Consider the following 128,662-nt stretch of genomic DNA (forward strand, 5'->3'; position numbering starts at 1 on the left):
ATTCATTGCAGCATGATCATATGTGTATTTTTTGGTTGATCCTGTTGCTTTCTTTTCTCTTCTCAGAACAGAGGACATATACACAGATGACCTCCTGGATCCTGAGCTGCTGCAAGACGAGCAGCTGTACCCCACATGAGCCCCGAGTCAATTTCAGCATTTCCAGTTTTGACTATATGCACTTCAAACAAAGATATTATTCACAAAACTGTATCATAATTTGTTTGTATTTTATATATCTAGGCTATCATCATCATTGTGTGGGTTTTTTCTGTATATTTTAATTTGAATTAAACCACTGTCAACTGTGATTAATAAGATTTACATCACAAAGCAAAGCAATAAAATCAGGGCTTGTTACTGTGATTTATTTCATTTTAATACAATAATACAACCTAATCAAATCAAATCAAATCTAATCTAATCTGATCTAATATCATATCATATCATATCATATCATATCATATCATATCATATCACCGACGTCAACTACCAGCATGCATCTCTTCTCTGTCCCGCCTCGACAACGTCATAAGTCCCAGACAACATGGCTGCCGATGCGATGAATACAAAACACGGATGATTTCGGGGGCAAATTCTCAGCGTCCTGGCGTTAAAAATTAAAAATGTCCGACTCACTTGAAATAAAAACTCTTCAGGACCGACTGGACCGGATACAGGAGCTGGAAGAGTTCACCGAAAACTGTAAAATACAGCTTGACAAGATATATAAAACGTTAGGATGGTCGCGAGACTACAACCGGGTAAGTTGGCTAACCGTTAACCGTTAACGTTAACTAGCTAACGTTGATTTAGCTAGTGTCAGCGTTTAGCTAGTCTTCTGTCAAAATGAGAATATTTTAAAAAGTTCATTCAGTTTTATCGTAGCAGGAGACCGGGACATCGAGATGGCTATTCACGTCAGCTATTTGAACGTTGACATTCGCTAACACTGGCCACACGTTAGCTAAAAGTTTACGTTAAAAGCGTCAGCTTAACTCTGGTTTTCTGATAACGAGTCGACGAGTTAACAAAATGTTTAAACATGTTGTCTCTGGAATTTCTCCTCATGTATTTTGTTAATCACATAAATGTATATATAAATCCGTCAGTACAGTTGTATGTACATTTTGTGTTTCCTGAAAAGACTGTAACGAGTCTAAGTTGTATTCCGCTGAGCCACACACCGAAAACAAAAAGCTAATGTCCATGGTGGACTTTTGATGATGAATTATGAATTGAAGATGCTCTCACGTGGCTTCACATACTCATTCAATGAGTCCATCTTGTTTCATGTGTATAGATGGAGTGGATATGCTTTTTTCTATTAATTTATCTCCTGCCTTCTACTGATCTGTACCCAGGTACTGAACATGTTGTATTGTATCACCATGCTAAAATGCGTATGTACCGTCAAGCACTTCTCCTTGCAATATAGCCATGTTTCCACAAAGAAGGTCTTTATGTAGTTCATCCACATAGGTTTACCCCTACCAAAAGGAGGTGTGCAAATTTCTAGCTGAGTAAGCTGTGTTCAATAATAATCCTGGAGGTCTAAGTGAAGATATCCCTGCACAAATGACTACGACAAATACATTCTCAGCACACTTTCTCTGGCATTCTGAGTCAGACATATACAATGAAAAACAGATGTGTGTGCAGCGAGAATGCAGATATGTGTGTGTAGTCTTGTAAACTATAAAATGATTAACCCACTATATGTTCTTCTGGTGTTTGTGGTGTTTTCCCAGGAACCAATGGAGCTGTGTCCCTACGACCCCAACCACAGAGTCCCAGTGAGGAGCATGGAGAAACATAAAGCCTCCTGCAGCCTCCGGAAGATGGGTTATTCATCTGATGAGCAGGTAACAGACACGTGACTCTCACTGAAACTATATAAGTAATGTGTCAGAATAAGACACAGCCCACATGTACTGCAAAATGCCCTGATGGTCAGTTTTATAACCTCCATCTGATTGATAATAAACAAAAACAAGACCACAGACTGCAAAAGCTTTTCTTCCTCATGCAACAGACTTCTGTGAACAACATGAACTCTTCCAGACTTTATCCTTAAAATATAAATGAGAAGTGTTATCTGTTTTCTGCAGGCGGAGATGGTCGACCCGTCTGTGTGTTATGAGAAGAGCAGCGTCAGAAGCTTCACGATGGGTGAGTAATTATTGAAGACTGTCGGTATAGATCCAAGCTCAGCTTAAGAGAAATGGATAAATTATATGTCATTCATCCTTTTGAGAGAAGAATGAGAAAAAAGGTACTGCAAAAGTCTTTATTTGTTACTTTTCGTAATCACTGTTGCTGAGAATGTATTCGAAGAGGAAGATGAGGAAACCTTAAACAACCATACTCTTTAATGTCATTGTTCTTGAAAACAATTATCGTATCGTTTTTATTTAAAAGTATAACCATTTCAGCTTTGCCCTCTTTGATGGAACGTTTTATGCTGAGAGTGAGTTTAAAGACAGAAGCTACAAATGTGTGCTTTCTATCTTAACAACCTCCAGAAAACATGTTTTTTTGATATATAATTCATTTGACATTATGTTGATTCCTTCATGCAGACAAATCCACCCAGCACCAAGTGATCCTGAAGGCGAGATCTGCTGCGCCGCTGATGAAGATGGAAGGAGTCTTCTGGCAAGGTTAGTTTGATTTATTCACAACAACACAGTTTCCACTGATGTGATGAAGCTTTCCATGCTGTCATGAGATGTTAAAGTTCATCATTAGAAGCAAAGGCACGTAGTTAGACTTCACATTGCAGATGCATTGACAAACCACTAGATGTCACTACAGGATTATCTTGTGCTCACTCAACATTAACCAACATCAACCTACATCAACCTCCCTTCACCACTCATATTACACTCACTTAAATAAGTCTCAGTCAATGAGAAGTATTTTCTGAAGTCGGGACTGTCACCTTTATTAAATATTTCTTCTGACTTGTAATCCGTGTGTTGTGTGTTCTGTTTGCAGTGACAGTGGTGAGTATTAGAGAGGAGCTGGGTTCTAGCAAAGTTCTGCTGCTCTGGTTCAGGCTTACCTGATTACCTGTTGTATCCTTTAACATGATATCCTTTCAAACCACAGCTGGGCTGGGGGACACACACACACACACACACACACACACACACACAGACACACTCACAGACACACTCTTTTCCCTTTACGTGTTGGGGAAAGTCTCATTCATTCAGACTGGTCAGTGAAAATGAATGTTGATAAAAGTAATCTCTATTTAAAGTGGAACATTTTTAATCCATTATAAAGATTCACAGTACTTGTGCAAAATATTAACTGACTCCTGAATAATTCCACTGAGAAATTGATTTGATCACAAAGCAGGTGATATCCAACAGGTAAAAGCTGCAGCTGAGTCAAAGGGGAGTTTAGACACATAAGCAGGAGCATGTTACTGTAAACTACATGACAGCAACCGTACAAAATGATCAGGATGGGGAACTTGATCATTTAAAAATACATACTTTCTGGCTTCCTGACGAGGAACATGTTGACCCATCATGATGTATTATTAGTGTTTCAGAGTGAACACTGTTGGGGTGACTTGTGTGTAAAACCTCTCTGATCCTCCATCAGGTCAGTACTCGGGCCAGCCTGTCGATGTGCCTCAGAACCACAAGCGTGCCACGTGTGACCTCACCGTGGCCGACCGGTTGGCTCTCTACGATCACGTGGCCGGTGTCTTCAGCCAAGAGAAGCAAGCCGCTTCCTCCAGCAATGATGATCTTTATGTAGATTTGGTGTCCAAACTCCAGAAGGGTAAGACTAACAAACATCAGGATGATCCAATACTACCTGTCAAATCAGATAATTTGGGTTGAAGTAATCTTATCCAAGCCCTGTTAACTGTTTGTGCACCAGAGTTTAAAAAAAAAAGTTTCTATTTGGCTTTTTGAAAGAGATTAATTTCACTTTTATTTCAGTGAATTAGAAAAAGCAGTTTTTTTCTCTCTCAGCTTGTTGCTCTGGTAAAATTAATCGGTTTGTTTGTGTTTAGATGATCAACAGAATGAACCAAAGACTCACCTGGAGCTGATGGCAGAGATGAGGGACTACAAGAGGCGGCGTCAGTCCTATCGAGCCAAGAACGTTCACATCACCAAGAAGTCTTACACAGAGGTAGATTTTTCATTGGGTCTTTACCCTGCACAGTTCTCCTGGCTACACACAGAGTGCTTGAAATGCTTGAATTTTGAGGGGGAAAGAATCAAGTACTGGAATACCTTGAAAATAGGTTGTGCAGAAACTGCGACAGCGTCAGTGTCATCAGTTGTTAGATGTGAAAATAACAAACAGTAACAAGTAAAAACTTCCTGGATGGTTCAAAGGAATTCTGTGAACTGTCTGAGAAATGTTGGTGTTTCTGTGTGTCTGAGAATATGCAGCAAACACCAGAGCTTTAAAATTCATAGCGTTTTAGATGAGTTCAGGAAGTCATTTGTTATAACCTGCAGGTGATCAGAGAGGTGATCAGCGTCCACTCAGGGGAGCTCAGCAGACAGTGGAGAGAAGAAGAGGACGAGGAGGAGTCGACAAGATCGGAACTCTCCTCCCACAGGTACAACTCTGACCTCCTGATCTGTTTTCTTTAATGTTCATTCTGTACATGAGAAGTATTTTTAAAGTGAATAAAATTGAAGGTCTGATCTTATTTATTTCTCTGTCAGGCATCGGCAGGATGAAAGGCGGTCAGCGTCATCAGAGTCTCGTCACTCCCACAGTCGGCGCCATCGCAGCCGGGAACGAAGTCGAGACCGAGAGAGCAGGAAGAGGAAGAAAAAGGAGAGGTGAGAAAGAATGAATTTATGGTTGAGTTCTTTTTGCTTCATGACGCAATGCTTGACATCAGTGATTTTGTTTTGGAAGTTTTACTGTCAAACATCTTTTCCAGCTAATATTTTGGTCTTTAACATTTAGTAAAACGTAGCTTTGTTAGTGAAAGTCCCCAAGTGTCACAGTTTGTGTTTTGGATCTTTGCAGGGATTCTCGCTCCCCTGATGACCACCACCACAACCGAAAGAAGAAGAAAAAGAAGAAGAAAGAGGAGCGGGAGATGGAGAAGTGATGACGCTGGTCCAGCAACAGCAGAACTCAGATCAGGAGGTCAGAGGTCACTGCAGCCTCTACAGGTCCAAACGTGTCGACTGTCGAAACATTTTAAATGTGGATATTTTGGAAAGAAATTATTGGGAATAAAGATTTGGGAACAAACATCAACATTTTGAACGTTTCGTGCTTCACAAACAATATCAACTTAAATACTACTACTCTGTTTTACAGTGTAATTACATGTCTGACAATCCTGAACAGGCTCCGCCCACCTCTTCCTGATTGGCTGAGAACCCACAGCCTCCATGGAATGTGGGGCAGGAGTGTCACAGCTGGCACACTTTTATCAAGAGGTCAGAGGTCACTCTTGTTTCAGGCGTCATTTTCTTTTGTCCCTGCAAGTGTTTACATAAGGTTTCTGTGGTCTTTGGGAACTCTGGAGGATCTTTTAATCTGAAAACTTGGTTTCAAAGAAGTTTTTTTTTTTTTATTTATTTAATCTTTTAATTTAGAAAAATTGCACAAAATGTTTGATTCTTACAGAAGAGGACGAGGGCCACATGTGAAAAATGTCTGAAATCCTATTCAGAAAAAACAAGATTGCATTTAAAACATGCAGTTCATTTTAAAACCACTAATGACCTTTATGTAACGTGGTTGTCACTAAACTCATGAAGCTAAATATTTATGGTCCTTTATTAAACTTTGAAGGTTTAAACTATTCTGTTATTAGAAAATGATGAAAGATGAGCAGCAGTTTCTGCGCTCATCATTAAACACGGTGAAAATTCAAAAATAATCTGATAGTGATGTTAAGTCAAAATCTGTGAGTTCTCACATTTGAGGAATAAATCTGTCATTTTTGATAAAGATGCCCATCAGCTTATATCCTGATCACTTTTTAATCATGATAAAGTCTATACAGTTGTTTTGTTCTGTCAACTTGACGTCTTTAAGATGTTCTAAATTCTTTTAGGAAATCTTTTTGAGACACAACAATGCCAAAGATTTGTTCTTGATATAATGAAGTTAATTTTGACAACATTTAATTTATCGTTCAGAGGGCTGCTGCAGAATCTCATCTGTGGGATCCAGGAAAGTGTTTGCAGCCTCTTACAAACTGTCTAATTGCAAGTTAACCGTTTGGTGCGGAGGTTCTGTTTCCAGGCACATGTTGGTTGTGTAAAATGTCATAAATCTATAAATTGATTTAAATTTGGTGGAAAGTTCAGCTTCAATCAAAGTACTTGTTTTGGTACAGATTTTATAAATAAGATAAAGAAGTCTTGCACATATTTTTGATGCAGGTGATAAACTTGTAAAACATTCAATATAATGTTTTCATCAGTAAATGTCACGTGAAAAGAATTGAAGAGGCTTAAAGTTACGACTTTAATGCCATGACATTCTCTCCATCTCTCTTTCTCTCTGTCTTGGTGTTTCTCTGCTGGTGCTGGGTCCTGGTTCAGGTATTTCTCACCCTGTTGAGACGAAGAGATTGAAGACGAGAACAAAAAAACAAAAAGACGGTGAGGCCCCCGTCAGTGCCTGGGAACCTGAGGGATCCTGCAGAGACAGAGAGAGGAGACAGAGAGAGGACAGGGGGAACCAGCGGGGTGATCATGCTGTGAGGAAGAGGAGCTCAGGGAAAGCTAAATCAGGTCGTTTTTGTCCACATCTGTATCCTGAAAGTGTCCTGTGCAGGATTTGGTCTGGTGTTGGTGGACTCTGCAGCACCATGGGAGCCTCCAGTGATAAGGTAAGAGGCTGTCGGTCTGGGTCTGGTCAGGGGCCCTGCAGGTGTGGAGTCTGATTTAGACCCCTGATGGGGCTGGAGACAGAATTTTAGTTGATTTGGATCGACTGGGACTAAATTTGAATAATTCAACGTGCAGGAATTTGGGAGAAAATAGTGTAAAAATGTCAGTTGAAGAGATGTTTGGAGAAACTGATCAGAGCTGCAGCATGAGTTAGTTACACCTTGTAATTCAAAGGTTTTCTACCAATGTACCAGACCTAAGAGTCATTATAGCCTGAAATTTAAATCTGTGATGTCCTCACTGAAATGTTAGCAGATGTTATTTCTCTGTAAATGTAATTGGATGTCTTTGTTTTCACAAGTGATCGTTTCCAGTCCATAAAATGTCAAAAAGATTGTGATAAATGCCCGTCATAGTTTCGCTTAGCTCAAATTAACATCTTCAAATTTCTTCTGTTGTTCAACCGACAGTCCAAAACACAAAGACTCTTCATTTACCGTCAAAAATGACAAAGAAAAGCAGCAATTCCTCACATTTAAGAAGGTGGAACCAGCAAATGTTCAACGTTTTTGTTTGAGAAGTTATTTTGATATTTAATTGATTATCAAAAACATACATATTCTTCTGATCAAATATTCATTGCAACTCCAGTCGTCAGCATCAAAAGGAGGTCTGATATTCTTGAAAGCTCATCAACCTCATTCTCTTGATTACCTGACACTTCTCTGACACTACAACATGTTTTGATTAACTCAACTGTTATTACGACCTGAACACAGAAACCAGCTGAAACACACTCATGTCATACTAGTACTAAACTCTTTCTTCAGTACAACAGTGGAACTCAGATGTGCTCATCTACGTTCAGCAGTATGTGTTTAACAAAGAAGGATGATTATTCTTAGTCTGTCTTTGTTTGGAGGCTTTGTGCTATTGTGTTTAATGAATATAGAAGATTTTTTATCAGTGTTGATCTTGTATTGAGGAGCTTGTAGGAGATTTGTATTGATGAGTGAAACAAAAATGATTTATTCTCCCAGAAATGTGAGAAGAGAAGAAGCTCCTATATTGTCACACAGTCACACTCTGTGAAAATAACAAGAGAAGTGGCGTTTTTGTCCAACAGTATATCAGATTATTTCTGTATGATAACCACAAATATCCATCAAAACATGTTAAACATAAAGGAAGTGTCACACCTCACTGCCCCAGAGGTCCTGCAGCTCCTCTTACTGTCAATTTTTAGATTTATACTCAGGTTAACTACAAGTTATCTCGCGTAAAAGAAAATACTGGCCATCGTACTGTTCATTAAGCAGAGCCCGAGAATGATTGAACGAGTCTCTTCAGGATAAAACTTCTTACATAGAAATGTGGCAGAAATGTTTAATTAGAAGTCAAGTGGAACTTTTTACAGTGTCTGTTCAACGCTGTCCAGACTTTCATATTCTTCTGGACTTCTTATTTTTAGTCTAGTGAACAAAAACATACTTATGAACTTTGCGGCATTTTTACAAAATCGAAAGAAAAAGTGCCGGCTTTATTGAATTTGTTGACAAAAAGTAAAACTAAAGTACTTCCAGTCATCTGCCTCGTGAGTTTAAAAGGTCTTTTAAGTTAAAAGTAAAGATGTAGTCGTGGAAGATGGATTTATAAGAGCAGGAGCAGAAATAGTTCAGCTGCCATAATTCATTATAACTCTCACAAACTCAATCTGTGATTTCATCCACACAAGGAAATTATGTTCTGGTGAGTTTTAAGTTTATTGACCTCGTGTTAGAGTCCAACGAGCAGCTTGTCCAGTGTGTTTAAATGTTCAGGGTTTCCTCGGTCGGTGTTCAGGATCACAGTGAAGCTTCAGGAATGTCAGAAGAGTCTGAGAAGAAGTCAGCGGTTTTCACCCCAACAAAGAAACCTCTCAGTCGGTTTCATTCTCACCCAGACACCAGCAGAGTGTCACTGAGGCCTCAGCAGCCGCAAAATCAATCTCTCCTTTTTGAATGTAGTCAACTTGAAACACTCAGTGACGGACTCACTGAGAAATAAAGAAATAAATGCTGCTGTGTTTTTGTTCCCCTGCAGGCGTCTCTCCTCTCAGGGCTGCTGGTGTTCACGCTCTGTGTCGCCTCTTCTCTCGGCCAGGAAGAATATTCTGGATACCACTCAGGTCAGAGCTGCCACGAGCTGCTGTGATAGATATTATCATCCTTAACTAAACTGTAAACAGACTATAAATATTGATCGATTGGAATCAGTTCCAGTCCTCTCTCCCACCAGTACCAGCTTCTTCTTCTCACCTTCTCTTCTCTCTGACAGTGAGCTGACTATTCGCCCTCCTCCTCACACTCTCAAGACTAAATCAACTTAAAAAACACACAGTACTCAAGCTCTGTTATATCTGTCTTTAATAAAATGTTGTAGTATCTAATGTGGATGTTTTTCAAGTTATCGTATCACGGTATTCCAGTTTCATTGATGATTAACAGCTGATTCAAAATTAGAAAACAAGCAACACTATTTTTATTTGCATGTTTTCTGGTGAACAAGTGTTTATTTTGTTTTATTTTGAGAGAAATTTGTAGGACAAAGTTATATTGAATATCAAAGAGACAGCTGTTATTGTTGGGTGGAAAGCTGCATGAAAACCAAGATACGTATTATATATTTATTCATTCATCAGGGACAATGCAGGTGTATAGACATACAATTATGTGATGCACTGTGTCCTTCTTTACTTCCTGCAGACGCAGCGTTGTAGATTCATCCATTTGAGATGTCACTCAGGATTTGAACCTGGGTTTTCTTGCACTTGAAACAAGAATCATACCTCCAGATAAAAAAGCCACCTGTGTGCTGCTTGAGTCGACCAGCTGATTCAGGTCTGACATGCTGTCTGATGTGTGTGTGTGTGTGTGTGTCTGTCCAGGTGAGGAACACACCTATGAAGGCTCCTTGGTCGACCACTATGACAACGTCGTCTCTCCTCAACCAGGTGAGCACAGTGACTCGTTCTGTTCATTCTTACCTGATCGTATGTGACCTGCAGGATGTGCTTTTTGTCCAAACATACAACTCATACATTCATCATTTAGTAAATAAACATCTCTGCATTATTTTGAATAGCTTCACATGAACAACAAATGTACATATTCATCTATATTTTAGCTGTGACCTTATTCCATAATGAAATGGGGTTCTTAAAGGAACAGTTCACCCAAAAATGAAAACTCAGTCATCCTCTCCTCCACTTCAACTGAAGTACATTTTCTTTTTCACAGTTTGATTTCTGAAGGGGATCCTCTGGATGAGTTTTGGATCAAGGTTTGTCCCAGGAGTTTAATGTTGTCCCGTCCTCTCCATCAGAATATCCACCTGAGCCGACTCACAGCTACGACGAGGACCAGAGGCCCGAGGAGGCGGACTACGACCCCTATGGCCCCGCCCCCACCCAGGTCACCATGATCACAGAGGACTCCTTCCCTTACGCCACCACGGCCGAGTCCCACTACGCCAAGGAGGACACAGAGACCATGCAGGTGAGGGTGGCAGGTACCAGCTCCTGTTCCAGGTGGTCCTTCCAGCAGCTGGAGCTTTCAGTCGTACCACATGAATTTAACTGAATGTTGAATTTAAGTCATCGAACTTCCCTCAGACAGAAAAGCTTTAGCAACGTTAAGTGCTTCACTTTGGTTGGATGAATCAGATTAATTTGTTTTTCCCTTTAATGTTTCCACTTTGCACACGTTTTGCCATAATTATGAAACAATGAAGGAACTTTTAAGGTTTAATTTGACGTAAAAGTGTAAAGTTTAACAAGATCAGTTAAAAAGTCTCGCTATCATCATCTCCCTTTTCTTTACAGCAAAAGATGAATATCTGAACTTCACCCAGTCTGTCAGCAGCCACTCTACAGTGTTTTTGTGTTCATGCTGATTAATTTTGTTGTGTTTCAGGTCCCATTTGAGTTTCCAGACACCGACTCATCAGAGGAATCTGGGGGAGATGCAGCGCTCGGGGAAGAGGGTCCGACAGAGTGTAACTGTGAACCTGGAGAGCCCGGATTCGCTGGCTTTGCAGGACCGAAGGTAACGAGTCACTTCATCACATCATTCTCCTTCCTGTTTCCTGGGAGTGATAAAGAAACACAGGAACACCTTCACAGTCCCCTGGTTTACTCACACAATTACACAGTCCGGCCTGAAGGAGGCGCTGTTACTCTCTAACAAATAATTCTGCTTCTCTAAATTCTTCTACTGCTTCATCCAGGTCCTCTGATGGAAACTATATGATTGTACATGATTATACAGACAGACAGAAAACCTTTCAGAGAAAAGGTCTATATCTGTCTAATATATACACATACATCTATACATTTTTTAAATTAAGTTCTGTTAACGTTTGCACATATAGTTACATTTGTCTGATGATTTGTGTTGTCTTTGTTGTTTTTATTGTATTTAATGTCTTGATTGATGACACAGACACATTCTGTATAGCAGAATTTTTACATATTCACGTATTTACATGCTTCCATCAATGTATTTTTATGCACATTAAATGATGATGGAAATGGGAAACTTAAGAATATCGCCCTCAAATAAGAACATTTTAATGCTTGATGGGAGACAGAAACACCCTCCACACAGATCTGATGTTACCTTCCTCACATTGATACATGAAACAAACAAAATATGAATGAAATATTTTATTTTTGTCCTGTTTTCTTCATTGTTTTTCTCTGTTTGAGGTTCAACCAGATGTCTTGTTGCACCTTTTTCTTCTTCTTCTTCTTCTTCTTCTTCAGATTTGTGTGTTTCAGGTTAAAGTAGCATCACTCTGCAGACGCGCAGTCCTAGTAAACATGCAAACACCCACCGGGAATCGATCAATAATGCTTGTCTTGATCTGTGACTGATTACTTTTGTCTGTCTCCTGTCAGGGATCCAGAGGTCTGCAGGGTAAATCAGGTGAACCAGGAGCTCAAGGCAGAGAGGTGAGCGGCATTATTAACATTATAACAGCACTCATGAGGAGAAAAGCTGCATAACATAAGAATCAAGTTACAGTTGTGTGTTCAGGTGTTTGTGCTGCTGCAGAGTTCAGCAGGAAATCGATTTCTGAATTAAATGTTTTGTTGTTTTTTTAGGGTTATAAAGGAACCAAAGGGGTTCGAGGCAGAGGAGGAGACACTGGACCAGTGGTGAGTAAATCATGTTACCGCAGCACTTAAACTGAAACCAACATGTGTGATGACTCATACTGATACCTGACACCGACCTGTGGTTACAACACTGTCATCGACTGTGGAAGTCAGATTAGATAGAGAGAGAAAATGAAAGTGAAATTAAAGACTTCAAGCAAACAAAAGTAAAAGTTAAAACGGGCAGAAAGAAAGTGGAATCGCATTATGTAGACAATAAAATAAAACAAGTACAGTTAAACAATACAGAGTCATGATGTGAAATAAATATACATGTTAAGAGTTTTGAATCATGATGTTTGCAGATACTTTTGTTCTTGTTTTACAGATTTGAACTGGATATTCCAAATAGTCTACAGTGTCCAAAAAGATCCAAACTAATCAAACTTCATTTATAGCTAATTTTAATGTGCTAGTTCTTCAGACAATTAAATTCATTTGTTGTTCTTTTTTGTTTAATTTTGTATTTGACCCTTGACATCTCGTCTTACAGGGTGACGTCGGGCCTGAGGGAGATGACGGAGCTTCTGGTTTCTCTGGAGCCATGGTGAGTTCACTGTCCATCCCACAGTGATTGTTATTAACTGTTTGTAAAGTTGTGTTAGTTTGATTTAAGAAGGAAAATCAAAAACAAGGAAGCGACATGTTGCATTTAACATGTTCGCTGTAAAAAAGTTCTAGATTCTTCTGGTTAAATGAACCTGTGAGGACTTATGATATGAAATAATAAATGAATAATTATGTCTGTAACTAACTGAGTCTTTCATCATCAACAGGGAGAACCTGGACTTCCAGGAGACCCAGGCGAGCCCGGAGAGCTGGGTCTGAAGGTAAACACAAACACACACACACTACAGGGATTAACCTTTAATATTAACACAGGTGTCTGAAATCTAAACTCGAAGCTTCTCTGTTTTCGGAAAATGTTACAATCATCTGTGATTTGATAAACTATCACCAGTGAAAATGATAGTATATGTTGCGTTTTGTTAAAATGTGCCACCTCTTCCTGTCGACAGGGAGACGTCGGGATGGAGGGACCTCGCGGAGGAGTCGGAGGTCCTGGTGAGACTGTAAGGAAGCACAACGCAGCCTCTCACACGTCCAAGTCAACAACAAGAAACAACACGTTACTGCCAGTTCTGTTTGTTTGCTAAAACCTCACATATTTAATCGATATACATCCCCTTCACACTGCCTCTCTCACTCTCTGTACCTGGATGATACCTGCCGAGGTCAAAGGACTCTGAGGAAGCATCTTTCTTCTCCTCCTCATCATATTCTGAGCTGGAAGGAGAAGTAGTTCCTATCACCTGGCTAACATTTAGACTGACTGATTAACTTTCTACTGTGATTAAACAATTTACCTCAAATCACTGAGTTTAGATAATTATTGTCTGATACGACACTTTACAGGACAGAAAGATTTGGTAGAGGGAGCATCAATATTTCTGTATTGATCTGCACATCAGTACTGCGCTGTGTGTTTAACTTCTTTATAACAATACAGCGAGATAAAATAAAATAGAATGGAAACTGTAAAGTGGGACACGAATCAATGATGAGAGAGAAATAGAAGATAAAAATAAGAAAAGGTTAAATATTATGCTAATGCATTAAAAGATTTATATTTTATCCATGATTTCAAAAATAGAATCAGAAACTGCATCAGTTAAGTAATCAGAGAGACAAACAATTGAGTTTGATGTTTGATATTTGATATTAAACAGTGTTTGATCATCGGCTCTCTGCATCATCTGACTCCTGGAAACTAACAAACTGCATTTCAAAAAATCCACCTGAGGCCGAATAATGAAGACACAGATGTAAAAATGAAACTTTTCTTTATTCCTGACATGAAACGTCTCGTCCAGTTAAGACTCGGAGGCAGATGATGAGTTATAACAGTCGGGGAAACCTCGGGTCAGTTTGTGTAGCGATGCAGGTGTCCGTCATCTGTTGATCCAGTGTTTGTTTATTCTCACCGTTGGAAATCACCCAGACTTCATTGTTTTCCTCCACCTGCCGTCATCCTGCTGCCATGGAGCCTCTACCACCACATCAGAATGGAGCAGTGATGCAATAAAGGAGGCTGGTGGTTCATTTGGGGGGTTTTACCAGCCGACACCTGCCGCTGCTGTTACACAACATGTGACATTAATTACGTTTTCCTTTGTTTCAAAACTCGCAATAAATTATCTGAATTAATTTCTGAGTTTATTAGAACTCAACAACCAAAATGTAAACATTTCTACTCTATATATGTTGTTTTTATGCTTCAGTATCCTTTTTATTTAACCAGCCAGACGTAATATTATAGTGTTTGTTGTTTAATCTTCATGTCTATATGTTTGTTCACAGGGCCCTCGAGGTGACCCTGGACCTGCAGGACCAAGGGGAGGTAAAGGTATCAAGGTAAGGAAAAGTCTTAAACACCCAAACACACACTCACACTTATTATATAAAACTACTTAGAATAATGTAACTAACGTGTGATTCATTCTGACTTTATTGTTCTAAAATAAGTGCGAACAACATTTAATAATTCCTGAGTAAAATAAATGCAAATCAACAGAAACCCACATTTAATATTAAAGACTTGAATTAAGTGATGAGTGAGTTTATATCTGATTTTATCATTTCATCTGGTTTACAAAAGAAATTATTGTTTTATTAATGTTAATCCTCATACATTTCTGTGGAACAAATCAGGTTTTTAATTTAGTTTTTATTTTTTTAGTTTAGTTAGTTTTCACGCCTCCACACCAGCGACAGTCATGACCAGAGGCATTTTGTTTTCACCCTGTCCACCTGCACTGTTCCTGTGAATGTGATATCTCAGGAACACCTTGAAGGATTTGGCACAAATGTCCACTTTGACTCGAGGATTTAATGATTAGATGTTGGTGGTCAAAGATTAAAATTCACTGTAATAAAGTTTTTGGACCATAACTGTAATTATTTTATTTTTAAAAATTAGTTTTGACCCCGCGACCCTGCAGAGGATTAAGCGGCGTACGTATAATGTGTACAGATAATGGATGGATGGATGGAATTAGTTTTGAACCTTTCCTTTATTCCTGACTCTGCTGTCTCTGTGTTTTCTGCTCAGGGGTCTCCTGGTGAAAAAGGTAAAGAGGGTCGTCAGGGACAAGACGGACAGAAGGTATTGAAATAACACTTGGAAAGGAAGATGAACATGTTCCTGATGTACATGTGAATGTTTTCCTGCAACAGAGCACAAAATGTTCAGTGTCTGTAGGAACTTAATGATCAGTTACCTTCACACAATGACTGAATCCATAAATATTTGGGCAAAATGTGACATTTCTGCTCAGTGTTGCACTTCCATCTGCTCTCCAGCAGAGGTAGAAACAGATCAGAGCTAACTGATCCGTCCTGTGTTCTCCTGCAGGGTCAGACCGGAGCTCCTGGGTTTCCAGGTGATGTCGGCGACAGAGGATACACTGTAAGAAATGATCCGCAATCATCATCTGAATCTCTGATTATTCACTCTGAGTCCGACCGTTTACTTTCAGTTTGGATTTCTGTTCAGGGACCTAAAGCTTTCAAAAGATTTTAAATATCTTAAAAAGTAGATTATTATAATGGCCGGTAATGATGATATGCTCCATAAATGTACTTTAATGATTTAACTATAGGATTGCACACTGCAAACTGTGAAAAAACTGATCTTCAAATGATCCCATTGAAGTCAGAATCCCTTTGGCATCATTCATTATTTTGCATGTGCATTATGTTTTTGTTTCCCGAACATTAAATGATTGCTTGTGTGGTAATAATTTCACTAAAGTACAGTATTTGTCTTCAGAATACAGTGAATTTGAAGCATAAGTTATCGGAAAATGGACATACTCAAGTAAATTTACTTCCATCTGTGATTGTTAGTGTGTGTGATACACGTTTAAAGCCAACAAAGGACTCTACGTTCAGTTTCAGTTCAACAGACACAACTTCTTCTATTCCACTTTTATTGTGTTTCCGTTACGACAGATGAAGAAGTAAATAGTAAACACGTCATGACTGATGTTGTTTGTTGTTTAGTCGTCTTCCCTCAGTGAGTTTGTTCCATCGACGTAACAACAGATTGCATCACCTGAGCTGAAGGCTGTAAAACGTACAGACGAGACTCCTGAATTCAATATTTCTGGATTTTTCTCCTTCCTTTTTCATCGTCTTTAATCTGTAATCATTCACTCCTTATTGTGCAGAGATGTGTTGATGATAATCTGAGTGAAATATTCTGTTTGTCCTCGTCAGGGTTATCCTGGACAGCCGGGAGCTTTCGGACCAAGTGGACCAAAGGTACAAACGTACATGAGACACGTTTTTATTTACATACTGTAGTTTATTTTTAGTCATCACTGATGGGACGTTACATTCTTCACTGAGTGTATCTGACTGTACAGGGTGTGTGTGTGTGTGTGTGTGTGTGTGTGTGTGTGTGTGTGTGTGTGTGTGATAACGATCTCGTCAGTCTCTGTGGGGTTTCAGTTTCCGGGTGACGACCCTCGTTCTGAATCACAATGACTCAAACTACCGGCAGCCACATTCCTTTAACAGTAGCTCAGGCTCTCCAGAGGATGGATCTCAGTTAATTAGGTGACCTGCTGAAATTTCTTAAAGGAGCAGTTCACTGAAAAATAACAAAAAGATTCAGTCACCATCTCCTCCTCAACATGCTGATAGAAGGCAGGTGAAGTCCTCAGGTGTAACGTCGGTGCCGACTACAAACAAAAGTCACCACGTCATAACGATGTGATGTGTTTAGAAGTTGAATGTTAAAGTAAACATGTGCGTAACGCTGTGATCTCACTGTTTTGATTGAAGGAATCACAAAAAAGGTAAAGAAAACCGAAACAGTGTTGTGTAATTTGTGGTTAAACCAAAATCATCGGATGGGTCTTGTTATGAAGACACGAATACACAGCGTGTTGATCACGATGCAGCCGCAGGTCAGAGGGTCAAGATTAAATGTGTCTGTTAACGAGCTGCTGCACCTGTCCTACACCTGGATGTTAATAATCAGCGGAGCTGGCGATGAGCAAATATGTTCTTTTATATATATATTTATTAGACTTATTCAGAGACTTAATTAGCCTAGCTTAGCTTAAAGACTCAAAGCCATAAGAATCAGCTCACCTGGTTCATCAACACCTTCAGCTCATCTAAAGCTCATTAACAACCACCAAGGATCTCATTTGTTTCATCCAGACTGAAGAAAAGTAGAGGATTTGAGATCCAAGTGGAGGTTTAAGTCAAATGTTTTATGTCACTGTTTGTGTCATTGTTTACAGAAGCCCAGAGTGGACAAACGTGCTTCCTTTTTAATTAGGTTTTCTTGTAATCTTGACGTAAAAAGCCACTAGAAAGTGTTTTACTCTCTAATTAAGTTGATGACAGTAGTAGTTTCTGAGAGTTTATGTGGTGAAATCACTTTTGAGATTAAGAGAGCCACAACTATCTTAATCTCAACGGAATTCTGATGAAAATCACAGTCTTACTCTCCATATGAAAGCTTAGTTTATCTGATTCTTGGATGATTCATGGATGATTAGATGCTGCAGTGCTGTGTGAGTCAGTCAGTATCTGCACTTCTGTTAAAAGGAACTTTCCCAGGAGGAATAAGGAAAGTTTCTGTCTCTCATGTAAGAACTGTATTTTCTCATGCAACACATAACTGCCCCAGAAACTTTCAGGTTAAGTAAGAAAAATACCAAAATGGCTGAACGGGTTTTCATACTTTCACTTTTCTTTCTTTAAGTCAATACCACATGCAGACCATCTGACTTGTGATGGTTTCAGGGTGAAGTAAAATTGGAAGTGAGGTGATTATCTCTGTTTACTTTTAGATGTGATCGCACCACCTGGGCAGCACCAGTGACACATATGGGAATGACTAAAGCACCTGATTTAGTTTCTGAAATGTCCCAAAGTTTTCTCTGTAGCTTTGAGCTTTGTGGGAATGAAGAGATCAAGAATCAACATCAACATTTAGACCGCACGCCTCAAAGGCTTTTACATGAAACGTAAATAAAACCACATGAGAAGAAAGAAGAGCTTTGACTCAAAACTGAAAATTGAAAGCAAAACTGCAGCCACAGTCGAGGTGGAGGTTTTGGGTGTTGGCCAAAAATGTAGAAGCAAAAGTGAATGAAGGTCAAGAATGTGCAAATGTAAACAAAAGTAAAAGTACATACAAAGGACACGTTCTGTAACCTTCAATATGTTCAGGTCTCACTACTGTCTCCTGTTTAACTGGTCCACACCCAGAACACCAGTACAGATGCAGAAGAAATGAGAGAACTTCAGTGAAGAAACCGTCTTGTAAATTGAATGAAGTGAACCAGTAACCACAACATCACCAGACTCCCTTAACGAATGTGGTGATTTTAAGAGTTGTTGAGTTAAAACAAACTTTATAACGTAGTGAAACTGTGTCTCTGACAGATTCTGACTCATTGTGTCCTTTTTGTAAATTCAGCATTAAATGATTCAGCTGAAGTTGTTTGTCTCCTTGTAAAAAGTGTCAGTTTGTGGCAGCATGTTATTGATCTAAACATGTCACATGTTACAAAAACACTAAACAGGAACAATATAGGCGACTTCTTTGTCCCCGTGGAGAAAGTCCCCAGACTCCCTTAACAAATGTGTCAGTTTAGTGAGTTGTTGAGTTGGAGACACTTTATAAACTCTGTGAAACTCTGTCTGCAATAAATTCTTAATTATTTTGGCCTTCTTGTAAATTCGGCGAATGCCACACATTAAGTTCTGTGATTATTTGCCTCGTGGAAGTGAGATCTGATCACAGGTAATCACTAATGCCAGGTGTGAAGTGACGTCTGAAACCACATCTGAAAAGGACAAATCCACACAAAAGACTGGATGATGTTACTGATAAGTTTTAGTTCAGTCGACTCAAGTTCTTCTTTGTCTTTTTTATCTCTCAGGGCACTCAGGGTCAGGGAGGCCTGCCTGGCAGTGACGGTGACCCCGGAGAAGATGTGAGTTGATCAGTCTGTACTGTCACAAATCTCTACAAACTGTCCGCCATCTTTAACTGTTGTATCGCTGCTGTTTGTCTCCTCAGGGTCCTATAGGAGTCCCGGGTGTGATGGGAGAGCCGGGACAGTTTGGTCCAAAGGTAACGAATATAATGGCTCCTGCATTTCAGTCATTGATTAGTTTATAAACCTCAATGTTCTTAAACAGAAACATAAAAGACATTTTTGAATTTTGAAATCTTTCTGTGGTTGGACGTTCCTGACTGGATCCACGTTGAGACACTTTAGATTTATTGGATTTTTTCCTCAGTGTCGTATTGTTTGTACTGATGATTCAACCAGAACAATTTCCTGACAGCCACTTTAGGACAAAACAGCAGAGCTGCAGGAACTGATAAGACGCTCTATACTGTATTATTATTGTTAGTACATGATATAAATGACGACCTGGGAAATGATTCAGTCAGTTAAAATAATCTCGAGAGCAGGTTTCCTGCATTCAATGTTGAAAAGGAAATGTTCAGCTTGAAATAGAAAATGAAATCATCATCTCCTCCTCCTCAGGCTGATGGAAAGTCAGGAGAAGTTTCATAGTCCACAAAACATTTCTGTTGTTTGGTAATGTTTTACTGTGAAGCTCCAGAAATGTTTTGATGACTACGAAACTTCACCAGACTTTATATCAGATTGTGGAGGAAAGATGATGACTGAATTTTCACTTTTTGGGTGAACTGTTCGTTTAAAGAAACATACTTGACCTTTACATTTACAGAGGATTTGTTTAAAATCAGTCTGTTGGATAAAATCAAACAGCTGAACTTCTTCTCAGTCTCATGATGCCTGTTGTACGTCTGCAGGGCAGTAAAGGAGATCGTGGTGTGAGGGGACCTCGAGGCAGAGTCGGTGCTGGGGTGAGTGAGCAGTTTGAGTCCTGCTGAGCCAGAAGTGTGTGAATGTAACGGTTAGAAACTGTCCTGTGTGCAGAATTTAACAGGTTTGATCCCAACGATGTCCTAAAAGTGTCTTTGACTAAGATTCTGGACATTTGATTGATTCATTTGTACTGAACTTTATACAGCAGCTCTCACACAGACCTGCAGCCCAAAGTCCGTCACAGTGCCAAATACAAACAGCACAGACATAAAGACAATGGATAAACTAGCCACCTTAAATAAGAGCTAGGCTTGTATTTCCACAGGTGGACTCTCATTATTGTTCACATCATCATATCTTCTCTTTTGGAGTTTGAACCTCTGCAGACTTCATTACTGGAGGAAATCAGTCGGGACCAACTAAGGAAACATTTTCCAACAACAAGTTTCAGAATTTTTTACTGTTAAATACTGAATAATTAGACTTTTCAGGCATCTGAAACCTGATGAGATGAGTGTAGTGTCAGTCACACTACATTTGCACAGGAAGGGATGAATGTCTGGACTTTACAAGGATATATCCTAACTCTCATGAGGAGAAATCAGCCTCTGAAAACAGTTGTCATGTCTCCTGTGGACCTACTGGATCTTCACCTGAGTAAACATTTAAACAGAAAGTCTTTTTAGAGTTTGACTCATGTCGGGGACTAAAAGTCATCTCGACCTTTATCCTGTTTAAACGCCTCTGGCCAGTAGAGACGGTCGGGGGTGTCCTGACATTTTGATTTTTGCATGTTGTCAGCGTCTCTGCTGCTGGTGTTAAAAAGAAAAGGGAAGTGAGAATAAACATGAAGGATGAGGTAAGTGTGATTTCTGTTTAAAAAAGAAAGAAGAAGGGCTTTCCTGTGAATGCTGAATGTTTGGGGAAAGACTTATTTAAACTTTGATATCATCCACTATACGATGGAGGTATGTGGCCGAATTCAAACCACTTATACTGACAGGAAGCTTCAAAAACTCCATCAGGGTTTTATTTAGGTTTCACCTTGAAGTGAAAGACACGAACCCTGATGTTCTGTTTTGGGGTTTGTGGGAGATAGAAAATGAAATAGAGGATGGTTAAGATCAGCGAAGTGAATAAATGAGATTTCAAAAAAGCCAAAAGAATATCTGAAGTGAAAAGTGAAAGTTACTCGTTGCATCGATTTGTGTTCAGTCAGGGATTTACTCACGACAAGCAAATGTGAATCTTAAATACTCTTAAACCTGTAAAACTGTCCAACCTGGCAACTCTGTGCCTCAGACATGAGCAATCAAACCTGCAACACAGATCAGCCAATCACAGCTCCACGAGGAAAATCCTGCTGAAAACACATCCAGCAGGGAAGTTAAATATAAAATCATTTGTCTGCAGAAGTCGCTTGTGGCTGAAAGTCTGAAAGTAGTTTCTCAAAACCTCAAAGTATCACATGTGAAAACATCTGCAGTTCTTAATAAAAAATAAAATTTCCCAAAGTTTTGGTTCTCGGGAGGTTCCACCCTTGTTGTAATATTATGTTGTCATGTAAAGTGAATGAGGAACAAAAAAGGGGAAAGTCCCTGAGAGCGAAAAGAAACAAGAACAAAGATCTGATTAAAACAGTATTTTAATCCAGAGCTCACATCTGGAGAGGAAACGTCTGTTCATGTTTTATTTTCACTCAGAGCCGTTTGTAGCGATGAATCGTGTAATATTAAATGGAGTAAGTAGAAAAGCATGTGTTTTGAATTTTAGCTTCAGATATAAAATAGAAGAAGCTGGTTGTTGTTTATCAGAATAAATGATCACGCCTGTATTTCTTTTTTTTTTTATTCTCCAAAGCTTTTTGTCATCAAGGATTTTATAACGTCAGAACAACTCAGCAGGGAATTACAGGAAAACATCTCAGTCTGTCTTTCATAGAACAGTGTTTGGGACTGTTGTATTCCATATAAAAACATTAAGTGCCAGGAAGCAGATTTATCTCACAGTTGTTTTTTTCGAACTTACTCAAAAAGAAAACCCGCAAACTGGCCGTTCTCACACAGCGAGAGTCTGAGAGATTCAAACAGCGAACAGATTTACTCTTTCTCATCATCATTTCAGCTTCTCATCATGACTGATTCAAATCCTTTACAGCTAACAACCCTAAAATATCACGTAAAACCCTTTTAATGTTGACAAGCAGAAGAACCAAAACTACTACCAGGATTTTGTATCCTCAAAACAATTCAGCTGGAAATTACAGTCAAGTAGGAAAGATCTCCATCTTGCTTTCACATAATTGAAGGGAATGTTGTATTCTATTAAAAAACAAAAAAAGCAATAAGAAAATAAAACGGGGCCGAGTGTAGAACCGTGTGGTGCTCCGCAGGAGACGAGTTGTGAGGACGAGGAAAGAAACAGGTGGCGGATTGTGTTTCTCAGTTTTAATTTTGAGGTTTCTCAGATTTAATGTTTCTCAACAGTCAAACTGTTCAGAAATCCCCCAAACCGGCTGTTCTCACACTGCGAAAGCCTCAAAGATTCATACAGAGAACAAATCAGTGACACAGATTAATTTTTTCTCACCATCGTTTCAGCTTCTCATCATTAACTGGTCAGAACTTTAGTTATAGGAACTAAAATATCACTTAAGTCTTTAATGATGACACACAGAAAATAAAAAACAGCTTGAAAATGTTTGAAAATGTCCAGACTGTCTGACCATAAAGGTTAAAAACAAAGCTTTTGTTCACACTTCCCTCGAATTTGACATTTTGAGAATGAAGGTGAAAAACCTACTGACGGGTTGTTTACACACTGAAGGTCTTTTACTTCCTCTTGGTAAAGTTTTCTCTCTCTCAAGTTTTACTCAAGAGAAATGTTTCCTTGTCTGAACTTCCTTTTTTTTAATGTTTTTCTTTATAAATCTGACACAGAAGATCATCGATCATCAGCTCATCAATACAAGATCAATATCCATATTTTACATATACGAGACAAAAGTTGCACAATTTATCTTGTATCCTTCAGGATCGTGTCTCGTGTCTGTGAAGGGAGAAGGAACAAACAATAAACTCAACAAAACCAGGAAGATTTCCACATCGTTAACTTCATCTCTTCATCGCGGGTTAATCACATTGAGTGATCGAGTGATTTTCTGTCCAACAGGGAGCTCAAGGAGAACAAGGAGATGCCGGAGTGCCGGGGAAGCCAGGACCAAAGGGCCTGCAGGGCAGCACTGTGGGTACAAACACCAGCACAGTATAAACGTACTGATTATCAGAGTGGATGTGTTGCGACAGCGATGAGGCCGTCTCTGTCGTGTGCTTCATGGTTACGCTGAGTGATGGACGGTCTGTTTGTCTTCCAGGGCGCCAAAGGTGAGACGGGACCTGATGGTGAGAAGGTGAGAGTCTGAACACGGAAACAAACTCCTCAGATAACTTGTTTTAAAACTGAAGCGATCGCGGCTGAGATGCTCGGCTGTTTTCTGTCAGCTCCACAGGTGGAAAGTCACAATGAATTAATACATTAGCAACAATATATCACACATACGGTTCTGAATTGCCTCATGAAGAGTTTGTGCTGTCAAACTGCTCTGAAGTTAAAGATCTGAGAACTTCTCGCTGCTCAGAAATGAATTTCAAAGAGATTTAGAGAGTTTCTGGACGGTTGCAGTTTCAGGTTCAGTCCTGGGACAGGCAGCATAAATCTGTGTGAGCAGAGTGAAAGGAAGCACTCTCTCCTGCCTCATTACCAACAACCAGGTGCCCCTGAGCAAGGCACTCAACTCTAACTGTTCCAGTGGCCAACAGATCAGGCTGTGATTGTACTGGGCAGCTTCCAGGTGTGTTTGAGTGTGATCATGACCGACAGCGAGGGCTCCGCCTGACTCAGCCTGACTCAGCCTGACTCAGCCTGACTCAGCCTGACTCAGCCTGACTCAGCCTGACTCAGCCTGACTCAGCCTGACTCAGCCTGACTCAGCCTGACTCAGCCTGACTCGTAAATTCTTCACTTCCTGTGCAGCTGATCGAGCTGCGACAGTGAGAAGAAATCAGGAAACCCACAAAGTGTCTCACTGCAGGTTTTACACAGAAATGTGATTCAAGTTAATTAGTCCAAGTCTCCCGACCTGAGTGACGTCAGTCGTCCCTGTAGCATAAAGTCTCTCTAAAGAGAGAAGATAAAGTACAAGTGCCAGTCAGATAATGATAATATTGACCAGATGATTGAACATATTCACAAAGAATAACAAGGATAATAATAATAAAGCTGCTTATTCTCAATCAAAAAATCATCTGAGTTAAACACTGACAGCAAGACTACAAGAAACTAAAGTCAATACAGACGAGTCAGTCAGGTCATCGTGTCACAAGTCTTCAACCTCTGATGTCCAAGTCGAGTCTCACGTCTTTTATTTTCTGTCTAGTCAAATTGCAACTCATCAAAACAGAGTCGACTCGAGTCAAAGTCGCAATGCTCGAGTCAAATCTCTGGATTTAGAAAAATAAATATGTTTGAGAGATGAAACTGGACTAATCAATAAGGCGAGTTCAGTGATGTTACTCGTAATGAGCAGGGAGGGTGAAGTGGAACGACGTTAGACGAGCCAAAGCTGTTGATTGAAGCCGGAAATTGATAAATAAATAAATAAATAAATGATAATGTCTATATTTCTTTTTTTTTTTATTCTCCAAAGCTTTTTGTCATCAAGGATTTTATAACGTCAGAACAACTCAGCAGGGAATTACAGGAAAACATCTCAGTCTGTCTTTCATAGAACAGTGTTTGGGAATGTTGTATTCCATATAAAAACATTAAGTGCCAGGAAGCAGATTTATCTCACAGTTGTTTGCAAAGTCTGTGACTGAAAGTTTTTTCTGTTCTGAGTCGAACTTACTCAAAAAGAAAACCCGCAAACTGGCCGTTCTCACACAGCGAGAGTCTGAGAGATTCAAACAGCGAACAGATTTACTCTTTCTCATCATCATTTCAGCTTCTCATTATGACTGATTCAAATCCTTTACAGCTAACAACCCTAAAATATCACGTCAAAGTCGCAATGCTCGAGTCAAATCTCTGGGTTTAGAAAAATAAATATGTTTGAGAGATAAAACTGGACTAATAAGGCGAGTTCAGTGATGTTACTCGTAATGAGCAGGGAGGGTGAAGTGGAACGACGTTAGACGAGCCAAAGCTGTTGATTGAAGCCGGAAATTGATTTACGTTAATTAGACTTTTTTATTATTTATAAGAAGAGTAAATGCAGAAGAGCGTCACAGTAAGAAAACTGCTCACACAACAAGTTTGTTTATGAACTTGAATGAAGAAAAGCAGCAGTGAGTACCTGAAACTGTAACAGATACACAAACCTGGTGTTAATCTCCTGTTCAGGACAGTCAGTCTGTCTCCAACCTGCAGGACATGAACACGTTAAACGACCCAAATACACCTCAGACGGGAGTTTCCCTTCATCTGACGTCCTCTCTTGTACCTTGTTTGTCCTGTTCTACAATGTTTACTCTAACACAACCTTTATTGTCAGTCGGTCAGATGAGAGATTGTTTCGTTGATCACGTGTTGGGTTTTTCCTGCAGGGTGCAGCAGGGAAGAAAGGCATTAAAGGTGCCAAAGGAAAGAAGGTAATTTTACCTGTTGACAGTCTGATGATGATGAAACCTCCATGTCACTTCCTCTTTCCTGCTGGGATTTGCTCACTAATGAGGTTGTTCCTCTTTTTTTTTTCTTCTTCTCTTTCTTCCTCCAGGGAGGCGGAGGTGACCGTGGAAACAAAGGACAGGTTGTTACTCCATTTCCATTTTTCTACCTTCACATCACAGAGATACAAAAACAATAGATTTTTAGAAAGGAAGAGGAAGATGTGTTTGTGATGCTGAGGTGGACTAACTGATCTCAAAACTCACTTTGTCTGAAAAATATGTGACGTCACACAAAACTTGTAGGTGTGAAATGGAAAGTAACTCGTTGGGTTTTAACCTCTAATAACTTTTCTTGGAGTAATTCAAAGGACGAGGTTTGTTTATTTGTTATTTTTACGACACTGTGGTTTCAAAAACAGTCATGAAGTCATAAAACAGTAACACAATAAATTCTTATCGCTCCAATAAGAGTGTCCTTGTCCTCGATTTGCTCTCAGATTAGATCAGATTAGAGTCGTTGCACAGATTGAAACCCAGTATGATGAAACAGTTCAGCTCCAAACCAGAAGGAGCAAATTGTGAAAGTGATTAAAGAGAATAAAACTCAGACATGAACAGTCTGAGCACAACGATCTGTTTGTCCTTCACAGACTTGATCTTTATGTCTTCCTCTCATTTCACAGCGTGGACCGAAAGGTGCAGTCGGTCGTACCGGCGGCCCCGGGCCCGCGGGCCCGCCGGGCATCCCAGGTTCCAGAGGAGAGCGCGGTCCACTCGGTGACCTGGGTGTGAAAGGCCGAGCTGGACCCAAAGGAGCCCCTGGTCCCAGTGTGAGTGACGTCATCAGTGTGCTTCATGTCTCCGCTCACCTGCTCATTTATCCATAAATTACTGTAAAATAAACAGATTTTTTAAAAGATCGATTTCTGTCCTGCAGGGTCCTGGTCTGACTGACGAGCAGGTCCTGCAGCTCTGCAGAGGTGTGATCACGGCCCAGATGTCCCAGTACGCCTCCTCCATCCGGGCCAAGTGCTCTCAGGGCTGCCCCATCAACAACCGGACGCTCATCGGGCCCCCGGGAGCTCCAGGGGCGCTGGGGTCACCTGGCAAACGGGTAAGAAGATAAAGCTCTCCACTCCGACCCCCGTGGTGGTTTTTCTGCACCTCATCCTGATACAGTCGTGTCTGGAGTGACTTTGTGATTCTCTGCTCTCCCTCATCTGACACCGTCTCCACCTCTCAGGGTAAAGCTGGGAAACCTGGAGCCAAAGGAGCCAGAGGTGCTCAAGGTGACAGAGGACTGGAGGGACAGGAGGGAGCGGAGGGGAAAAGAGGTCAGAGCACATTTCAGAACTTTATGTCATTCACTGAGCTCTGTGCTGCAGGTGTCATTACTCTAATTACTCTAATTATTTGTTTTTGTGCTGAGCAGCATTTTTGATTTTTTAATCATATGATTTGTGTCTTAGGATTAAAACCTCAGGCTGTGAGTCGTGGTATTCTCTTTGATTATCGTCTTCCTCCTCGACAGTCTCACTGCAGATTTCTGACTTTTTTGGCTACGTTACCTTTGACATCCTGTGAAAAACAACAAACCAGAGACGAGCGATTTACTTATTTTAGGGCACGACATTATAATTGAAGCAATAAAATTCAATCATTTAAAGGTATCAACACATAAACTGGCGATTGAACATAAATGAGGAAATGATTTATCAGAAGTTTCCTCTGACAGCAAAGAAGTTTAAAGCTTTTCTAAATGGATTTCTGTAGTTTTCAAGTTTTCTTTGTGTTTCTCTCAAAAGGACAAAAAGGAGCTAAAGGCCTCGCAGGTGATCCAGGTACAGGTCACCCAGGACCTGATGGACCACAAGGCGTCAGAGGTGAATCACTGTTCATCTCCACACAATCATTCATGAAGTCTAAGAATCTGTATCATCGTGGTTCATCTCAGTTTTGAGCTGCTGGTTGAACTAAAACTACTTTAGATGGTTTGTTCCAGTTTGTGCACCGTGTGTGTGTTATTTCTCTGAGCTGCAAACATTGTTAACAGCGTTTCTTTGAGTTCTGTAAACCTGGTGTTGCATCACATGTTGTAATTTGCTCTCCGCAGGTTTACCAGGTAACCCGGCCGAACCCAAAAACGGCATGGAGGGACCCCAAGGTCCCCGTGGTTTCCCTGGAGCGGTCGGTCAGCCCGGCATGGTCGGGAACGCAGGCGTGCCGGGATTCTGCGAGGCGCGCGACTGCAGCATTTACGCGCCGGTGATGCGTAAAGAGCAGGGTCTGGTGAAAGGACCCGTCAGTTCAAAGATCTGAACCTGAACACAGAAACTGAGATCCACCCCACGGTTCATCTCACTGAACTCCAGCTGGAGTTACGACTGGGTTTAAATGGGAACCAAAGTTTTGTTAGATTTCTGAGAATATTTTGTTTAAAAGCTTCACTGACTGTTGTTTAAAATGTCAGAGGACCCGGTGTAGAGCTGTGTGTCGCTCCGCTGGTGGACGAGACTCGTCCGTCTGAGACTGACGAGGCTGCGAGTGAATATAAAGATCGAAATACTGCAACAACTGTGACCAAGACCAGTCTCACCTGATGTGTCGGTATTTCATAAAAACACACTAAATGATTCCCAGCAGACTCCTTTAGCTTTAGTTTGTTTTCTCTGGTTTAATACACAAAAATAAAAAGTAAGTCTATGTAAATATTTTGTAAAGTATCTCAAATACATGTACTGTGCTCTGAAAGATGTTTCAGATAAACTGTCTGATGTTTTTTACTCCGAGTCTTCAGTTTGTTGGAACGAGGCTGTGATGTAATAATACAAATATATATTCCAGGGAAGAAAATTCAGAGACAAAACCTGTTCAAGGGTTTCACTTTCATTTAAATTTCAATTCATTTCAATTCACCCAGTTATCTCCTCCTGAGGATATAAAGTCCTCCTCTCCCCCTCCTGAGGATATAAAGTCCTCCTCTCCTCCTCCTGATGATATAAAGTCCTCCTCTCCTCCTCCTGATGATATAAAGTCCTCCTCTCCTCCTCCTGATGATATAAAGTCCTCCTCTCCTCCTCCTGAGGATATAACGTCCTCCTCTCCTCCTCCTGATGATATAAAGTCCTCCTCTCCTCCTCCTGAGGATATAAAGTCCTCCTCTCCTCCTCCTGAGGATATAAAGTCCTCCTCTCCTCCTCCTGATGATATAAAGTCCTCCTCTCCTCCTCCTGAGGATATAACGTCCTCCTCTCCTCCTCCTGATGATATAAAGTCCTCCTCTCCTCCTCCTGATGATATAAAGTCCTCCTCTCCTCCTCCTGAGGATATAACGTCCTCCTCTCCTCCTCCTGAGGATATAAAGTCCTCCTCTCCTCCTCCTGAGGATATAACGTCCTCCTCTCCTCCTCCTGAGGATGTAAAGTCAGGTGAAGCGTCGTCGTCCAACAGTTCCGGAGCTTCAGCAAACGACGACGTTTCACCTGACTTTAATTTTTTTCGGTTGAACTTCTCAGAAAATTTCACTTGAAAGTTTCTCATTTTTTTTCAACATTTTGTTTTGCTCATGAAACTTAAAATCTAAACTTAAACAAACGACACATCAGAGAATGTTGTTTTAATAAATGAGACAGACTGCAGAGAAGTTTTTAAAATAATTTATTAAGAAGAGGACATTTATGAAGCGACACGACAGGAAGAGTTGGACATGACTTTTGATCCCTTTTATATAAAATAAAACTATTTAATTTATAATGATTACAAGTGAATCGTGATACAGTAACATCAGTATTAATCTGTCTGGATTTGTCATGTAGGCTGTTAGGGTTCATAAAAAATAATATCAAAATTCACATGATTTGTCCAAGGGAATGATTATGAATACATGAGAGACAGATTAGGGAATACAGTAGAAAGATCTATGTAATACAGTGTTGGTTTCACATTGTTCATTCAGCAGGGATCACAGACAGACAGTGCAGTCCCATCATGTTTTAAGGGGCTAAAATTGAATACAAATACAAATTCAGCAAACAAAAAGATAAAAATCTAAAAAAAAATCAAGAGCAACAAAAGCACCATTTTCACTCCTGACCTGCATGACAACGTGCTGGTGTTGTTACTTGGCTCTTTTTGAGGGAAAATCCCTTCAGTGCTTTTTAATTGAAATGTGAGCAGCAGAGAGGTTAATGCCCGATGGGAGAGATGTGATCAGTTTTAGTCGTGAAGCAGGAAAGAGCATCAGAGGAGCTAAAATACTGAAGTTACAAACCAGATCTGTGATCCTGATTGATTAGTTTGAATGAAAGATTTGATGAAGGGACTGAAATGAACTGAAACCTAAATTTAAAACGGCAGATATCTTTTGTTATCACCGGGTGAGAAACCCAAAGATGAGACGGCGAGATGAAAAACAGGCTGAGATAGTGATCGTAAAGACGATAGTGTTGTGAAAAACATGGAAGGTTTTAGCTTCATATTCTTTTAAAGAGGGAAATAGCTTATTTTTTGTTTTTTTAAATATTATGCACACACACATTCACACACACCGACACAATATACAACATTAATAATAGTCAAACTTCCATTAGCTGCTCAGGTGAAGTCAGGTTTAAAATTAATTACTATTCTGATATGTAACGTAACACTGAGAGGAAACGTGGATTGTTTATTACTATCATAATTTCTCGATCTGCGACTCTCACAAACAGCCCAATGAAACTTTCCCCTCATCATATCTGCTCTTACTGGCATTAAATCTGCTTTAATTTGCATTAAGTCTGGTTCCACCACAGTGCAGCGATCAGATGCTCGTTCCTGCTCCGACGCTCTCTGACCACAGCTCCACTCACACTGGATGTTGATCCCTTTAAACAACTGTGGCCATGATATGTCGATCGGGACGAAGCTGGCAGTGATTTTTCTTTTCCTTTAATTCCTTCAATGAAACCTGAGTCTGAGGCTCTTGTCCACACCTTCACAGGTATTACTTTTTTTTGTAAACGGTGTTTAAAGTCACTGAAAATAGATATTTTAGAAAAACACCTTCCAGGATGACTATGCTACATGCTTGTAGCATTATTGGCAATTGTAAATTCAGAGTGTGTATTATGATATGGGAGTATTTTTGTTGAGGAAGACACAAACTGACAGTGATAATACTCGTGAACTTGTGGACGAGGGCCTGGAACTGAGAATTTGGACCCACAACATTTTAGACCTTTTACAAACTGGAATCAATTAATTAGCTTATAATTACATCCATGTACCCAACATCACTGTCCTGTTTATAAATTAGCAAGAACGCAAAATAAATGTCCCAATATTATGTGTCTGTTAGCTGCATGTAAACATTAAACGGTCCAGTACGAAAAAAATCTATTTGAGATGTTTTGAGAAATTCAAGTTAAAAGTAAGTCAAACTTACGTGAGCTATAAAAATCACTCATGGAAGGCACAGTGAGCGAGCCGGCTGGTTCAGGAAGTGTTTTCATCATTCTGTAAACAGTCATCCTCAATGTAAGTCTATGAGGAGAAGTAACCAATCAGAGGAGCGACTGACAGCTGGGATTAATAAAGTGCTGCAGGGTGACGTAGTTTTGTAAGATAAAGCGAGAGTTAGCATCGCCCTCGACAAACACACTGATGGGATTAGATGCTGGAAATAATCTGTGTGTCAAACACAAGTTTATGATATTTACAGGATTTGTTCATGAAGATAATATTCACAGATGAACGCCACTTTGTAAAGTTTTAAATTAAACGAGCTTCAACATCTGCCACATCAGTCGCACCTCCATCAAGAAGCTGACAGGCATCCGAGGTGTACACGGACTCTTTCAAGTTTTTTTTACCTATTATTTTGTTATTTTCATTCTTTAAATGTCACCAGAATGCAGCAAACGGTCCTTAAAATCTCACAGTTGTAACAACCTCACTTTGGCTCCGTCACTGATGAAGGCTAACGGTTGGCAAACACAGTTTTGAACGTGGTGCTAAGTGGTATTATTGCTGCCGACACTTTCACAGGTAACTCTGTAACAGGGTTAGATGTCATCTGATCATTTTGTACTGATGTTTCAAACTGAAAAATGAATGAGAGTTTCACTTCTGGAACCAGGAGCTCATCCCACTGTGCCACCTGTAAACGTCAGTTTGGCAGCCTGCTCTTTGGACAGCAGACCTCCCGGGGCTGTATTTACTGTGTTATTAAGTATTTATTAAGTGTTTAGTGTATTCAAACCATGTTGTTAATGCATTCAAGTTAATGCACTTCTATTCTGAGCTACAGATTCAAGGAATGTGGGAGTGTTGGACTGCCAGTGCTTTTCTTTTTATGTTTTAAAAGTAAATTCTTGCATATTGCACCTTTAATAAACCTGTTGCTAAACTGGAAATCACTGTTTTTTCAGTAATTTCTTAGTAAATACAGCCCTGAGAAAAGCACAAGTGAAATGATATGAATTTGCATTTCAGGGGAAAATACAATACAATTTTTGTCTTTGTGTACAAAGAACTAATGATAAAGAGACAAAAACTGATGTGCATAATTTCAGCTTTTGCAATAAAAAAAAAAATTCTATTAATGTCTAAATGCTTTAGGCAGCGTGATAAATATGTTTGCTTTAAGCTTTGCATAAAATAAGTTCATGACAACACTGTCTGCAAGACACTGCATGGCGAGTCAGTGAGGTAGATTCATGCATGAACTAAGAATTAACCTACAATCCTACAGCTACAACTAAACATGAGTGATATAAAACAATGGTACCATAGAATAAAGTGCAGAGGGCACTAAGCAAAAGCGATGACACACCCATAGTTTAAGAAAAGTTCCCTGGAAGTGGTACCATCAATAGCAGCACTGGTAGAAAGTCGCTGTCTGGAGGATTCAGCAGATGTGCTTCACAAACCATCCAATCAGCAGAGCCAGCAGCACCGACCCAACGGACCCTGCAGACACAACAACAAGTTGTAATCTCAACAGACATGAGACACTAACAAGACTTAAAGTTGTTATAATGTCAACTGTGCCCATATTTAAATGCTAACATCTAACAGTTAGATATTAGCATGTTAGATGAAGCTGAGCCTCAGATGTTGTAACATGGCCGTCATCCAAAAGCCTTTTAAATTTAGGTTTAAAAAAGAAATGTATAAGCTTCAAAACTATTAGTGTCGGTGTTAGTTTGTCATTTAAGAGGCAATTCAGACCTGATATCAACATCCATCTGCTGGAAAGCTCTAAGTCCTTTAGTTTTCTACACAAATAAAGAAAGAATTTAAGCAGAACATTTGCCGAATTCACAAGAAGGTCCAAATAATGCAGAATGAGTCAGAGACAGAGTTTCACAGAGTTTATAAAGTGTCTCCAACACAACAACTCACTAAACTGACACATTTGTTAAGGGAGTCTGGGGACTTTCTCCACAGGGACAAAATGAGCTGCATATAGTGGTTACTGGTAACTGTATTTATAAAAATTGCCTGTTGTCTTATAGAACTTCTGTGTAAAACATGAATTTTATTTCCATTAATTATGTCTTCAGTTGATTTGTGCTGAAATTACAGAAAGTTATGTATTGAGAATGATTTATAATTAGTCATAGCCAGTTTGCAGAAGTGTAAAGTTTTTCCTCATGCAGCAACTTTTAAAATTATGTGATTTCTCAATGGAGTCTGGTGATATTGTGTTAGCGAACACGAACCTGCGCAGCTCAGCGTCGCTGCAGAAAGAGGCCGAACTGAATTTAATGATCTAAAAAGTCTTTACATACAATCGTATCAGAAATCTGCCAGTACAAAACAAGACCCACCGTGGTTTCCTGGAGCGATACCAGAACGAGCGCACGTTTCGGGGGTGAAGTTGAATCTTTGTTCAGTTGTCACATTCTGCTTCTGTTAACAGAGGAGTGAAGATTAGACCTGAATAAAAAGACTTCTATGTTCTTTGTCTGCTTGATGTTCTTGTTTGTGGTGACCTACCTTGCACACCACGATGGCGTCAAAAGCTACACACTGACCCAGCGTCATCACTCCATCTTGGATCCTCACACAGGGAGGTATGCACTCGTTTGTCTTGGAGAGGGCGAAGTTCTGTGAGATAGAAACAAAGATTTCTTTATGAACAGAGATGAACTCATCACCGGCTGATTGTCATTATGCAGAGTCTGAAAGTTCATTTTACCCCGTCATTGATCAGCCAGGTGTTTTCACAGTCTGCGTCATATTGTATTTTCAGTTCACAGCAGGAATAATGCTTGCTGATCTCGTCCACAGCCGAGTTTCCCATCACAAACAACAGAGCAGCCGCTACAAACAGAGACACGATGTGTTAGATCGCTCCAAACATCAGATTCAAAACCCTGCTGTCCAAAACCTGCAGTCATCTGTTTAATATCGTTAAATCTTCACACTAGGGACTGGGGAGACAACACCTGAACAACAAATTACTTTAAACCCATACCTGAAAAATAATAAATAAATAAATACATGAATGAATGAATGAATGAATGAATGAATGAATGAATGGGGACATTGCAGACTTCACTGGCTTTCTTTATGTTTCTGTTGATGCTTTGCATACTACTGTGTGTTTTCCGTGTGGTAACTCTCTGAGTCTCAAGGGGTTTTTTTGGCCTTTGAATCGATGTATTGATAGGACAGCTTCAGAGATGACAGGAAACAAAGAGAGAGAGAGAGAGAAAGGGAGGGTGGGTGACATGCAGCAAGGCGCCCTGGGCCGGGACTCGAACCCAAAACCCTGCAGTGAGGACGAAGCCTCTGCACACGGGACGCCTGCTCGACCAACCGGGCTAAAGCCTGCACGTCCTAATGATTTTCATGGTTTATTTGCTACCTGAGTTTCATTGTGTTGTCTGAAACAATGACAAAAGAATGTATTCTATTATATTGTTTTTCCTAAAATCAAACACAGAGCAAAGAAATCCTGCATGCCTGATTTCCAAAAACAAACCTGGAAATCAGTTTGCAAAACATTCTTTAGACAAAACTAAAGATGCTAAACAAGGAAATTCAAGCAAACTAATCAAACTTTAATCTAAAAAAAACTATTAACCACATGAAAGCACCAAAACAACTCATGGAGGGAATTCCGAGCTGCTGTGCCTTCACTGAAAGCCCCTCTTGCCGGGAAACTACTGGGAAATCCCGCAGGAAGCTTTACTTTCAATATACTCATCATTAGTTATGCTAAAGTTTAGCAATGTGACAACCGAATTACACGCTATTACATCGATTAGTTGCTAAAGTTAGCTTAAGGCATCAGGACAACAAGACTGTTACTTTAGTAGTAAAATATCAAATAGTTAGTAATAACTACATGCAGCACCTGCTGCCGTGAGATGACTCAGCGCTTCTATGCTAACATCAGCTAAACGGAATGTCGCGTGCACTGTAATCAGTCCTATTAGTAAACAAATCGTGATTAAAACACGCAGTTTATTTGCTGATACGGACATCAGCGCGTTAATGTAGTCTCCTCTACAAATTGTTGCCGAACTTCATTCGAAAAAACTCAAATTATATAGTTTTTATCGCGCTTCTCTGTCATTAGGAAGTATCGCAAAACCTCTAATAGATATTCTCAATTTGCAAGACGTCGTCTTCAATTCGGCTCAAGTTAAACGTAGTTCCACCGCTTAATTATTATTTTTTTAAAATACTGAATCTGAAGTTAACATCACAGGGGTTATCTGTCATGCCGACTTTTTCACGCCAACGGTTATTGGAGTTGTGTGTACAGTGGAACATTAAGTGCGCAGTTTTTTAAATGGAGTTTGGCGTGCGTGAGTTTCAAACGACACAACTTGCGGCGTGACCGGTATCGGCAAGCAAAGATTACCAAGACAAGAATAAACCTCCTCAGATGAGATGTTTTCAAGTCGATGAAGTTTAAATACTTACCTAGAAGGCTGAGCGAGGGGAGGAGATGTAACAGCTTCATACGGTAACTCGTGGCTAACCACTAACTGGGAAAAACTGCTAATGTGATGAGACGCACCGCACGCTGCGTTTAACACACTACTGTGAGAGTGGTGTGGTCGCGTGAGTCGGTGTGTAGTGGTGGAGCGAGTGAAGAGCGCGAGCCGCAGCTGCGATGAGGGCGGAGAACAGTTGAGCCGTGAATAGACAGTTCAGCGTGAATCTAGCCGGCTTCAGTCCAGAAGGAGCACGTCAGTCTCCCGCGCTCACCGACAGCGATCTGACATCTAACGCCACGCCTCTTGATGACGTATGGGAAAGTCCCGCTTCTTTAGAGGAAGTGGAACGCCCTCACACATATATATGTATATAAGCCCGGTACAAACCGTTTCGTTTTCACCGAACTGTCCCTAAAAGCTCCTGGACATCATCATCATGGCTCCAGCTCTCCTGAACCTGGTTCTTCTGCTGTCACTGTGTAAGTTTCAACCGTAAACATGATGCACTTTTTATTTTACTACATGATATTTGTACAAACTAGTTCAAAGGTTCTCTGCATTTCTGCGTGTTGTCGCTTTGGTGCAACCTAACATGAACCCTGAATGAACCCTAACGTCTGGATTCTGGTGCTCCTCAGGTGTGGGTCCTGCTACCTGCACGTCTATCGCCCTGGACACCTTGTCCACATCTGGTTCCGACTGTGTTCTTCAGTGCACGGCTGTGTCCGAGCCTGGAGTCCAGTACATGGCAGTGAGGTGGTACAAGGTAAAAAACATTTAACTTCATGTGTGTTTTCACGCAAAATACTTATTTTTTAAGACTGCGAAGCTCCGGGAAGCAGAAGATCAATAGGCCACATACTCTCCTCTCATTGGCTGTTTTAAAGACGAATAACTCTGAAGTCACTTTTCCTTTCTGTTTTACCTTCCACTCTCTAAAAGTACAGCATATGTCATAAAATATAATAAATATGATCTCGTATTTATTACTCAGTGTAGTGTTTACTTGGCAGAGGTGGAAGAAGTACTCTTAGTACTTTTATGATCTAAAAATACTCCATCACAAGTTGAAATTCCAACCTGAAAAATTACTAAAAGTAAAAAGTACTCAAAATGCAGAATGTGTGTAAGAGCATTTTAATGTAGTTACTTTGTGTACTGCTGGTAGTACTGTTACTGCTTAGTATGTGTATTTTTATGTGAAAAGTAACTTACAACTATACATGTATGTGACAAGTACAAGTGTAAAGTGGCATAGCATGAAATATTCAAGTAAAGTCAAAGTATGTAGAAACTGTACTGGATACTTGAGTAAATGTAGCTATTACTCTTTTTAGTTTAGGAAGCAGTTACAGTGGTTTTATTTCACCAGTAGTTGAGTAAATGTTAAGTAGCAGGAGAGTTTTTGCTCACACAGTCAGAAGTTACTTTTTCAGAGTAGTATTTTAGTACTTTCACAGTGTTGTATTGATACTTTCACTAAAGTATCAGAGTACTTCCTCCACTGCTGGTACAGCTACTGTTTGTGCCTACAGCTTTAGTTTGTTGTGATGATGATGATGCTGATGCTGATGATGATGTCACAGGTCGGACAGCCTCCGGCGCCCAGACTCAGCGGCCTTTTGACCCGGGACCTCCCCAACGGCACGACGCTTTCGTACGAGGGGGTGGAGCGACAGGTGGAGCTGCTGGGCGAGTCGCACAACATCCTCCTGTCCAACCTGACGTGTGCCGACAGCGGCGTGTACAACTGTCACCTGTCGGCTCCTATCGGGCAACAGAACCGGGACGGGGAGATCCGCCTCATTCTGACAGGTAAAAGGCACAGCTCGGGTCACAGCAGCGTCATGGGTTTGTCTTCTGAACTTTCCCAGTTCCCTCATGGAAAACATTTGATGTAGAAATGAAACACCCACAGACACACCAGAGACTTTTGATTTGAACCAGGAAACATCCAGACTCTGACCCGGTTCTGCAGATGTTTGTCTGAGACGTGGGTGAATCATCTGTGAAGCACATCTGTGTTTTAAACATTCCCACACAAAACCCACTTCAGAAGGAAAAGAAAGTACTTAGACTCAAGTATAAAAACCCTTTTCCACTGGTCAAAAGTCCCACTAACACCCGCTGAGATCAGGCGATTATGTGCAGTGGGGAGGCGTAAACTCGCACCTTCACAACCGGGTCAGCTGACTCAGCAGTATACGCGGGTTTTTATCACCTCGGCAGAGAAAACAAGTCATCACAATCTAGATTTTGCTGATTGGTTTGTTTTTAAGCTGCTCAGCTAAACTGATTCTCACAGGGGGTTTTTTTTTTCGGGTTTTTTTTTTTTTACAAAACTTATCTCAGAAGATTTTCTGCTGGTTTTCAAGTGGCTGAAGTTTCCTCATCTGATACTGACGCCTTCAAAATGTGCCAGAGCAGCAGAAACACTCCTTCAGGACGTCCTCAGTTAGATCTGCTGTGTGTTGCAGTTCAGGTTTTTTTTTTAAATAACTCATTTCTATTTTCATTTTCCAGATTGTCCAGACAGTAACAGAGAAACCCTGGTGACGGACGCCTGCTTAGTCATCGTCGCCACAGCAGTGCTGATGTTGGCGCTTCTCATATACCTCATAAGCTATGTAAGTAATGGAATATGCTTTGAGACGCACTAATGCCTGAGGAGAGTTTCCACAGGATTTACAGCCCACATTGCACTTTGTTACACATTTCTGTTTCACTATCACTTTCATTCTATATCTAAATTTATTTTCTGGTTTCTCCACCACAGGTGTGTTTGAAGACCACCCTCAGAGACAGAAACAAGACAACACCAAAAAAAGAAACTTTATTGGACGCGCCGCTCAAACCTCTTGAAAAAAAGGACTTAATGTTGATTTACACTTTGGGTCCGAAGTCGTCAAAAACACCCACGTTGAAGCACATCTGTGTCTGAAGGCAGAGACGGTGATGAAAAGGTCTACAGCAGGATGAAGACTGGCTACCTGAAGACCGGGAGTTCTCCCAAGTCCACTAAATAGCTTCTTAAACATCCTTTACTTGTCCTCAGATGTCCTTCAGCTGTAATTTTGTGAATCTTCAGCTTTATAATTCGTCCAGTGAGCAACAGAGGAGATGAACAATCTTTAAAAAAAATTTAAAAAAAAACTGGAAAGAAATTAATACGCAGAAAACAAAATTCAGGTTTAACTGGACAGCCCTTAATCATAATCACAGACTTCCATTAATTGCTTCCCCTCACCTTCAGATCTTCAGCTGAGGACCAGGACAGAGTCGTAGAGACTCTTCAGGAGCTACAACAGACACGGACACAGAGCGGGCCGGTCCGTCACGGACAGTCAAGCAGCGGAGACACAGAACCGCCTGGAGCTGGCGGCTGTGGCTCAGGAGGTGCAGACGGGTTAAACTACCTCTATCAAAGTCAAGAACCGATTTTCACACTCAAGAATCATCAAGTCTGCAAAAAAAGCAAAATAAAGTTTGCTAACATTAGCTCGAATTAGCCACCATGAGCTAGTCAGTCACACTGGAACAACCCGAACTGTAGCAACAAAACTCGAGTGCATTAAAGTGGGCGGTGGGTCGTCTAACAGATGATACATTCTACTTCTCTTTAAACTTACCTTGTCTCACTTTAAAGGAGCAGCTCACACAAAAAGGAAAAATTCAGTCATCATCTTTTCACTCTAAATGCTGATTGGAAGTCATGTGAGGTGTTGTTGTCCACAAAACATTTCTGGAGCTTCACAGCAAAAGAAAACATTAAATTGCTCCATACGGCTCGTCCGCTGTGATCCGAGTCCCCAGAAGCTCGATCATACATGGAGGGTTTGAGTAAAGTCTTTTCAAATGGATGTGGGATCTCAGGGCTTCTGGAGACTTGGATATGTTTGTCTTTTCGGTTGTTTGAGGAGAATGCTGCAGTGCTGTTATCCTGTAAAGCTCCAGAAATGTTTTGTGGACTACGACACTTCACCTGACTTCATATCAGTGTGGATATACTAGAGTAAATTCTTAATATTTAGGTGAACTGTTCCTTTAAAGCTCGATTTCCATGTCAGTGGCTATCGTGTTTACTGCACTATGCAATTTATTAGATTACTTTTTTATGTTCTTGTTCAAGACCTCAAAGTGAGCAGGCTGTTGTGAGATGAACGATACTAAATGTACAGATACTGCAGTTGATAATTGTTTTTTGATCAAGTTCTCAATGTTTCCATTTTTAAACATGAATGCAATATTGTGTTTTTTTTAAGCACTGTTTTAGATGTTTTGATGGATATTCTTTAGTGTCACGTGTATGAAAATTACAGTGAAACCTTATTTGGCCCAGACTCCCTCTTACAAATTCTATATTTATAGATTAGTGTTGAACAGATGGAACAAACTGTCTTTAGAATCTGAGACATTAAACAGTAGCAGCAGCTAAAGTAAAAAAAAATACAATCTTTAAAAAAAAAAACCAACTTGCAGGTCCATGTCAGATTTTTTGATTTTATATGTTTAGTATTTAAACGGCAGGAAATTGTCTGAAAATCTGATTTAAACCACATTTTGTAGAACTGTGTCTCCAGATTCACCTGATCTGGTCACATGTCGTGATAAGTGTGACCTTAATGTTTCTCCATCATGTGCGAATGACGCATTGTGACGCTTTTAGCTGCAGAGAGAAGTGAAGCTTTGTGCCCTTTTAAAACCAGAAGTGAAACACCTACTCTGTGCTATTTACATTTTGTCTGGACTTTTATTTTGAAAATGGGGAAATCCCCACAGACAGACACTCAGGACCGTCTGGGCTTTTTTATTTTTTATTTTTATCCATGCCAGCACTCTTCATATGTTGTTGTTTTTATTTTATTTTAAGCCGTGAAAATGTGAATAATGTGAAACGAAAGGATGGACAGAGGATGACGCTGTTGAAAATAAGTCAAAGGAGGATTAAGTACAGGAAAAGCTAGTGATGTTGAACTTCTTACAAGTTGTGATAGTTTCAAATATCAGTGATCTGATGCTTTCTGTGTGCAAGAAGTTGAAAACTGTCGCAAGCTGAGTTTTCCAGTTTGTTTGTTGTCCAGTTTCATATTTGAAAATAAAAGTAGAAAAACTGCAAACTTTTGGTTCTTGTTTTGTTTCTTTAAGACTCATAAAAGGTCAATGTGGAGGATTAAAATGATGAAAACTTCAGTTATTCACAAATGTTTCTGTATTTTGAATGCTAGAATATTTCTGGTTTAGCAACCCAGTCACAAGAATAAATGTTGGCAGTGTTTGTTTTCTGTCAACCACAGATAAGTTTAAACTTTATGTTTCTTTAGGTTAAATTTTCAATTTTGTGCTGATGCTAAAAACACTGCAAAGATCATGTTTTGTCTGAAAATGGTCTGAGATCTTTTTAAAGATATCGACTGGTTTCACACTTACAAATGTTGAAACACAGGCCTGAACAGCGGTCACTGGCTCGGCAGCCCTCTCACCTGTAACTCCACCATCGTCGTCTCCATCTCCTTTTACGGTGTGTTTTGTTAAGTTCAGTTTATTTTATTTGGCTCAGCGTTAACAATTTCTTCCATTACGTACGCACATAGAAGTGAATGTATTTGTCTATAATAAATTATAACAGAGCTGATGTTGTTTTATCTGCTGTGTGTCTTGTTTACTGGGAGAACTCAATGTAAAAAAGTTAATTTGATTGCTGTTCTGCAGAAATGACAATTCATTGTTTTAAAAGAAACAACTCATAAAACGGAAATAAGAGATGAAAAGTCATAATAATGAGATAAAAATTCAAAATTATGGGGCAAAAAGTAGATTTGACTTCAAAATGACTTTTTGTCATTTGTTTTTATTTCTTATCTCATTATTTCGAAAGTGTCATAATTCTAATTTACAACGGGAAGAATAGGTCAAGATTACCTTAACTTTTATTTTTTAGTCCCTCTTTAACAAAATGGGACTACTAGAAATAGATGAATGGATGCTTTTTTAAATCCAAATCCTATTCTTCCCCTCCTGATGTTCAGTGGTGACCTTTGTTTGAGTTTGTTCGGAGAGTAGCTGAGCGTGAAGCTGCGAGAGTTTAATAAAATGTCGGAGGTTCAGGTGAAATGAACCTCACCACACGGGAAGCCACCACCAGCCTCAATGTTAACAGGAAACTTACGCTTCTGCTCAGGCATGAAACTGGTTCAGCGTACTACATCCTACGTTCAGAGTCACACTTCTTTGTGTGTGGGCTTACTGACTGTCAACATTGTCAGCTAGGGGAACTTTTCAAAATAACACTTCCTGTAAAACTGAGATGGCAGAAGGAAATTATATTACAGGAAATGTATGTGCCGTCTCTTTACATTCAGTGTGTGATAACATCATCCCATGATGCACTGCAGTCCAAAAATACTCTGTGTGTGTATATATTCTGATTGTAACTGAAAAAAGAAGATGTAATCAGAGTACAGACACGTCCAGCAAAAACAAGATTTCTTACAGGATTAAAATTTCATAATAAAGAATGATATAGCAGTCTGTAACCATGAGCATGACATCACTTCAGGAGTCTCACATCACTCTGCACTGTAAAATCTACTATAATCTGATTTAATAAATGTGTGTCTTTTTTTTTTTAAAGTAAACCAAATGTATCTTAAGTCCTGAAAACACTTAGTGCTTCATACAGGAGTAATATGATTTTAATCTTAAATCTTGTGACACACAGGGAGTCAATGCAGTGATTTAAATAACACATTAAATCAGAACTGAGAAAAACACACTGAATACATTCTGTGCAGCAACACTGAGGCTGCATATTGTGTGTTAAACTACTTTAGCTGCTCAGAATGACCTTCTAGATGCTGACATACTAACATACTGAGACAGTATTAAACACAACACATGGAGCCTGTTAGCTAACTGTGCTGTGCTCTGATATTCAGCTGTAATGATGCTAGTATTAACAAGCTAACATTACACAGCACGGTAATGGCGTCATGCTAACACTCTCCAACAAACACACGTTAGCTAACATTCAAACCTGTCTGTAAAAAACACAATGATCAAAATATTCAGACCTCTTAATAAGCTCCTTATAGTGTCAGTACCTGGTTCATGTGTCCTCACCATTAATAAAGGCAGGTGAGCTGCTGCTAACATGTTTCCCAAACCTGCAGTTAATCTCCAACAACTAGCTAAAGTCTGCTAGCTAGCTAACATAACATAGCCACTAACTTAAACTGACCAGTAAACGTTAGCTAACCAGCTTTTATGCCGCTCAAAATAAATAGTAATAATAAAAGAAACTTAATGCCGAATTCACCAAAACTACCGACTTGTTTTGAGAAAGTGACCAACGTTTAATAAATGGTGCATTATTCATGTAAAAAAAAAAAAAAAAAAAAACACGGCAGAGAAAAGGGGCCAAAATCACAATGGAGTTTGGTGCACAGAACAAAACATAACTTCCATCACGCATTTAATTGAATTAATTAGAGGATGATGTTCCAGCCGAATTAACATAAAAACTTAACAGTTAAATGAGACATCTTCAGCTTCATATTCAGAGTTATTTCAGAAACAATTTGAGGCAAAAACAAACCTCACCTACACGAGAGAGAAGCTGGCTCCCTGTTAACCCGCACATATGTAGAACTTACTGGGCCAACAAGGTAGTTACTATGTGGAGCTCCCTGATATATGAAGGAACATCACCTGAGCTTCTTACCTGAGATCTGTAGGTAATAACTGATCTGTACAGCTCCCACACGGACATGAATACACCTGTACTGAGCAGGTAACTGGACGACTGAAGGGTGTCATTCTATTGGATCACCGGTGATGTTTGACAATCTGTTCAAAGAGGATCTCAACCCAGCGTTACTGTTTGGGCCCTGCTGAACTGTTACTTTTATACTTACACAGTATAACTGATATTCCAGGCAGATTCATTTGACTTGCTACAATTGCACTTAAAAATGTGCCGATGGCTTTTTCTAATCAATTACTGATTTTAAAATGGACGTTATATTCCCAGGCATTGTAGGAGCTTGAAATGGAACAGAAACGGAAAACAGAGTGGACTGGTACCTGCACGACTGTGCTGTTCTACGTTGTTATATTGGTCGTTTTAATCATTAAAGCAGTTTTATGAAATCTCTACAAAGTAACTAGTAGTAAGTAGTACAATATTAGCATCTAAAATGTAGTGGAATGGAAGTATAAAGTGTCAGCTAATAGAAAATAGACTGTATGACTTCAGCTTTTAGCGAGTTATCATTATGTCACTATGTAGTTTCTAGACCGTGTGAAGTCGGAGGTGTTCCTGTCCCGTTGTCGTGGCCGAGTGGTTAAGGCGATGGACTAGAAATCCATTGGGGTCTCCCCGCGCAGGTTCGAATCCTGCCGACAACGATGTTTTGCAATAAACTAGTCCGATAAACTCTTTAGTTAACCTTCCTCTTTATCCAAATCATGCTTCATGGTGCATAATGCTTACTTTGGGGGGTAAACCATAGTGCTAATGCAAAGTGTAACGTAAAACGGAAATATCACTACTTCCACAGTTTCAAAATAAGATTTTAGTAAGTATCGATACTGTGTGTTGTGTCTTTACTCCTTTAGTAGTAGAGTAAAATATAGATAATCTGTTTATATGTTTTGAGAATCTATAACTGTCAAATTAGTGTAGTGGAATAAAAAAATTAATATATTTGCCTCAGAATTGTAGTCGAGTACAAAATGGCACCAAATGGAAATACTGAAGTAAAGTACAGGTACCTCGAAACTTGTAATTGTAATCCATGCATCAATAAATTGATATTCAGTTAAATCGATGGTCAAACTCGTGAGAAAGTTGGAGGAAATTCGCTACATTAATCTTTCAAGATTTATTTTGAAGGCGGGGTCGCTCCACTTCCGCTCCAGTTTCCTGTTACTAAGCAACGACGAACGCTCTCCCTGAGCTCTGCTGTTAGCCTCCGAAGCTAGCTAGCAGGGCAGACACACAAACATGGATGGCGAGGACGATCTGGACGAACTGCTGGATGAAGTTGAAAAAAAGTTTTGCAGCAACGTTTCCGTCACATCTGCGGCTCGTGTGAGCTCGAGTGCGACTGGAAGACGCGGGAAAGACAGCGAAGGACAGAGAAAACACGGGTAAACGAAGCTAGTTTGGCTAGCTCGTATGAGCTAACGTCTAAAGCTTAACAGCGGGATGTGCAGTGTTTTCCAAGCGTCTCTGTGTTGATAACGTCTAATGAGCTGTGAGCCCTGAATGGCTTAAATGTTAGCTCAGTATGTTAAAAGGTTAGGACCTAGAATGTCAGTTAAATTAGCTTAAACTAGAAATATTCATGTCAAACTAGATTTTGGTTGCTATAGCTGCAACAGATACACCTGTTCTGACTCATTTTACTGTATTATAAATTCTGTCCATCTGTCCCGTAATATATTTAGATTGTGATATCATGTGAATCCATCTATACAATGTTTTAGCTTTTCATTTCTGTCAACTGGGTAATTATGATCAAAACCGGGACTTTAGAAACAATAAAATCATAACATAAATACGCCTTACACAGACTGTGCCACCCTCACAGGATTAGATTAGGCACCCTAAACATGTTTTAAACTGAAAGAGAGAAATTCTGGAATCAGCTTGGTTAATATCCAGCACATGTGAGGTTTGAATTGAGAATCGTAAACTCCTCCTGGGTTTCCAACATTTTGCTTGCCTAAAATATTAATGAGTCATGAACACAGAGGTTTAGATTATCAATATTTGTCACCTATCAGGCTGTACACAAGCTCAACCCTGATTTTGTCTTTTAATTTAGTGCCACTAAACCGGAACAGCCGATAAGCAGCGTCTCTGAGGATATCGACGCCCTTCTGGAGGAATTACTGGAGGAAGACTACAGCGATTCCCCTCCACTGAAGGTGAACATGTATCTAAACAAACCCACCAAAGTAAACCGAGTGGGTTAGAAATAACATCATTTACCTCTGAAATGTAGTAGATTCGTCTTTGAACTAGAAACTACCAGTAAGTCCAAGTTATACTTTTGCACAACACACAAGACAATTTGTTTACTTACTTTTCAGCTTCAGTCTTTATTATCGTGCTGCTGCTTTGTTAACTCTTAACCAGAATCATGAACAACTAATTAGAACCACAGACAGCTGGATTTGTAAATGTGACTAAATCCATGGCACAGTGACACACACAATTCAGTAATGGATCTATTTAATGTACATTTGTTGATACCACATGTTTGAAACGATACAGCACCTGCTGTCGACAGCAACGAAAGTACAAGTAGCGAAAAAGGTAAAGCAGATCTCTGGTCAGATTTTCAACCCGAGGCTGAACATTACTGCAAATTTGTTGGCTTGTTTCCAGTTGTTAATAAAAACAGGAACGAATATAAGAAACTATACTTGAGAATGTAAAAATTCTGGAATCATGACAACTTGTGAAGATGACGTCGCTGATCTTTCTCCTCTGATTTCAGACTGAATCGTTTTCTAAAGGAGCACCAGCGGAGAAGAAGCTTCCCGCTCAGTCTGCAGGAAGAAAGTAAGAACACATAGTTTGTGTTGTTGTGTCTGTTTTCAGCAAAACCAAGCCAAGTCCAACAGCCTCTGACTTCACACTTCTTGGCCGTCAGTGTCTGAAGGAGACTTGATGAAGCAGATTAATTCATAACGAACATCATTGTTAATTGCAGCCCTAGAGGATAAGATTTTATATTCCTAACATTGCCAGTGTTTGTGTTGTTCTCTTGGCTCTTTTTGATTCTCTTGAATATTAGATTCTGGTTATGATGATGTTTAGAGACGATCTGCTCTGTTTGTTCTGCGTCCAGGTGCTGTCCTGTTTTCGTTGGCGGCAGCTCCGTCACAAATGGTGTCGGAACAGCGACGTCCAAGAGGTGCGGAAAGAATGATCCGACCACGAGCGTCTGTCATGTCTCCCTGTTTTTGGTTTATAATGATTCACGACTCCAGCTCTGATTATTTTCCAGTGACTAACGTGACCTCAGGTAATGACATACTGATGCATAGTTACGTTCACTAAAATGTTTTTTTTAATTTATTTTTTTTCCCAGGTCATGTGACCAGTTGAGGTGCACGTCCTGTGACTTCCGGGTGCTGATGTTTGATGACTTTGAGTGGGACTCTTGTGATTACCTGTTTCTCAGGTGAGTGTGCAAATATTACAGAAAATATACTAATAAATGTAAAGAAGGGAAACTCCTGATAGCAGACGTACAGCACTTCTCCACCTCACATTACACTTACCCCTATGAAACATACATGGAGTGACGTGTGTGTCAACCTTCCCTCACTTGTTCCGGTTGGTTTTGTGATGTTTTAATGTGATTTGGTCAGAAGGTGGCAGTATCGAGCTGTGAAGCCGACCACTGACAGATCCAAAATCTAAATCAAGTATACCTTCAGTAAACTCTTCAGTTACTAAATCACAATTTAAAAGTTGAATATTTAACATGCCTGAAAGATTTAAGTGAGTTTTGTCAGAAGTTTTGTGATGAAATGTGTAAAAAAGAAACAAAAAACAAAAGAGAACCCTGCACGTTAGATTACAAAAGCTTGTTGTTTATTTTTCTTCCATATTTCCTAGAAACCACATAAGAGCTGCCAATGTTTTAAATCCCAGTGGGAACAATTGTGCATCTGCAGACCAGCGTGACTAGAATACAAACAAGCCGAGGCATTGTTGTCCTGGACACCTGAACTCACTGAAAACCCACAAACCCAAACAAGAGAATAAGTGCAGCAATTAAGGGTTTTCTGTTCAGACCAACACAGGAGGATGAAACTAAGATTTAAAGAGAAACCTTTCCAATATGTCAACCTGAACCTCTTTCCAAATGACTAATGGGGACAACAGTTTTTGAAATATTCAGTATTGATCAGTTTCGTGGCTGCAGTTTGATCCCTGTGAGCACATTATCTAAGTACATCCACCTAAAGTGGTTGTTTTTGTCAGTGACAGGCTCAGATTGTTATTCAAATTGTCTGACAAGGATCCCTACAGAGACAGAGCTCTTTGTTAAAGAGTGAAATTCTTTTTGTTAAACCAGAAACAGCCACTAAAGCTCTTGCCAATCAGCCAGACTCTGTTGCAGAGGCAATCATTTTGTCTTTGAAAAACACATTTCATTCAAACCTGAAAGAAACGAAATTAAACTCAGAAAAACAAAATGTGGGTGAGTTTTTTTCTGTGTTCCAAAAATCCCCAACTGTTTGGTTTAGATAAAAACCTTAATCCACCGAGTCAGGTGTAAAAACACATGAGGAAAGGAGCAACAGGACCAAACCAGAGGTGGTGATTTGTTTGAATGACACAGCAAAATGTTTTTTTCAGATTTTTATTTAGTTTCTGTCGAGTTTGAAGGAAGTTTGTTTACGATGAAACATTCACAGATTCTGCATAAGTCTGGTGGATTTGGTTAGAGCGGCTGTTTCTGGTTAAACTTTCTCCTCCTCTCAGCTTCACAACAGCCTCGTTACTTTAGTTTGATGCATCTGAGGTGAATTCTGGATTCTTGTTATTTCCCAACATCAGCAGACTGATGTGGACCAATCAGACGCAGCGAGACGAGACAAAGACGTAAAAGCCGTAAGAAGCCGTAAACAGACAGAGAGGGAGGCTGGAATGTGGAGAAAAGGCGTGTTAGTGTCTCGTATCTGCAGAGAGTTTCTGATTTTCTCTCTTTGTTGCTGCTCGGGACGCTTTACCAACCCAACATGTGTCTATTTGACGTCCTGGGAATGAGACTCAACAATCAACTGTCTTTGTGGTGCGTTCAGGAACAGCTGGGACAAATCCTACTGATTCTACCTTTAACTTTAATAGTCTTTGAATTCTATTAATATGACGTGAGCTTCAGTTAGCTTTGAGCACAAATGTCCTTCAGAGGGAGACTTTTTACTCTGATAAATCAGAACTTCTCTGGAAGTTTTGCTGATATATTGTCGGTGCTCAGTTTCCTGCAGGGATTACATCGCAGCGTATTCTGTGGCAGCCAGCTGCAGCGGTCTCGCTTGATACTGCACCACTTATAAATCTGTCCTTATGATTATTTTAGACACAGAACTGTCTGCTGTAACAGGTGTTCCTCTGGAGGGATCCGCTGAAAAATGATTAATCGCTGGCGCTCCAAATACAGAAATGATGATTTAAGGGCCAAACGTTAAAAAAAATCCTTGGAGTGCAGCTCGGGGATTATTACCAGGTCCAGGCAATTCAAAGAAGTTTTTCATTATATTTTACAATAAAACCCTGACATGATCCCGGAGGTGCAGGAGCAGTGTGTCGTGTCGTGTCGTGTCGTGTCGTGTCGTGTCGTGTCGTCTTGTGTTGTGTTGTGTTGTGTCGTGTCGTCTTGTGTCGTGTCGTGTCGTGTCGTGTCGTGTCGTCTTGTGTTGTGTTGTGTTGTGTCGTGTCGTCTTGTGTCGTGTCGTGTCGTCTTGTGTTGTGTTGTGTTGTGTTGTGTCGTGTCGTCTTGTGTTGTGTTGTGTTGTGTTGTGCTGTGTTGTGTCGTGTCGTGTCGTGTCGTGTCGTGTCGTCTTGTGTTGTGTCGTGTCGTCTTGTGTCGTGTCGTCTCGTGTCGTCTCGTCTCGTGTCGTCTCGTGTCGTGTCGTGTCGTGTCGTGTCATCTTGTGTTGTGTTGTGTTGTGTTGTGCTGTGCTGTGTTGTGTCGTGTTGTCTTGTGTTGTGCTGTGCCGTGTCGTGTCGTGTCGTGTCATCTTGTGTTGTGTCGTGTCGTCTTGTGTCGTGTCGTCTCGTGTCGTCTCGTCTCGTGTCGTCTCGTGTCGTGTCGTGTCGTGTCGTGTCATCTTGTGTTGTGTTGTGTTGTGTTGTGCTGTGCTGTGTTGTGTCGTGTCGTCTTGTGTCGTGTCGTCTTGTGTCGTGTCGTCTCGTGTCGTCTCGTGTCGTGTCGTCTTGTGTCGTGTCGTGTCGTGTCGTGTCGTGTCGTGTCGTGTCGTGTCGTGTCGTCTTGTGTTGTGTTGTGTCGTGTCGTGTCGTGTCGTGTCGTGACGTGTCGTGACGTGTCGTCTTGTGTCGTGTCGTGTCGTGTCGTGTCGTGTCGTGTCGTGTCGTCTTGTGTTGTGTTGTGTCTTATCAGCAGCCTGCAGCAGATCTCAGCAGCAGGCTGTGCAGGTCTGGTCTGCTCTTTAACGTACGCTGTAGTTCTCTCTGCACCTGTAAACACACTTTGATGTGTAAAGTCTGTGGAGTTACGAGTCAGCAAACAGTTCTCCTCTTAGAGCACAACCGCAAAGCATCTGCCACCACATCTGAGAGCGCTGAGGACGTGTTGTACCACGAGAACATGACAGCTGGATCCAGTGGACACGAGGCGTAATGTGGCGTGATGTTTGTTTGAAGCTGCGGTTCACTGGATCACTGAAAACAAAAAGAGACAGAAAATAAAAGACAGAAACTTCCAGTTTGTGTCTGGGAAGCATTTTCTATCAGTCTGTGAGTGTTTTAAACCTGTAAAACATAAAACATGTCAATCAAACCTGTGACATTTCAGCACCAAGCAGCACTTTTTCTTCCGAGTGTCCCGTTTACTTTGGATGTGATGTTGTTAAGCTCTGAGTGCTCGCGGTGACGAGTTTGTCCTTCAGGTCTCATCGTCAGCGTTCAGCAGCAGAGTTTTGACCAACAGGCTGTGAAAGAGAAAATGTTAAATGAAAGCAGACGGATGATGACAGAATGAGGGAATCCTGCAGATACGTTGTTGATTTAACTGATCAGAATGTTTTAATGTCCAGTTCTTTAAAGTAAATCCTGGAAAACACAATTAACTAAAGTCGCTCTGCTGTAATTAAATTTCGCTCGTCCTTTATTAACTGATTGTCTCAGTATTTTTCCTGTTTATTTATCAGTTTCTCCACAGTTTGTTCATTAGAGAATCTAATGTTTAATGTTCCTCATCACCTTCACGCTCCTCTGAACAGTTTTTCCTCAGGCAGCCTGTTTTCTTTTCTTTTCACGCTGCTCTTCATGTTCGCCTCAGTGCAGAGTGTACATCCACTACTGCGGCCGCCCACTCGTCTGTTTTATGATTTATTTATTTTTTCTTTAATTAAAAGGCTTACCGGAGCGTGTTAATGGTGATAAAAGTGCAGGTGTTTTAGCCTGTAATTTAATATTAAATGTGACGCTCATTGTGCTCTCAGAAAAGGTTGTAAGTGAATTTCTAATTGCTCTGTAATTGTTGACGACGTGTGACGACTTGAATTAGAATATCTTTGTTCAGGCTTAAGAAAGGTTTGTTAGGAAAGTACGCTGCAAAGTCACAACCTGTGTTTAACTAAGGAAACAGATCGCAGCCTTCCGTTGGATAATTATCGTGATGATCAAAATATTTCAGCGGGAAACAATTTATTTAACTTTAACTGATGCAGTGAGGAGCTTCTCGTCTCTTCAACCATCATGTCAGATGTTACTCTGTTTCTGTTGGGTCAAATTATTGTCCTGCACCAAACAAAGACGACTGAGGTTAGGTCAGGAAGTGCCCAACGCGTTATTAAAACCTGGAGGGATCGTAGTAAACATTTGGTGAAATCAGATTGTAAAAAATCAACAGTACAGCTCACAGCGGCGTTGAACAGTGAAAGTAAGAGCACAATGTGAAGAGAACTGTAGATATTGTGGCTGTAGCTTAAAGAAAAACACTTATCAATGAAAAATTCAATTTTACTTGTAATTCAGGTGGATTGATTGATTAATCACATTATTTGTGCTGAAAGTCACGCTGAGCACGTTCAGCTTTAGTTTTACATTCACATCACAGCTGAGCTGATGGGAATGTAAATCAGTTTGGCAGCTATTTAATTTAACTGACCTTTTATCAAATCTGGAATGTATAAAATTAATATGCATGTGTGGAGGACGAGTCGTCTACGTTAAGGTCACGTCCTCAGTGATTCATGTGTGTTTCTCTCCTGTCTGGCTCGACTGTAGGAACAACATGCCGGACCGTCAGAAGCTCCGAGCGAAGCTGAAGAAGAGGAGAGGTTTACGGGCGTACGCCTGCCAGTGCAGCTGGTTCTCCACGTCGGAACCGACGGACCTCAGGGACCGACCTCAGCTCAGATGGGTCTGTGGAAAACACCTGGACTGATGTGAACTCCTCACCGCTGCTCAGATACTTCCAGAGAAACTTCACATCCTTCCATCCATCCTCCAGGCTTCAGACAGAACAGTCTGTTAATAATGGACCTTCAGGATTCAACCATTGTTCATGACAAACAGTTCAGTACAGTGGTGACGTTATTTTCAACATCTGTATTATCTTCTTCAACCACTTGTGGTATTTTTAGACCCTGAAATTATCGTGATCATGTGTTAAACATGTTTAATTATTCTCTACATCATCATGAGAAGCTGAACCTCCACAGTTCATATATTAATTCTTTCCTACTTTAAAAGTCACATGATGATAAAATCTGTGGTCAGATTTTATTTAATTTATTATGTTTTCATGGTAACAGTATATTTTGGTGATTACCATCAATCAGGAAACTGAACTGGACATTGGTCACCTGGACTCCCTCTGGCTCTGATGAGTCTGATGTCACTTCATCCAGCGCTCTGACAGAAGTCACAGTTTAGTGACAGCAACTCGCTGTTTCATCTGCAAACACAAACAAACCTCGAGGAGTCAAAGCTGCAGCCAACAGCTGAAAATCCCTTTGTGGTGATTTTCATCTTTGTGCTGCTGCAGAACTGAAGGTTTGAGGTGAGCAGCTGATCCTCCTGGTTACTGAGATAATGTTCATATCATTTTACAAAGTCACATTTTGTCTTAGTTCACAGGACATTTTAATCCTCATATAAAACTTCCTGAATCAAAATCTTTACAGATCTATCTGGTATTATTCTATATTTTGCATTGTGCAGACACAAACCAACAACTCATGAAAATGTGATATTTTCACTCTTGATGACGTTGAACTTGCTGACGTGTTGAGTTTGGCAGCTAAATTCAAGATTTCACCTTAAAGGTTTTAAAATGTAAGAATCAGCCACCTGCTGAATTCAGCAGCATAAATGTGTCAGATTTTGAATGTTTTCAACTTAGATTCTGACATTCTGCACCTTTTGTAAAAGAAAACAAGACTTCGTCTGACTTTCCATGAGAACGGACGGAGGGAGGAGACGATGATTGGATTTATATTTTTGGGTGAACTGTCTCTGTAAACCTGTGATTGGTCAGCTCTCGCAGCCTGAGCAGACAGCACCCATCAGCTCTGTCTGTGTTTTTGTGATTTTTGGATCATCATAACAAGTCGTGATAAAAAAAAATAAAACACCTCAGGAAGTGAAGATGTCCACAAACTGTTCTCTTGCGTTTTTGGCAGAAGCGATTAAACCTGCTGGGATTCTTTGACGTTCAGCCGGGGAGAGTTCTGGCTCAGCTGATAATTATCAGCTCAGAGGTAAAAACAGGCTTTCCTGCTGCGAGTGTGGAGCAAACACAGCGACAGCTGATCTGAAGCTGTGTTCATTCTGCTGGAGAGGCTCAGCCAGAGATGAGTGATCGTGTTTCATATCCCATTACTTGTTGAATGTGTTTATTGACTCACTGACTGGTGTGTTTAACAGCCAGAGCTCAGTTCAGTTTCTGCACTAAGAAACTGGAAAGTCTGATGTCGAGTGCAGACGAACATGATAAACTCATCAGACCAGTAGATGTTCAAACGTCCAGCGATCCTGTCCTCCAGGAGAAGTTCAGATACTCGTGTAGAAACAGACTCTGGTAAGAGTAAAAGTACTGATTGTTTCCTCCAGCACAGTAACAGAGTTCAGGCTCTGACATGGACTCAGAGTATCAGAGTAAAAAGTCTCCCTCTGAAGGACATTTGTGCTCAAAGCTAACTGAAGCTCATGTCATATTAATAGAATTCAAAGACTATTAAAAAAAATACAACTAAACACCTTTTAAAGGAAGAAACACAGAAAGTGACTCATCCTCTGATCTGGTGGAGAGGAAGAGTGATGGACTGAAGGGAGGAAGATGGAGTGACAGACATCTGACTCACTGTGTCTCCTGTCAGACAGCAGGAGGAGCAGAACGACGGGGGAGCTGAGGAGGAGGAGGAGGAGGAAGAGGAGGAAGAGGAGGAGGAGGAAGAGGAGGAGGAGGAGGAGGAGGAGGAGGAGGAGGAGGTAAACAACAGCCGGAGTGATGGTGTCGGCAGCTGAAGAGGAAACCGAGGAACTTAAAGGTCCACGCTGAGTGTTTACAGGTGACACTGAAGAGGTGCAACGTTTAATCAATATTAATGAGGTAATGATAGAAACTTTCTCCGTAAGTGAATAAACGAGCTGTTCTCAGAGGAGAATAAGCTCCCAGAACTCTGTCTGAAGCTAGAAATGTGGCAGGGTCCGCCACATATAAACAAAGTGTCTTCAGTTTCTTTATTCAGTCATGAACACAAAGAGAGTTTAATTATTTAGTTTGTTTCAATCAAAGCAAGGTGAAAGTTTCCTCCCCAAATCTACATAATGCTCCTTTAACATTTACCAATAATTTAATTGAGGGTTACAGGTAGATGTTTCTTCTTATTACAGATGTGGCCTCTAACTAATATTTAAGAACAAACAATCAACTTCTGAGGAATTATTATAGATTAAATTAGATTTGTTTTGTGCACAGGTACAGGCCAGTATTGGTTTATTGGAATTCTTTTGTGTATTTCTCTAGAATAAAGACAAAAAAGGCAGTTAGAGGAGCAACATACAACTTTATTAAAAATCGTAATGTAAGTCATGTAACACTCTGTTTGTTTAAATTTAAATGTTACTTTCGTCAATAGAAAAAAAAAATGAGCCCAGAATTAAGAGTTAGATTAATGTCCCTGTTTAAATTAGAAACAGGTAGGAGCGAGTGTCCAGCAGGGGGAAGTGCAGCTCTGTCATTGGCTGAACGAAGCACCAAGAAACCCACGAGTAAGAAATACAGGAAGTAACAACAGATTGAATCCTGCAGTAACGTGAGGACGCGACAGACATGGATGAACCAGAGTGTGATGATACTTTAGATGACTGGTTCATCGAGTCCCTGAAAACGTGAGAATTATTTACTCATTCTTAAAGTTCATGTTAGCTGCTAGCTAGAAGCTTCTTTCAGCCGCGAATGCTAACTAACGAGGTAGCGTTGCAAACTGAACTCCGCTTAAACTTCCGTAAATTCAACATCCACTAACTCACCCTCAGGTGTATATTCCATTCTCATAATATTCAAATATGTTTACTGCATCTGGTTCGTCCGCTTTGCAATTCGGGTTGCACGAACTTCCAGAAGTGTTGTTGGTTTACCCGCCGTGGTGTCAATGAATTACTGTCCGACTGAAACAAAGTCTGTGTGGTTTTCAGTACCTCAGTAATGGCTTGCTTTAATAAGTGAACATGTTTTACTAAATTGGTTTCATATTATAGACCTGTTGTTGATTGATAACGTGTAATTATTTACATAAACATTTGAATAGAAAATTCAACATTTTCTATTAAAATCTGCATTTTTTCAATAGGATTCATGTATAGTCGGCAGTTTTTTGTCAGTAGCATTCAGGTCATGTGACCCATTGACTCAAAATCAATGCCGAATTGTCTACCTGTACCCGTTGAATGACATACACCTCTTTGTTGTTGCATTTTAGCTGTTATCATATTTTATATTAATAGTTTAATAACAAATCAGCGTTTTTTCTAAGGGTCCTTGTATAGTCAGCAGTTTTTTTGTCCATAGCTTTCAGACACATTGACTCAATCAAATCTCTTCTTATAGGCAGGATGGAGAGATTTTACTTCGTGTTTAACAGTTTCATGACTTGTGGGAAGAAGCTGTTATGATAAGAAATATTGAATGTGACACATTTTTAAAGGAGTCTGGTGTCAAAGTAAAAGGCAGTGTGAACAGGGTCATTAACACCTGTCTGCTTTCTGTGTTCAGGTACAAAGATCTTTATGTGTACCAGCTGGAATGTCCCACCAAGGTCATCGAATGGACATCAGGCAGGAGTGAGTCAACATATTTAAATATAATCATCACTGTTACCTGTAAATGTCTTATTCCAAAGTGGTCTGATGACTGATTTACAGAAGACCCTGTATCGACTGTGTACACTGGGCTGATTTTCAGTTGGATCTCGCTCAGGAGACGTTCACAAATGAAACCTTTTCATTGTTTTGTTTTACAGCCGTGTGTGTTGCAGGTTACAGTTCATCTAAAAATGAAATCCTGGAGCTGCGTTTGCCCCCAAAACTCTTCGCCAGTGAAAATAAGGTATTAAAACACCAAAACAGTCCATTAAAAACACAAGTTCTGAATGTCACTCTGAGCCTTTGCTACAGTTGTGTGTGTGTTTGTTGTGTTCAGGGTCTCTGCGCAGAACGGGATTTCAAAGTTGTCCACGGTGGTTTCACAGACGGGCCTGTTCACTGCCTCAAACACGTCCCAGGAACCCGGTGAGTGTTTCAACTGTTCAGAGTTTCACCAGACTCCCTTCACAAATGTTGTGATTTAAAGAGTTGTTGAGTTTGGATAAGTGTCTAAATTTGTGAAACGCTGTCTTTATTTGGGTCTTCTTGTAAATTCAGCAAATGTTCTACATGAAGTTCTTCTCTGTCTTTTGTGTAAAAAAGAAAATAAAGAAAGAAATAAAAATGGCGTCTGTTTCAGTTATGGATGTGTTTATGTGCATATAGAGCAGGAAGTGAAATCTGATCATACGTGGTCAGTATACCAGGTGTGAACAGTCAAGCAGAGATTGAACTTTATTAAAATTAGAATTAACTTCCTGCTGTTGTCCTGACAGGTGTGTTGTCACCAACGATGGGCGGAGCTCCGAGCTGCAGGTGTGGGAGCTCGGAGGAGACGACAGCGGTGAGTTAAAGACGAGACCAGAGAGTCGCCTTCTGTTTTAATTCATCATCTTTTTTTTTTTTTCTTCACTCCACCAACAACAAACAAACTCCTCAGATAACTCTGGAGGTTTTCAGATCTTTTGTACGAAATCGAAAGTACAAAATCAAAGCCTTTAATTAAATTGTTTGGTGTTGTGTTTCCTCACGATGTGATTGGCTGTCTGGTGTTTCACTGTCCAATGACAGATGTGATCAGGAGAACAGGAAGTGTGGCGGGGAGGAGCGGTGCGTCAGAGGGAGGCAGCAGGATCGCAGCTCGACTCTCGTCACAGCCTCAAGTTCTTCACGGAGCTCAGAGCAACGACGTCCAGCTGACCCAGCTGACCTCAGGACAGCCGCTGTACAAACTAGGTTAGAGTCATCTCGCACACACTGATGTCACCTTGTAACACAAGCCTCTGTTCTGTAGGTTCTAACCAGGGATGTTCTGGAACCATTTATAATATGATGTTCTCTTGACAGAGACGGACTCAGCAGATCCTCTGAGTTCTCTACAGTTTGTGGCCGACTCCGTCTTCCTCGCCTGCTGCTGTAACGGGAACGTTTACATCGCCGACACTCGGACGGCTGCTGCCCCTCAGCTTTCACCTCCACCAGCGTCTTCAGGTGAATCTGTCCTCTGGTGGACGGACGCCTCCTCAGGTTCTTCCTGTTTGGACCCAACCAGCTGCAGGATCGTCAGACTCTCCTCGTCTGGACAGGCGGTGGTTTCAGACCTGAGGAACCAGAGAGAAGCTGCGAGTCAGGCTCAGCTGGACGCCCAATCACATCGCTGCAACCTGGATGATGTCAGAGTGTCGTGGGCTCCGGCGCTGGATGGCTGTATCGCAGTGTCAGGTAAGTTTACAGCACAGAGTGACATCAAGAGTGCCGTGTTAGCAACCCTGCGGAAACCCTGTAGATTTAAACCGCACACCTTGTACAACTGACTTCTGGGTTTTAGGACTACAAACTACCACTGCACTGCCCAGAGACACCGACAACTCCGGCTCACAGTCCCCTGTATAAACCTGCTGGTCAGTTATAGCTGAGAAGGACCAACTTACCAGATGTAGTAACAGATGTGTTTCCCTCTGGCAGGTTTCAGTGGAGCCGTTCAGATCTACAACACGTCAGTCTGGAGGTCGGAGCTGCAGGAGGCGCAGCCGCTGTTCCAGCACCGCGGTCACACAGTTTCATCTCAGTCTGACGACGGCGTCTTCGTCACCTCCCACGTCTGGCATCCCGAGAGGCCACGGACGCTCCTGTCCGCTGCCTCGGACGGATCCGTCCATGTGTGGGACTGGGTCGACCAATCAGCTGGCAGCTGAGGAGGAGCTGATGTTCTGCTCAGTGGAGCGAGTCAGGAACATGCAGCGAAAACATAAAAACAAAGAGTAACTGATCACTTTCTGATTGAGCAGATCGAGACATGAAGTCTGGTCTGTAGATTTCAGCAGCGCCTCCAACTTTGATCAAAGGATGACGAGAGGAAAGTGGAATATAAGTAAAAAACGTATCAGGAGCAAAATGTGGAACTTGTTTCTGTGCCCCAAAACCAATTTTATATTAAAATTACAGCAAAGCTTCATTTGCTGAAAATTAGATCAAAGAACATTTTCTTCTCGTCCTCAGTCAACTGTGGGAAACAAACTTTAGAAATTACAGATATTTGGCTGGATTCATGTCGCAGCTGTTTCTGGTGACTTTTAATTTAAATTCAAATTAGATCAGGCGGCTTCTGGTTGTTGTGTTACTGCACATAATAAAATATTTTCCTCTGAGTGCTGCAACAGTTTGAAAGGGTCAGTGAGCAAAACATGTTTTCCTTCTTAGACTAGCGTCTAACAATACTGTCGTTAGTGAGGTGAGCTGGCAGCTGTGACGCTGAATCAGCTAAAAAAAAAAACACACGAAACAGCAGGTGGTGGAGAGAAAAACTTACTGCATCTTTTAACAGCATCAGTGTGTTTACAGAGACACTACAGAACCTTTTTTAATTGGATTTAGTCACTTCAGGCTGTGTGAAATGTTTTTATTCGTCTGTATTTCTATATTTGGGAACATCAGGAGCTTCGTCAACCTGCAGCAGTGACGCGCTGCTTTGTACGGTCAATTAAAATGAAGTGGGAACAACAGTTAACTGTCTCGAGCTGTTCGGTCCGGGTTCTGAAGTATCAACATCCGACCTGAGTGATCGGATCACACGAGGACGGCTCTCAGTACAGGTGTGAACGAGACGCAGCGATCACACAGTGGATTACACACTGAGTTATATACGCTCCACTGTAATGTGAATGTTTGTGCTCTTTTAACTCGCCAACGTCAGCAGCAGATGTTTGTGAACGCATCAGAGAACAACGAGCCGAGTGACACGAGGACTCGCACAGTTTCTGCTCGTCTGTGTCGCATGTTGTCGTCCACTGAAATAAAACTATCCAAACACGATCGCCCGGCTGTCGATTTCTTTTCTCAGGGCGCGTTAACAACAACCTTCAGATAGTATTTGTCTGACTGACTTTCTCTTTTCCCAAATCTTAGAGTGACTTTTGGGTACAACAACAGTGCCAGCCTTAAAAGCTTAGCGCTGAAGTCTGAAAAGCAGAAACCCACCAGATGAAGTCGTGCATCGGTTTCCCTCTGGCAGGCGTCAGTCGAGCGGTTCTGTCTGGAGGTCGGAGCTGCAGGAGGCTCAGACGCTGTTCCAGCATCACGGTCACAGTTTCATCGCAGTCCGGCGACTTCATCACCTCCCACGTCTGTCATTCTGAGCGACAGTGGACGCTCCTGTTTTACAACTGAAATAGAGTTAATTCAGCATGACTTCAGATAGTTTCACGGCTTGCCAACACAAAGTCTCAGCTCATCTTTCAGTCGTGTGTCTACACGTGAACATATGTTTACATGTTAAGTCCACTTTAGGCACTAAACATGGCACATTTACTCACAGTGACAGTCACGTCTCTTAAAACCATATTTCCTATTTTCCTGTCACAGTTCTGCAGCCTGCTCACTATCTGGCACGTGGGAACATTTGGAGTTGAATTAAATCTTTCTGTTACCACGTTTCAATCATCGTCATCTCTTCTTTCTCTCTGGATCGACATGAAAGAGGTGAACACTGAATGAAACGACCGCGAGAGCGAACAGAACATCAGCGACAAAGATTCTTCAGAGACAAAGAAGCAGCTGACAATCGTCCGGCGGTTCAGGTTCTGACGCCTTTCACTGGAAACATTAATTACACTTTTCTCCTTGACATTTCATCTCCCACTGACCTCGAGGCTTCCGGCAATCTGCTGCCCATATTATCCTTGAGATGACATTTTTCTCTGCATTCAGCTGCACCATGCGTCAGTTCCTACAGTGTAAAGACTCTCCTCGACTTGTCTTTGTATTCTGTCCACATTGAGAAACTGAACCGAGGTCAGTGAAGCTCCTCTACAAGGAATCGGTCAGTGTTCACTGAACTGCAGCTAGCAAACAGATTTAATCATTTAAAAACGCGTCTGTTCAGTCGGGCTTTTCTGTGGTGTCTTATAACTCGATGGTTTTAATGTCTATACAGATTTGTATTTATATTTTACTGTTTTATTATTATTATTATTTAAATCAAAGTTTACATGCCATATTTTATTTTATCATCATTTTATTGATTGATTATTTATCACAGTCACATGTAAAGAACTTTGATTTTCATGCAGATTAGTCTGAAAGGTGCCGTCTATATACAGCTAATAAACACTCATTAAATTTACACCAACACAAAGTATCCTGTTATAAACAACAAATATATGCATGTCAAATATATCAAATAAAATGAAAAATTAAGGTCATTTGTAATTTAAACAAACACAAAAGTCACTGTATTACATTATTACATTGTAGCTAGTTAAAAGTCTTTTGTTGGGCCAGATGTTGAATTAAAATGAAGTCGTTCTTTTGTGTCACTGAGTTCATTATTCCTGTAACTGTTTCTCTTAATGAAGCCGACTGTGATTCTGCACTGAACGCAGCTTTCTAACGGAAAAACATCCAACATATTTCATTTATATTATTAACCATCGAGAATCTGAACATCTGAGAAAACCGAGCGAGTAAACGTTCTGAATACAAATCATGAAATTAAATAGCATAAAAGATGTGAACAGACTTAAGAAGTACATGATGGATGTAGCAGATATAATCAGCTGAAATAAGAAGAGACAGACGGCAACACAAGAGCCGTAAACCTTGAACAACAATAACCACATTAGTTTTCCTCCTCGTCTGCTTCTTCTTCTCTAACGTCCTGACATGAACACTAACGAGGGAGAGAGCAGTCGTCCTCTGAGTCCTTCACACAGCAAAGTGCAGCTGAATGTACTCAACTCACCGCAAATCTTAATCTGAACATGGTACAGAGTCAAAGATGTCTTTATCGGGGGCAGATGGATTGTCAGGGCCGATATTCAGCATTTTGACTATCATCTGTATCGGTGTGTTTTGTGTCTGATTGCCGATAAAATAAGAAAGATGTAAAAATGCAGAACGTCGGTTCTGGAGCAGCATCACTGTCTGACGTCACGAGTCGTAGCTCATCAGAACTGAATCATCTGAATTTGCAAAGTAACTAGTAACCAAAGTTATTAAATAATGTAGCGGAGTCAAAGTATAAAGGAGCAGAAACTCACAGAACTTTTGGTTGTGAATTATCGGTTGTGGGATCAACCTGAACAGAGACACACTGGTCGATGTCTCGTCTGTACGGCACTAAAGGTCGTCAGTTCCACATTTATGACATTTTATATGAAATATTAAATGTCACCTGTCCACGACTTTATAAAAATATTTAAATCTAATCAATATTGTCTGTTTTTCAACCTACAAATGAACAGATTATTAAAAAAAAAGTGTCCCTGATTTGTTCTTATGTTCTTAAACAAATTGAATAAACACGCCTTTTTGAATACAAACGCCATCAAATAATGACAAACTGCAGCTTCAGCTTGTTAGAACATTTCCCCTCTTCTGTTTCTATCACTCTGTTTCCGCTTAAAAGATATCCTTCATTAAAACACAGACTGAGTTTCACGTCGACCTCTGCACTTCATTTCTCTGAGCTGAAACTTTCCCCTGGTTTGACTCGTCCTGTCAGACCGAGTTGTTCAGTTTGTCTCCACACTTCTGCCGCCTGACACACAAACACGTCTGAATAAACCAGAGAGCAGCTGAATGAACTCACATCGAGTGTTTGCCTCCTCCGGGGAACACCTGTCTTTTATGGATATTTAATTTAACACCATGCCAGGTTTTATCCGTCTCCGAATCCCTGTCATATATTTCCTAGAGGCTCCTGTTATCATCCCTGTTTCTAAAACCACTGGAACCAAAGGCATGCTGGGAGTTTTCCCCCCGATCCATCAGCTCTCTCTTCTGATATTGATGTCTGTACCTGTCTCAATACCTGTCTCAGCCTCTAGTGTGACGAATGACAGTTAACTCCGGGCTGTGGGCTGTCAGAACAATCAATAAAGAAACCAATCGTTAGTTGCAGCCCGACCACAAACGACGGGCAGAAGACCGAGTCATTCCATGACAACTGGACCAGAATCCAGAACTTTTCCCAGCTCAAGTTAACGATTTTCTTTTAAATAATTCATGTTGAAACTTGAAATTCATGGCACCTTGCAGAAGCTCACAGCTGTACTCCAGGTAAGAAGTTTGGTCCGCGGAGCAACATGTCAGCACTTTATTGATTCTTGCATCTTTACTCTGATCGCTCGTTTTTCACTGGATGAGGTTCAAATTTGTCCTGAACATCGAAGAAGAGAAATCTGCAACTGTTTTTATTTATATAGTTGCTGCTGAATGTTTATATTATATATAAATTATAATATATATATATATAGTAACAGGATGATTTTTTTCATTTTCACATCTTCACTAGATTTCACATTCTTACAACAAAATCCTGATTCTGGGTCGTATTATTGTAGTTCTTTAACATCTAGAAGTTATTTGGTAACTAAATAAAAAACAACAACAATAAAACAGATCTTGGTGAATATAACTTCAGAGATGAAAACCACAGAGTAGATTTTTTTTATTTCCCTGCAACACTTTTATGTACAAAATTCATCTGCCTGATACCCACTGAGCCTGTTTTTCATTGTGTTCTGGCAGATTGTAAGTTACAGCTTGTAATTATTTGGTTTGTTCATAAATTAAAAGTATTTGGAGTAGAGAACAGCTGTAGGATTTCATTTCCAAGTTTCAACATTAATCCATGATGTAGTGAGGTGACATGAAATGACACACACGTCGTCTCAGACTTGTGTAAGTGTCTTTCCTGGTTTGAAATGAATTTCCATAATGTTTGAAAAGAAGGATGAACACCAGAGGTTACATCATGAAACTTCTGAAACTGTGTGAGTTTCACGAGGCTGTGGAGGCGAAACTCAGTCTGATAAAGTTAGGAGGGTTTTCAAAGCGACAGTCATTATATTGACTGACAGGCCGGCGAGCTGCGAGTCTGAACCCTCCGCTGGCCTAAAGACGCTGCAGATATTATACCTGATCCTCACTGATCTCAATGAGTCACAACTATTCTCTAAAACACACCAGCTTCTGTTTGTGAAAACCAGTTTGAATGGACACTCATCAAGACAGAGGCAGCAGACGATGACAGACAGACAATGATGCTGCCTTTTTTTTTTTTTCTTATCATCATGATATAATCCATTAATCACAGATCACTTAGGAATATAAGGAGTTTCCAGACTGATTCTTTTCTTCCAGGGAGGCACAGAGTCAGTTAATTCACATTAAAGTAAACTTACGGAGGAACATGATCGATGTGGAGTTTGTTTCCAAATCAGTTTGTCTAAATAAAATCCTATATTTACTTTCTTTTAAGTTTATTTTAACCTTCACCCAGACTCCTGCCATTAATTTAACAGGTATTTAGTCCGAATGACCATTTTCATTTTTTCTGACACAGTTATAATCCTGATAATGTGATATTTGATGGTTCTGCACCAAACAAACATATTTTCTTCCACCTGGAGAACATCTGTGGGTCAGAACGTGTCTGCAGCTCGACGGTTCTTCATTATAACGCTGTTTGTCACATATTTTTACCTTTATTAAATAATTACAGCTTCTTGTTATTTCGATACTGCACTTGGCCACATTTTAAATTATATTTAAATGAACTGTGCAGCATTAGTTAAAGTCTCTACTGGACAGAAACTTGGTTTAACCTGTACGTTAACAGGAACAGCAGCAGAGTCAACTGAGAAAGTAAAAGCAGATTTTTCAGATTGTAAATCTGAGCGTTCATGATATCAGATTATCAGCAACAAACAAACTCATGATTATTTTTTTCTTTTTTATGTGTGTTTAGTGATTTTTTTGGCAAATAAACCATCAAAATACTATAACCATAACTGTAAAATAATTCCTATCAACTATTTGATTCTAGTAAAAAGGCAACCGGATGAACTCAAACATCTAAATGATATTCACACGTGTGTAATATTAACACGATATTGATGTTTCATTTTTTATATCACGGTTATCGTGTAGATCACAATATTACATTCCACTAATCTGCATATTATTTTCTACAATTATTCATCATTCAGTCTGTTAAATATCAGAAAACAGTTCAAATTTAAATTCACCCAACATTCTTGAGTCAAACGTTTTATTTTAGCTGTGGCAGAATTAAAGTTATTAAATTAGTAATAACTGATCCACCATCAGCCTTTATGTCTTCCACTCCTGTTTGTTAATAAAATTAATGAAGTTTTGATGAGAATTTTATTGGCATCAGAGTGTTGAAAACATTCACGCAGCAGACAAAGTGATTTGTTTCAGAGCTAAAAGAAACTGTTGGAGTTTAGCCTATTTTTTAAACTGTACATCTGCAGACTGTAATCAGACTCTGTATCCCGGTTCTGACCCGGAGCACCGTCACCGAGCACTGATGTAATGTAAGATCATGATGATTACTGCAATCATCCTCTATTACCAGCTCAATAACGGCTGACGCTCGCTTTCACTACCTGTCACTCACAGAGACGCTGCCGACAGTTTGAACCTTCGAGCAGCCGAGAGAGAAAAATAATCATCACTCTCTTTTTCATTTATAGAAGATATTTGACATGTAATCACCAACTGTATGATCCGCAGCAGCAGGAGGTGTCGGACGAGAGCTGCGTTGTATTTCTATAAAGTCTCAGTCGTATAGATCAATACGGTTTTTCTTAATAATCCAGTTTGTTTAATTATAAGATTAATATTGCTCCCACTTTCAAACACTCTACAAAAAGCCACACACACTGAAAATATAAACATATTTACACTTGAAGAAGAAATCAGTATTTTTTTTCCTTGAAGGTGAAATTTGTCACAACACTGAATTATAAAAGAAACATTCATGATCCTCAGAGATGAACCTTTTTTTTCTACAGACGTAAGTACACTTGTTTGTTCATTTGTTTGGACTCACATCAGCATCATTTGTAGATTTTCTTTTCAATGAAAATAAATGTTAAAATTACAGTCACCATTACAATCACCAGTCATATCACAATATCTGTCAAAACAATCACATTTACATTTTCTGTCTCATTAATATTTACTTGTGAATGAGTAGAAGAAGTACAATCTTGATGTATTTGTACTAAATTAATCCAATTTTCTGCTACTTAACATGTCATCCACGTCATTCTAGAGGCAAATACTTTACTTTTATGCCACTTTTTTTTTTTTTTTTACATTACATGCTACATCACATGACAATGTTTTATTTAATTTATCAACAGTCATACAGGAAAACAACCAAACAAAAAAACAATACACAGATTCTGATGATGTAAAATCAGATCTAGAGTCTCCTACACTATATACAATATATACTTTACTTTAACTTAGATTAATTGTTAGATATTTTTACTTGAGTACTATTTGAAAGGGTGATTTTCACTTTGACCAAAGTAATCTTTTAACACGATATCTTTACTTTTGTTTAAGATTGAATTTTGGTTATCATCACTATTATTACTATTATTACTATTATTTTACTCGTGCTGGTATCATCTCCCAATATGTTGTCACTATCCTGCCACCATTACGGTGTAGTGTATGTGGACCAATATATCAACATCGAAATGTTATTTTCCTCCCTAAGATCAATATCAGCCTCAACCCCAAACACTGCACATGAGGTTTAAAAACAGAAAAACTCAAGTAAAGCACAAGAAACTAGGAGTAATTTACAAGTGCTCTAACTACTTGATGAACATGCATAGTTACATTCCTCCATGTTTATGAAGCATCACAATATTGATCACAGAATGGACAAACTGCTCATTAAAAACACATTAAACATTAACAGGTGTCTTACCTTGAACCAGGTGTTTGTTCCTCCCCTGAGCAGGATAAACCCTCCAGCTCACAGCGGCCATTACTCCCAATCACGCCAGGTCGATGAAGCTAAGCTAACTGTTAGCTTGTACGACAGGTAAGTTAATTGGAGCCGCTGTTAGCATAACGTTAGCATCAACGTCGGCTCCAGAATCGATCAGTTCTTCACGACTTCTTCTTAATATCTTCGCTTCTATCATCAGCGTTACTGTTCGAGGAGTCTGTGTCATCATTTACTCATTTACCTGTTTTTTTTAAACAACCTAAATGTCAAATCTGTAAATTGTTTCCTGCTTACATCAACTTGTTCAGCCCGCCAACCGCCATCTTTCTCTTCTTCTTCTTCTCCGCCATCTTTCTCTTCTTCTTCGAGTTTCATTGTCGGTGTATAAACAACATTGAAATCGCCCCTAACGGACTACAGTGTGGAGGGGAGTGAAACAACACCATATACTTAAAATATAACACACAGAACAGAACACAGTTTAATAGCTTTCATAAAATCGTCTGAAATATACATATATTCCTTACCTGTGTGCAGCAGTGCCACCCTGTGGCGGCGACGGTAACTGCAGAGAGCTGCCCAGTGCTGCGTTCACGTACAACCCAGAAATTTGACTACAAATCCATGTGACGTGTATTCACTCATATATTGTACTAGTTGAATTTGAGGTACTTTTACTTTACTTGAGTATTTACTTTTCATGCGACTTTCCACATCTTCTCCTAATAATATATTTCAGCAGGAATTTTACTTTTTTTTTTTTTTTTACTTCACTATAATAATTTGGCATCTTTAGTTACTAGTTACATTACAAAATGTTCACATGGAAAATAGTAAAAAAAAAAAAACCCTACAAATTATAATGTTTGTTATTTTAGCCACATCCTCTGTTACCTGCCGTACTGTTGGCTTATGGCATTTAGAAATATATATATATATATATATATATATATATATATATATATATATATATATATATATATATATATAGTTTTAAATGTGTATTACAGTTTTCAAGTCTTAACTTTTTTTTTGTTTTTGTTTTGTTTTTTTTACAGATAAATACACCGTATGGGATTTCCCTCTAAAAATGTAGTAGAAACAATAGTGTAACATTAAACACGGAAAACAACGTATCTCAGAATTGTAGTTGAGTAAATGTAGTCTGATTACTTGCTCACAAATTTGCAGCTCTTGGAGGATTTCCACTTGAAAAACAGCAAATTATTTAAAGGATGTGAGGGACGACTGCACATGAAGGCACCAGTGAACTTTTCTCTTTTTAATGACAATCATTCTCCAAAAGCTTCATTTTAGTTTTCTAGTTTTATGCAGTTATTCTTCTTATGTGTCTTCGATGAATAAAACCTTCCCGAGTGTTCGGAGGTGGCCACACTGTTGGAAGTCTCTTCTCGTCTTGACTCTATAGAATTCATATTTCATACCTTTCTGGTGCGTTTGGTGTTTGATGAGCCACAGAAGTCTGTTTGACACGACATTAACATTCATCATCATGCAACACAATGACTCGGCCTGTAGGATCAGTGGGATCAGCGCTTGTGATGAAGAATTCATCATTTCTTCTTTGCATTTCAAAGCAGCCGACTGGCTCCTGGTTCATATGGAGATGATTAAAATACACTGACTTCCCCTGCCTTTAAAGGAACAGTTCACTCAAAGACGAAAAGCCAGTCCTCCTCTCCTCCTGCTGATGATATAAAGTCAGGTGAAGTGTCGAAGTGCACAGTAAAACAGAGCTGCAGCATTCTGCTGAAGCAGCTGGAAAAATGTAATTATCCAGAGTCAGTGGGACATAATAATAATCTAAACTTTTCATCTCATAATTTAAATTTTTTACTTGTAATTTAGACTTATTGCGTAATTTGACTTTATCTCAAAATTTAGAGACTTATGGTAATTGGTGTTACTTTATCTCATAATAAGCTCACACATCTTTTTTAGCTCATAATTTAAACTTTTAACTCATATTTTAGACTTATTAATCATCTAGTTTCATCTTTCTGAAAATCATAAGTTTTACTTCTCAATTTTGAATTACCTTGGGATTTATTTTTTTCAGTCTATTATCCTCCCAATTTTAACTGGCCTCAATACACATGCTTTAAATACATATTATGTATGTCAATAAATGTAATCTTAGTTACATTTAGATCTCAATCTGCCTTTAAAGCTCATATTTACATGTGAATTTCACTGAACTAAAGTACAGAAAGATGCTTTTGTTTCAAATCTCAGATGTAAATTGTCAACTTGACTTTTCAAAATAAGAGTATTTCTACATCCTGCTTTGAAAGTTCCTCTTGATTTGTAAAGTAATTAGTAACTAATGCTGTCAAGTAATTAAACATACAGAGTTTCTACTCCGATGAATGAATCAACACACGACAACAGTCCGACGTTAAGCAGTACATCATTTATATATAATATAAACTTAAAGGTTTCTGAAGGAATTAGTAAAGAACAATGATATGCTGGGTTACATTCTGATTGAAGCCCTTTTTTGTTTTTAGAAGCTTTTAAAAAGGAGCAAAATGACGACAAAAAACAAGGAAAATGAAGAAAAACAACACCAAAAATGAAACCATGAAACAGCAGAGAGGGAACATTTAAAATCCAAGAGACAGGAAGTGAGCGACTAACAACGAAGCACAAACATCTCTCTGTTTCAGCCGTCTCCTCACGATTCCTCACCAGAGCTCAGCATCTGCAGCTTTCACGCTCCAATGAAGTCGAACAGATAAAGTCGAGTCCCGTCGGTCTCGCTAACCGGCAGCCGCTGAACTAAAAGTCCACTTACAGACTTTTTATCTGGAGCTTTCAGCAGGCAGACGGATCCCTCACAGGTCGAGCTGTTAACAGGAGAGATGCAGCAAAAAGCCAGTAAGTGGCTCTTGAGTTAATATATTTCCAACATGAGCAAGATGAAAACATTTGTTGTTTCAGGGTCGTCCTCGTCGTCTCGTTCATTCAGAAGACGTCAAAGTTTGACACACAGGAGACAGTCGAAAAAAACCTGACTGATCGCCATTTAATTGAGAATCTGTCAATCGAATAATAGTTTCAGTCATTTCTGGAACAAAGGAAGTTAAATCTGTGCTGAGGATTTGCTGCTTTTCTTTGTTATTTCTGACTGTAAATAACGAGTCTTTGGGTTTTTGGCTGCTGGTCCGACAGAAGAAACAATCTGAAGACGTTTCTTTGGGAGTTGGAACATTTTATACACTAATATTTTCTGGTTTCTTTCGTCCTCTGTGACAGTAAACTAACGATCTTTGGGTTGTGGACAAAACAAGACATTTGAGGACGTCATTTTGGGCTTTAGGAAACACTGATCGACACTTTTTGGACCAAAGGGAAAAAATCCATGCTGATCAATAGATGAGCTGCAGCCCTCACACACAGTAACCAGACGGTTAACAACAACAACTGTCTGTTGTGTGTTTAGTTGTTATAGATTTCCAGAACTTTCTAGAGACGGCGATCAACAAAGGAGAGATAAATCAACTGTGATCTGGTTAACTGGGTTTAATCTGTCAACATGAGTTCACAGCCTGCTGAGCGGTTCTGGAGCAGGACAGCAAACCTCCGTCTGTCCGACACAGACGTGGTCGGCTGGGGAACATCAGCCGACATCGACCGTTCAGTTAGCGTGAAACGGTCGATGTCGGCCGATGTTGTAAGACAAGAGGAAGGTTTTCATCATTAAAATGGTGGTAATGCTGCAGATGCTGCTGAGGAGGAGGAGGAGGAGGAGCAGGAGGAGGAGCAGGAGGAGGAGGAGAGGAGGAGGAGCAGGAGGAGGAGGAGGAGGAGGAGGAGAGGAGGAGAGGAGGAGAGGAGGAGGAGGAGGAGCAGGAGGAGCAGGAGGAGGAGCAGGAGGAGCAGGAGGAAGAGGAGGAGCAGGAGGAGGAGGAGGAGCAGGAGGAGCAGGAGGAGGAGGAGGAGGAGGAGGAGGAGGAGGAGGAGGAGGAAGGCTGAGCGCGAGGAGACGGCGTCATTTCAGGACTGATCAGAACTGTACAACAAAAAAAAAACAAATAAACCCAAAACACATCTGTACAAATGTACACAAAAAAAGAGAAAAAAAAAATCAAAAACAGGATTAAAACAACATGAAGATTCATTTAAAACATCCCACAGAGTCTCGCTGTGGATCGAACAGCATGACGTCAACCTGGATCAAAGTCAATGTGCCAACTTTGTTAAGTGCAATCCACAGCAAACCTGAGGCCGGACTCTTCTGGTGCTGCTCGGCTCGGCGGCGAGCTCGTCCCGCCCGTCAGCACCTCGGCCGCAGCGAGTATAAAGGACAGCTGGTTAGTGATCAATTACATGTTCATTTCTGTTGCGGCAACACAAAACATCAACGGTAAATCAAATCCGTGTAATAAAATCAAGACGTTAAAAAGAAAACGATCCCTTTCTTCTTCCTGTTCAGCTGCTTCCAGCTGCAGATCAGAAGCAGCTAACGGACTGAGAACAGCCGAGACACTCGGACTGAAGACGAGTCACATCAAGTCGAGTCGAGCTGTTTAGATGCAGCTTCAACTTCTTTTTTTCCCATGTTAGATCTCAGGTGAAGGTCAAACAAGAAGTCTCATCTTGTCACTTTTACTGTTTTATAAGACGGTGAACGTGTGAAGAGTTTCATTCCCACATCTGTTCTGATTCTGACAGAGCACAAGAGGACGTCGTGGATCCAAAAACAGATTCATGAGCGAAGTGAAAACAGCGGCAGCATCACTCGACGAGCGGCTGCGCTCACATGTCGCTGTGCTGACGAGGACGCACGACTGGATCAGGTCGGGAAGAGTTTCAGGAATCAAGAGATCGATCAGATCTGTGCTGAATCGGTGCAGGTGGTGCTCGTCAACATGCTGCCGGTGTGCGTCGCTCTTTAAACACCGACCCAAGACATGCAGAAACAACACGACCCTGATCTCAAACACACTAATACAACCTAAAACTAACTGTGTAACTGATTACAAAATGATCACTTTGCCAATTTATCTCTCTCAAAATGCTCCACATCACCGAATCAGACTTTAACAACGTCGGCCTCTTTAAAAAGGAATGAAACTCTTCACAGACGTCACTGAGAAGAGAAACTGGAACCTGAACTCTGTCAGCACCAGCAGGTAGTTCATCATAACTCCCATCCAAGCAGCCTTTTCACTTCCTGGTTCTGTGACTGATCACATGATTTAGGTCTCTCTCGCATGCGCGCGCACACACACACACACACACACACACACAGACACACACACGATCAGGAGACTGTGCTTTTCAAAAGGAAAAGGAAGGAAGGGAGAAAGGACATGAGGAAGGAAGGAAGGAGGGACGGACGGCCATGTAAGCTTGCGTTGGCAGCGGCTGTGGACAGAATGCCGACACAGCTCCGCCGGGCGGGAGGGGCAGAGTTCACACAGGGTGCGTTTGTTTTGTGACGCGGCGTGGCCCTCTGACAGGAAGACGCTGGAAACCTGAACGCCTGGGAACGCAAATCCACCTCAACTATCAAAGCAAGTCATCACGCAGACAGTGATGCAAGGCGGGATTACAAAATAAAACACTTCCTGTTTATTGCAGTTCATTTACTGGAGGAATCAGCCGAGAGTCTCCTCACCCACACAGACCTGCACCGCTCCTCTCCACTCTGGAGCGTTTCATTATTTCTACATCAATTAAAAATGACATGAGACACTAAAATCCAAGCAAACCTCCAGCTCATCCACTACATGAACTTAATGACCCTGAACTCAACATGTATTCAGAGCTGATGTGAGTTGTGCAGCTTCTTGTGTTGCTTTGGTGCTTTTAAAAAAAGAGAGAGAGAAAGAGAAAGATTATCAGAGACGTTCTCTGTTTTATCTGTCGGGGATCCAGATCATCAGAATCATTTTCTCTCAGCCGATCGGCGCTTCAAAGAACATTTTACCACAAATCTGAGCAAAAGATAATAAAAAAATAATGAATCACCCGAAGAAAGTCTGAAACTTTACTAAATTGTTCTCTGACTGCAGGTGAAAAAGAGTTTGTGTGAGTTTTTCTCGTCACTAAAATAATAAATTACTATCAGCGACTCTATATTTGACTTTTTGTGTTTATTCTAAAAAGATTTTCATTTTTGCTGTTGACGTTTAAAACGAATCATGTTTGTTCACAATCACTCCTGGTAGAAAACGTTGGCATCATGCGTGAACTTACACACAATTCAATACTTTATTAATGTCGCTGATCTTTAAATTTGGCTGCTGTGTTTATTATTTTCCTTCTTCTTCTGGTCCGTCCCACAGCTGCACTGCAGTCGCCCACCGAACATCACATAAAAATCACTAGAACCAGATCCAGGGTCAGTGTTAAGCTCCTGACTGCGGGTCGTTAAGTTAATGAAGTGGATTAAATGCTTTTCAAAACTCAAACCTGTAAATCCAGAGTCAAGTGCGGCTCGTTAGTGTCTCCTAGGAAACAAACTTTCCAGGAAAACTCGAACTCTTCCTGTGTGTCGGCCGGTTCGTCATCTCACAACACACACACACCAACACACACACACACCAACCAGGTTTTTGGCAGCCTGGCTTCATTAAAAAAATAACCGTCTTTCTTACTGAAGGCTTAGCTGGATTTCTACAAGGCACTACGTGACTTTAAAGGCAAAAGTTCCATTTAGTTCTTTTAAATTTGCTGAGAAACGAACCTCACAAAAGGCGTGTTAGCAGACAAACACTCGCTGTGAGAGAAGCTGTAGCTGATTTGTCAGAAGCAACTATATTAGGTCGACTAGAAAAGCTCTGGGTTTAGCGTAATATCTACATTTTGTTATCTATAAAAGGGATCTTCGCTTCAGCTCGACGTGTAGCTGGAGACACAGTTACACAACAGGGACGAAAAATAAAGTTCTATTACAAAAAAAAGCCCTGTTCGTTATAATACCTGAAGCACAGAGGAGGATAAAGGTTAGAGCCCAAACATTTGCTTTTCCCTGCAGTAACTACAAGCAATCACCTTGTGTAGTTCATGGACATAAAGTTAAAAGAAGTGAGCGAAAGAAAACTCTCAGATTAAATTAGGAGAAGGACACAGGAGGGAGGAGGAGGGTCTCATTAGCACCATTGTGTTCTGTAGTGACTAATCGCAGCCTAATTAAGAGTCACGAGCGAAGGGGCGGACTGAGAGGAAGCCATGAAGCGTCTTTTCCCAGAGTTCTGCTGGTCACCACTTAATTCCACATTTCATTGTTCAATCACTGTGTTCGGGGAAAATACTGATCCCTGCTGGAATTAGAGGAAGAATAAAATATTTTGGTTTGAGACTCCCGAGTGAATTAATCCTCAGGTGGAGCATGATTCGATCGTCCGGGAGGAGAGAAAACAAGTAAAGACGTATTTCCTGCTCCACGTGTGGACGAGAGGCCGTCGGGAGGACGAGTCGCTGCTCAGTCACTGCTGTCGTCTTCGTCGTCGTCGTCCGACAGGTTGTTGCTGTTGAACTTCGAGCCCGGCCGGCTGATGGAGTCTGAGCGCGGCGCGAGGCCTCCCGACGTCAGCTGCACGAAGCAGTACTCGCACACGCGAACGGGTTTGGACGACTGGCTGGGCAGGAGGTACTTCTTCTCTGAGCACGGCCCGCAAACCACAAAGCCGCACTTCCTGCAGTGGTGGCGGCGGCTGACCGGCGTGAACTTCACTTTCTGGCAGCGCATGCACACCGTCGCCTCTGAGTCGGGCACCCAGACGGCGGCGTGCTCGCCAGTCGGCGCCTTGCCGCTCTTTTGCAGCAGGTCTCCCACACACTTCCCTATGTGGTTCATCCACTCGGACTTCTCGGTGGCGGTGGCGGCATAGACGGCGAAGGACTTGGTGGGCGTCTTGATGAGCCAGCCATTGCGTAGGTCTCCTTCGTCCGGCACAGTGTCGATGGTGACGCTCTCCAGCGGGATGATGTGCTGCTTGTTGTACTTCTTCTTCTGGATGACGATGTTGCCGTACACCAGGATGTCGTTGAAGAGGAAGAACTGACGGGCCTTCGGCTTCTTGCGGCAGAGTTTGGTGAGGACGCCCTCGCCAATCAGCACGCGGCCGGGGATTGCCAGAGGCTGACCTGCGGCACCAAAGCAGCCCTCAACCACCGCGATCCGCTTGGAGTTGGCCTCGCTGTTCGCAAGCCGGTCCACCATCTTCACCTCACCTGGAGGGAAGCAGAGAGGAAAGTTTGAGTTTCAAAACTTCAAAGGAAAAACATTTTTAGATCGGCGGATTCTGTCACGCCCCATTTTTGAAAACCAGAGCAAACGCTCTTGATTCAGGTCAACTGTTGTAAAAATAATCTCATATTTTTGTTCGACTTTGACTTGATGAGCATCGGCTGCTTTTCTTTTCCTGCCCGTCAAACATCTGTATTCTTGTATTTTACGGTGTTGTTTTCAGAATAAATCTTGCAGGCTGAGATCTTTTAATCCAACTCACATCTCATGTTCGTTTCATTTATTCACTGACGTACAACAGAGCACAGCAAGGTCAAAATACAACATGTATTACTTAAACAGAGGGAGGACATTCTTCAACAACGCAGTTCATTTATAAATAACGTTCATCTTGTCTGATTATACCAACAACATGAAATGAATTAAACACAGATGGGGTTATGTGCACTGCGTTTGCTCTGCTGTGTGTTCATACATTTTCATGAGAGGAGGATAGTAAATGCTGTAGAAGCACATTATGTTACAGGCCTTGATTAAGTGAATAAATATTTCAGTATTTTTGTACCTGTGATGTATTTTACATCGCTTCAATTTTCCATAAATCGTTCATGAATAATTAACCAGGATACTGAAGTCGTTTCTTTTATATTACCAATAATTAAGAGTAAAGTCAAACCCAACGTGCAGGTTTATTAAAGATAAATCACTTTGCTGCTCAAACATTGTGCTGCTTCCACAAATTCTACTGGTTTCTTTTGTAAACTTTCCGCCCTACATGTTGGTTACGCTGTCTGTATTTGTTCCTCTACTGAAATCACACACAGTTCCTCTTTCTTTCGCTCACTACATTTTCCCGTCCTGCTCGCCGTCACTGCTCGGCAACCGCCAAAGCTACCACAACAGTCTGAGGTCACTGATGTTTTAAACGTCCAAAAGCCGCATCACATGTCGGGTGTGTGAGCCACATGATCTGATTTTACACAACATATGAAGCACGGCTTAGACCAGAGCTGTTCAATGTGACCTCATGCAGGAATCTGCTGATCACACCGATCAGAAACCCTCCGATCGTTAATATGTGCTGCGTTTACGAAGCGGCAGCGAGCTGAAGAGGAAAATCAGCAGAAACATCGTCACAGTGTCGCTGCTCAGACAGAAACAGACGGTTTTCTTTTATTTCTTTTATTCACTTCTAGTTTATTCTAAAATAGATTAATTAATGACATAAGGATGTCGCTGCATTGACAACTTGTTTATTCCTTATGTGACAGTAAAATCTTTGAATCATTTGGATCCTGCAGCTACAATCGTTGCATCTCACACAATGCAGGCGTGAAAAACGCGAGGGATGAGCGCGAATAGTCGACTAGTAAGACAGCAGCAGAAATAACAGTCAGTTAATCAGCACTTAGTTCTACAAAAAGAAACCAATGTTTGACTGTACAGGTGTGTTTTGACCAACTGGTTGCTGTGAAACTCGCCGGTGTTCTTGTACTATAATGTTTGTATGTTAATTATCGGAGAGATGATTCAGTTTAACAGACACTTTAAAGCTAAATGACAGTAAATGAACTGAGTGTTCAAATTTAAAAAGTTTGTATCTGACGTCGACTCACCAGAGGAGACACGGTGAACTTTATAGAGCTCCTTCTAGCTGCTCTATATTGATGAATACGTTAGCAACAAAGGCTAAATGTTACATAACCAGCCGCCACTCGTCTGCATGTTTTGCAGGACGGCAGGACGGCAGGACGCAGCCTGATGTGCAGCCTGATGTGCAGCCTGATGTGCAGCCTGATGTGCAGCCTGATGTGCAGCCTGATGTGCAGCACATCACTGCCATTAAAAACACGCCCGGGTTATTGAATAATGTGATTATGTGGTGCTTCTAATGCGCGGTGCACTTTTACGCCTGTGCTATCTTTTCATCAGTTTGTAAAGAGGAAATGTTGCACTCACTCTGTGTGTGTGTGTGTGTGTGTGTGTGTGTGTGTGTGTTTCAGTTTGAATTACTCCACATCTGAAGCCTTCCAGAGAGAAACTCAACGACGAGGCTGAGAAGCAAACAGCAGCAGGTTTCTCTGCTCATCCCCCCTCCAGCTTCTCCTGCAGCGCGACAGAGGAGGTCAAAGGTCGCTCATGACAGAGATGGAAGGATGCTGCCGCTCTCTGGCGAAGCCCGAGGGCCGAGAGCAGAAGCTGTGACCTCAGAACGACGCTCACATGCAGGATGATGTACACAGTTTAGTAGAGCGCAAACACAAACCCAGCAGACAGACGCGCAGCTGAAGGTTAATCCGTTCATTCTCAACTTCTGTTCACGGAGACGCGACTGCTCTTTCTGCACTCTTCTCTTCCTGTTGCTCTGCAGTTTATCTGGGGATCTACGGTCGTCCTGATAGATCTCTGAGCTGAGCTGCTGAGAGGAGGTTTGTGTAACCGCAGATTCACCACGTCGAGCTGCTCTGGAACGTGAAATCTTTTAATCATCCGCTCAGATACACGACCACAAACGAGAGCCTGAAATACTACAAAACAACTCCTCCAAGGTTTCATGCCTGTAAAGTCGCCTTGAACAAAACAAACGGATTAAAGCCGTAGTGTGCAATGATGCTTATTTTCAGCAATTTGATATAAAGAGCTGGGGCTGCATGACATTGGATTTTTTCCACCACTGCTGACACGACACACATCCTGAGTTTTTTCTAGCAAATTGCAGAGAAACGTTCAGTCTCTCCAGTAAAGCAAATAATATATTAATACGACGACTTTTCTCATGATGGCCACGAGCAGATGCAGACATTCACCAAGCAGATTTCCACCCATGTTCACAAATCACAAGATTAATTAAGAGTTTGGGGATTTGGCCAAAATATAGATTTGTTGAATACTTTTATTTCTGAATAAAAACCTTCATATCTATTTATAAAAAGAACCAATTAGCACATGTTTGCATGCCAAAACACAAAACTAGTACAACATGAAAAATGCCCATAAAAAGATGATGTAACCAGATCGCTCTCCAACTCGCTTCTATACCTCGTTTTAAACAGTCGCGTTATTTAAACAGTCGCGTTATTTAAACAGTCGCGTTATTTAAACAGCGTTGATTCAATCGATTCAATCACCATTAACTTATTGTCTCACTGGCACAAGAACAGAAGCTGCACAGCTGCACTGGACTGAATCTGATATGTGGTTTCTTAACTTCTGGACCTCATCAGACGACCCTAAACCACAAGTCCAGCAAACAAGCTGAAGAGTTCATGAAGTGACTCGTGTTTGTTGTTATGAAGTAGGTGGACTGAGCTTGTACAAACTCCAGAACTTAACTAACTGTTAACTAACACACAGAAAAAACAAAGTGTAGGTGTGATTGCGCCCTTGTTTTTCTTGCCCTTTTCAAAAAACCCACAGACCTAGAAACAATGCTAATGAGCCGACACAAGCCAGCGCAGCGCCGGGCCGGGCTCCCCAGTGATCTGCACACTAATCACCCCGGGAGAGGACAGAGGGGCTGCTGACATGTCCGCCCTGTTAGCGGGGGCTCGCTGCCCACTGCAGAAGCAGCCGGCCAACCAGCTCCCATCGGCACACAGATGAGGACTCAAAGAGCAAAGGCCCCGGAGAGCGAGAGCGGCATAAATACAGGCTGAAGGCTCCAAACCCAGTAATCAAAGCGAGAGGGAAGAGGGAAGAAACAGGCTGAAAATACAGAGAGAATATGACGGGAGAAAGAATGGGCTTAATTTGCTCTGCTGTGACAAACGCTTCAAAGACAGACGAGAGGGAAAAAAAGCAATCAGACGCTGCTGTATACCAGTCTGAAAACATATTTAATGAATAGATATTATAATAAAACTGCCAACAGTCCAAAACGCAAAAATATTCCACCTAAAATGGAAGAAAACAGAGACGAGCAGCTTGAAAAATGGTAAACCGTTGATCTACATTATAATCAGTGTCAGTAACTCATGATGATGTTATAAAACATCAGCTGTGTTCTGACTTTCTGCAGTAACGCCGTCCACACGGGTGGCACCTCGGTATCTTGTAACATCTCTGACTGGTTTGTGGTCTGTGAGCGAGCTCCTCTCAACTTAAACATCATCATATCTCTTTTCTGCAGAGCGTGACGGTCGACTGAATCAAGGGGAAGGAAGAAATCCTGCAAAGACAAAAGACAGAAAAGCCCGCTGACACGAGGCTGTGAGAGAAGACCAATTTACACCAGCCTCGCTAACGGCGTCTGCCGAGGAGAAGTCCAGAGTTTGTCGGTTCAGTAACAGATTTACAACATTATAATTCAGCTTCAGGATTCAGAGCAGCTCCTCGAAAATGAAGTGGTCGTCTCGAGACACGAGGACAATCAAATCTGATCTCTGTTGGATTTAAAATGCAAAACAGTGTTACAGTATTCACTTGGTAGCAACACGTGATGTGACACCAGAGGAGACGAGAAGCACGTTGATTCTTACACTGTGTTTCAATCATTTTCTCCGTCACATGGTTTAATGACTGTGTCGTCCCTTCAGCTTAGACTGTAGAGATTAGAGGGATATGAAGCATTTTAAGATAATCCAGAAATCACTACTCACTGTTAACCAAACGCAGCATAATTCAAATAACTAAAGAAGTCTTAAGAAATGTTTTGTATGTTTATTGGTGATGCACATGCTAACTAAACGTCTCACACAAGCTGGTGGTGGAGATAAACTTCACAGCCAGGAGTAATTAATAATTAGTATAAGTTGGCAGTTGTTGTCAGTTTCCCACCTGTGGGACCTGTGAGGCCTGTCAGCCAGCTGGAGATCTGGACCGGACTCTTCATGTCTGTGGATCTAACCTCCACCGGCTGCTGTGTCATCGGAGACAATAAACACATCAATCATCCAGCTGTGGCCTCGTGCTCAGACAGATGTGGTCTAAACCGAGCCGGGTCGGGTCAAAAAACTTCATGCGTCACACGCCAAATTAGTCCTAAAACAAAAGGACGTGACGTGCGCCTGAACATCTGATGCAGAGCTGCAGTTACTGCAAGAAAAAATAACTTTGGATTCTTTGTTCTTGACTTCACTGTAGATCTGTTATTTCCTAATAATTCCTGGAAGATTGATGTAATTCTGTGTTAATTATAGAAAAACAGAGACACTAAACTAGAATCCTAGTCTAAAAAACTTAAGTTGTGTTGAGCAGCTGCGCGTGTAGCCTGTCAAATACACTCAAGTTTATGGTTTAATTTCTTCATTTTGTTTAATCTTTATTCAACTGTAAAGTCACAAAGATGATGCTGAGACAACAAGACGACAGAGTAGATGAATTTAGTCAAACTACCGCATCAACTGAGGATGTTTTCCATTTTACTCTTGTGTAAAATTTTGCAGGAAATTATAAAGAAGTAGCGCATCGATTAAATAAAGCCGCAAACAAAACACTTTTTTAGATGAATTATTCAGTCATCAGGTTATTGGTCCAATCAATAAAATGTCAGGAAATGGTGGAAAATGAAATTCTGAATATTTGAAAATTAAAAAGAACTTGTTTCTAAACCTTTTCAATAAAAATCAAAAACACTTCTGTTGATCCGGTTCTTCCCACTGGTATCTAAAGTGCGATTTGAATATCTTTATTTTTGAAGGTATTGTATTAAAGATAGGAATTCCAATATCTCGATAACACCAACCCAGCGTGTAGGATTACATTTCAGATGTCTTTAGTCTGATCAATTAAAATGTTAAAGAAAAACAAAGCAAGAGAGGTGATCCGGCTCAGATCTGAGAAGTCCGACAGTTTCATGGATTAACATTTTTACGCTGCAGGTATTAAATACAACCCTGACTTCATCATGCATACAAACCAAGACTGTGCTGCATAAAAGATGAAAATCAGAGAATGAAAGTGTATTTCCTACATGGGTGGATGATGGACTGGGGTTTGTTGTGCTGAATGCCAATGCGGTCCCGTCTGTGCTACCTTAGGTTACAGGCACAGCGGAGGCTTTAGATAAGCTCAATGATTAATTCATTAGGAGTGCCGTCCTCTCTCTCAGCTTACAAGGTCCGGTCCTTTACTGCCAGGACCGAACCAGAATAAACCCTCTCCGAGAATAAGATAAAACACAGTGGAAACACGGCACTTTGTTCTCCACCTCTGACAGGTGGGACAACGATTATACACAACAGGTGTTCACAGGTGGCCATTTTCCTTTAGCAGCGGGGCAGAGCGACCTTTGTGACTCTGTTCCTTCAAGAGTCTGCAGAGTTCAGAACAACAATTTCTCCCATGACATGTTTTGTTTTTTTTTGTTTTTTTTCCAAGTTGCCATGAAAAGATGCTGAAAAATCTGAGAATGAATCTTGCAGACACCCTGAAATTATGCAGCTAATGACCTCAGTAAGCCAGATGGCAAAGTACATCATCTTGGCATCAGAAAAGGGAAAATGCCACAGACCCATTTAGCCAAGAAGAAACCCTGACAAGTTAATAACAAGAGAGGCAGTTCAACCAGCCAACCAGCCAGGAAAGTGTGTCTGGGTTAAAAGAAATCACGTCTAAAAGAAGATCTGTGAACCAGCTACTTTTCTTCCAAACATGAAGAGGACGCTGGGTTTTCTACTCTGCAACACGACCTGCACATAAACCTCGAGCTGTACCACGACGGGAAGCCTCGGGGGGAAAGGAAGCGATGAGTCAGACGCTAAAGGGAGAGAGTGACGATGACAAAGACGGGGAGCGAAGAGAGAAATAAAGAGAGTTTCTGTGGGCTGTAAACAGCAGCAGTGAAAAAAAAACAAAAAGAAAAACAAGGACACCCATTTATCCCCGGGGGGGAATGTGAGTGCAGACGCTGGATGAGGCTTTGTCATTGTGTTGCCTCTTCTGTTGGTATGTTTCTGTTTTCAAGCACTCGTTTTACCAGATCACATCATGAAGGAAGCGGGCGACAGAGTCCAGAAAATGCAGCACAACCTGTTCTTCAGTAGGGATCAATATAACACTCCTGAAGCATCAAGGTAAAAGCAAACATACAGATTGATGCAGTCAGTGTTGAATCACTGACAACGGGTATGTTTGTTAGCAAATCCATCTGGAACAGAGCTGCTACAAACTGTTTGGAAAAGAGCAAGTGCCATCAAAAAGGCTGTTGGACGAACCATCTGTCTGTAAACGTCTACAACAGACTAACGTCAACCAATCAGATCAACAGTTAAATGAAGAAATCTTATCTGTCTATTCTAACCTCTTCAGTGGCCGCCAGCAGTCGCTTCTCACCGTCGTCACGTCTAAACCATCTCACAGGACGCTGATTGGTCTGTTTTTAAAATCGGCCACAGGTGTGAAGCTTTATGCTGAGACGGATCTGTGAGAATACATACCGTAACTCTAACCTGCAAAAATACATCAGGATGAGGTCAAACTGTTGCTTAAACACTCAGCCGTCTTCATAAAGAAGAGTTTAAAATGTAAATGACAGCTGTCAGGACATCAGACATAACCCTAACCCAACACCAGTGATCTGTTAATCTTTACAAATCCAGATGTGATGGACCAACAATGGCAGATCCATCAGTGCTGAAAATAATAATGACACCCGTAACTATGATGCTGTTTGTCAAAACGAACAAAAAACTGGCACAACTTGTGATTTCCATAATATTCGGATAAAGATCCAACTCAGCTGTTTTAGAGGTCAACGTGGAAACCTGCAGAAGTACATGGACACTCAGAGAAACTCAGAGAAAGTTTCATCTGAGTGGAAAATGTTGAAAAAAACATCCGGACGTGAGACTCTGTATCCTCAGCTTAGACTCTGTTCGACTCTCAGTCCTTCTGTAGCTTCTACATGAATCTCTGAGGTCACATTCAGGAGCAAAACTAAACTCCAGCTGTATTGAAGCTATTCAAATTACTGCTCATACAAACTGAACCGTTCTGTCGACGCTGCCTCACACTGAAAGCTTTCCAGGCTTTTTGTGTGAAAACGTAATAGGAAGAACAACGAGACTGTCACAGCGTCAGCAGTGCTGTTCGTCAGATGTTCTACTGAAGCTGAAAACTGTTGTTTGCTGTAAAAAAGTGAATAAAGGAGCATTATTCCTCTGACTGTGAGGGGAATCATTTTATTTTTGTGATTCACGATGAAGCACGTGGTCAAGTATTTCCAGATATTCAGTTTCAGTTGCACAGAAATTAAACAGCACGGTTGTTGGTAACACGGCCCGCCTCCTTTTATCAGCCCTCATCCGCTTGTGGCTGACCTGAATATGCCACCATGCTGCCGCGATGTGCCAACAACATCCCGTCAGTCGACACACAGGATTACACAACCACGGTGTGAGTATGAACACAGATACAAGGATTGGAGGTTAATCTGATGTGACAGGCGAGAGCAAACTGAACCGATGTTCTCACCTGTTAACTAACCCGCAACAGGATTTTAAAAGCAGAAGACTTTAATTTTACACAACGCAGGACGCCAGAAACCAAACACACAAAATCTGCAGATTAAAAACTAAACTAAAAGTTCCTTTAACTTGTCATTTCTTCACTGTCAATGCATTAAACATGCAGCCACCAAGAATGGAAAAATGACTGGAGCTACTTTTAGGATCAGGAGCACCATATTTAGGATTGATTACAGGAAATGCTGCCTAACATCTGCTGAGTCAGCGCACTTTGGCCTCTAAGTACAGATAACAACCGTTCTTATCATCCATCCAGTTTCACATTGGCTTACATTACTTTAAAAATGGTGATTAGCCCTTCCTCCTGCAGGTCAGCATACAGTAACTCATTTTGCAGCATCTGGCTGGAGGCTAGTGGTAATTTCCCAGTCTTAATGGGATGATGACACATAGCTTCACTGCTTGAATCTTTAATTAAACAACGTGTAATATGACTACTATGTGTGTCACAACTATAACCTGCAGGAGAGGTTCAATTAGAGGATCTCAAGCTTCAAACTGGTCTGGAAACTTCTAGACAAGAGAGATCAGGCAGACGTGCAGAAACAACCCTGACAGCGACGTACTTTTAATGTGTCTGATTAACTGAGAATGGAAGAACGAGATGAAGTTACATTGACCATCAACATCAGAACAACCTGAAGCTGAAACATCCGTGTTCTACCTGTGAATTCATTTTTCAAGGTCACAGCGGCTGAAGTCCAAATATTCTCTCCTCCAGTAGAAGTTCAGACACTTGAGAGAAACAGTTTCCCTCCTGGGACATTTGTGGTCAAAGCTAACTGAAGCTCACATCGTATTTAGAGCTGTTGGCAACTTATATGAGGAAAAAAATACCACAGTTGTATGTAGCTGTCTGTCCTCCTGTCTGTCCTCCTGTCTGTCCTCCTGTCTGTCCTCCTGTCTGTCCTATCAAGTCTTCGTCACATTTCTGCCTGAAAAACAGCGTCTGTCACCGGCAAAAAACTTTAACCCACCGAGTGTTTGTGATGAAAATAAATCTCTGTGGCGGTCAGCCCTCCAGACCGAGACTTCAGTGAACTTTCCCCCAGAAAACAGCCTCCGTCCCCGCGAGGGAGTCAGACAGCGTCCAGTTTACTGATGGCGATTATGTAATTATGTCATTTAGAGTGAAAACGTAACTTTCCAGGATCTCAATCACTACACATTATAACAGCCGAGGCGTAGATGCAAATTATTAGTTCCATTAATATAATTCAAAGACTATTATGACAACTGAGCATCTTTATTGAAAAATAATTTTAACAACCAAACGAGTCTTAATCTACCTGCACGGGTCACTCAAATAGAGGCAATGTGTGGGAAACACTGTCATGTCTGATAACACCAGCAACAACAATGATCTCCTGTTCTCATACTTTCTCAGACCGAACAGTGACAAAATGTTTTCTCAGCTCATCACCACCACCTCCAATCACATAATAAACACTCTGTTCTTAAGAGCTCAAAGGGAAAAAGAAAAATCAAAAGGCACTTTAACTGATTTAAAACCACAGTGGTCTTGAACCAGGGTTATAATCAGAGTAATGACAGAGCAGACGTTGTGATAAATGACGGTTCAGCTTCTCTGAGACATCAATTTCTGCCAAAAAGTCCACGTTCTCTCTTATTGTGAAATGTCAAGCCTGTAAAAAGCAGAATAATCATTATTACTCAGGTTACAATATCTTACTAGTCAAACTAAGACGACAATAAACTTTTCACAACAAACAAATGCTCCAGGAAAACTTCATACAAATATTCAAGATAAGAATACAATCAAAATGTCTCAGAGGTTAAAAGCAAAAAGTCACAAAGCTTTTAAAGTTTTTAGTTTCATGTCTGGAAGCTTTAAAAACAGCAAAATTACCTAAACAGTCATTTCCAGCCGTTTCTTCCTCCCGACCTCAACTGATGAGCTTCATGATTAAAAAACGCCTCCCCGACCGAATCGCTTTGCCTTTTAAGGCCACACGTGCTGACGTCAGCAGAAATATGACTTGCAGCAGGAGCCGGAAACTCTGGAAACTTCCAGAGTGGAAGTTAAATTCAAAAGTGACTCATTCCAACATCAGGCTATTACCAAAGATCAAAAATCAAAAGTACAGCGTCATGGTTTTTCTTCTCATTTACATCCACACTTTTATCTGCATCAAAGACACTTTTGTAGGTAAAACTCGAAGGATCGGCAGTTATTGAGTCACAACTCAAAGCAACATTTTACTGGTGGTGTAAATTTTACTTCCTCTAACCTGCAGACATTCGGCTCCACTCACAATCTCTGATCGTTTCCTTAAGAATAATCGATTATTCTGAACAAGATGGGAAATAACAACTGAAAACTGGACAAATAATCAAAACAAGATACACTAAACGTACCATCTCTGTGAAGCTCCTTGGTTACCGTTGCTGTTGCTGTTTCAGTGTTTCACCTAGTCGCTGTTCTTGGGAATCTTCTGCGCGTCTGGACTTGTGAACTTGACTAATCAGTTAGCTGGATCACCTGGCTTATACACCTTCATCTGTCTGAACCTGCACCAGTGACGCTTAAACCCTCCTGGCTGCTCACACTGAAGACAGAAGAGACCTCGGGACTGAGAGTTTCCCAGCCTCAAACTTTCCCTCAGCACAGCAACACACTGACACTACTGCTAGATAACTGCATTATTTTATCTTTTCCACACACACCCACGGCTGTCAGGCAGAGGACGAAAGTTTTTACAACGATAAAGAGTATTTATTTTGGCACCACGCTGAACTGAGAGAGCTGCAGCTGAACTGTCCTGATCCTGCTTTCACAACAGCTTTTCTTTTCCACTTTTTGGGGCGAAAGACATGAAAATGTGGTTAAAATCAGACTTGTTAGACTGAAGAATTTTCTTTTTGAGATTTTTAAAAAAGGAAAGCCTCAAGTCGCCCTGTGGCGTCTGGAAGTGCAGCAGCAGTAGGCTGGCTGTGTCATCTTTACAATTTAACATCTGATTGTTTACTTTACTGATCAATACACAATAAGAGCTTCAACCAAAGTTCCAGGTGAAACACTGAAACACAATAATCGACTGCAGTCTGCAAAACACACAGTGGCATCACAGAATGCGCTGCTGGCACAACCTGAACCAGCCGGTGGATTCCTTATTATCCACGGCACAAATATGAAAACACGACTGATAAATCGGTTTGCTTATATTATTGGAGAGTAACTGGCCTGAGGAAAGATGTTGTCTTTTTTTTGAAGAACATGGTGCAGGAAAAGACGCTTTGAGTCTGAGAGGAGGCTGGTCGGCTCAGCGGGCACTAAATAATAAAACCTTGAGGCGGTGTAACCTCTCAGAGTGCAGCGCTTTCCTGCTCTGAGGTTTAAACTCACACTAACAACCTGAAGTGGCAGAGCGTGCAGCTTCGGCGCTGAGTGTTGGTGTGAAGGACTGACAGGATGGAGTTTTCTGAGGAATGTGCTCTGAACAGGCCTCCATCTGTTTCCCTCGTTCTGCTGCAGCACATCGACCTTTGAGCCTTTCCAGTGCAAATAAAGCCAACAGGTAGCAGAAGGCTGTGACCTGCAGCTCTGGCGCCAGTTTGACATTTTTCCATCACTTTATGGTCACTTCATGCTGGTTCTGCACGCACCATGAAAACCAATATTCTTAAATCTCTTCAGGTAATTTCCCTCAAGCTTCAGTCCAAAGAGCACCTGGAGGCTACAGGTTCAGTCCTCAAGATGTCACCGTCAGAATATAAACCGTTCTATTTGTTTTGTATTAATGACTGCGTATGATAACAGCATAAAGACTTGTGGGAAACACTGATCGATATAACTAACTGATTATACAAACAAGAGTCAACGGATTAACCTGTTGAAAGAAAGCTTAGCGAGGAGGCTAATGCTCAATTTGTATGTCAGACGTCGTTTGAGAGATTCTCCTGATTCTATTCATGTCAACACTATTTCAAGATAAAACCACATCAGCAAGGTACAGTCAATTAAAAAAACATGCCAGTAAACTAACATGCAGTTTTGCCAACTCACTAATGAAGTATCTGAGTTTTTCAGTAGTGCATCTAACTCCAAATCTAAAACTGTCTTCACTTATTCCCCGATTATCCAATAGATTTATGTCAATAACTGATTATGTGACTTTTAGTGTTTCTGTCTGTTAAACATAATGCTGTCATCTCACAGCAGACGCCATGTTCCCTCCACACCAAGATCCTGTGACAGCAGCCGTTTGATTGACAGCTTCTAGGCCCACCCTAGAGTCTATAACAGCCAATGAGTGACTGTGAAGACAATCTCATCATTCTTCCGTCTCCTGAGCCAATCACATGCCAGCCTCTGGGTGTTTAATGCTTCATGTTGCCAATGAGATTTTAAACCCAGTATCACTTATTTTAAACTTGTATATTATGCAATTGTATGTACATTTTACATTTTGCTCTTTGAACAGGCTGTGTTTTCCAGCTAATAGAAGCTTTTAAACTTCCATAGTTCCATGCAAGACACACTGACAGCTTGGGGATATAAAAAAAGAAATGAAAAAAGCCTCTAACCTTTCAAAAGAGCCAAAAACCAGCAGTTCAGTGCTTTAGGATGAGTTTACAGGACAGGTTAATCAACAGCCAGTAAAGATCAGCCACAGCAGCATCACACACCTGCTATGAGCAGATCCTCCAACGACATTTCACACCTTTTACAAATGTGTGTGCCCACTTCCTGGCAAGAAACTGATGAGGTGCTTGACTTCCACCTTCCCACAATTAGCTTCTCTCAATCTTTAAACATGAAGCCACTCGACGTGTCGTGAAGAAGAACCGACGCTGAATACAGATAAGTCCATCATCAGGAAAAAGGCATAATTCAATCTAAAAATACAGCACCTAAAAAATGTTTTCTCCACTCATGACAACTTATTTTTTTTCATTTAATTTAATGTGACTAGTAACTTAAAACGTTATCATTTGTTATTGCCGCTCTTATTTGGGTGTGAAGAATAAACGAATGAAGAATAATAATAAAAAATATAAGAACATTTTCACAAGACGATTATTAAAATAATAAAAAGGTTAATCTAATATCCTGAACTCTGTTGTTGGGGATGTTCGAACCTTATCAGCTGATACCTGCTTACAAATACGAGTAGTACTGAATTTAGAGAGTCATCGTTTGTGATGGAAGTGCTGATTACATCAGTTCTAGACAGGTGCACTCATGTGTGAGATACGTTTCCCGTCACTATGTTTCCAGTTCTACAGACACATCACACGTTATCTCATTTCCCTCAACTGCCTCTTTGATGTTTGACTCGTCTTAATCCCCGAGAGTGAAGTCGTTGTCTAATAAATTTAACATTTATGACTTTGAACCATCTGTAATGCCACAGAGATCAGAAGGCAACAGGAAATACACAGCATGACTGAATGGTTTTTATTCTGAAGTAACATCAGTGAAGTCTGATGTGTCTCGACGTTGCTTCACAATATTAGAATCAGTTTTGACTATTACCAGTATTACAGTGTATGCAGATGATACAACACTGTGTATACAATGGTCAATCTTATGCCGTGTGATTTACAGAATAAATTAAAGCATTTATCTTATCACACTTCGATTACTGTTAATAATAATGACATCCAATAAAATCTAAAAGGTTAAAGGTAGTTTTAAAGAACATGTTGTGTAACTTTTACTTTGTTTTTTACGTTACATTATTGAGCAACTGTGGCAGGAAATTCTTTCAAAATGGCTGCAACTTAGATTAAGTGTTGATAATTGATAAGCTGTTTGGTCTATATAGGGTCAGAAAATATTGATCAGTGTTTCCCAGAGCCCAAGATGACGTCCTTTAATATCTTGTTTTTGTCGACAACCCAGAGATATTCAGTTCACTGCCATCGAGGAGGAAAGACACCATAAAATATTGAAATGAAACAAGCTGAGAGCTGCTGGGAATTTTAAATATTGTGCTCTTAAAAAGTTACACAAACTGGTAAATCGATCATCATGTTGCAGCTCTACAAATTAACGAGGTTCTCGGACAGAAGAAAGTTGTTAAACATGCATTAAAAACATGTTACGTTGGATTTATTTTACAGAAACATGCTCCTCGTTTTCTTTGGTAATCATCCGATACTGATGGACAGATTTATCCATCCTGATGTATTTGTGATCAGAGTACATGTGCTGCTTTATTGATTGCTTTAGATCTCTGTCCTGATTCGTCTCAGTGTTTGTTGTTGAGTTCTATGATGTCAGCTTGTTGTTTTCCTTGAATCCCCAGAAAGACTGTTGTTGATTAAGTGGAACAAGCTGTGGTTTTACTCGGCAGCGTCGAGGTGTTCGGTCTTTTAAAAGCAGTCGATATGCTCCAAACCAAACTGCTGGCTGGAGGGTAAAACAATTTCAAACCTCGTCCCCGGCAGAGATGACACAAACTCCAGTGACTGAAGTGTGAAATGCTCTGCTGAGGCCACATGTTAAATAGAGAAGTGAGACATGAGTGAGTTGTGTAATGGTTGAATGTGGCCAGATATGAAAATGAGAAGTGTAGATGTTGAAAGTATACTGACTGTACACACTACTCTCCTTTCAAGGCCCTGCACTGTTACTGTAAGGCTTATCAGTCCAGTATACATCCTCAGGTTCAAGTAGAATTTTAATTGTCTCATTATCTAAATGATCGTCAGAGCATTTAGCTGTATGATGGTGACCACTGAGATGTGGAAGTGAAAGTCTCAGTGCGCTCGGTCGACGGCTTTGGCCTCACGTGTCACTGAGCAGTTTTAATAGTGATGAATGAGGCGACGCCTTCAACTCTGTGTCCGGGGTTTAATGCAGTGTCCTTGGTTAGCTAGCTAGCTAGCTAGCTAGCAAGTGTTCAAAGCATGTAGTAAGCAAAGTGAAAGATGAATTTAACTTTGCATTCATAATTTCTGTGCATGTCGCGTTGATACTGTTGTCATGATTTTGTCCACGATGTTCATCCAATAAAAAGCTTTTACTTCAACCAGAGAGAAACACTCAGATTAAGCGTGAACATGGTTATTTTGAACCGACGTCATCCCAGTTAACAGATAATTAAAAGGTTTACACCACCTCTCTATCTGAATATCCATTTAAACCAGGCCAGACTGGATAAATCTCTTCAGACTGACAGATTTATATTGTGATCGGAGCGATTATTCTGATTACTGGTGGAAACAATGGGTGTGTTTAACAACAGAGCGGTCGACATGCTCTGAAGGATTAACTGTTGCAAATCAGAAGAAAACACAGATAACAGTGTGTTTACAGAGTCAACGTCATACCAAACAATCATTATCAGATAAAAACAGCTTGTCCTCAGAAGCCTCACGACATTCTACTTTATCAATACAGATCGATTTCTAGATTAACAGATCAATCTAAACGATGTCTCTACTGACACTGACTGTTTGTCAGTGCAAAACCCAGATAGTCTTTTTATTATGATGTAAAACAAAGATAAGCAGGAAATCTCTGTGATTCATTTTTTTCTGCAGATTTAACCTGGGCTGCAGCTATCGAATATTTTTAGAATTGAGTTCTACCGATTATCCCATCGACCAATCGTGTGTGTGTGTGTGTGTGTGTGTGTGTGTGTGTGTGTGTGTGTGTGTGTGTGTGTGTGTGTGTGTGTGTGTGTGTGTGTAAAGGAGTTATCTGGTGTAGTCTATTACTCTCTTGCAGTTTAACACAAATGAGTTTCCACATCTTAACATGACGTCTAGTCATACTGACATCAGGCTACAGCCTCTACAAACACCAAACGTTCTGACTAGCGATGGTAGGCTACGTTAAATTAGCTAGCATGAATGTTTACGTTAGCTTGTGTCGGCGACGCCTGGTGAGCTGGTGTTAACAACTGGATGCTTTCCGTTCAGATGCTGAATCATTGTTGACGTGCTGTTGTGATACGCCAGTTCTGCTTTGCAGTGGACACATTACACTTTGTTATCTTCTTTCTTAAGTGTGAAATGATCCCACACTTTGGACATTCTCTGTCTTTTACGGACGCTTTCTTGGCTGTCTGCTATAACACTCCATGTGGAATAATGATCCCTGAGCTAAACAGGCCACATAACGCAGGTGACAGGAATTAAACAAAGTCTCAAGGCAGAGATTTTGCTTCAACCATTTTTATACCAGCTCTAGATTTAACCATTAGTCAACTGATCATCTTTACAATATCCTCACTGTAATCTCATTTTTAATCAAAGATCATTTAGCACCTGTGTGTGTAATTATATCTTTTGAATAAATTAAAATTAGGAAGATGTAAAGAGATAGGCTTCCAGATTAACAACAGTGCCAGTCGTCATCCCCACTAGCGTGCACGCTCTAGTGCATCAAATCAAGCGCTCCCTGCTCCAGGTAATCTGCTTGTTTACCTGTGAACTCACTGACATGACACAGAGGAAGTAGCCTCCGATTCTCATGCCTCTAATCTGCATCCATTTATAAACAGAGACATATTGGATTATGTTCTGGGTGTTGGATTACACAGGAAATGCGGCCAGTCATCCAGTGTTTACAGAGCGAAAGGGCGGGAGGTGGGGGGGTGATTACCTGTCAGGTAGGTACGATCCCTCAGCCTCGCCCTCCTCAGTTCTGGCAGAACTAGTTCAACCATGCTGAGACACGAAGAGGAAGAAGAAGAAAACCTCTGCTGACTGACTCTGTGGGAGGAAAACCTGCCGTCTCATCCAACAACTTAAAACGCTGATCAGTCAGTCAATACATTCACCAGCTGCTGTCAGAGGACCGACAGGCAGAGTGACAGTTTCCCTTCCTGGTATTCAACGACCGGAGGTTCCCTGGTAGGGTGGGAATGTCCCGGCCAGAAACAACCCCAATGATCTTCAGTGTCGGGCTGGGCGTCATGGCCTTGGCGGCAAAATCAAATATCACAATATTTTTGACCGAATACCTCGATACTGATTTTGTGACAATGATGTAGGGCTGACTGTTTGTTGACGTGGATATTAGAGCTCGAACTATTCTCAATTTCTGGGAGGAAAGATACTGATATCAAGGTTTCAAAAAAGGAAGGAGGGGTCATTAGATCACAGAATCTTGTTTTGGTGCCGGACTGTGGTGTCAGCTGTATTCAAGTCTACAGCAGCCGCATGGAGAAATGCATTAAGACCCAAAATATCTACATCAAATGACTTCTAATGAAGAAATTAGTCTGGAAAAGGAGAGAAAAAAACACTCCTGAGAGAAGTTTAATGACAGTCTGGCACCAAAGTTCACTGGTAATGATCAGTGATTACAAAATCATCCCAACCGTCTTTTTCTACATTATAATCTCCAAAAATAAACTTTTAATGTCAGGCAACATGTACGACAACATGATACTTCTGCAACAGGCCAATATCTTGATCAGGTTCTAATGTACATTTACAATAAAGGTCAAAATCTTGGTGTCAAAATTTATAAAGAAGAAAGAGCTGAAGAGAGGTTGTTGGCTCAGACCCACAGAAGAACAAGAAACTGATAGAGAAGAAAAAAGCTGAATATCTGATAATCAGCCGGGCAGATAATCGGACCTCCAACCAGAGAGAATAAACATGTAATACTCATCCATATTTAACAGTTTGGCTTTTCAGTCTCATTACCAAAAGGGTCACCGGTCAGATGAGCCACGCATCCTGTTGAAGAGCCTCTAAACCAGATACTCAAAGCTTTTAAACCAAATGGCTGAAAACAACGACTTCTGCTGAAGCTCCCACAGTAACGAGGTGAACTCACATCACTGTAAATCTGTGTGAGCGCAGCAGTTTCACTACCAGACTCGCCGCGCTGAACACAAGCTCATCACCAACCCGAACACTTCGCCACGCTAAGACTCGTCTGATGGAAACATATTCTACCAAGATCTTATCTCAGCAACCATTTCCTCTTCGCTTCGTCTTCCTGTAGATGTGCTCAGTCTGACACTGCAACCGAAGTAGGACAGGAACAATTTGTTGAATTTAAAATGCGACCTCGTCCTCATCCAGCACGAGACGCTCTTTACATTCATCAACTCGCTCTGGATCAGTGAAGTCTGTATGTGTGATTGAAGCAGAGACGTGAGGATGTTTTAAAGATGTTTTCTATAAATGAGGAATCTGTGAGTTCACTCTGCTTCTACCTGCTCTTGGAGAACAGATGGATTACAGCAGCTCAGGGTTATTTTATTATGTGTGCAGAGTGAAGCCATAATCAGTCACTCATCACACCAGGCTCCTGTCAACATGGAGATCATGAAGCTCCAGTGTGAGACTGACAGCTGCTCTGCTCAGGAATCAGAGAATCGTCGACGCTCGGGGGACTGGGATGTTTTGTTATGCAAATAATTGAAAGTAAATTGAAAAAAAAACTGCACATCTGGTTCAGTGGATGAGGTTTCCTGACTTGTAAATGAATCCACGGCTGCAGCTGCTCTGTGACTGAGATTATTTGTTATTCTGATAATTGTTTGACAAAGAGAAACTGTGATATTTGACAAGTTCACTTTAACTGCTGCAGCTTCATTTCCTCCTCTCAAAATGTGAATGTTAAATCGTTGCTTTTTGCCGTTTTAGTTTATGGTAAAGTACATTATCTTTTTAACTGCTGGTCCATTTATAAATCCAGGGGCGAATGCCAACACTGATATCAGGGAGTAAAACAATCCCACAGCGATAAATCTGCTGATATCAGGGCTGAGAAGATTCCTCGAGTTATTCAAATAACTCAGTTTCACACAGCTTATTGATTATTTCTGTTGCAAAATTATGCTTGCAGCATTCAGCGGGCTCCGGGAGCTAAATAATGAAATAGAGCAGCACTGATAGACTCCAAAGTTAACCGTTCATTTATCTGTACTTTAGCCATTCAGTGTAATCATACAGAGTGAGGTCAGCAGGTCTTCACTGTAAGTTTCCAACACTTAAACAACAAGCTGAAACATGTAAACAGGTAGAAAGTGTCATTGTAACCTGCTCTGCCCTCGTCTCTCATCCGACGCCACCATCTTATACAAGCACAACGTGCTATCTCGGCTAACGGCGAAATGAAAAAACTATGTACTGGCATGCAGAAACTAAAGCCGTCTGTATGTAAATACTGTTTAATTTAGTTCGCCCTGTTCCAGAATCTTAAAATCTAGTAAAAGATTCTCTACAGGTGAGTCGTCCGGCCAATCAAGCCCAGTCAGGTAGTTTTGGCACGTGGGCAGGTACAAAGTTCGGCTGGAAAAGGTAATCAGCATCTCTATACTGTATGGAAATGCTGATTTCCTCCTCCAGCAGGACTAGTAGCTGGTTTACTAGGCTGCCATAATATAAGACATGACAAAAAAAAAAAGGCTTGAAATTTCATTTTATGTGTCATGAATCTAGAATACATGAAAGGTGAGAGACGCACCTGTTAACCGATAATGAAGTTAAATGAGTCGGGCTCTGACACAAAGGGGCTTTTTCAGAGCACATGTAGTTCAATGGGTTATGAATTCCTTTCTTCAAGTCAAAGGCAGGTTGCTGGATGTAAACGGATAATGAGCTTAGGACCACATGGGCAGACTACATGTGAACGAACCTTGACCCAACAGGCACCAACAACCAGTCAGCCAGTCCTCAGACAGAATCCCCTCTTTTCATGGCAGAAAACAGTGTGAGCAGCAGTCAGGATCACACCGGAGACAGCTCACCTGTACAGGTGGGAGGGCTGAACTCAGGGCGGATTGTAACTGTGTTTGAACTGTTAAATCCAGCTTCAAGCTGACGCTGTGAAGCCAAGCTGAGTGATAAATGGTCAGTTTCCAGGCTGCCATAAATAAGTAAACCACAGTGACTTTATCCCACAGAGTTAAATGAGCCAACACAGGAGCTGCTCGTCACGTCATCATGAGTTTAAGTCTCTCCACAAACTTTCCTCAAAGACTCTTTAAGTTGTCGCCCAACTTCGGCTCGGTGGAGTCAGAGTTAGCCAGCTAGCACAGCAGCTAGCCTCCAGAACAGTTGGCTCATCTGTTGCTACTTGAGCCGAAGCTAGCTCACAACTCTGCGTGCTCGTCTCTGCCTCCACACACAGCTACCTGTCGAGCCTCTCACCTGTCAGCAGTTCACGACTTCAGGGGAAAGTGTGAACGGGAGGTTGCTGTTGTGTTGCTACTACGTTAATCAGCTAGCGTCTGTTAGCATGAATGGGAAAAAGTGGCACCGACCCACACGGAGTGAGCTTTAAGCTAGTCTTAGCAAAAGTGTGACAGCATCAACACAGACAACTTTTTAAATCAGAGAAACTACGAACCCGACGGCAGCTGCGGTGCTCTGAGAACTTTTGCAGTGACTTGTAGCTCAGTTGTATTCCAGATAAGGTGAGTGAAGCGGCGCCTCTCCCCCTCACAGAGCCGTGGATCCGCAGGCGGCGACAGCAGCAGAAACTCTCCGGAGCGCCGCTGCGACGGCCGAACAACAATATGGCAGCGGAGCGCCGCGCTGCGTTCAGGGCCCGCTGGACGAGTCGGGAAATACAAACACCGCAAGAGTGCGCGCTCCATGGCAAATCAAAATTATACAATAAAAACAAAAATTTATAAGATAAAAAGACAAATTTATAAGATAAAAAGACAAAGTTTGGAAATAAAAGTTATATTCAGGAGATGGAAATATCAAATTAACAGAAATATAACTAGAAATGATTTGATAAAAGGAAGAATTTAGAGATAAACGTCATATTCAGGAGATAAAAAAAATGTAAAATTACCAGATATATAACTAGAAATGATTTGAATTTAGAGATAAATGTCATATTCAGGAGATAAAAATGTAAAATTAACAGATATTAATCGATATTATGTGATTAAAAAGTACGAATTATGAGATAAACGTCATGTTGAGGAGATAAAAATATTTAATTATAGGATAAGACAAAAAATCAGAATTAGGATATAAAAGTCATTCAGGTCATAGAGATTTTTAAATTAACAGATAAAAGTCACAATAACTTGATACAAAGTAAGAATTATGAGATGAAAATCATATTCAGGAGATAAAATGTAAAATGAACAGATATAAATCTAAATTATTTGATAAAAAGTAAGAATTATGAGATAAATGTCATATTCAGGAGATGAAAAAATATCAAATTATGGGATTAAAAAAAAAATCAGAATAAGGAGATTAAAGCCATTCAGTTTATAGAGATTATTAAACAGATAAAATTCAAATTATTTGAAACAAAGTAAGAATTATGAGATAAATGTCATGTTCAGGCGATAAAAAAAAAATCAAAATAAGAAGATTAAAGTCGTGGCAAGTTTTTTCTCAGGATGTCGCTCATTTTACAGATTGTAAAGCCCATTTAGACAATGTGATTATGATTTTGGGCTATAAAAATAAAAACGGATTTGATATTCAGGGGATAAAAAAATCTAAATTATATGATAAAAAGTAAGAATTAGGGGATTAAAATCATTCAGGGCTGTAGAACTATTTTAATTAACAGATAAAAGTTGAATTATTTGATACAAAGAATGAATTAGGAGATAAACATCATATTCAGGGAATAAAAAAAGAAAATGATTTCATAAATAGTAACAATTATGAGATAAACATCATATTCAGGAGGTTAAAAAGTCGGAATTATGAGATAAAAATACAAAACTATTCCATAAAAGTAAAGAGAATCCCTCCTGTAACTGTATCAGGATAAAGTCACTTTTTAACTCCCGAAATGACTTTTTTTTTCTTTACTTATTTATAATTTAGTTATAGGTTTTTGTTTTGATCTTTATGCTGATTACCTTATTTTATTTTGTGATTTTATCTCTACTGGTTAATCTTGTTTTAATAGATTTCTCTATTTTATTTATCTATTTATTTTACAAAATTTATAATCAGTTTTTCTCTGATTCTACTAGAAAAAAAACTACTATAACTTAGTCATATTAACAATGTGTCATATCTATTAAATAATCTTTCAGGAAGTTATTACTACCTAAGAGAGGTCAATAAGCTCTAAAGTTCTTATTTTCTATTGACTTGATGCATAGCCTGAGTGAGTGTAGGCTAATATACATATAGCCCAACCCTAACCCAACCTGTACGTTCAGCCTCCACAAACAAAATATGTTTTGATAATCTAAGTTATAAATATGAGAAGCGAGACAGAGCTCCTCACTGCCTCTCCTGACCATTTATTACTCACTCAGGTGTGTGTTGTGAACAGAAGGCTTGAACATCTTCAGTCTTTCCACTCTGACACATTCAGACGAGTTTCAACAAGTAAAATCAACCAGACCAACTTCTGTTCCCACGTGCAGTGAAGGCAGCACGAGCAGGGCCAGGAGCTGTTCTGCTGGGTCTCAGCAGGGAAACTGGACGGGACAAGCTGCAGTTTACCAGGCAAACATGCACCAATCCAGACTCAAGATCCACTTACAAGCATCACACGGTCTTCATCAGTTTTCTTCACATCCACGATCTGTAGACGATCCTGTCTGTCGCACTTTTAGGACATTTCATCAACGTTCAGTCAAGAGTTAGCTGTGAAAGTTCGACACTATCACACATTGTTCGTCATCGGCCAGTTCAGGCGGGAGTGGAGAAGTTCTGTGGATGAGATTATAACATCTGCTGAGCAATTACTGGTTGAACAATGGTTGCATGTGCCGATTAAAACAAAGCCTCTCGTGGTATTTTTGTAGTAAAAATGGACTCAACTTGAATCTGGATGTTTTTAGTCTTAGTTAGCATGTAGCTCAGTTGGCTGTGGAGCTAAGAGACCCTATTAACTGACTGCAGAAGTCACACTGAGCAGCTGGGCTCAGCGGCCTCCCAGTGAAGACGACTGGATACCAGACTGGGACTGAACTCAGAGGTCAGTGTGAAGACAGAGGCGATTTACAGTACAGAGGCGATTTACAGGACTCTGAGACACGGCAGTCGGGACAGGAGAGGACAGAGAGAGAGAGTTGGACATCATCAGCGTGTCGAGCCAGAACAGTTCCACGTTACTGTGAACTGAGGATTTATTTGGACCGAACCAGAGGAGACCGTGGAGACAAACCGACACTGTTCTGGTGTCTCTGACTCAGTTCGTGTCCAGTTTGAATGAAGCGTGTTTTACGATGATCTTCTGAGTTCAGTCAGAGAGAGAAACTTGAACTCAGATGGTGTACGGTTGTATTTTTCTGTTTAATAAGCTGTGAAAATATTTCTTCTCCTGACATTTTTGTTTTGAATGTTTAAATTGAAATTCTGACCTTATCTTCCAAATGTCCCTTTGGAAATGTGTCTCTTTATGTACAGCACCTTGAACGCACCTCGCTGCTGATCCTGAATCAGGTTTTACCCTTGAAACCCACTGCAGCGTGAACACTGTTGTGTAACATTCATTAAAATATTCATATTGGTTCTACAGGAAAACTGAATGCAGTTTATATAGGTTCAGTTCTGGTCCTTTGGATGGAAATAATGCGTGTTTGGCCCAAACAAACTGGTAACTGCTGACCTGAGAATCTGAATCAGTTGATCTCTGACTGAAAATACGGATCCCAGCGGAGGTGATTACTGACCTGAGGCACCGACGGATTAAGACACAACAATTATAGCAACACTAATCAGCTCTCAGAGAGACACGGTGACACAACTGAACTGTTTTTAGTTCCTTCGATTCAATTAGCGAGAAAAACAAAGAACCTGCTTCATAGACTCAGTTCACACATGACCCACTCTGACAGTCAATACACACATTTTTATTAATGCATCTTAGCTGTCGGCTATATGAATTGCTATAAACAGCACGTTGCCATCACAGCTTATTAATTGATTCATTAAAATGTTGAGGCAGCTTCTGTGTTTCTCTTCTCATCTTAAGGCCGCGTCTGTCGTATTCGGAGTGTTTGCGTCAAATCTACTGTCAAGTCTGTGTCACTCGAGTTAATGTCGACATGTCGCAAATTCCTGAATTAATTTGTGTTAAATCTAATTTCCTACAAATGAATACACACTCACACACCTGAGGCAGAGAACTGGGCCTCACTTGTGTCTCATATTTTCAGTTTAGATTTTCCTGGTTGTGTTTCCTCCACAAGACTTTTACTCAGGAAGTCGCCGTCACATCTAGTGTGAAACCAAAAGGCAGCAGCGAGTGTTTTTTGTGATGACATGATGTAGATGATAACGATGGTACGTAGGTAAGGGAAGCGATTAAAGGCCAAACTGTGCATGTGCAGCACGTCTTTCGCTGTTATACGACCATGGCCGTGTTGTTTTGAATGAAGATGACCAACATCGATAGAAAGACGCCACTAAATGCCGTTTCAGAGACAGGATGTGTTCATTTCCTCTTATTAAGTTAATCTATCCTTTATTGATCTGCTTAGGGGAAATCTGTCTCATGCATTTCTTCAGTGTCAGCCTGCAGAACCCGGGAACCAACTCCAGCTCTCTGGTTCTGAGCCAGCTCTTTGGTCCAAGAAGTAACTGATCGTTCATGTTTCTGATGGAGGAGGAAACTCGGAGAGAACATGCAACAGTTCCACATGGAGAGGTCCGGCCCGGTCTCACACACGCCTCATTTCACCAATCGATTCTGAACAGAGACGGATGGATAAACTGCCGCCTGTCAGGGATCTGTTCGAGCATGAAAAGCTCAGTTTTGAACGTCCTGTACTTTCAGAGAGGATCAGATGGCCTCTGCCGGACTCCTGCTGGGGATCCTAAAAGCTGGTGATTGAACTCCTGGCGGGTGGCGTTTGTCTGGATGTGGCTCTCAGACTCCTCTGAGACAAACAGCGTGATTACAGTGACGCTCGATCGGCCTCCATCTCCCGAATAAGATGTCGTTATCAAACCCACATCACTTCCATGTGACTTTCTTTAAAGGATACATTTGTTTTTTTCTCATATTTTCGTGTTTTAGTGACTAATGAGGACAACAGGCTTTGAAACCAGTCCAGCATCAAGCGAGAGTGCTGCAGCAGCCAGCGGCAGTAAAACAGGCTGTAATGTAATTCCTGTGGGCGACTGTGCTAACAAAAAGTGCTTATTTTTGTCACTGACAGGTTCAGATCGTTATTCAATGTGTCTGACATCATTATAGGAAGGATCCCTACAGAGACAGACCTCTTTGTTAAACAATAGAATCCTTTTTTATTGAATGTGTTGCAGCAAAACATCCACACCGAGCAGACAGAGAGAGACGAGCTGCTGGACACGGCGTTAAACAAACTGATGTGATCAAAACAGAGCAAAGAGGAGAAATTTGGCCGTCAGGTGATTAAACACGACTGATGGGATCATTGGGTCGCGTTGATTTGTTACTGCTGGAGGTTTAAATATATACGATCGATCGTTTGCTAGGATGTGACACAAACCGCAGCAATTTTATAAAGAGCAGATGAAAATATATCTGCTTTTTCTGTGTTTGGCAGCGACCTCTGGTGGCCATAGTGAGTATTACAGCAGCAAAGAAGGAAGTCAAGTAACTTGTTAACTGAGTTTTTCTCCCCTGCTGTCTGTTTGCTGGAGTTTGACACACTCAGAGGGTTAAAAACATGAAAGAAGCGTCTCAAAAACAGTGGCTACATTTGTTTGAGACTCACACGGAATTATTAATTTCACCCTCAGGAAGTCAGTTGGTTGGCGGAAGTTTTTTGTGTGCACGCCACGTTTTCATACCCGGGAAGCTGAGCTTTGTTGGCTTCAAAATGCTGCCGAGCAGATTTCACAGGAATGTCCAGATGTGATATGACGTCTTCGGGCGACAGGGACGTCACGGTGCGTTCAATGTTCAATTTAGAAATAACTTATTAAAGATGTTAGCTGGGAAAATGTTCGACCTTCCCTCTCTGAGCGTCGACTGTAGGTGGACAGGGCGGCGTTTTTCTTTTTCTCTCTGCTCTACTTCTGTCTCTGACATGTCAGGGATGGTAGCTGACTTTGCATTCCCATGATGCATCAGTGCAGCTGTCACTTAACAACACTTGACTGACAGTTGGAAGACCGAGGCGTCATCGGTTGTTTGTTCCTCTGGCGGCTAAATTTTACAGACTGAGCTTGGCTGGAGAAACGTTATCATACTGTAGGTCAGTATCATGTTGTACAGCACGTAATCCCACTGAGAACGACAAGTAACTATTGAAAAAGTGTGTAATCACATTACACATTACAGCTTGACAACACCTTTAAAATAGTTACATTTTAAAAGATCTGAAACTTTTTACATGACGAGTGAAGTCTCTCAGCTTTGATCCGACAATGTACATTAAAAAATAAATAAATCATTGTCATGGAGAATTTTTTTCTCCTTGCATTTGTTTGTTTAATATGAGGTGCAATATTTATTTATGTAAATTATAAATCACAATTATTCAGATTAAACTGGAACTGGACTCGTTTCAGTTCCCTGAAGGCATTTCAGCTCTCATCCTCAAGGCTTCTTCAGGTCTAACCAACTGGAGGGGAGTCGCATGGTTTTAAATGTTGTGTGGGAGTGTCCTTACAGAGTGTGTGTCCTTACAGAGTGTGTGTCCTTACAGGGTGTGTGTCCTTACAGAGTGTGTGTCCTTACAGAGTGTGTGTCCTTACAGGGTGTGTGTCCTTACAGGGTGTGTGTCCTTACAGAGTGTGTGTCCTTACAGGGTGTGTGTCCTTACAGGGTGTGTGTCCTTACAGGGTGTGTGTCCTTACAGAGTGTGTGTCCTTACAGAGTGTGTGTCCTTACAGAGTGTGTGTCCTTACATGGTGTGTGTCCTTACAGAGTGTGTGTCCTTACAGAGTGTGTGTCCTTACAGGGTGGGAGTGAGTAGAAAAGGTGAAGATATTGTGTTAAAATATAACGTTAGTAAAAAGTCTCAAAGTATCTGAAAGTATCTACACAGTTTTCTGAGAGAGCTGTAGGGTGTGAATGTATGAATGAGCAAAAGCATCTGATAAATGCCATAAATGACGATGTCATTTTTAAGGAGTACTTCACGTCTTTAATTTTACTCATACTTGATTTGTGTTACACTTTATAATCAGCAGGTTTGTCGAGGTACCACGACGCTGCAGCAGGAGAGAAAGTAAAATCTCGGATTGAACGCCGGCTACTCAAAAAGTACCCACGACTCTGAGTTGTGTTTGAGGAGAATACTTCATCTTAAACGCCAGTAGTTTAACTTGTAATTGAGTTTTTCTTCAGTGTTCCCGTCCTTGCGCGCTACAGGACGTATGGATGTGCCGTCCACGTGTCCACATACTTGCGGCCATGTTGTGTGTTTGCTCATTGTCTTCAGCTCCGCCTAAATAAAACCTCGACTTTGTCATCAAACACTGTTACATAAACTCACGGTGCAGCTGTTGTCTCTTGTAATGATCTTATAGCTGCAGCTGAGGCGACCTCTCCCTCAAACCACTCCCTCCTCGCCGTCTCCCCTCCCCGCCTCCCCTCGCTCTCTCGGACACGCAACTCCAAACAAACATGACATCACCGCACACTCAAACGTGACTCGAAGCGGCCGGCCGAGCTCTGCACGCAGCCGCTCGAGCCAGCAGACCGTGAAGCTCAGCTGCCTGCAAACTCCCATCTGTCGCCTGAAATCCACAGCAGCAGCCCCCAGCCGGGCTCCAGAGACTGACCCAGCAGGGGGGAGGAGTGGGTGAGGTGGGAGGAGGAGGAGGAGGAGCAGGAGGAGCAGGAGGAGCAGGAGCAGGAGGAGCAGGAGCAGGAGCAGGAGCAGGAGCAGGAGGAGGATACAGTGCTTGTCTTTCCCCACAGACAAGCGAGCACATCACGGTCAGAGTGAATTAATCCAACACTCGGTGGTGGCGTGCCGGCTGCAGGATTGGCGTCCTTGCTTGCCTTGCGAGCTTCTGTGTCACCCTCCTCCCCCATCTCCCCTCCCCTCCCCTCCCCCATCTCTCTCTCCCTCAACAGAAATGATCTCCATCTCTCTGTGTAAAATGTTTCATTCCCCCTCTGGCCTCTGTTGTTCTGCTGCTCTGGATCTCTGCTGTGTCAGTGCAGTTTATTTGAAGGCGTTTGATGACACGCAGATGCAGCTCCGAGTCTGCAGACCGATCCGCCTCGCGTCTCTTTGGAGAGCGGGCTGATACCGGGTCTGGGCCTCGTCTGAACGTGGATTTCACCAGCCTTTCTCTTTTATCCAGAGAACGAACTGTCACGTCGAATTCACACCTCATAGATTCCCACGTTGCCAACGTTCAGTGTTAATCCGAGAGGTAAAATAAAGAGATGTGGGTGTGAGTACAGCTGCATATTAAATCAGTCTGAATCTTTTAGAGTCCAAAGAGGAAGAGCGAGATGACACGTCAGGACCAGACTCTGCTGCTGAAGTCTCACCTGAGGAAACACCTGGTCGAACACCAAATGTATGTTAAAGCTGAAGAGTGGCTGCGTTTGATTCCCCCTGCAGCAGCGTCAGCTAACGTTAGCACGCCTGCAACCAGCGCTGAGGAAGTTCAAACCTTTAAGAGCGACATCGACATTCATCAACATCCTCACGTAACTCATCAGCTGGCTGGAGAAGTTGTTGTTGAAGATAACTGGGCTTTGTTGTTGTCTGTTCCCCACCAACCTCATGTTTACTATGTTCACTTCACTCAAACCTTCATGAAGGACAAACAGTGCAAAATAAGAGTGGATGATGGATGACACTCTGACTCCTGGTTTGCATTCAAGCCACAGATTTCTGTGTGAATCGTCCTTATTGGAGCCGGGTCAACAAGACGACCTGCTCCCGGTCTGACTTCATCTCTGAGCTGATACCTGCAGGTCCGACGCAGTTTCACATCCTGGTCACGGATCTGAGACGTGGCGCTGACTGTTGACACGCAGGCTCAGAGGATAAATGTGTCGCTGCGAGTACAAAATGCCAGCATGAAATACGACAAATGATCAAGGCTTTCTATTGATCGTGTGCGCCGCAGCAGGACGCCGTTACATCACCGTTATCACGGCTTATTTCCACATCCCTGCGTCACAGTTTGAGTTTACTGAAGGGAAACCAAGCGAGCGTTTCCTTCAGCCTTTAATACACCTGGCCTGAGCTTCAGAACTGGAACTGAGCTACCTGAAAAAAACATTGTTATATTGTGGTAATCCTGCAGATGTATGGACCGAGAGTCTTTCACGTCACCTTCGCTGACAGAGAAAAGCTTTGCCTTGATTGTGTGCAGCCCGTCGTGCCCCGTGTGACCTCCTCTCTCACACCACGAAGGTCAAATCCTCCACCGAGTGCAGAGCAAATTTCACAGAAGCGAGGTTTCATCTTGACCTCAATCTCTCAGCCAATCAGCGGCTGATAACGGGCCAAACCTCATTTAAAATCTACTTCTGCTAATGCCACACAAAGAACAAAGACTCATCACTCATAAGCAATACATTTCCCCCACAATCAGATGTGATTTTTCAAAGTTCACCTCTGTTTCAGAGACGTGAACGAATGTGTTTTTGAACTTTTCTGCATGATGCTTATGTCATACTAATGGTTTTAAAAAATAATTTTAAAAAGATGGAAGATGGAGTCTTTCTCTGGGCCCGACTGTAGAAGACACACAGAGGAACTCACTAAAAACCCCGAGACATCTCTACGTCGTACGACTTCTGAGGAAGAAATCACCCAGAGAATGAAAGAAGACGCTTCAGAGAAGAGGTCAGCACCCGATTACTTCCTCTAAATGATGCCAAAATAGAATCGATCTGCGGATGCTCTCTAATGTGTGCTCTTCCATTTCTTCAGCAGAAGTTACACAGCGTAGAGACGATGGGTTTTAGTGTGCTTCTTCAGGGACACGATGACCGTTCCTTCTTTTTTAAGCATCTTCAGGAAGTTTAATGATTTCACGATGTGCTGATATACAAAATCCAAAATCCAAACAACAAAAGCCAGGCCAAGGAAAGTCAGAGGACTAAAGAGAAACACAAAACTGAAAGAAACTAAAAGAAAGCAGGAACACTGAGGACGCAGGAGGAAACGAGTGACGGGGAACAGACACACTCACCGGTGGCTGAAGTTCTGTTGGAGTTATCAGAAAATGTTTTTTTCTGACTGGCGAAATTCAGAAAACGTTCGCTGGGTGAGTTGGAGAGTTGATGTTAGCTGACGCTGAAACACGGCAGATGAAAGGAAACAATGTGATGATGGTGAGAAACTTACCAAAGTCAAGTTGTTTAGTGTGTGTGTGTGTGTGTGAAATTACCTGATAAAATGCAAAACAGCTTCATTCTTGGCATCCATGTTGCTCCGACATTTGGACGTGATGAACATGAAGGAAACGAATTGTTGAGGTTGAATTTACAGTTTCTGTCTCGTCAGCACTCGGCTCGCGCTCTGGTTAGGTTTAGGCACAAACACAACTCGGTCAGGGTTAGAAAAACATCGAGGTTTGGCTTCAAATACCGTTTTTTGTCGTCAGGATCTCGGATGGAGACGGTCCGACTTCCCGTCTTTCCTTCCCTCCACCTTCTGATGTGAAATGTGGCTGATAACACGACGTGAACGTGATATTCCACATTCATGCATTATGTCAGCTGGTGGGTCAAATCAGCTCCCAACAAAAAACCAAACAGACGCACAAAACGTAAATCGACACTTTCCATTTATTCCTCTGAGTCTTTGGAGGCTTTTCTGCATCCTCGCTTCACATTCAGTCTTCAGATCGATTCTGTTTGTTATGTTTCAGGAGGAAACACTGAGAATCGTCCAGGTGTGAAGACAGAGTGTTCTTAGTCATCCAGCCGTGTTAGATAACATTTATATAACGTCAGATCATCGTCCTTCAGCGTCGTCTGTCCATTGAGAGACGCTGGTGAAAGCTGGTCATTTTCAAACCATCAGCCACTTCAGCAGTTAAAATCATCATTTCCTGTGAAAATGTTGACGGCTGTAGTTGCTTATTTTCTCGTCTACAACTGAATCAAAATGCTGCTGTGAAACTTTCATCCCAGCAGGAAGTTAAGTCACATTCTCCCTCCGTTTCAAACTGAATCATATCATTGATTTTAAGGCGATGCCGGTTACGTAGGACGATCTTGCTCCTGTTTTGACGTCTTTACAAGTTTTCTTCTGTCTCTTCTTGTGTCTGTGAGGAACTTTAAACACCGTTTGTGGACAAAGTGTTCGATATTTTCAGCTTGTTCTCGTTGTTGTACCCACAAATCTTATTCATCTGTGCTTTCCATAACACACGGGGCGCTGGGCTGCTTTGCTTGTTTAAATAATTAATGAGATACACTTTGAGATTAGTCATCATCTTCATGTCCCCTGTGGAGGATTAAAAAAACATCCCAGCATCCTCTCTGTGCACGCCTCCAGCACACGAACTGATTAGAAGACGGCTTTTAAAGAAACAGGTTGTTATGTGGTCTGCAAAACATTTCTGGAGCTTCACAGCAGCGTTCTCCTAAACATACAAGTGTCTGGGGACCAAAGAAACCCAGAAAATATCTCCACACAGCTCGCACGTTGAATTCATGTCCACAGAAGCCCAGAGATCCCAAACTGATCCCAAAAGACGTCCTCAGACTTCAGTGTGCTCCAACGCTTTCAGCTCAGCAGCTACAGATTTATGATCTTAATGTTAGCTAAGAATATTTCAGCAAAACCACAGATGAGTTCACACTGAGCGTTTGTTCAGGTTCAACACTGAGTAGAAGAAACGTTTGGTGAATCAGAAACATCTGGAAACGTCTCAGAATAATTTCTTCTTTGTTAGATATATTTTTATGATATTTTTCTCTTTTTCTGCGTCGTTACCCAGCAGAGAGAGTTCTCAGGTTCTCCACAGAACTCCAGATCCTGAAGATCCCGACTGGCTCCGTGTTCACCGGTCGGTGGAGTTAACTGCAAAAAAACAAATGAACGATATCGAATAATGTCGCTTTTAACTGAACCGGCACACGTGTAGACACGAGAGCGAGCAGCGGACCTGAAGGCCTCATGTTCCGTCCTCCTCTGGAATTTAATTACTGTAAACAATTTCAATCCATACGGTGCAACAGGCTGCGTCCTGGACAGAGCTCTTATCTAAAGTGCTTTACAATTGGTCTCCGATTTACACACACACACACACACACACACACACACACACACACACACACACACACACACACATATGCATGATGTAACCCTGTCTGCGAGTAATCATGTTTATATAATAGTTTAAATTGTTCTCTGCTGCCGTGCCGGACTCGTGGCTCCGTTAACAGAAGCATGTTTTGACGTGTTTGTGGAAAAATCTCCTGACATCTCGACATCAAGCCATAAAACAAAGGCGCTGACGAATCAGATCAAATCAAATCAAGAACCTGTTGCTGTTGCCGTCCAATCGTCTCATTCCGCCCGTACGAGGCATCAGACGAGGCTTCCTGTCAACAGTGAATAAACACTTTTCTGTCCAACAGACACATGTTGGTGCTGGAAGAGTGTTTCGTGTGTTTGTGATTGTGACATTTCACAGACTTGTTTAATTATTTGACCAAAACACCAAAGAGAGCTCGTGGAACTTAACAAAGACTGAAACAAACAGGACCGGGTCTGAGAGCAGCCTGACGGCCCGTCCTGTCCAATCAGACGCCGTCTCTCCTGTTTTGCTTCCTTCAGCTCTTCTCTTCCAAACTCTCAAACATCTTTTCACCTCCTGCCTGTCTGGAACCTCCACAAACCTCCTGACTCTGCAGTAAACGCTGCCTGTGTGGTTTAATAGCATCATCTGTCTGCAGCTTTGGCTCGTGTCCCGCTCTGGCAGCAGTGGACACAACAAAACAAAAGCGTAATCCGGAGCTTCTCTGTGTGTGTGGAGGGTAATCCTTAATCCGGAGGTCACGGCTCCGGTCTGATGCTTCAGATCGCAGTTTGTTCCTGGAGCTTAAATCAGCCGGTCGACTCCACCAAACCTGTCAGCTGCTTCATATAGAGATTCCCTCGCATAACTCCTCCATATCGCACAGATTAAAGCCGTCTTAAAACTTCACATATGTTCTGTCGGTTCCACTGAGTGCTTCAGTGCTGAACTGACGCTGCACTTGATGAACTGGTGCCGGGTGTGATGATGTCATCCTCACACATCTGCTCTGGAAGCTTTCCGTCCTGTTCACTGGAAACATAATCTCCTGAAACAGCCTCTGTTGGTGCAGTCAAACCCAGGTGTTTGTTCAGAGACGACCTGGAGAAACGTCCAGGTGTGTTTCTGTCCTGTCAACTGGTGTCAACGCCACAAAAACCAGCTGCAACACAAACCAGCTGACTGCTGGGGGGGAAACTGAGAAGTGTCTCTGCGGAGGACTGAAGCTAAAAAGACAAAACAATGTCATAAAAATGATTTGACAGAGAGGGAAATTATTCTGAGCCGCTCATGTTGAACTTTAAACTACACAAGTGGTCAGTTGGGACTTCGTTCATGCAGGACTGGCAGCTGTGACGGTGATGAGCTGGACTAAAACTAAATTAGGCTTTTAGAAGACGAGGAGGAAAAACAGCCAGTAGAGAGCTGACGTTACGACCCTCCTGGTCTCTTTGATGCTGTTTGAGTTTCATGTCAATGATCCACAACGAAAAAAACGATGTAACAGGTTTGATGTTGAACTTTACAGCGTGTTCATACCAAACGCAAAGAAAATACTGCTGCAAGTTTGATCGCAAGATTATATGTTTGTTTTCCTATTTTCATATTTTATCTATTCAATTTTATTTCAATACAACAGCATTAACACAAACTGCTAAAAGGAAAAAGATGATACGAGACAACAAACAGCAGAGACAAAAACAACGACAACAACAAACAGAGAAGCGATCGAACAAACTGACAGCAGCAGCAGCAGCAGCCGGCGCTCAGCACAAAGAGAAGGAAACGTACAACTCAATTCATTTATGATGTCAGAGTCTCGGGTGTAGATGGAAAACGAGACCAGTACAATGTGCCAAAGCTACATGGGAAACATGGAGGAAAATAAATGTGTACACAGAGTTTACTGAAAGAAAGTTTCTGAACATTTCATGTTAGCAGTAGCTTGTTCCGCTCGCCGCCGTCCTGCCAGTGGAGACCAAACACGACCGGAACCAGGACCAGAAAAGAAAAGATGAGGTTTTATGTTTTTAACGGATATTTCACTGTGATCTGAGCAGTCATCAAACAGATAACGGATCAGATGACAAGCAAACATCTTTTAAAACGCTCGTTCCCTGACTGGAGTTCGGATCTTTACGAGTGATGCCGTGCTGAGACGTTCTTCCAAAACAAACTTTCTCGCTTACTTCGGCACCACGGCAGCTCTTTTATTTGCCGTGTCTCAGTACGAGTAGATGTTATAATATTATCCTCTCCTCCATCGTTGTTGATGATGTCACGGCGTCAGTGACAGACATCAGACCTTCATGCAAACATTTAGCTTGAGTTCAGTATTTTCACCTCCTCTGTCTTCGTATATAATCTGGTTGCGCTGATAATTTGCTTCGCGTTTGGTCCGAACGCAGCATTAAAGGGGCACCATGTAGCTCTGGAATACAGGTGGCAGGGTCCGCCACATGTAAACAAAGTATAAACGTATATATCATGTTGTTCTTTAAGGTCAAGGTTTGTTTGTTCAGTGTATTCAGCCGTGAAGACAAAGAGAGTTTGTTTGTTTCTCTTCTCATTAATATTTCTTGATAAAATTACAGAATGCTCCTTTAACTTGACAGCAGCAGGAGGAGGAGGAGTTGGTTTACAGTCTTGGTCTCTGCAGCAGCTTCATGTGATGGGCGGGGGGCTCCTCTGTCATCAGCCCCCTCAGCCAATGGAGGAACCAGCGGAGACACTTCAGCGTCCCTCCGGAGCGCAGCGGAGCAGAGCGCAGCGCAGCGGAGCGTCCGGTGCCACGGACCCGTCCTGCTCCTCCTGCTCCTCCTGCTCCTCCTGCTCCTCCTCCTGCTCCTAGTCCTCCTCTTCACGGACCTGGACCGACATCTGGTTCGTGGCTCTGATCATGGACTCTTTCTCTCCTTCTTTATTTCTTTCTCTCCACTTGAGGACCGCGGGATGTTTTGACTTGCTGCTTCTCGGATTCTGCGTCTCGACGGGAATTCAAGGCTGAAAGTGAGTAAGAGCTGTTTGTGTGTTTTTGATTTAATGTCACCGTGACTGTGTGAATCAGCAGGTGATTATATCTGGAAACTGGTTTTAGAGAGAGTTTCTGCAGGGAAAGTGAAAGTGCACTAAAACCCGCAAGGATCCGTGCGTTTCACCCGAGCCGGAGCGCATCTCTTAGAGAACTTGTACAACAGAGTGACCGCAGATATGATGCTGTAGTTGCGTCTTCTGATTTGTCTTGAAGCGTCCTGAGGCGCAAAGTCTCGAGCCGTGATGGATTTCTTCTGTGCGCCCTGAGGATTATTGGCGGGACGTGCGGGACGTTTCTGCGTGACTGCGCGCTGTAGATGGAGACACAGCGAGAGAGAGAAACAGGGCTTGAGGACATGAGATGAAACTGAGGAGCAGAAGCAGTGATGACAGGAGAGCCTGCAGCTGCCTGACGGTCAGACTCTCCAGAAAACAGCTGCAGTTTGTGTTTAACGTTCATTTAAACTGGAAACCACCGCGCGCTCACGACCACCAGCTCTGTAGCATCCGGATAGTTTCATGTTACACTGAAGCAAATGAGACTGGAGTTAACATTAGGCTGGATGTTACTGTAACTGGAGGAGGAGAGGAGGAGGTGGAGGAGGAGAGGAGGAGAGGAGGAGGTGGAGGAGGAGGAGCAGGAGGAGCAGGAGGTGGAGGAGGAGGTGGAGGTGGAGGAGGAGGAGGAGGAGAGGAGGAGGAGGAGGTGGAGGAGGAGGTGCAGGAGGTGGAGGAGGAGGAGAGGAGGAGGAGGAGGAGGTGCAGGAGGTGCAGGAGGTGGAGGAGGAGGTGGAGGTGGAGGAGGTGGAGGAGGAGGAGGAGAGGAGGAGGAGGTGGAGGTGGAGGAGAGGAGGAGGAGGAGGAGGAGCAGGAGGTGGAGGAGGAGGTGGAGGAGAGGAGGTGGAGGTGGATGTCCAGGAACCGTCAGACTGCAGCCTGTAGATTTGAGCCTCTGAGGATTAAAGACCAGAAGCTGCAGCTGCGTTTGTTTACTACTGCAGCTGTCAGCCAGATTATGACATCACTCTTACTCCAGCTGGAGTAAGTAGTATCCATCCGTCATCCATCCGTCATCCAGCCGTCATCCAGCCGTCATCCATCATCCATCATCCATCCATCCATCATCTTTCTTCAGTCATCCATTCGTCCATCGTCTATACATCCATCCATCATCCATCCATCCATCATATATCATCCATCCATCCATCATCCGTCCATCCATCCATCATATATCATCCATCCATCATCCATCCATCATCCATCCATCATCCATCCATCCATCCATCCATCCATCATCCGTCCATCCATCCATCCATCCATCCATCCATCCATCCATCCATCCATCCATCCATCATCCATCCATCCATCTTCCATCCATCCATCATATATCATCCATCCATCCATCCACCCATCCATCCATCCATCATCCATCCATCCATCCACCCATCCATCATCCATCCATCCATCCATCCATCATCCGTCCATCCATCCACCCATCCATCCATCCATCCATCCATCCATCCATCCATCCATCATCCATCCGTCCATCCATCCATCATATATCATCCATCCATCCATCCATCCATCCATCCATCCATCCATGTTCCATCCATCCATCATATATCACCCATCCATCCATCCATCATCCATCCATCCATCCATCCATCCATCCATGTTCCATCCATCCATCATATATCACCCATCCATCCATCCATCTCTTCTGTGAACAGAACCAGGACAGTTTAAATCCCCTCCAGGACTTGAGGATCTCCGCTTGTCACTAACTGAACATCTTCACTGCAGAAATGTGGACACAAGAAATAACTTTGCTTGTTCTGATACGTGCACATTTTATCAGACCGGTAACTTTCCTGACGTCTTTCTCTGTTTGTTGTAATTTCAGGTCATGCAGTGATCGTTGCAGCGACAGTTGATCCGATGATTGAGACCGGGACTCCGAGCATGTTGGACAGAAGTGAGCCGGCACACTGCACCGTGTGCTGCTGCACGCTGGCCAACAAGATCCTCATGGTGCTCTTCATGGTGCTGCTCATCTTGGCCATCTTGTTTGGGAACTTGGTGACTCTGGCTGTGATTTTAGGGAATAAACACTTCCACACGTCGCAGGGCTACCTGAAGGCGTCGCTCGCCGTGGCCGATCTGGCCGTGGGGATCTTCGTGGTGCCGCTGTCCGTCTACGCGGAGGTCTATCTCATGGTGACCGACTCGGCGCCGGACTGGACCGCGTACAACTCACAGTCGGTGAGTTTCCACCCGTGCAACGTCATCGGTCCCATCTTCGCCGGGTGCACTTTGGTCTCCATCACGACCATTTTCCTGCTGACCATCGAGAGGAGCATCGCCGTGTTGAGGCCGCTGCACAAGGACTCTGTGATCACGCGTAAAAGGACCACGATCCTCATCGTCCTCTCCTGGGTGGGGAGCTTCTTCTTGGCGGTGTCTCCGCTGGTTTTCAGCAGCGAGATCGCTCTGGAGTACAACTCCTGCAGCCGGATGTGTAATTACGCTCTGGGGACCATCGGCGAGTTCCCGAGCCAGGCCTGGAACATCCTCCTTCTCTTCCCCGCCTTTGACTTCACCCTCTTGGGGGGAACTGTGGTCATTAACATCATCTCTCTGTCCAGCATCAGGCAGCACTCGAAGCGCAGGAAACACCTGGCCGAGTCCGAGTGCCAAAGCACCACCAAACCGACCTTCTCCGACATCAAGGCAGCCAAAACAATCGGGACGCTGACTGTGGCGTTTACCGCATCCTTCACCCCCATCGCCGTCTTCGTGGTCGGCAACGTTCTGGGGAATAAATGGTGCAACTTCTCATTTTTTGCCTTCTGGATTTTGGCCACCAACAGTTGCTGGAATGTCATAATTTACAGTGTGCAAGATCAGAAGTTCAGACTTCGTGCGCACAAGCTCCTCGTGCCTTTCCAGAGAAAACACACGAGCAAATCCTAAAAACAGAAACTTCAGGGACCAGAAACCAGAAACTGCAGCTCAGCCTGAGAGTCATGTAGATGTTTGTCACACAAACTCTTCGTTCAACATATTGTGAGTCTCGTTATGAGACATGTCTGCATGTTTCGTGGACTGTATTTCTTTTTTTTTGTGAAATTGAATTTTTTTAAATGGAATTAATACGCATGGACAGTATCAGGTGTCAGATGTTGGATATTAAATGCTCTTTGTGGGCATGTGTGTGTGTTGTGTGTAACGCTGCGATCACAGAAGCCTGTTTCAGTCTGTGACATGATCGTTTGACCTGAGTGTGATCAATTAAAACACCATACAAACAAAATGTGTTCTCTGATTCCTCAGTGTGTCACAGTCAGGGAGATCAGATACAATCATACTGGACTCTCTAACATTACAACATATTTAATATCATAATTACTGATAATTGTAATGAGCATACTTCAGTAAAAAGAACGATGACTTGTTATCGATCTGCAGAAGAGACGTCACTTGTCGTATCTTATTTAAATTCTCCAGCAGCCGCTCAGCATGAAAAGACCACAAACGATTGCACAAATATCTCAACGATATCCTGTCTTGTTGCCAAAAATATAAATCTTTGTTGTCCCAAAGATGGCTGCCAACTGTCACCAAGTTGCGTCCGGTCTTCTCGCCAAAAACACGGTTGTAAATTGTCACGATGTCTCTGCAAAGATATCCAGTTTTCTTGCACAAACATGGTGGAATTTGCACCCAAAAAAGTTTGTTTTCACGCATGAGAGGAAAAATGAAAAACAACAAGGTTGATGCATATTTAAAAACAGATGCATTTTTAAAATGTGTCACGTTCACGAGTCTCCTCACCAGAACGCTGCTGCAAAAAACAACCTTAACTGGCACAAAATAAGAGCTAATACATCAGGATGCAAAATACCGTATTTCCTTCTTACTGCATCACTGACTTCCACTGCTGCGTCTCAGAGGACCATCAGGAGGTTTTCATCCTTGAACTCCTCAGAAAAGAAAGAAAACATCAACAATTACTGTGAAATCCATCACTTCCTGCCACGTACATTCACAAGTGAGTCACAGGTTAGGAATGAAAATGAATGAAACCATAACCGAAGACAAATATTAAAGAAAAGCGAGAAGTTGTCCTTGACTGAAAAGCTCACCGGAGACTGAACTGATTTGTGAGGCGGAAAGACGAGAGGACGAGGGAGGAGGTGAGGCAGATGGAGGGAGAAGACAGGACGAGTCGCTGCAAAAACAAAATGACAGTTGGCCTTTTTCTCACAGATTGAACGATTATTTGGGGCCAAAAAGCAAAACATGACATTTGGTAAAAGCTAAAATTAAAACGTTCTGATGGTGAAAACAGTCGACTGCAGCTGGTGGACAGCGTGCTGCGCTGATGTCACTGTTAGAAACACTCAGAGAGAAATCAGTCAACACGCTGGAAGAGTTTCCACAAAGTTTTGTTCAGACAAAATTATTTTTTTATTACTTCTCCAATAGAGTCATGTTTATACGTCCGTTATCTGAATTCAGGCTGATCCACCCGGAACACGTCGTCATTTGAGGAGGAAGCTGGAGAACCTGGAGCAAACCCACGCAGACACAAGGAGAACCCAGGTCCGTCCTGCTGCGCTGAGCATCACGCTGCCAAACTGCCCATATCCAGGTGTTTCCTGTTACCTGTCGTGTTTTTGATCCATCCAGATTGTTTCTGTGTGAGTTGCAGAGTTTGGGAGACGTCATGACATCATGACACCGTCTGTTCACTGCAAACTCACGGCTGCTGATATTCAGTCCGTCTCTGGGCTGAAGGTCACACACAGAGCTGTAGTCTGTCATCCTACAACTGGAAATCATTATCAATTTCCATCAATTTTACAATTTCTTTGCCTCACTCGTAGCAAAGTTATCTTTCAGTTGATCAGTTTCAGTTTGAACAGTGAGGCCTCACAATGTCCCCGAGCCTGTTTTAGAATAAATGTCTCGTCCAGATTCGGTTTGAAGAAAGAGAAACCTGCGACCTGCAGCAGCTCTGAGTCACTGAATCAATACTTTACCTGTCGCTCAGATTTCCCTCTGACTTCACCTGTTTTATCTTCATCGCTCCACCTGCAGCTTCGGGTCTTTCAAACCCTCGGGGGGGATCAGCGCCGATCAGTCGCTGCCGTCTTGTCTGCAGCTCAGCGTGATTTCACAGCGAGTTATCTGACACACAACCTCCACGTCGGAGGATATAAATGTCACAGCAGCGGCTGCTTTGTCCTCCTCTACCTGTTCTGCTGTGAAGTCGTCCTTCAACACCAACGTCAGTCTGTGTTACAGTGAAAGGACAAAAATCTAAACTCCATATTGTTCAGAATGACTTTCAGTGACGTCCTCTAGTGTGAATAAAAGCACATCATTAGGGCTGCATGATAACATGAATATATATATATATATTAGTTTTTGACAGATATTACCAAAGCAAAATTAGTCCTGATTAGTGTAAAACAGATAAAATCCAGATTGTGTGACTTTTGTTGCCGGTGGTCTGCAGCACACTGACATTTATGGGTCAGGACACAGAAACACTCGACAACAACCATCTTTAATGCTGTTAATCAAGTGGAGCTCAGGTGATTTATCTGTTATCGAACAATGAAATGTTTTATAAACCAACACGTCACATCTCACAGTGCTCACATCACTGACACCACTGATATCAAACTCCACATTTGTAGTTTTTCCTCATTATTTTTCATCATTATAATAAATATTTAGATTTTCATCCATCATGTCCATTTGTGTATTTGGTGTATTTTCATGAAACAAATCTGGATTAAAGGAAGATTTTACTTTGTAACTATTGGGATTAGAAAGGTGATTTATCTTCACTCCTGTTTATCAGCCCGACTGCAGCAGCAATCCGGAGCTGACGTCCGTCGTCGAGTGCTGACGGGAGCCGGAGAGGAAATGTACTTTAGTTTCAGTGAGCGCAACATTAAAGGGAGGAGAAAGAGAGAAGGGATCTGGGTTTTTTGGGGCGGCAGATAAACATCAAGTGAGTGACGCAAACAAACTCAAACGTTCCTGCTGTCGGACTCGTTTCACTGTTGATGTTGATGCCTTTAAACAACCATCGCTGCTGAGGAAATCTGATGTTCACGGATGAGGTGAAGTTGAAAGTTTTATTCACCTCCGTATCTTCGAGACAGCAGCGGTGACCAGATAAAAAGATTTCTGTATTTCTGACGTTGTTGGAAACATTTGCGATGTTAAGTACACAACTCAACCACATGTGGAACAAAGGTCGAGTAGATTTTTAGACATTTTGAGGCAGAATTCTTAAACAATTTACTTTTAAAAAGGCGCAGAGGTGTTCAGTAACGGACCAGCAGCACCTCATGAGACCTGATGGTTCAACAAATCCAGGAATTTCTGGCGTCCACCTGAAAACAACTTGCTGCTGGACTGGGCGTTCCCTCCCGATCTATTCAATCATCGATACGTGAGTCCTGAAATCAGAACCTGTCCTGCTTTCAGACAATGTGGCTCGAGTCTCATCCAACAAAATGTCTCCAGAGTGTTTTCTTTCCTTCACTGCCTCTGTGCTCTCAGGTGCTCAGCAGGTGTTCAGTGTGTTGTTCGTGGGCACTTTCTCCACAAAATCACCGGCACTGAAATGATTGACCGTGTGCTTGTTTTGTTCCCGGCGGCTTGTGTTCTGTCTCCAGAGTTACATCATCAGGTTTTACTTCAGTGAAGTCTGCGCCTGGCTCGCCTCCTCCTGCACTCTGTGATTCAGACCGCCACGCTTCGCTAAAACTGAAACTCTCGCCAAAATGCAACCGAGGGTCTTTTTGTGAATGTACCCGAGTCAAACCTCCGTGTAAAAGCATAATTACAACTTAAGAGGCACTTTTAAGATTTACTGTGTTTTTGGGTCAAACTCATTTTCAGTGGGAGCGCTACGGACACTTTTACGATAGCATCAAAATCTGTATTTTTAAAACAGTAAGAATTATTATTTACAATATTTATCTGCAACCTTTGAGTAGATTTGATTCTTATCATCTGTGTCATTTCTTTCAGTTTGGGGTTTTACTGAATAAAAGTATGATGGACGATCTGTTTTCTGTATAAAAAATCATGTATTCTTCATTTAATCAGGAGGTCAGATAATAACAGAATGTATAAATGACATTTTACAGGAAAGAAACTACTTTTGTTATCTGTGCTTTTTATTTTGTACTTCGTATAGTTCATCATCTGTTGTCTGATGATTCTGATCATCATTCACTTTAGATCCTCGGCAGTAAAGATCTGGTCTCATCAATAAAAGCTTCACAGACTGAAAACTGATGATGATAAATGATGATATTAACCAAGTGTGAGCTGCGACGTGGAGAAGTTGAAACAAGTAGATTTGGAGGTTTTAATGTGAGTCGGTCTCTCTGCTGGTCACGTCTGATTAACTTCATGTTCCCGTCTGATCTCGGCCTCTCGGGACGGACTCAGTCTGTCTGTCTGATGATCTGATCACACGACTGATCAATCCAGTCAGGTCAGTCGGTCTTATTAAGGCGGGAGAGGCGTTCACATCAGGCCGAGTCCAGATTTTGTAATGAAAACGACTAAAAGGATCTTAACACATGTTTAGGCCACGTCCACACGTATCAAAACGATCTTTTCGTCCCTCGTCTTCTTCGCCATCGTTTCAAGAATATTTGCGTCCTAATGGATCCACTGTAAAAGACTCAACACGCTGTAGTTCATGTTCCAGCCTATAGGTGGCGCTTGAAAATCACCAACAATGCTTGCACGCTGTAAACAAACAGACAGTAGAAGAAGAAACCAAACACAAGAAGAAGAAGACTTGGTGAGTCGGTCGTCCATAATCCTTCTCTGCTCAGCGTCGTCTACTAACTCTGAAAGGCTCGATAACTTCTGCAGCACCAGCACAAGCACGAAGTCCTCCACTGCTGCTGTTGTTGTTATGGGACATCGTGGGGTTCAGAGGTGGAAGGCTCGAGGTCGAGGGGCGGGGCGATGGCGTCATCGATACGCAAAGTATGTAGATTCACCGTCCACACGAGAAAACAAGGGGAGCGTTTTCAAATGTTTCCACCCTGAGACCAGGTCTCAAAAAAGTGTGTTCACAGGATCCATGAGGACGATCGGCTGAAACGATGCAACACGTGTGTTTCCATGTGGATTATCTGTGTGTGTGTGTGTGTGTTTATACATAACTTGATGCTTTTAGCCACAGCGGCAGAAACTCTGACCCAGAGTCAGAGCCAACAGAGGGTCAGCAGGTACTGTAGGTGTTGCTGACTCGACTCCCACTGAGTGTGAGTGCAGATGCAGGACGTCGCTGCGTCCTCTGGCTCCTGCAGCATCACTTTGTCAGGTTAAAGGCAGATTTCTGGAGACATTTTTCAGCCCTTGTGTGAGGCAACAAAAACGTATATTTACAGTGTCCAGGCTAAATCGTTTGACACGGACGAGGAAGAGAGAGTTGAGGACTGTGAGGAGAACAAGACACAGAGTGTTCAGACCAAAATAATAAAGACGGCAGCTGAAATACTTCTTTACCGCAGGACCAGGTGAGGTGCGAACATGGACTGTAAGGACAGGAAGCAAAAGGGAAAGATCCACACTGACTTTGAGAAGGTTTCATCATGGCTGAGGTGATGAAGTTCGCTGACTTCAGTGTAAAACACAGTCGAGGCTGCTTGGAAATACAAGCAGCAGGTCAGGAAGTCCATCGTGGAGGACGGAGACATTTTCTGTTTCAAACTCAACACACCTGAAAACAAACCGTGAGACCACAACACAGCTCAGAGCTTCACTGTCTGCTGGTTTTAATTAAACCAGAATCTTTAATTGATTCTATATCAAAATGTTTCCATACAACTATGGCACACATTCCTGTAATATTCTCATCTCATTCAGACTCTTTTGAAAACGCGGCGCTCTTGCTTTCATAGTTTCAAGGAAGAAAAAGTTTAATGGAGATGTTTTCCAGCCGTGTGTGTGGAACAGGTGAGAGCCAAATCTAACCAGAGCATGAATCAAAGAGCTTCACCTCAGATGTGGTTTGCAGAAACACATTCTGGCGACTGGAAGCAGCTTTATCATTTAACACTGCTGATGTTTTACATGAAGCTGCTGCTGGAGGCGGTGCAGCCACGTTTCCATCAGTATGTACATATTTCAGTAAGTCTTCTCCCCCCGAGCAGGAGATCCGATCTGTACCTGTCAACATTCCTCCCTCTCAGGACGACGACGTGAGGAGAATTTTCCGGCCCTGTTGTATCAGCTGGTGTTAGCGGTCCGTGCCATGTGCAGCACCGGGACACTGATCCAACACGTACGTGAACCTGATGTCATCGTCGCCCTCGATGCAGCAGATTGATCCATCTGAGCAGCTAAATGTCAAAGCTCTCACGCTCCTGCTGAGGCCGGCGGTGGGGATTCTGTGACAGCTGGATTCTCTCTGCTCTCCGACTGTTTTCCCTCTCAGCGAGCGTCAATCAAAATTACTGTGCTGTGTGTTAACGAGTGTTATTCTGAACTACATCAACATCATCATCATCATCATCATCATCATCAGGAGCTGATGATTGAGGGCTCTCAGGACTGACACATCTCCATCACAGCCGAGTCCAACTGGAGCTGATAAACCGATCGGCAAGATAAACGTTAGCCGAGTACGTTTTCTTCCAAACCTCAGATGAGTTCAAGATCAATGTTGCAACTTTATGTTTGTTTAGTTTCCTTTTTCTGTTCCTGCATCACGGTTCGGTCAGACTTCCTGTGAAAAACACGCAGTAAAGCAGATCTGCCTGCTCAATATACGTCGGATTAATTCTAATAATTAGCTGAGCAGTTTGGTATCAGGCCTGTCAGACTGACTGTAATAAGGCTTTTCAATGAGAAGCTTACAAGACACCTTCACCAGCAGCTCAGCTTTGTATGTAACACATGAACGGCTCCAGAGGAAAAGACACATTTTTCTGTGACATTTCCAAAATAATCCAGACTGTTTGTCCTTAAGCCGCAGAGAGAGGCGGCTGTTCGCTGAAGCTTGAGAGCAGAAAGTGTGTGTTGAACGTGGCGTTAGAGGCGAGCTGGAGCAGCTAAAATGTGGCTGTTAGCTTCGAGCAGGAGGAGGAGGAGGAGGAGGAGGAAGAGGAGGAGGAGGAGGAGGAGGAGGAAGAGGAGGAGGAGGAGGAGGAGGAGGAGGAGGAGGAGGAGGAGGCGTCCATGAAGCTCCAACACTGTGACTCTAAATCCATATGGAGACGAGCTGCTAAAGCTCCTCCACAAAGCTGCACTGATTATTCTGCTGTCAGGAATATTGAGGCTGCTCTGCTGTTAAATCCCTTTTAACCAAACCTCAAACCCTCCAAATTACCCTGAACTTAAACCTTGAAACTCCCCCAAATTCAAACTTTCGACCACATTAAAACATCCAATACAGTTTGCAGACTTCTATGAACATATTTTGTGCAATTCAGGAACAAAACTTCAGCTCCGTGTGAAACAGTTTAGTTAACAGCTGAGTGAAGTAAGAATAAACTGCACGTGTGACTTTCTGAGTTTGCAGCTAACGTCTCTCTCTGGATACAAACATGAGCTGCAAACCAGATCTCAAGAACTAAAGCGGACAGTGAACGTTTCAGCAAACCACAGATAACTTCACGTTTCTTACGGGTCAGTTTTTAACTTTGCGCTGCGACAGCGATGCTCCGGATAAATTCAGGCAGAAAACCCTCCTGTGTTCGGGTCAGGAGAAGATCCCGGTTCTGTCACCACAAACACGGCCCGGCTTCATTTATAATGTCCAGAGGTTTGTCGTCGCCGAGTGTTGAAACGCCGTCTCAAACAGCGACCTCCTCCTCCGCCTCCTGACAGGAAGGTCGGCGTGTGTGATGTGAACGTGATATGACGTTCTGTAGGAAGTGTGAACATACAGACGGGCTGAGCTGCAGAACCACAAAGTCACAGGACACCCTGGAAATATCTGAGAGGCTGAATTCAATAGAACAGTCCGTCATTTTAACAGGCGCTCACGGCAGCAACGTCACGAAATGTCCCAGAGTTTCAATAAACCTCTTTTTTAGAAGAAATCTTCACTGTAGCTGCTTCAAGTGTCACGTGGACGGAGGAGAGGAGGACTTTATATCCTCAGGAAGAGGAGAGGAGGACTTTGTATCATCAGGATGGAGGAGAGGAGGACTTTATATCATCAGGAGGAGGAGAGGAGGACTTTATATCATCAGGAGGAGGAGAGGAGGACTTTATATCATCAGGAGGAGGAGAGGAGGACTTTATATCCTCAGGAGGAGGAGAGGAGGACTTTATATCCTCAGGAGGAGGAGAGGAGAACTCCACAAATATGTTCAGAAATCCTGAAACCTCGATCCTCATACACATGTGCAGAACTTGCCTTGGAAAATCATGTTTTTAAGTTCTCTTCAGTATCACAGTGATCCAGTGATAGTTGTCTGAACATCCACAGGTTCACTGCTAACAGGAAGTGATGATAGTTAACTCGGAGTTGTAAAGTTTTAGTGGAATTAGTTGTTTGTTTGTTAATTTTTTCTACATTAAAAACCCAGTCAGTCAGTCAGTCAGTCAGTCAGTCAGTCAGTCAGTCAGTCAGTCAGTCAGTCAGTGTGACGCAAAAAAATTAAATGTCTTGTTTTCCATCAGCATTTCCATTTTTGTGTGAATGTAGAATTAAAGTCAAGAGTTAAAATGTAATAATTAAAACATTTGGCTTCAAAGTGTTTCGTCCACTTGTAAAGTGTTTCATTAAAATCGATTCGATGAGAGTCTGCGCTCTTCTCTCTGCACAGACGAGCTAGAAACACTGAAATAAAGAGAAAATGGATTGCAGCCTTCTGGGAGATATCGCTGCTCCTGTGAGAGGGCGTATCGATCCGCTGAGCGCTGAAGCTTCTTCTGTGGGGAGCTGCAGTCCAAATCACTTTAGAGCTGCAAACGTGTGGAGAGAGTCTGAACCCTGGAGGTCAGAACTACTCCAGCTTTCACTCCTTAACTTCCAGCGAACCGTCTCCCTGCTGGGCTGATTCCACGACCCTGCTGCAGCTCATTAACCTGCTCCTGTTTTCATATTCAGCTGTAATTATTCATCACACAAACGCCCCCGAGTGTGAACAAATCAGGGAGAAAATATGAATATGTAAAAAAAAAAAAAAAGAATTACAAACACGATGCCAAAAGGAGCAGGTGTACCTTCATCTGAATTCTGCTGTGTCATTATGTGCCGTTAATGCGACTCTTAATTTATTCACAGAAAGGTTTTGTTGTTAGCGCGGAGCGGAGCGACGGTTTCCCTTCAGCTGCTCCCTGACCGACATTTTCCACTTGGCTTCAGGAAAGTGTGGAAGTGGGTCAGACAGGAGGAGCTGCACGCAGAGGTGGCGCTTTTAAAACAGAACCAATAATAGTTACAGTCGCAGTTTCACACATTTTGTTTTAGGGCTAAAATCAGCTGCAGTTTATTCACATCTGGATCTGTTTCTTTATGAAGAGAGGTCAGAGGTCGACAGTCATCAACTGCAGCTCTGAACTACAAACCACAGGACCGACTGGAAGTTAGACAACATGAAGGTCTGTTAGTGTTTCAGTAAATTAAACTCTATAAGCACTGACTGAAGAAAAAATCAGGCTGATATCAACCATCATGAACAAACATGCTCTTATACAACATGAAAATGTCACCAACCTATAAGAATTAATCCTAACTCGAGTCACGTCTGACAGGTGTCCATCACTTGTTTCTAAAACAGTAAGAAGTCTGGACACAACATGACACTGTGCTGGTAGCATCACCAGGGTCTCTACACATCAACACCAGCACTGACAACATTGTTTGTGTACACAGAGTCACTAAAAAGAGTTTTTGAACAGCTCATGTTAGCAGCAGCTTGTTCCACGTGTCGATCTCAGAATGAGACGTAACCTGGAGGACAGTTAAGGTGGAACTTCTGTCTCCCAGCAACAACTATCCACACCAGATCTCACGTGACTTTACCGGCTTTTGATTTTAGTATTGTTTCTTACATGAGGCTCCTTTTTCAACTTCAAGGTCAATATTGTTTTTCTCTAACCACAAAACAACAAATTGTCCTGCATTTATATGGAACTAAGCTTCAGGAGCGTTCCACCTTAACTGTCCTCCAGGTTACGTCTCATTCTGAGATCGACTCTCCACTGGCAGGACGGCGGCGAGCGGAACAAGCTGCTGCTAACATGAGCTGTTCAAAAACTTTCTTTTTAGTAACTCTGTGTACACAGACAATGTTGTCAGTGCTGGTGTTCATGTGTAGAGACCCTGGTGATGCTACCAGCAAAGTTTCATGCTATCGTAACAGTGTCCGTAGCGCTCCCACTGAAAATGAGTTTGACCCAAAAATGACAGTACAGTAAATCTTAAAAGTGCCTCTTTCGTCATAGTTTCACCTGTAGTTGCATTAACGTGCTGCATCGTATCGATCTATTGGAGATGTCACAGGCTGTATTGTGCCCACAGGAAAAAGCCCAGTTACCTCTGTGCTGAAACCGAACCAGAACACAACCACAGCATGGACCTAAAGAAACATCTGTGGCTTACAGACACACACGATGCCAACGTGTATCCTGACAACCGGGTCGCAGAGAGATAGGAGGGAGCATCGTTTGGCAAAAAGAGCCGCAACTACAGTAAGAACTTAAAATCCACCATTAACAGCTTCAGTCATTTTTCAGGCAAACACCTTCTGAGACGTGATCCACTGAGACGGTCAAGTTCGGTTAAAAATCTAAACAAGACGTATCCGAGAGGCGTTCAGGGAATCGCTGTGAGGGTCGAGGTCCATCTGGGTCCAGTGCTGGAGGTTCCGTCTCGTGGTTCTGCAGGTGTCCTGCTTCACAGCCCTCTCAGGAGCTTTTTTATGATTTGTCGGCTCAGTAAATGGAGATAAATGAGTCGACGGCTCCGCATGCCGATGATAAGAGGAGAGGTTGGTCTCCGTGGCAACAAATCAGCTCTAATTTATCTTCCATCTCATCAAGTTTAGTGTTTCCTGTCTGTGTTTTCCTCTGTTTTTAGTCCCTACTCAGACGTGCATTCATTAGTTTTCCTGCAGTACGTTTCTGAATGTGGTCTGATTTTTAAAAAGCATGTTTTCTTCTTCTGGAACGAACCACAGTGTTTGCTGCTGTGTCGCTACTGTCGCAGCAGCTGTCATGCAATTTAACTCAAACACTGCAAGTACAAACTCCAGTTATCTGTATTTAACTCGAGCATTTCCATTTTATGTCCGAACGCGTGTCATTAATTGGGATCATGAGACAGATTAGTTGGTGACAGCTGCTGCAGACGGTTCTGTTCCCTGCAGGATAAACGATCCTCCTGCTCCGACCGTTTAAAACAAACTTTTCTGCCTCGCTGCCCTGCTCAGGTCGGACCGTCGATATTCACACCAGTGATTGTAGCTCCGTGCGTCACAGCGTGATTATTTCAAAGAGTGAGGATAATCCTGAGTGTCACAGACGCTGCAGAATCAAAGGCGAGCAGCAGGCGAGAACCTTATCGGACCAATTATGTTGACGTCTGTGTCAGCTGAAGCTTCGCTCGACTATCAGGCTCCAATTAAAACTGTTGCTTTTTAAGCTACTTATCGCCCAGAATGGACAAAACTATGAAAAATTTAGCTTAAAAGCAGATTTAATTGGTCACAATCATGGATAATAAGTTGACAGCTCAGTGAGAAGGAGACAGGACAGAAGAGAAAACGTGTCTCTGAATGTTGAAATCTTTTTCAGCTGACTCTAAAAAGAAACAAACGAGGTGTCGCTGTTGTTTCCTCAAACTGTTCTGGGATCAATCGTCCTTTTAATTTTCAGTAAGTGTCAAACAGACCGTGTTGAATAATAGAAGCACAGTGATGGAAACAAAGAGTCAACGTGCCTCGAGGGAGCTTAAGACTGTAAAACTTCTCCGTTACGTAACGACCTGCTCGTGCTTCATCAGCTCTGATGGCAAAGAGTCTCTTGTCTCGTCTCAGTCTGTCCACCATCAGCGGCTGATTAGCTTTGCATTGCAAAAACTCAAAACACGCTCCTTAAGTTCTTTCCAATTTCGAGGGAGAAACAGTCTTTACCCTGCAGCGTTACAGAGCTCTGGTTCTTGTCACTCAGCTCATGTAAACTGTTTCTCATCTGACGTGTTTCACTCGTGGAGATCCAACAAAATCTGTCTTCTCTTCTTCCAAACGGTGACGGAATAACGATGATGATGGATGCTTTTCTGTTTTGTCTGTACAATAAATTCTATTAATCGACTCCTCATCCAGCCAGCTAGGAGTTTCTATGCCCGCCCTGTGGCCTGCAACAGCCAACAAGTGGCTCTGTAGACAGGTGACAGTCAGGTGAACCCTCTCTCTCCTCTTCCTCCTCTCCTCTGAGCCAATCACACGCCAGCCTCCATACGACTGATGCATCATGGAGCCAATGAGAGACTTTTTATAAAATTTTCTTTTTGTACAGGCTGTTTTTCCAATTCAGCACGTTTGACACGAGCAAATAGAGTTTTAAAAAAGGAAATAAGGAACTATGATGACGTTTATAAGGCAGCTTGTTCTCCAAATGCCTCAATTTAAGAATACAGTCACATCAGACATCATCAGTTTCTCATGATTCTAATCAGACATCAACATCAACTAACAAACAAGATAAAAAGTTCCTCCAACTCACAGATAAAATGTCTGCGTGTTTCAGTTCACTCCATTTTGGTTTGTCGACCTCAAGCTGCTGTTTACTTACGTAGCTACGTAGCTACGTAGCTACGTAGCCTACACCGCGTCATCCTCTGACCAGCGTTCACAAAGTCCACTTAAGATCTGCTTGACATTTAATGTAAACATGTCTGCAGTCATTTTGTATTTAATATATCATATTAAGTTTTCTCTTCTCTTTTGTCATGTCACAGAATTTGTGTTGTTTAAACTCGCAGGTCTGTAACTTTTCTAAAATATCTCACAATAATTCAAAACACACAGACACACACACAGACACACAGACACACACACACACACACAGGTCCATTAAACCTCCTGTCAGTGTCAGTCATTAGCGGCCAGTGTGCCGTTAATGTTGACTAATGCATCCTCTCAGTGTCGGCTGCAGCGTCTGAGGGCGGACGGTGACTCATCAGTGGGATGGAGGTCGAGGACCGACCTTGTTGTACGAGGCGTTTGTGGTCCCTGCATGTTGGACGTTTACTGACCGCAGAAATAAATCAGCGAGCGACGAAGAAGTCCGAGCAGGTTTAATCAACCTGGACATGCAGATTTTAATCATGCAAATGTTTCTGCTGTTTGTTTCTTTTCTCTTCAGGTTTATGAAGCGACGTGATGTCACTGATTCACCGTGAAACAAAATGACAACTTCACATTCATTTTAATGTCACACTGACCTATGATGGGATGAACGGCGTCTGTCACAGTCACACTGCCCTCCATCGTTTGCTTCTGCACGATGCCACTTCAGCAAAAGGTTAGCATCACCCACATCCATCACTGGTCTCTGGTGAAACTGGATCATATTTTATGGAGAAAATGTTTTCTGGTTTTGTCTCTGATGTCTGATGCGGACTGAAGAAGCTAAGAAGTGAGAAAGGCTAAATAAAAGGCTGCAGACAGACACAGAGCTCTTATTTTGTAAGGTTCATCCTCAGGGTTTGAGCGGAGTCTCTAAAATAACAACCTTGATAAATAAGAAGATAAATGAGGCAGCAAATGGCAACAGCAAAGACAGCGGCTGACATTAATCGATACAGGGCTAAACCTGCGTCATTACAACAAACAGATGTGTTTAATAAACAAACGCAACACGTTTCTAAATTGAGCGATTTTTCAAAGGGAGTCTGGCCACGTTCTGCACTTAGAGCTGAATTCACAAGAAGGCACCAAAGAGTTCAGATTCACCATAGCTGTTTCGTAAAGTTGATCAAGTTTCTCCTCATGATGCAACAACTCTTAAAATCACTTGATTTGTAAGGGAGTCTGGGATATTGCTGCTGGTGCTGCTTTCAGGGGAACTCGGCGCCGACTGGCTCCCACGTAACTCAAACCCTGATCATCCTCATGTGTAATGTTCCGCTAATTCCTGTCTTTGTCTTGTTTCCCCTCCCTTGTGATTGTCCTGATTACTTTCACACATCCCTGATTAGCCGCCTTTGTATTTATGATACAGCTCAGACACGGAAAAGTTCGGTCAAACGGTCATCCGAGTCCAAACTCGTACAAGATTCACGTTGCCAGTATGGCAGCACACAGTGAACAATGACTCTCCACCTCTTCATCACCTGAATATAGGAGGATACAGCTTCAGTGATTTATTAAAGAAAGCTTACCTGGAGATCAGTGGGCAGGCAGGCTGGGTCGCCTGAGTATCTGCAGGATTGATGAGTGAGTGGAAACAGGTGAGCCAGATTAGATGTGAGGTGGCAACAGGTGTGTGGATGGGTGGGGTAGTCATGACGGAGGGAATCTGGTGAAGAGTCACAGAGAGACAGAAGCTTGTTTTTAGTTTCACAGTTAGTTTGGGTCCTTTTTATGCCACAGTTCGATGCGGTTTCTGTCAGGACGTTAGTGTTTCAGACGTAACATTGTGATAACGTGTCAGGTTTCGTTTGCAGTTTGCACATGACGTTAAATTAAATCCGACACATTGTGTCACAAACCTGGAATTTGCATTCATGACAGTTGTCAGGGGCAAATACATCTGCTTAGAAATCCGCCCCCCCAAAAAAAGATGCTTCTTACTTGTGCAGAACTTGCCTTAGAAAAATCACGTTTTTGAGTTTTCCTCAGTATCACAGTGATCCACTGATAGTTGTTTGTACATCCACAGGTTCGCTGCTAACAGGAAGTGCTAATAGTTAATTCTGCAACGTTTAATGTAGTTTGAAGTATTTTTTTGTTTGTTTCTACGTTTTAAAACCAGTTCCCAGCCGGTCACTCTCCAGATGTGTTGTTATTGCGATCACAGCCTCCTCACTTGCTCTTTACTTTCATCATGTTTCTTTTATTTACTGCCTCTTTTTCTTTCACTCTCACATCATCACCTGTAATTTCGGTGATGCTGCAGATGATGTTGTCTGCGCTCTGTAAAAGCTTCAGCTAAACGTGTGAAATTGCAAACAGAACAGCGGAGTGTACTCTGTTCAGCTGTGGCTGTTTAAACTGTTGCGTTCTCTCTTGTATTTGTATTTGGACACTCTTGGTTTATGTCAATCTGTGGATCTCTTCATCTCTACCGTTTAAACTTCTATCTTATTTCTCCTTTCATCATTTCGACATTTCAGGATTGTATAAATTGATTTATCGTCTCGTCTGAGTCCATTCGTCGTCCAATTACAGCCGACACTCCCTTTCATTGTGTTTTCAGTGTTTTTAGCCTCGACGACTGAGACGGATCGCGCTCGACGTGAAGGCCAAATTAAACTGTGCTTTAAAACCTTCTTGATTTGAATCGAGCTCTTTGTTAGAGGGTTCTGTTGATGCTGCCGTCACACAACAGACTGTTATGGATTCATCTGGACTGAAGCTTCCCTCCTGTGTCTGCAGATTGGAAAATTAGTTCCACAGACGTTGTTTCATGGCAGAAATAATAACACGGGTCGAGTTAATTACACGCTGAAGTGTTCGTGTGGTCTCAGGGTTCTGGGCCCTACAGAGGGCTGGACTGTCAGAACCGGACGTCATGTGATGATCCGAGAATATCTGTCAACACACAGTCGTTATAAAAACACAGCAGCAGACAGTGACTGTTACTGAAATATGTATATGTGTGTGTGTGTGTATATATATATCTATATATACACAAAACATAGCCTGTGAAACAGTTCAGCCAACAATGAGTCAGTTGTTAGAAGGTGGTGGTGAAGAAGAAGAAGAAGAAGAAGAAGAAGAAGA

At 41.8% G+C, this 128,662-nt stretch overlaps 7 protein-coding genes, 1 long non-coding RNA gene and 1 other non-coding gene across 17 annotated transcripts; 7 read left to right on the top strand and 2 right to left on the bottom strand.

The window, feature by feature from the left end:
* Positions 1-516: 516 nt before the first annotated feature.
* Positions 517-4,164, top strand: LOC119006039 (U11/U12 small nuclear ribonucleoprotein 48 kDa protein-like). Its single transcript, XM_037074367.1, has 7 exons — positions 517-764; positions 1,752-1,865; positions 2,112-2,172; positions 2,583-2,663; positions 3,001-3,008; positions 3,622-3,804; positions 4,043-4,164. Exons 1-6 carry the CDS (start codon positions 627-629, stop codon positions 3,778-3,780), a joined length of 561 nt encoding a protein of 186 aa, XP_036930262.1. The 5' UTR covers positions 517-626; the 3' UTR covers positions 3,781-3,804; positions 4,043-4,164.
* On the top strand, positions 4,126-28,401 carry zgc:113232 (uncharacterized protein LOC541546 homolog). 3 transcript variants are annotated; one of them, XM_037074319.1, is made up of 30 exons: positions 4,126-4,164; positions 4,500-4,603; positions 4,713-4,832; positions 5,026-5,148; positions 6,564-6,853; positions 8,937-9,021; positions 9,781-9,846; positions 10,218-10,390; positions 10,808-10,939; positions 11,794-11,847; positions 12,001-12,054; positions 12,548-12,601; positions 12,831-12,884; positions 13,074-13,127; positions 14,416-14,469; positions 15,167-15,220; positions 15,470-15,523; positions 16,336-16,380; positions 19,026-19,079; positions 19,166-19,219; positions 19,937-19,990; positions 23,124-23,195; positions 23,326-23,361; positions 25,556-25,600; positions 25,726-25,758; positions 26,302-26,448; positions 26,556-26,732; positions 26,862-26,952; positions 27,424-27,501; positions 27,732-28,401. In XM_037074319.1, the coding sequence occupies exons 3-30, from the start codon at positions 4,724-4,726 to the stop codon at positions 27,935-27,937; spliced, it is 2,502 nt and encodes an 833-aa protein (XP_036930214.1). In that variant the 5' UTR covers positions 4,126-4,164; positions 4,500-4,603; positions 4,713-4,723; the 3' UTR covers positions 27,938-28,401. The 3 variants fall into 3 exon arrangements, with proteins under 3 accessions (XP_036930214.1, XP_036930215.1, XP_036930216.1); XM_037074320.1 differs by lacking the exons at positions 4,126-4,164; positions 4,500-4,603; positions 4,713-4,832 and adding an exon at positions 5,356-5,447 and having other exon boundaries at positions 5,107-5,148; XM_037074321.1 differs by lacking the exons at positions 4,126-4,164; positions 4,500-4,603; positions 4,713-4,832 and adding an exon at positions 5,326-5,447 and having other exon boundaries at positions 5,129-5,148.
* A 7,481-nt stretch (positions 28,402-35,882) lies between these two features.
* cd83 (CD83 molecule) lies at positions 35,883-40,676 on the top strand. The gene is made up of 5 exons (XM_037074365.1): positions 35,883-36,038; positions 36,198-36,325; positions 37,146-37,374; positions 38,083-38,186; positions 38,336-40,676. Exons 1-5 carry the CDS (start codon positions 35,996-35,998, stop codon positions 38,498-38,500), a joined length of 669 nt encoding a protein of 222 aa, XP_036930260.1. The 5' UTR covers positions 35,883-35,995; the 3' UTR covers positions 38,501-40,676.
* Positions 40,677-43,883: 3,207 nt separating this feature from the next.
* Positions 43,884-43,965, top strand: trnas-aga. Its single transcript has one exon. It is a non-coding gene; the product is annotated as a tRNA-Ser (tRNA).
* A 500-nt stretch (positions 43,966-44,465) lies between these two features.
* Positions 44,466-52,926, top strand: c17h8orf37 (chromosome 17 C8orf37 homolog). 2 transcript variants are annotated; one of them, XR_005070647.1, is made up of 7 exons: positions 44,466-44,709; positions 45,390-45,492; positions 46,068-46,132; positions 46,422-46,487; positions 46,665-46,757; positions 51,560-51,849; positions 52,117-52,926. XR_005070647.1 is itself a non-coding variant. In XM_037074366.1 (6 exons), the coding sequence occupies exons 1-6, from the start codon at positions 44,564-44,566 to the stop codon at positions 51,717-51,719; spliced, it is 633 nt and encodes a 210-aa protein (XP_036930261.1). In that variant the 5' UTR covers positions 44,466-44,563; the 3' UTR covers positions 51,720-52,926. The 2 variants fall into 2 exon arrangements, 1 of the variants encoding a protein (XP_036930261.1); XM_037074366.1 differs by having other exon boundaries at positions 51,560-52,926.
* Positions 52,927-53,757: 831 nt separating this feature from the next.
* wdr73 (WD repeat domain 73) lies at positions 53,758-58,956 on the top strand. 2 transcript variants are annotated; one of them, XM_037074343.1, is made up of 8 exons: positions 53,758-53,888; positions 55,554-55,621; positions 55,801-55,886; positions 55,980-56,068; positions 56,419-56,486; positions 56,714-56,878; positions 56,990-57,364; positions 57,608-58,956. In XM_037074343.1, exons 1-8 carry the CDS (start codon positions 53,884-53,886, stop codon positions 57,835-57,837), a joined length of 1,086 nt encoding a protein of 361 aa, XP_036930238.1. In that variant the 5' UTR covers positions 53,758-53,883; the 3' UTR covers positions 57,838-58,956. The 2 variants fall into 2 exon arrangements, with proteins under 2 accessions (XP_036930238.1, XP_036930237.1); XM_037074342.1 differs by lacking the exon at positions 53,758-53,888 and adding an exon at positions 54,044-54,670.
* On the bottom strand, positions 57,101-66,472 carry LOC119006044. Of its 2 annotated transcripts, XR_005070649.1 has the most exons (5): positions 66,452-66,472; positions 65,901-66,338; positions 59,120-59,304; positions 57,574-57,852; positions 57,101-57,243 (listed from the first exon to the last, which is right to left on the bottom strand). It is a non-coding gene; the product is annotated as an uncharacterized LOC119006044 (long non-coding RNA). The 2 variants fall into 2 exon arrangements; XR_005070648.1 differs by lacking the exon at positions 66,452-66,472 and having other exon boundaries at positions 65,901-66,428.
* Positions 66,473-72,694: 6,222 nt separating this feature from the next.
* Positions 72,695-95,092, bottom strand: plekhf2 (pleckstrin homology domain containing, family F (with FYVE domain) member 2). Of its 3 annotated transcripts, none has more exons than XM_037074363.1 (2): positions 94,906-95,092; positions 72,695-74,132 (listed from the first exon to the last, which is right to left on the bottom strand). In XM_037074363.1, the coding sequence occupies exon 2, from the start codon at positions 74,119-74,121 to the stop codon at positions 73,381-73,383; it is 741 nt and encodes a 246-aa protein (XP_036930258.1). In that variant the 5' UTR covers positions 74,122-74,132; positions 94,906-95,092; the 3' UTR covers positions 72,695-73,380. The 3 variants fall into 3 exon arrangements, with proteins under 3 accessions (XP_036930258.1, XP_036930255.1, XP_036930257.1); XM_037074360.1 differs by lacking the exon at positions 94,906-95,092 and adding an exon at positions 84,993-85,240; XM_037074362.1 differs by lacking the exon at positions 94,906-95,092 and adding an exon at positions 84,484-84,538.
* A 14,380-nt stretch (positions 95,093-109,472) lies between these two features.
* On the top strand, positions 109,473-112,992 carry LOC119006029 (beta-2 adrenergic receptor). 2 transcript variants are annotated; one of them, XM_037074344.1, is made up of 2 exons: positions 109,473-109,676; positions 111,604-112,992. In XM_037074344.1, the coding sequence occupies exon 2, from the start codon at positions 111,639-111,641 to the stop codon at positions 112,671-112,673; it is 1,035 nt and encodes a 344-aa protein (XP_036930239.1). In that variant the 5' UTR covers positions 109,473-109,676; positions 111,604-111,638; the 3' UTR covers positions 112,674-112,992. The 2 variants fall into 2 exon arrangements, with proteins under 2 accessions (XP_036930239.1, XP_036930240.1); XM_037074345.1 differs by lacking the exon at positions 109,473-109,676 and adding an exon at positions 110,619-110,741.
* The last annotated feature ends 15,670 nt before the right edge of the window (positions 112,993-128,662 follow it).

Source organism: Acanthopagrus latus, chromosome 17, assembly GCF_904848185.1.
Source record: "Acanthopagrus latus isolate v.2019 chromosome 17, fAcaLat1.1, whole genome shotgun sequence".
In the NCBI taxonomy this organism is placed as follows: Eukaryota; Metazoa; Chordata; class Actinopteri; order Spariformes; family Sparidae; genus Acanthopagrus; species Acanthopagrus latus.

Bases quoted from the DNA above. Each gene is read 5' to 3' on its own strand.
- c17h8orf37 (XM_037074366.1), top strand. From the start codon at position 44,564: ATGGATGGCGAGGACGATCTGGACGAACTGCTGGATGAAGTTGAAAAA. The intron at 44,710-45,389 runs GTAAACGAAGCT...CTTTTAATTTAG, and splicing joins GAAGGACAGAGAAAACACGG to TGCCACTAAACCGGAACAGC. The intron at 46,133-46,421 runs GTAAGAACACAT...TTCTGCGTCCAG, and splicing joins GCTCAGTCTGCAGGAAGAAA to GTGCTGTCCTGTTTTCGTTG.
- cd83 (XM_037074365.1), top strand. From the start codon at position 35,996: ATGGCTCCAGCTCTCCTGAACCTGGTTCTTCTGCTGTCACTGT. The intron at 36,039-36,197 runs GTAAGTTTCAAC...GGTGCTCCTCAG, and splicing joins GGTTCTTCTGCTGTCACTGT to GTGTGGGTCCTGCTACCTGC. The intron at 37,375-38,082 runs GTAAAAGGCACA...TTCATTTTCCAG, and splicing joins GATCCGCCTCATTCTGACAG to ATTGTCCAGACAGTAACAGA.
- LOC119006039 (XM_037074367.1), top strand. From the start codon at position 627: ATGTCCGACTCACTTGAAATAAAAACTCTTCAGGACCGACTGGACCGG. The intron at 1,866-2,111 runs GTAACAGACACG...TGTTTTCTGCAG, and splicing joins GTTATTCATCTGATGAGCAG to GCGGAGATGGTCGACCCGTC. The intron at 2,173-2,582 runs GTGAGTAATTAT...TCCTTCATGCAG, and splicing joins CGTCAGAAGCTTCACGATGG to ACAAATCCACCCAGCACCAA.
- wdr73 (XM_037074342.1), top strand. From the start codon at position 54,612: ATGGATGAACCAGAGTGTGATGATACTTTAGATGACTGGTTCATCGAG. The intron at 55,622-55,800 runs GTGAGTCAACAT...TTTGTTTTACAG, and splicing joins CGAATGGACATCAGGCAGGA to CCGTGTGTGTTGCAGGTTAC. The intron at 56,487-56,713 runs GTGAGTTAAAGA...GTCCAATGACAG, and splicing joins GCTCGGAGGAGACGACAGCG to ATGTGATCAGGAGAACAGGA.
- LOC119006029 (XM_037074344.1), top strand. From the start codon at position 111,639: ATGATTGAGACCGGGACTCCGAGCATGTTGGACAGAAGTGAGCCGGCA.
- zgc:113232 (XM_037074319.1), top strand. From the start codon at position 4,724: ATGAAAGGCGGTCAGCGTCATCAGAGTCTCGTCACTCCCACAGTCGGC. The intron at 19,080-19,165 runs GTGAGTTGATCA...TTGTCTCCTCAG, and splicing joins ACGGTGACCCCGGAGAAGAT to GGTCCTATAGGAGTCCCGGG. The intron at 19,991-23,123 runs GTGAGTGAGCAG...TCTGTCCAACAG, and splicing joins GAGGCAGAGTCGGTGCTGGG to GGAGCTCAAGGAGAACAAGG.
- plekhf2 (XM_037074363.1), bottom strand. From the start codon at position 74,121: ATGGTGGACCGGCTTGCGAACAGCGAGGCCAACTCCAAGCGGATCGCG.